This window comes from Parasteatoda tepidariorum, chromosome 1 (assembly GCF_982258835.1).
Source record: "Parasteatoda tepidariorum strain Cologne lab strain chromosome 1, Ptep-v5.0, whole genome shotgun sequence".
Taxonomy (NCBI): domain Eukaryota; kingdom Metazoa; phylum Arthropoda; class Arachnida; order Araneae; family Theridiidae; genus Parasteatoda; species Parasteatoda tepidariorum.
The window spans coordinates 102023466-102167644 of NC_141755.1; the positions used below are offsets into that span (position 1 = coordinate 102023466).

At 31.2% G+C, this 144179-nt stretch overlaps 1 protein-coding gene across 1 annotated transcript; it reads right to left on the reverse strand.

Annotated features, from left to right (window-relative positions):
• Positions 1-49859: 49859 nt before the first annotated feature.
• On the reverse strand, positions 49860-113358 carry LOC107451809 (sonic hedgehog protein-like). Its single transcript, NM_001323827.1, is given in 4 exon segments — positions 49860-51146; positions 53424-53558; positions 53650-53776; positions 112974-113358. Coding segments are annotated over 4 exon segments (1215 nt in total). The 5' UTR covers positions 113268-113358; the 3' UTR covers positions 49860-50487.
• Between the last annotated feature and the right edge of the window lie 30821 nt (positions 113359-144179).

Below are 144179 nucleotides of genomic sequence, written 5' to 3' on the forward strand. Positions count from 1 at the left end.
AGGGTCCTGCATGTAGGAAATAATTTTTTTAGTTGGAAAAATGGGAAAAAACTGGAAAAATCCAGGAAAATCAGCTTGTTTGTTCTTTTTCGACTTCTTTGGCAACATTTCGGATATTCTAGCACGCATAGGGTGTTTTCCGTGTGTGAAATCCTGCAAAGAAAGCGTAATGAAATAATAAAAAAAAAGAATCAAAAAATAAAATGGCTCGAAAAAGGTTCAAATTTCAAGACCTCCTAGCTCCCTTTAATATCAAGGTATAATTTTCAAACTCGGACCCTAAGTAGGGATCTATGGTCCAAACAAGGCTGCCGAAGAGATTTTTTATAGGCAAATTAAGGGGGTCACAATTGGCCCTTAAAGGTGTATTGCGAAGATGAGAGGAGAGAGCTTTTGAAACGAAACTGTGGTAGGCTTCACGTATCACCGAGGACAGGAAGGAAGGCCACCAGACAAGCAAGTTCACAGCTGGAGGGAGGAGTACTGTGTTCGAATCCCAGGGACGGACAAAATTTCAAAATTTTTTTATTTTTTATTTTTTATTTTAAATTATATTACTTTTTTTGATGTGTTTTTCAATATTCTGGAGGGTCCTGCATGTAGGAAATAATTTTTTTAGTTGGAAAAATGGGAAAAAACTGGAAAAATCCAGGAAAATCAGCTTGTTTGTTCTTTTTCGACTTCTTTGGCAACATTTCGGATATTCTAGCACGCATAGGGTGTTTTCCGTGTGTGAAATCCTGCAAAGAAAGCGTAATGAAATAATAAAAAAAAAGAATCAAAAAATAAAATGGCTCGAAAAAGGTTCAAATTTCAAGACCTCCTAGCTCCCTTTAATATCAAGGTATAATTTTCAAACTCGGACCCTAAGTAGGGATCTATGGTCCAAACAAGGCTGCCGAAGAGATTTTTTATAGGCAAATTAAGGGGGTCACAATTGGCCCTTAAAGGTGTATTGCGAAGATGAGAGGAGAGAGCTTTTGAAACGAAACTGTGGTAGGCTTCACGTATCACCGAGGACAGGAAGGAAGGCCACCAGACAAGCAAGTTCACAGCTGGAGGGAGGAGTACTGTGTTCGAATCCCAGGGACGGACAAAATTTCAAAATTTTTTTATTTTTTATTTTTTATTTTAAATTATATTACTTTTTTTGATGTGTTTTTCAATATTCTGGAGGGTCCTGCATGTAGGAAATAATTTTTTTAGTTGGAAAAATGGGAAAAAACTGGAAAAATCCAGGAAAATCAGCTTGTTTGTTCTTTTTCGACTTCTTTGGCAACATTTCGGATATTCTAGCACGCATAGGGTGTTTTCCGTGTGTGAAATCCTGCAAAGAAAGCGTAATGAAATAATAAAAAAAAAGAATCAAAAAATAAAATGGCTCGAAAAAGGTTCAAATTTCAAGACCTCCTAGCTCCCTTTAATATCAAGGTATAATTTTCAAACTCGGACCCTAAGTAGGGATCTATGGTCCAAACAAGGCTGCCGAAGAGATTTTTTATAGGCAAATTAAGGGGGTCACAATTGGCCCTTAAAGGTGTATTGCGAAGATGAGAGGAGAGAGCTTTTGAAACGAAACTGTGGTAGGCTTCACGTATCACCGAGGACAGGAAGGAAGGCCACCAGACAAGCAAGTTCACAGCTGGAGGGAGGAGTACTGTGTTCGAATCCCAGGGACGGACAAAATTTCAAAATTTTTTTATTTTTTATTTTTTATTTTAAATTATATTACTTTTTTTGATGTGTTTTTCAATATTCTGGAGGGTCCTGCATGTAGGAAATAATTTTTTTAGTTGGAAAAATGGGAAAAAACTGGAAAAATCCAGGAAAATCAGCTTGTTTGTTCTTTTTCGACTTCTTTGGCAACATTTCGGATATTCTAGCACGCATAGGGTGTTTTCCGTGTGTGAAATCCTGCAAAGAAAGCGTAATGAAATAATAAAAAAAAAGAATCAAAAAATAAAATGGCTCGAAAAAGGTTCAAATTTCAAGACCTCCTAGCTCCCTTTAATATCAAGGTATAATTTTCAAACTCGGACCCTAAGTAGGGATCTATGGTCCAAACAAGGCTGCCGAAGAGATTTTTTATAGGCAAATTAAGGGGGTCACAATTGGCCCTTAAAGGTGTATTGCGAAGATGAGAGGAGAGAGCTTTTGAAACGAAACTGTGGTAGGCTTCACGTATCACCGAGGACAGGAAGGAAGGCCACCAGACAAGCAAGTTCACAGCTGGAGGGAGGAGTACTGTGTTCGAATCCCAGGGACGGACAAAATTTCAAAATTTTTTTATTTTTTATTTTTTATTTTAAATTATATTACTTTTTTTGATGTGTTTTTCAATATTCTGGAGGGTCCTGCATGTAGGAAATAATTTTTTTAGTTGGAAAAATGGGAAAAAACTGGAAAAATCCAGGAAAATCAGCTTGTTTGTTCTTTTTCGACTTCTTTGGCAACATTTCGGATATTCTAGCACGCATAGGGTGTTTTCCGTGTGTGAAATCCTGCAAAGAAAGCGTAATGAAATAATAAAAAAAAAGAATCAAAAAATAAAATGGCTCGAAAAAGGTTCAAATTTCAAGACCTCCTAGCTCCCTTTAATATCAAGGTATAATTTTCAAACTCGGACCCTAAGTAGGGATCTATGGTCCAAACAAGGCTGCCGAAGAGATTTTTTATAGGCAAATTAAGGGGGTCACAATTGGCCCTTAAAGGTGTATTGCGAAGATGAGAGGAGAGAGCTTTTGAAACGAAACTGTGGTAGGCTTCACGTATCACCGAGGACAGGAAGGAAGGCCACCAGACAAGCAAGTTCACAGCTGGAGGGAGGAGTACTGTGTTCGAATCCCAGGGACGGACAAAATTTCAAAATTTTTTTATTTTTTATTTTTTATTTTAAATTATATTACTTTTTTTGATGTGTTTTTCAATATTCTGGAGGGTCCTGCATGTAGGAAATAATTTTTTTAGTTGGAAAAATGGGAAAAAACTGGAAAAATCCAGGAAAATCAGCTTGTTTGTTCTTTTTCGACTTCTTTGGCAACATTTCGGATATTCTAGCACGCATAGGGTGTTTTCCGTGTGTGAAATCCTGCAAAGAAAGCGTAATGAAATAATAAAAAAAAAGAATCAAAAAATAAAATGGCTCGAAAAAGGTTCAAATTTCAAGACCTCCTAGCTCCCTTTAATATCAAGGTATAATTTTCAAACTCGGACCCTAAGTAGGGATCTATGGTCCAAACAAGGCTGCCGAAGAGATTTTTTATAGGCAAATTAAGGGGGTCACAATTGGCCCTTAAAGGTGTATTGCGAAGATGAGAGGAGAGAGCTTTTGAAACGAAACTGTGGTAGGCTTCACGTATCACCGAGGACAGGAAGGAAGGCCACCAGACAAGCAAGTTCACAGCTGGAGGGAGGAGTACTGTGTTCGAATCCCAGGGACGGACAAAATTTCAAAATTTTTTTATTTTTTATTTTTTATTTTAAATTATATTACTTTTTTTGATGTGTTTTTCAATATTCTGGAGGGTCCTGCATGTAGGAAATAATTTTTTTAGTTGGAAAAATGGGAAAAAACTGGAAAAATCCAGGAAAATCAGCTTGTTTGTTCTTTTTCGACTTCTTTGGCAACATTTCGGATATTCTAGCACGCATGGGGTGTTTTCCGTGTGTGAAATCCTGCAAAGAAAGCGTAATGAAATAATAAAAAAAAAGAATCAAAAAATAAAATGGCTCGAAAAAGGTTCAAATTTCAAGACCTCCTAGCTCCCTTTAATATCAAGGTATAATTTTCAAACTCGGACCCTAAGTAGGGATCTATGGTCCAAACAAGGCTGCCGAAGAGATTTTTTATAGGCAAATTAAGGGGGTCACAATTGGCCCTTAAAGGTGTATTGCGAAGATGAGAGGAGAGAGCTTTTGAAACGAAACTGTGGTAGGCTTCACGTATCACCGAGGACAGGAAGGAAGGCCACCAGACAAGCAAGTTCACAGCTGGAGGGAGGAGTACTGTGTTCGAATCCCAGGGACGGACAAAATTTCAAAATTTTTTTATTTTTTATTTTTTATTTTAAATTATATTACTTTTTTTGATGTGTTTTTCAATATTCTGGAGGGTCCTGCATGTAGGAAATAATTTTTTTAGTTGGAAAAATGGGAAAAAACTGGAAAAATCCAGGAAAATCAGCTTGTTTGTTCTTTTTCGACTTCTTTGGCAACATTTCGGATATTCTAGCACGCATAGGGTGTTTTCCGTGTGTGAAATCCTGCAAAGAAAGCGTAATGAAATAATAAAAAAAAAGAATCAAAAAATAAAATGGCTCGAAAAAGGTTCAAATTTCAAGACCTCCTAGCTCCCTTTAATATCAAGGTATAATTTTCAAACTCGGACCCTAAGTAGGGATCTATGGTCCAAACAAGGCTGCCGAAGAGATTTTTTATAGGCAAATTAAGGGGGTCACAATTGGCCCTTAAAGGTGTATTGCGAAGATGAGAGGAGAGAGCTTTTGAAACGAAACTGTGGTAGGCTTCACGTATCACCGAGGACAGGAAGGAAGGCCACCAGACAAGCAAGTTCACAGCTGGAGGGAGGAGTACTGTGTTCGAATCCCAGGGACGGACAAAATTTCAAAATTTTTTTATTTTTTATTTTTTATTTTAAATTATATTACTTTTTTTGATGTGTTTTTCAATATTCTGGAGGGTCCTGCATGTAGGAAATAATTTTTTTAGTTGGAAAAATGGGAAAAAACTGGAAAAATCCAGGAAAATCAGCTTGTTTGTTCTTTTTCGACTTCTTTGGCAACATTTCGGATATTCTAGCACGCATGGGGTGTTTTCCGTGTGTGAAATCCTGCAAAGAAAGCGTAATGAAATAATAAAAAAAAAGAATCAAAAAATAAAATGGCTCGAAAAAGGTTCAAATTTCAAGACCTCCTAGCTCCCTTTAATATCAAGGTATAATTTTCAAACTCGGACCCTAAGTAGGGATCTATGGTCCAAACAAGGCTGCCGAAGAGATTTTTTATAGGCAAATTAAGGGGGTCACAATTGGCCCTTAAAGGTGTATTGCGAAGATGAGAGGAGAGAGCTTTTGAAACGAAACTGTGGTAGGCTTCACGTATCACCGAGGACAGGAAGGAAGGCCACCAGACAAGCAAGTTCACAGCTGGAGGGAGGAGTACTGTGTTCGAATCCCAGGGACGGACAAAATTTCAAAATTTTTTTATTTTTTATTTTTTATTTTAAATTATATTACTTTTTTTGATGTGTTTTTCAATATTCTGGAGGGTCCTGCATGTAGGAAATAATTTTTTTAGTTGGAAAAATGGGAAAAAACTGGAAAAATCCAGGAAAATCAGCTTGTTTGTTCTTTTTCGACTTCTTTGGCAACATTTCGGATATTCTAGCACGCATAGGGTGTTTTCCGTGTGTGAAATCCTGCAAAGAAAGCGTAATGAAATAATAAAAAAAAAGAATCAAAAAATAAAATGGCTCGAAAAAGGTTCAAATTTCAAGACCTCCTAGCTCCCTTTAATATCAAGGTATAATTTTCAAACTCGGACCCTAAGTAGGGATCTATGGTCCAAACAAGGCTGCCGAAGAGATTTTTTATAGGCAAATTAAGGGGGTCACAATTGGCCCTTAAAGGTGTATTGCGAAGATGAGAGGAGAGAGCTTTTGAAACGAAACTGTGGTAGGCTTCACGTATCACCGAGGACAGGAAGGAAGGCCACCAGACAAGCAAGTTCACAGCTGGAGGGAGGAGTACTGTGTTCGAATCCCAGGGACGGACAAAATTTCAAAATTTTTTTATTTTTTATTTTTTATTTTAAATTATATTACTTTTTTTGATGTGTTTTTCAATATTCTGGAGGGTCCTGCATGTAGGAAATAATTTTTTTAGTTGGAAAAATGGGAAAAAACTGGAAAAATCCAGGAAAATCAGCTTGTTTGTTCTTTTTCGACTTCTTTGGCAACATTTCGGATATTCTAGCACGCATGGGGTGTTTTCCGTGTGTGAAATCCTGCAAAGAAAGCGTAATGAAATAATAAAAAAAAAGAATCAAAAAATAAAATGGCTCGAAAAAGGTTCAAATTTCAAGACCTCCTAGCTCCCTTTAATATCAAGGTATAATTTTCAAACTCGGACCCTAAGTAGGGATCTATGGTCCAAACAAGGCTGCCGAAGAGATTTTTTATAGGCAAATTAAGGGGGTCACAATTGGCCCTTAAAGGTGTATTGCGAAGATGAGAGGAGAGAGCTTTTGAAACGAAACTGTGGTAGGCTTCACGTATCACCGAGGACAGGAAGGAAGGCCACCAGACAAGCAAGTTCACAGCTGGAGGGAGGAGTACTGTGTTCGAATCCCAGGGACGGACAAAATTTCAAAATTTTTTTATTTTTTATTTTTTATTTTAAATTATATTACTTTTTTTGATGTGTTTTTCAATATTCTGGAGGGTCCTGCATGTAGGAAATAATTTTTTTAGTTGGAAAAATGGGAAAAAACTGGAAAAATCCAGGAAAATCAGCTTGTTTGTTCTTTTTCGACTTCTTTGGCAACATTTCGGATATTCTAGCACGCATGGGGTGTTTTCCGTGTGTGAAATCCTGCAAAGAAAGCGTAATGAAATAATAAAAAAAAAGAATCAAAAAATAAAATGGCTCGAAAAAGGTTCAAATTTCAAGACCTCCTAGCTCCCTTTAATATCAAGGTATAATTTTCAAACTCGGACCCTAAGTAGGGATCTATGGTCCAAACAAGGCTGCCGAAGAGATTTTTTATAGGCAAATTAAGGGGGTCACAATTGGCCCTTAAAGGTGTATTGCGAAGATGAGAGGAGAGAGCTTTTGAAACGAAACTGTGGTAGGCTTCACGTATCACCGAGGACAGGAAGGAAGGCCACCAGACAAGCAAGTTCACAGCTGGAGGGAGGAGTACTGTGTTCGAATCCCAGGGACGGACAAAATTTCAAAATTTTTTTATTTTTTATTTTTTATTTTAAATTATATTACTTTTTTTGATGTGTTTTTCAATATTCTGGAGGGTCCTGCATGTAGGAAATAATTTTTTTAGTTGGAAAAATGGGAAAAAACTGGAAAAATCCAGGAAAATCAGCTTGTTTGTTCTTTTTCGACTTCTTTGGCAACATTTCGGATATTCTAGCACGCATGGGGTGTTTTCCGTGTGTGAAATCCTGCAAAGAAAGCGTAATGAAATAATAAAAAAAAAGAATCAAAAAATAAAATGGCTCGAAAAAGGTTCAAATTTCAAGACCTCCTAGCTCCCTTTAATATCAAGGTATAATTTTCAAACTCGGACCCTAAGTAGGGATCTATGGTCCAAACAAGGCTGCCGAAGAGATTTTTTATAGGCAAATTAAGGGGGTCACAATTGGCCCTTAAAGGTGTATTGCGAAGATGAGAGGAGAGAGCTTTTGAAACGAAACTGTGGTAGGCTTCACGTATCACCGAGGACAGGAAGGAAGGCCACCAGACAAGCAAGTTCACAGCTGGAGGGAGGAGTACTGTGTTCGAATCCCAGGGACGGACAAAATTTCAAAATTTTTTTATTTTTTATTTTTTATTTTAAATTATATTACTTTTTTTGATGTGTTTTTCAATATTCTGGAGGGTCCTGCATGTAGGAAATAATTTTTTTAGTTGGAAAAATGGGAAAAAACTGGAAAAATCCAGGAAAATCAGCTTGTTTGTTCTTTTTCGACTTCTTTGGCAACATTTCGGATATTCTAGCACGCATAGGGTGTTTTCCGTGTGTGAAATCCTGCAAAGAAAGCGTAATGAAATAATAAAAAAAAAGAATCAAAAAATAAAATGGCTCGAAAAAGGTTCAAATTTCAAGACCTCCTAGCTCCCTTTAATATCAAGGTATAATTTTCAAACTCGGACCCTAAGTAGGGATCTATGGTCCAAACAAGGCTGCCGAAGAGATTTTTTATAGGGATATTAAGGGGGTCACAATTGGCCCTTAAAGGTGTATTGCGAAGATGAGAGGAGAGAGCTTTTGAAACGAAACTGTGGTAGGCTTCACGTATCACCGAGGACAGGAAGGAAGGCCACCAGACAAGCAAGTTCACAGCTGGAGGGAGGAGTACTGTGTTCGAATCCCAGGGACGGACAAAATTTCAAAATTTTTTTATTTTTTATTTTTTATTTTAAATTATATTACTTTTTTTGATGTGTTTTTCAATATTCTGGAGGGTCCTGCATGTAGGAAATAATTTTTTTAGTTGGAAAAATGGGAAAAAACTGGAAAAATCCAGGAAAATCAGCTTGTTTGTTCTTTTTCGACTTCTTTGGCAACATTTCGGATATTCTAGCACGCATGGGGTGTTTTCCGTGTGTGAAATCCTGCAAAGAAAGCGTAATGAAATAATAAAAAAAAAGAATCAAAAAATAAAATGGCTCGAAAAAGGTTCAAATTTCAAGACCTCCTAGCTCCCTTTAATATCAAGGTATAATTTTCAAACTCGGACCCTAAGTAGGGATCTATGGTCCAAACAAGGCTGCCGAAGAGATTTTTTATAGGCAAATTAAGGGGGTCACAATTGGCCCTTAAAGGTGTATTGCGAAGATGAGAGGAGAGAGCTTTTGAAACGAAACTGTGGTAGGCTTCACGTATCACCGAGGACAGGAAGGAAGGCCACCAGACAAGCAAGTTCACAGCTGGAGGGAGGAGTACTGTGTTCGAATCCCAGGGACGGACAAAATTTCAAAATTTTTTTATTTTTTATTTTTTATTTTAAATTATATTACTTTTTTTGATGTGTTTTTCAATATTCTGGAGGGTCCTGCATGTAGGAAATAATTTTTTTAGTTGGAAAAATGGGAAAAAACTGGAAAAATCCAGGAAAATCAGCTTGTTTGTTCTTTTTCGACTTCTTTGGCAACATTTCGGATATTCTAGCACGCATAGGGTGTTTTCCGTGTGTGAAATCCTGCAAAGAAAGCGTAATGAAATAATAAAAAAAAAGAATCAAAAAATAAAATGGCTCGAAAAAGGTTCAAATTTCAAGACCTCCTAGCTCCCTTTAATATCAAGGTATAATTTTCAAACTCGGACCCTAAGTAGGGATCTATGGTCCAAACAAGGCTGCCGAAGAGATTTTTTATAGGCAAATTAAGGGGGTCACAATTGGCCCTTAAAGGTGTATTGCGAAGATGAGAGGAGAGAGCTTTTGAAACGAAACTGTGGTAGGCTTCACGTATCACCGAGGACAGGAAGGAAGGCCACCAGACAAGCAAGTTCACAGCTGGAGGGAGGAGTACTGTGTTCGAATCCCAGGGACGGACAAAATTTCAAAATTTTTTTATTTTTTATTTTTTATTTTAAATTATATTACTTTTTTTGATGTGTTTTTCAATATTCTGGAGGGTCCTGCATGTAGGAAATAATTTTTTTAGTTGGAAAAATGGGAAAAAACTGGAAAAATCCAGGAAAATCAGCTTGTTTGTTCTTTTTCGACTTCTTTGGCAACATTTCGGATATTCTAGCATGCATGGGGTGTTTTCCGTGTGTGAAATCCTGCAAAGAAAGCGTAATGAAATAATAAAAAAAAAGAATCAAAAAATAAAATGGCTCGAAAAAGGTTCAAATTTCAAGACCTCCTAGCTCCCTTTAATATCAAGGTATAATTTTCAAACTCGGACCCTAAGTAGGGATCTATGGTCCAAACAAGGCTGCCGAAGAGATTTTTTATAGGCAAATTAAGGGGGTCACAATTGGCCCTTAAAGGTGTATTGCGAAGATGAGAGGAGAGAGCTTTTGAAACGAAACTGTGGTAGGCTTCACGTATCACCGAGGACAGGAAGGAAGGCCACCAGACAAGCAAGTTCACAGCTGGAGGGAGGAGTACTGTGTTCGAATCCCAGGGACGGACAAAATTTCAAAATTTTTTTATTTTTTATTTTTTATTTTAAATTATATTACTTTTTTTGATGTGTTTTTCAATATTCTGGAGGGTCCTGCATGTAGGAAATAATTTTTTTAGTTGGAAAAATGGGAAAAAACTGGAAAAATCCAGGAAAATCAGCTTGTTTGTTCTTTTTCGACTTCTTTGGCAACATTTCGGATATTCTAGCACGCATAGGGTGTTTTCCGTGTGTGAAATCCTGCAAAGAAAGCGTAATGGGATAATAAAAAAGAAAGAATAAAAAAATAAAATGGCTCGAAAAAGGTTCAAATTTCAAGACCTCCTAGCTCCCTTTAATATCAAGGTATAATTTTCAAACTTGGACCCTAAGTAGGGATCTATGGTCCAAACAAGGCTGCCGAAGAGATTTTTTATAGGCAAATTAAGGGGGTCACAATTGGCCCTTAAAGGTGTATTGCGAAGATGAGAGGAGAGAGCTTTTGAAACGAAACTGTGGTAGGCTTCACGTATCACCGAGGACAGGAAGGTAGGTCACCAGACAAGCAAGTTCACAGTTGGAGGGAGGAGTTCTGGGTTCGAATCCCAGGGACGGACAAAATTTCAAAATTTTTTTATTTTTTATTTTAAATTATATTACTTTTTTTGATGTGTTTTTCAATATTCTGGAGGGTCCTGCATGTAGGAAATAATTTTTTTAGTTGGAAAAATGGGAAAAAACTGGAAAAATCCAAGAAAATCAGCTTGTTTGTTCTTTTTCGACTTCTTTGGCAACATTTCGGATATTCTAGCACGCATAGGGTGTTTTCCGTGTGTGAAATCCTGCAAAGAAAGCGTAATGAAATAATAAAAAAAAAGAATCAAAAAATAAAATGGCTCGAAAAAGGTTCAAATTTCAAGACCTCCTAGCTCCCTTTAATATCAAGGTATAATTTTCAAACTCGGACCCTAAGTAGGGGTCTATAGTCCATACAAGGCTGCCGAAGAGAATTTTTACAGGCCAATTAGGGGGTCACATCGGGCCCCTAAAGGTATATTGCGAAGATGAGAGGAAAGAGCTTTTAAAGCGAAACTGTGGTAGGCTTTACGTATCACCGTGGAGTGGAAGGTAGGCCACCCGAAAAACAAGTTCGCTGCTGGAGGGAGGGATCCTGGGTTCGAATCCCAGGGTCGGGCAAATTTTAAAATAAAAGATTATTTTTTTTGCTTATTTTAAATTATATTATTTTTTTATGTTTTTTTCGATATTCTGGAGGGTCCTGCTTGGAGGAAATAATTTTTTTTTCATTGGGAAAAAGTGAAAAAACTGGAAAAATCCAGGAAAATCAGTTTATTTGCTATTTTTCGACTTCTTTTGTAACATTTAGGATATTCTAGCATGCATGGGGTGTTTTCCGTGCGTGAAATCCTGCAAAGAAAGCGTAATGGGATAATAAAAAAAAAAGAATAAAAAAATAAAATGGCTCGAAAAAGGTTCAAATTTCAAGACCTCCTAGCTCCCTTTAATATCAAGGTATAATTTTCAAACTTGGACCCTAAGTAGGGATCTATGGTCCAAACAAGGCTGCCGAAGAGATTTTTTATAGGCAAATTAAGGGGGTCACAATTGGCCCTTAAAGGTGTATTGCGAAGATGAGAGGAGAGAGCTTTTGAAACGAAACTGTGGTAGGCTTCACGTATCACCGAGGACAGGAAGGTAGGCCACCAGACAAGCAAGTTCACAGCTGGAGGGAGGAGTACTGGGTTCGAATCCCAGGGACGGACAAAATTTCAAAATTTTTTTATTTTTTATTTTTTATTTTAAATTATATTACTTTTTTTGATGTGTTTTTCAATATTCTGGAGGGTCCTGCATGTAGGAAATAATTTTTTTAGTTGGAAAAATGGGAAAAAACTGGAAAAATCCAGGAAAATCAGCTTGTTTGTTCTTTTTCGACTTCTTTGGCAACATTTCGGATATTCTAGCACGCATAGGGTGTTTTCCGTGTGTGAAATCCTGCAAAGAAAGCGTAATGAAATAATAAAAAAAAAGAATCAAAAAATAAAATGGCTCGAAAAAGGTTCAAATTTCAAGACCTCCTAGCTCCCTTTAATATCAAGGTATAATTTTCAAACTCGGACCCTAAGTAGGGGTCTATAGTCCATACAAGGCTGCCGAAGAGAATTTTTACAGGCCAATTAGGGGGTCACATCGGGCCCCTAAAGGTATATTGCGAAGATGAGAGGAAAGAGCTTTTAAAGCGAAACTGTGGTAGGCTTTACGTATCACCGTGGAGTGGAAGGTAGGCCACCCGACAAACAAGTTCGCTGCTGGAGGGAGGGATCCTGGGTTCGAATCCCAGGGTCGGGCAAATTTTAAAATAAAAGATTATTTTTTTTGCTTATTTTAAATTATATTATTTTTTTATGTTTTTTTCGATATTCTGGAGGGTCCTGCTTGGAGGAAATAATTTTTTTTTCATTGGGAAAAAGTGAAAAAACTGGAAAAATCCAGGAAAATCAGTTTATTTGCTATTTTTCGACTTCTTTTGTAACATTTAGGATATTCTAGCATGCATGGGGTGTTTTCCGTGTGTGAAATCCTGCAAAGAAAGCGTAATGGGATAATAAAAAAAAAAGAATAAAAAAATAAAATGGCTCGAGAAAGGTTCAAATTTCAAGACCTCCTAGCTCCCTTTAATATCAAGGTATAATTTTCAAACTTGGACCCTAAGTAGGGATCTATGGTCCAAACAAGGCTGCCGAAGAGATTTTTTATAGGCAAATTAAGGGGGTCACAATTGGCCCTTAAAGGTGTATTGCGAAGATGAGAGGAGAGAGCTTTTGAAACGAAACTGTGGTAGGCTTCACGTATCACCGAGGACAGGAAGGTAGGCCACCAGACAAGCAAGTTCACAGCTGGAGGGAGGAGTACTGGGTTCGAATCCCAGGGACGGACAAAATTTCAAAATTTTTTTATTTTTTATTTTTTATTTTAAATTATATTACTTTTTTTTATGTGTTTTTCAATATTCTGGAGGGTCCTGCATGTAGGAAATAATTTTTTTAGTTGGAAAAATGGGAAAAAACTGGAAAAATCCAGGAAAATCAGCTTGTTTGTTCTTTTTCGACTTCTTTGGCAACATTTCAGATATTCTAGCACGCATAGGGTGTTTTCCTTGTGTGAAATCCTGCAAAGAAAGCGTAATGAAAAAATAAAAAAAAAGAATCAAAAAATAAAATGGCTCGAAAAAGGTTCAAATTTCAAGACCTCCTAGCTCCCTTTAATATCAAGGTATAATTTTCAAACTCGGACCCTAAGTAGGGGTCTATAGTCCATACAAGGCTGCCGAAGAGAATTTTTATAGGCCAATTAGGGGGTCACATCGGGCCCCTAAAGGTATATTGCGAAGATGAGAGGAAAGAGCTTTTAAAGCGAAACTGTGGTAGGCTTTACGTATCACCGTGGAGTGGAAGGTAGGCCACCCGACAAACAAGTTCGCTGCTGGAGGGAGGGATCCTGGGTTCGAATCCCAGGGTCGGGCAAATTTTAAAATAAAAGATTATTTTTTTTGCTTATTTTAAATTATATTATTTTTTTATGTTTTTTTCGATATTCTGGAGGGTCCTGCTTGGAGGAAATAATTTTTTTTTCATTGGGAAAAAGTGAAAAAACTGGAAAAATCCAGGAAAATCAGTTTATTTGCTATTTTTCGACTTCTTTTGTAACATTTAAGATATTCTAGCATGTATGGGGTGTTTTCCGTGTGTGAAATCCTGCAAAGAAAGCGTAATGGGATAATAAAAAAGAAAGAATAAAAAAATAAAATGGCTCGAAAAAGGTTCAAATTTCAAGACCTCCTAGCTCCCTTTAATATCAAGGTATAATTTTCAAACTTGGACCCTAAGTAGGGATCTATGGTCCAAACAAGGCTGCCGAAGAGATTTTTTATAGGCAAATTAAGGGGGTCACAATTGGCCCTTAAAGGTGTATTGCGAAGATGAGAGGAGAGAGCTTTTGAAACGAAACTGTGGTAGGCTTCACGTATCACCGAGGACAGGAAGGTAGGCCACCAGACAAGCAAGTTCACAGCTGGAGGGAGGAGTACTGGGTTCGAATCCCAGGGACGGACAAAATTTCAAAATTTTTTTATTTTTTATTTTTTATTTTAAATTATATTACTTTTTTTGATGTGTTTTTCAATATTCTGGAGGGTCCTGCATGTAGGAAATAATTTTTTTAGTTGGAAAAATGGGAAAAAACTGGAAAAATCCAAGAAAATCAGCTTGTTTGTTCTTTTTCGACTTCTTTGGCAACATTTCGGATATTCTAGCACGCATAGGGTGTTTTCCGTGTGTGAAATCCTGCAAAGAAAGCGTAATGAAATAATAAAAAAAAAAGAATCAAAAAATAAAATGGCTCGAAAAAGGTTCAAATTTCAAGACCTCCTAGCTCCCTTTAATATCAAGGTATAATTTTCAAACTCGGACCCTAAGTAGGGGTCTACGGTCCACTCAAGGCTGCCGAAGAGAATTTTTACAGGCCAATTAGGGGGTCACATCGGGCCCCTAAAGGTATATTGCGAAGATGAGAGGAAAGAGCTTTTAAAGCGAAACTGTGGTAGGCTTTACGTATCACCGTGGAGTGGAAGGTAGGCCACCCGACAAACAAGTTCGCTGCTGGAGGGAGGGATCCTGGGTTCGAATCCCAGGGTCGGGCAAATTTTAAAATAAAAGATTATTTTTTTTGCTTATTTTAAATTATATTATTTTTTTATGTTTTTTTCGATATTCTGGAGGGTCCTGCTTGGAGGAAATAATTTTTTTTTCATTGGGAAAAAGTGAAAAAACTGGAAAAATCCAGGAAAATCAGTTTATTTGCTATTTTTCGACTTTTTTTGTAACATTTAGGATATTCTAGCATGCATGGGGTGTTTTCCGTGTGTGAAATCCTGCAAAGAAAGCGTAATGGGATAATAAAAAAAAAAGAATAAAAAAATAAAATGGCTCGAAAAAGGTTCAAATTTCAAGACCTCCTAGCTCCCTTTAATATCAAGGTATAATTTTCAAACTTGGACCCTAAGTAGGGATCTATGGTCCAAACAAGGCTGCCGAAGAGATTTTATAGGCAAATTAAGGGGGTCACAATTGGCCCTTAAAGGTGTATTGCGAAGATGAGAGGAGAGAGCTTTTGAAACGAAACTGTGGTAGGCTTCACGTATCACCGAGGACAGGAAGGTAGGCCACCAGACAAGCAAGTTCACAGCTGGAGGGAGGAGTACTGGGTTCGAATCCCAGGGACGGACAAAATTTCAAAATTTTTTTATTTTTTATTTTTTATTTTAAATTATATTACTTTTTTTGATGTGTTTTTCAATATTCTGGAGGGTCCTGCATGTAGGAAATAATTTTTTTAGTTGGAAAAATGGGAAAAAACTGGAAAAATCCAGGAAAATCAGCTTGTTTGTTCTTTTTCGACTTCTTTGGCAACATTTCGGATATTCTAGCACGCATAGGGTGTTTTCCGTGTGTGAAATCCTGCAAAGAAAGCGTAATGAAATAATAAAAAAAAAGAATCAAAAAATAAAATGGCTCGAAAAAGGTTCAAATTTCAAGACCTCCTAGCTCCCTTTAATATCAAGGTATAATTTTCAAACTCGGACCCTAAGTAGGGGTCTATAGTCCATACAAGGCTGCCGAAGAGAATTTTTACAGGCCAATTAGGGGGTCACATCGGGCCCCTAAAGGTATATTGCGAAGATGAGAGGAAAGAGCTTTTAAAGCGAAACTGTGGTAGGCTTTACGTATCACCGTGGAGTGGAAGGTAGGCCACCCGACAAACAAGTTCGCTACTGGAGGGAGGGATCCTGGGTTCGAATCCCAGGGTCGGGCAAATTTTAAAATAAAAGATTATTTTTTTTGCTTATTTTAAATTATATTATTTTTTTATGTTTTTTTCGATATTCTGGAGGGTCCTGCTTGGAGGAAATAATTTTTTTTTCATTGGGAAAAAGTGAAAAAACTGGAAAAATCCAGGAAAATCAGTTTATTTGCTATTTTTCGACTTCTTTTGTAACATTTAGGATATTCTAGCATGCATGGGGTGTTTTCCGTGTGTGAAATCCTGCAAAGAAAGCGTAATGGGATAATAAAAAAAAAAGAATAAAAAAATAAAATGGCTCGAAAAAGGTTCAAATTTCAAGACCTCCTAGCTCCCTTTAATATCAAGGTATAATTTTCAAACTTGGACCCTAAGTAGGGATCTATGGTCCAAACAAGGCTGCCGAAGAGATTTTTTATAGGCAAATTAAGGGGGTCACAATTGGCCCTTAAAGGTGTATTGCGAAGATGAGAGGAGAGAGCTTTTAAAACGAAACTGTGGTAGGCTTCACGTATCACCGAGGACAGGAAGGTAGGCCACCAGACAAGCAAGTTCACAGCTGGAGGGAGGAGTACTGGGTTCGAATCCCAGGGACGGACAAAATTTCAAAATTTTTTATTTTTTATTTTTTATTTTAAATTATATTACTTTTTTTGATGTGTTTTTCAATATTCTGGAGGGTCCTGCATGTAGGAAATAATTTTTTTAGTTGGAAAAATGGGAAAAAACTGGAAAAATCCAAGAAAATCAGCTTGTTTGTTCTTTTTCGACTTCTTTGGCAACATTTCGGATATTCTAGCACGCATAGGGTGTTTTCCGTGTGTGAAATCCTGCAAAGAAAGCGTAATGAAATAATAAAAAAAAAGAATCAAAAAATAAAATGGCTCGAAAAAGGTTCAAATTTCAAGACCTCCTAGCTCCCTTTAATATCAAGGTATAATTTTCAAACTCGGACCCTAAGTAGGGGTCTATAGTCCATACAAGGCTGCCGAAGAGAATTTTTACAGGCCAATTAGGGGGTCACATCGGGCCCCTAAAGGTATATTGCGAAGATGAGAGGAAAGAGCTTTTAAAGCGAAACTGTGGTAGGCTTTACGTATCACCGTGGAGTGGAAGGTAGGCCACCCGACAAACAAGTTCGCTGCTGGAGGGAGGGATCCTGGGTTCGAATCCCAGGGTCGGGCAAATTTTAAAATAAAAGATTATTTTTTTTGCTTATTTTAAATTATATTATTTTTTTATGTTTTTTTCGATATTCTGGAGGGTCCTGCTTGGAGGAAATAATTTTTTTTTCATTGGGAAAAAGTGAAAAAACTGGAAAAATCCAGGAAAATCAGTTTATTTGCTATTTTTCGACTTCTTTTGTAACATTTAGGATATTCTAGCATGCATGGGGTGTTTTCCGTGTGTGAAATCCTGCAAAGAAAGCGTAATGGGATAATAAAAAAAAAAGAATAAAAAAATAAAATGGCTCGAGAAAGGTTCAAATTTCAAGACCTCCTAGCTCCCTTTAATATCAAGGTATAATTTTCAAACTTGGACCCTAAGTAGGGATCTATGGTCCAAACAAGGCTGCCGAAGAGATTTTTTATAGGCAAATTAAGGGGGTCACAATTGGCCCTTAAAGGTGTATTGCGAAGATGAGAGGAGAGAGCTTTTGAAACGAAACTGTGGTAGGCTTCACGTATCACCGAGGACAGGAAGGTAGGCCACCAGACAAGCAAGTTCACAGCTGGAGGGAGGAGTACTGGGTTCGAATCCCAGGGACGGACAAAATTTCAAAATTTTTTTATTTTTTATTTTTTATTTTAAATTATATTACTTTTTTTTATGTGTTTTTCAATATTCTGGAGGGTCCTGCATGTAGGAAATAATTTTTTTAGTTGGAAAAATGGGAAAAAACTGAAAAAATCCAGGAAAATCAGCTTGTTTGTTCTTTTTCAACTTCTTTGGCAACATTTCGGATATTCTAGCACGCATAGGGTGTTTTCCGTGTGTGAAATCCTGCAAAGAAAGCGTAATGAAATAATAAAAAAAAAGAATCAAAAAATAAAATGGCTCGAAAAAGGTTCAAATTTCAAGACCTCCTAGCTCCCTTTAATATCAAGGTATAATTTTCAAACTCGGACCCTAAGTAGGGGTCTATAGTCCATACAAGGCTGCCGAAGAGAATTTTTACAGGCCAATTAGGGGGTCACATCGGGCCCCTAAAGGTATATTGCGAAGATGAGAGGAAAGAGCTTTTAAAGCGAAACTGTGGTAGGCTTTACGTATCACCGTGGAGTGGAAGGTAGGCCACCCGACAAACAAGTTCGCTGCTGGAGGGAGGGATCCTGGGTTCGAATCCCAGGGTCGGGCAAATTTTAAAATAAAAGATTATTTTTTTTGCTTATTTTAAATTATATTAATTTTTTATGTTTTTTTCGATATTCTGGAGGGTCCTGCTTGGAGGAAATAATTTTTTTTTCATTGGGAAAAAGTGAAAAAACTGGAAAAATCCAGGAAAATCAGTTTATTTGCTATTATTCGACATCTTTTGTAACATTTAGGATATTCTAGCATGCATGGGGTGTTTTCCGTGTGTGAAATCCTGCAAAGAAAGCGTAATGGGATAATAAAAAAAAAAGAATAAAAAAATAAAATGGCTCGAAAAAGTTTCAAATTTCAAGACCTCCTAGCTCCCTTTAATATCAAGGTATAATTTTCAAACTCGGACCCTAAGTAGGGGTCTACGGTCCACTCAAGGCTGCCGAAGAGAATTTTTACAGGCCAATTAGGGGGTCACATCGGGCCCCTAAAGGTATATTGCGAAGATGAGAGGAAAGAGCTTTTAAAGCGAAAGTGTGGTAGGCTTTACGTATCACCGTGGAGTGGAAGGTAGGCCACCCGACAAACAAGTTCGCTGCTGGAGGGAGGGATCCTGGGTTCGAATCCCAGGGTCGGGCAAATTTTAAAATAAAAGATTATTTTTTTTGCTTATTTTAAATTATATTATTTTTTTATGTTTTTTTCGATATTCTGGAGGGTCCTGCTTGGAGGAAATAATTTTTTTTTCATTGGGAAAAAGTGAAAAAACTGGAAAAATCCAGGAAAATCAGTTTATTTGCTATTTTTCGACTTCTTTTGTAACATTTAGGATATTCTAGCATGCATGGGGTGTTTTCCGTGTGTGAAATCCTGCAAAGAAAGCGTAATGGGATAATAAAAAAAAAAGAATAAAAAAATAAAATGGCTCGAAAAAGGTTCAAATTTCAAGACCTCCTAGCTCCCTTTAATATCAAGGTATAATTTTCAAACTTGGACCCTAAGTAGGGATCTATGGTCCAAACAAGGCTGCCGAAGAGATTTTATAGGCAAATTAAGGGGGTCACAATTGGCCCTTAAAGGTGTATTGCGAAGATGAGAGGAGAGAGCTTTTGAAACGAAACTGTGGTAGGCTTCACGTATCACCGAGGACAGGAAGGTAGGCCACCAGACAAGCAAGTTCACAGCTGGAGGGAGGAGTACTGGGTTCGAATCCCAGGGACGGACAAAATTTCAAAATTTATTTATTTTTTATTTTTTATTTTAAATTATATTACTTTTTTTGATGTGTTTTTCAATATTCTGGAGGGTCCTGCATGTAGGAAATAATTTTTTTAGTTGGAAAAATGGGAAAAAACTGGAAAAATCCAGGAAAATCAGCTTGTTTGTTCTTTTTCGACTTCTTTGGCAACATTTCGGATATTCTAGCACGCATAGGGTGTTTTCCGTGTGTGAAATCCTGCAAAGAAAGCGTAATGAAATAATAAAAAAAAAGAATCAAAAAATAAAATGGCTCGAAAAAGGTTCAAATTTCAAGACCTCCTAGCTCCCTTTAATATCAAGGTATAATTTTCAAACTCGGACCCTAAGTAGGGGTCTATAGTCCATACAAGGCTGCCGAAGAGAATTTTTACAGGCCATTTAGGGGGTCACATCGGGCCCCTAAAGGTATATTGCGAAGATGAGAGGAAAGAGCTTTTAAAGCGAAACTGTGGTAGGCTTTACGTATCACCGTGGAGTGGAAGGTAGGCCACCCGACAAACAAGTTCGCTGCTGGAGGGAGGGATCCTGGGTTCGAATCCCAGGGTTCGGCAAATTTTAAAATAAAAGATTATTTTTTTTGCTTATTTTAAATTATATTATTTTTTTATGTTTTTTTCGATATTCTGGAGGGTCCTGCTTGGAGGAAATAATTTTTTTTTCATTGGGAAAAAGTGAAAAAACTGGAAAAATCCAGGAAAATCAGTTTATTTGCTATTTTTCGACTTCTTTTGTAACATTTAGGATATTCTAGCATGCATGGGGTGTTTTCCGTGTGTGAAATCCTGCAAAGAAAGCGTAATGGGATAATAAAAAAAAAAGAATAAAAAAATAAAATGGCTCGAAAAAGGTTCAAATTTCAAGACCTCCTAGCTCCCTTTAATATCAAGGTATAATTTTCAAACTTGGACCCTAAGTAGGGATCTATGGTCCAAACAAGGCTGCCGAAGAGATTTTTTATAGGCAAATTAAGGGGGTCACAATTGGCCCTTAAAGGTGTATTGCGAAGATGAGAGGAGAGAGCTTTTGAAACGAAACTGTGGTAGGCTTCACGTATCACCGAGGACAGGAAGGTAGGCCACCAGACAAGCAAGTTCACAGCTGGAGGGAGGAGTACTGGGTTCGAATCCCAGGGACGGACAAAATTTCAAAATTTTTTATTTTTTATTTTTTATTTTAAATTATATTACTTTTTTTGATGTGTTTTTCAATATTCTGGAGGGTCCTGCATGTAGGAAATAATTTTTTTAGTTGGAAAAATGGGAAAAAACTGGAAAAATCCAAGAAAATCAGCTTGTTTGTTCTTTTTCGACTTCTTTGGCAACATTTCGGATATTCTAGCACGCATAGGGTGTTTTCCGTGTGTGAAATCCTGCAAAGAAAGCGTAATGAAATAATAAAAAAAAAAGAATCAAAAAATAAAATGGCTCGAAAAAGGTTCAAATTTCAAGACCTCCTAGCTCCCTTTAATATCAAGGTATAATTTTCAAACTCGGACCCTAAGTAGGGGTCTATAGTCCATACAAGGCTGCCGAAGAGAATTTTTACAGGCCAATTAGGGGGTCACATCGGGCCCCTAAAGGTATATTGCGAAGATGAGAGGAAAGAGCTTTTAAAGCGAAACTGTGGTAGGTTTTACGTATCACCGTGGAGTGGAAGGTAGGCCACCCGACAAACAAGTTCGCTGCTGGAGGGAGGGATCCTGGGTTCGAATCCCAGGGTCGGGCAAATTTTAAAATAAAAGATTATTTTTTTTGCTTATTTTAAATTATATTATTTTTTTATGTTTTTTTCGATATTCTGGAGGGTCCTGCTTGGAGGAAATAATTTTTTTTTCATTGGGAAAAAGTGAAAAAACTGGAAAAATCCAGGAAAATCAGTTTATTTGCTATTTTTCGACTTCTTTTGTAACATTTAGGATATTCTAGCATGCATGGGGTGTTTTCCGTGTGTGAAATCCTGCAAAGAAAGCGTAATGGGATAATAAAAAAAAAAGAATAAAAAAATAAAATGGCTCGAGAAAGGTTCAAATTTCAAGACCTCCTAGCTCCCTTTAATATCAAGGTATAATTTTCAAAGTTGGACCCTAAGTAGGGATCTATGGTCCAAACAAGGCTGCCGAAGAGATTTTTTATAGGCAAATTAAGGGGGTCACAATTGGCCCTTAAAGGTGTATTGTGAAGATGAGAGGAGAGAGCTTTTGAAACGAAACTGTGGTAGGCTTCACGTATCACCGAGGACAGGAAGGTAGGCCACCAGACAAGCAAGTTCACAGCTGGAGGGAGGAGTACTGGGTTCGAATCCCAGGGACGGACAAAATTTCAAAATTTTTTTATTTTTTATTTTTTATTTTAAATTATATTACTTTTTTTTTGTTTTTCAATATTCTGGAGGGTCCTGCATGTAGGAAATAATTTTTTTAGTTGGAAAAATGGGAAAAAACTGGAAAAATCCAGGAAAATCAGCTTGTTTGTTCTTTTTCAACTTCTTTGGCAACATTTCGGATATTCTAGCACGCATAGGGTGTTTTCCGTGTGTGAAATCCTGCAAAGAAAGTGTAATGAAATAATAAAAAAAAAGAATCAAAAAATAAAATGGCTCGAAAAAGGTTCAAATTTCAAGACCTCCTAGCTCCCTTTAATATCAAGGTATAATTTTCAAACTCGGACCCTAAGTAGGGGTCTATAGTCCATACAAGGCTGCCGAAGAGAATTTTTACAGGCCAATTAGGGGGTCACATCGGGCCCCTAAAGGTATATTGCGAAGATGAGAGGAAAGAGCTTTTAAAGCGAAACTGTGGTAGGCTTTACGTATCACCGTGGAGTGGAAGGTAGGCCACCCGACAAACAAGTTCGCTGCTGGAGGGAGGGATCCTGGGTTCGAATCCCAGGGTCGGGCAAATTTTAAAATAAAAGATTATTTTTTTTGCTTATTTTAAATTATATTAATTTTTTATGTTTTTTTCGATATTCTGGAGGGTCCTGCTTGGAGGAAATAATTTTTTTTTCATTGGGAAAAAGTGAAAAAACTGGAAAAATCCAGGAAAATCAGTTTATTTGCTATTTTTCGACATCTTTTGTAACATTTAGGATATTCTAGCATGCATGGGGTGTTTTCCGTGTGTGAAATCCTGCAAAGAAAGCGTAATGGGATAATAAAAAAAAAAGAATAAAAAAATAAAATGGCTCGAAAAAGGTTCAAATTTCAAGACCTCTTAGTTCTCTTTAATTTCAAGGCATAATTTTCAAACTCGGACCCTAAGTAGGGGTCTATTATCCAAACAAGGCTGCCGAAGAGAATTTTTATAGGCCAATTAGGGGGGTCACAGTGGGCCCCTAAAGGTATATTGCGAAGATGAGATAAGAGAGCATTTGGAGCGAAACTGTGGTAGGCTTCCCGCATCAACGTGGACTGGAAGGTAGGACACCAGACAAGCAAGTTCACTGCTTGAGGGAGGGGTCTTGGGTTCGAATCCCAGGGACGGACAAATTTTCCTAAAATTTTCAATTTTTTTTTCTTGTTTATTTTAAATTATATTACTTTTTTATGTGTTTTTCAACATTCTGGAGGATCCTGTATGTAGGAAATAATTTTTTTTATTGGGAAAATGGGAAAATACTGGAAAATCCAGGAAAATCAGTTTATTTGCTTTTTTTTCGACTTCTTTTGTATTATTTTGGATATTCTAGCATGTATGTGGTGCTTTCTGTGTGTGAAATCCAGCAAAGAAAGCGTATTGGAATAATAAAAAAAAAGAATAAAGAAATAAAATGGCTCGAGAAAGGTTCAAATTTCAAGACCCTCTAGCTCCCTTTAATATCAAGGTATAATTTTCAAACTCGGACCCTAAGTAGAAGTCTATGGCCCAAACAAGGCTGCCGAAGAGAATTTACATAGGCCATTTAGGTGGGTCACAGTGGGCCCCAAAAGGTATATTGTGGTGATGAGAGGAGAGAGCTTTTGAAGCGAAACTGTGGTAGGCTTCACGTATCACCGTGGACTGGAAGGTAGGCCACCAGACAAGCAAGTGCACTGCTGGAGGGAGGAGTACTGGGTTCGAATCCCAGGGACGGACAAAATTTCAAAAAAATTTTTTTTTTATTTTTTATTTTAAATTATATTATTTTTTTATGTGTTTTTCAATATTCTGGAGGGTCCTGCATGTAGAAAATAATTTTTTTAATTGGGAAAATAGGAAAAAACTAGAAAAATCCAGGAAAATCAACTTGTTTGTTCTTTTTCGACTTCTTTTGCAACATTTTGGATATTCTAGCATGCTTGGGGTGTTTTCTGTGTGTGAAATTCAGCAAAGAAAGCGTAATGGAATAATAAAAAAATAAATTGGCTCGAAAAAGGTTCAAATTTCAAGACCTCCTAGCTCCCTTTAATATCAAGGTATAATTTTCAAACTTGGACCCTAAGTAGGGATCTATGGTCCAAACAAGGCTGCCGAAGAGATTTTTTATAGGCAAATTAAGGGGGTCACAATTGGCCCTTAAAGGTGTATTGCGAAGATGAGAGGAGAGAGCTTTTGAAACGAAACTGTGGTAGGCTTCACGTATCTCCGTGGAGTGGAAGGTAGGCCACCCGACAAACAAGTTCGCTGCTGGAGGGAGGGATCCTGGGTTCGAATCCCAGGGTCGGGCAAATTTTAAAATAAAAGATTATTTTTTTTTGCTTATTTTAAATTATATTATTTTTTTATGTTTTTTTCGATATTCTGGAGGGTCCTGCTTGGAGGAAATAAATTTTTTTTCATTGGGAAAAAGTGAGAAAACTGGAAAAATCCAGGAAAATCAGTTTATTTGCTATTTTTCGACTTCTTTTGTAACATTTCGGATATTCTAGCATGCATGGGGTGTTTTCCGTGTGTGAAATCCTGCAAAGAAAGCGTAATGGGATAATAAAAAAAAAAGAATAAAAAAATAAAATGGCTCGAAAAAGGTTCAAATTTCAAGACCTCTTAGCTCCCTTTAATTTCAAGGCATAATTTTCAAATTCGGACCCTAAGTAGGGGTCTATTATCCAAACAAGGCTGCCGCAGAGAATTTTTATAGGCTAATTAGGGGGGTCACATTGGGCCCCTAAATGTATATTGCGAAGATGAGATAAGAGAGCATTTGGAGCGAAACTGTGGTAGGCTTCGCGCATCAACGTGGACTGGAAGGTAGGACACCAGACAAGCAAGTTCACTGCTGGAGGGAGGGGTCCTGGGTTCGAATCCCAGGGACAGACAAATTTTCAAAAAATGTTCTTTTTTTTTGCTTTGTTTATTTTAAATTATATTATTTTTTTCATGTGTTTTTCGATATTCTGGAGGGTCCTGCATGTAAGAAAAAAATATTTTTTCTTGGGAAAATAGGAAAAATCTGGAAAAATGCAGGAAAATCAGTTTATTTGCTCTTTTTCGACTTCCTTTGTAACATTTCAGATATTCTAGCTTGCGTGGGTGTGTGAAATCCAGCAAAGAAAGCGTAATGGAATAATAAAAAAAGGAATAAAAAAATAATATGGCTCGAGTAAGGTCCAAATTTCGAGATCCACTAACTCCCTTTGATATCAAGGTATCATTTTCCAACTCAGACCCTAAGTGGACCAAACTGTGACCCAAACATACCTGCTGGAGGCAATTTTTGTACACCAATTAGGGGGCTCAGTGGGACCCTAAAGGTCTATTGCGAAGCTGATGGGGAGAGGGCTTTTGAAGCGAAATAGTAGCAGGCTGGGTTCGAATTCCAGGGACGAACACTTTTTCAAAAAATATCCTTTTTTTCTTCTTTTGTGTATTTTACATTTCATTATTTTTTTAATGTGTGTTTCGATATTCTGGAGGGTGTAGGAAAAAAATTTTTTCTGGAAAAATGGGAAAAAACTGGAAAATCCTGGAAAATAAGTTTATTTGCTCTTTCTCGACTCCTTTTGCAACATTTTGGATATTCGACGTGCGTTGGGTGTTCTGCGTTATTCTAACATTAGTGGGGTGCTCTGTTTTTAAAATATAGCAAAGAAAGCGTAATGGAATAATAAAAAAAAAAATAATAAATTAATAGTAATGTTCAAATTTCGAGACCCCTAGCTCCCTTTAATGTTGCAAAAGAGCAAATAAACTAATTTTCCTGGATTTTTTCTGTTTTTTCCCTTTTTCCCAATAAAAAAAATTATTTCCTACATGCAGGATCCTCCAGAATATCGAAAAGCATATTAAAAAAATAATAAAATGTAAAATAAACAAAAGAAAAAAAAAGAAAATTTTTTGAAAAAGTGTTTGCCCTTTGGATTCGAGCCCTGGATCCCTCCCACCAGCAGCAATCCTGCTTGTCCGGTGCCCTACTACCCAGTCCACGTTGATACGTGAAGCCTGCCACAGTTTCACTTCAAAAGCCCTCTCCACCTCTGCTTCACATTAGACATTTAGGGGGCCACTGAGCCCCCCCCCCTAATTGGCTTATAAAAATTTCCTCCGGCAGGCATGTTTGGACCATAGACCCCTTCTTAGGGTCCGAGTATAAAATTATACCTTGATATTAAAGGGAGCTAGGGGGTCTTGAAATTTGAACCTTACTCGGGCCATTTTATTTTTTTACTCTTTTTTTAAAATTTTCCAATACGCTTTCCTTGCTGGATTTCACACACAGAAAACACCCCATGCATGCTAGAATATCCAAAATGTTGCAAACGGAGTCTGAAAAGAGCATATAAACTGATTTTCCTGGATTTTTCCAATTTTTCCCATTTTTCAAAAAAAATAAATAAATTATTTCTATTAATTATATACTGGGATTCGAAACCAGGGCACCTCCTCCCAGCAACAAACTTGCTTGTCCGGTGTCCTACCACCCAGTCCACGGTGATACGTGAAGGCTGCCACAGCTTCGCTTCAAAAACCTATTGGACCAGGTATTATATTACCTTGTATTAAAGGGCCCTACCAGCGAAAATAATTATGGGTTTATTAAGGGTCCTGGAATGTATATACTATATGCAAGATTGTGATAAATAGCGTTAAAATGAGGAAATTCGAAGTCAATATTCTTTATCACAACATGTCCCAATATATTCCCTTATTTTTGACAGATAATGTATTCATATTGAACGAGGCATTATATTCCTGGGTATTCGGGTATTCTAAACGAGGAAATAGTTACAGGTTTATTAAGGGGCCTAGAATGTGGTTCTATAAGTTACTATGTATGCATATATATAAGAGTGTGTTAAATACCGTTAAAAGGAGGAAATTCGTTGTCAATATACTTTGTCACAACATGTCCCAATATCTCCCCTTAATATTGACCCATAATATTCGTATTGGATCAGGTCTTATATTAGCGGGTATTAGTGTATCCTATATGAAGAAATAATTTCAGGTTTATTAAGGGGCCTAGAATGTGGTCCTATAAGTTACTATGTATGCATATATATAAGAGTGTGTTAAATAGCGTTAAAATGAGGAAATTCATTGTTAATATACTTTGTCCCAACATGTCCCAATATCTCCCCTTAATATTGACCCATAATATTCGTATTGGATCAGGTCTTATATTAGCGGGTATTAGTGTATCCTATATGAAGAAATAATTTCAGGTTTATTAAGGGGCCTAGAATGTGGTCCTATAAGTTACTATGTATGCATATATATAAGAGTGTGTTAAATAGCGTTAAAATGAGGAAATTCATTGTTAATATACTTTGTCCCAACATGTCCCAATATCTCCCCTTAATATTGACCCATAATATTCGTATTGGATCAGGTCTTATATTAGCGGGTATTAGTGTATCCTATATGAAGAAATAATTTCAGGTTTGTTAAGGGGCCTAGAATGTGGACCTATAAGTTACTATGTATGCATATATATAAGAGTGTGCTAAATAGCGATAAAAGGAGGAAATTCGAAGTTAATATTCTTTATCACAACATGTCCCAATATCTCTACAATAGCAGGTTCAAGCTCCGTTTATATGCTCATGTAAGGATAGTGGGTTCAAGTTTTAAACAATAGAGAGTTGATTATAAAAATTGCTCTAATAACAGTGGTTTCAAGCTCCGATTAAAAAGAGTGTTTTTGCTTATTGTTGTAAAGACAGTGGGTTCATGTTTTTAACAAAATAAAGTGGATTATAAAAATTGATCAATTGATAGTGGTGTTAAGTTCCGATTAAAAGACAGTGAGTTCGAGTACCGACGTGAAGATAGTGGCTTCAAGTTTTAAACAAAAGAGAGAGAATTATAAATATTGATCTAATGATAGCACCGATTAAAGGAGAGTGGGTTCGAGTACCGACGTGAAGATAGTGGCTTCAAGTTTTAAACAAAAGAGAGAGAATTGTAGCGTATCTACCACTACAAAATTACAACTACAATTCACTAGTATGTAAGACATGTTAACTCGACTCTATGTCGGGGTACCTTTTCATAGATGACGGTTGACATGGTCTGTAACTACTCTCCCCACATTGGTGACCTTCGGACGTGATGTGAACACGCCTACCTTGGCAAAAACGCCCACTTTGATCTGGATACGCCTACATCGGCAGTAACGCCTACTTCGTTGGATGGTCCACATTGAACAGTTGACTTGCTACTTGTGACTGCATCATTATCCACCTCCTCACGCAGTTGCTACTCAGTCTCATCTCGATTACACACAACGTTGGCTTGCATACACTCGACTGCTAACGGCAACACAGGAGCGACTACAACCGTGAAGTTAATACACCTCTCACATTCAACACTCAAAAAAAAATACGGTGATCTTAATACAGCTCTCCCGGCTTCGCACAAAAACAGCAATGAATCAACCAGTGGCATTCATTCATCGAATTCTATCATAGCTATAATTCTGGTGGGGGAGTACTGTAGCGTATCTACCACTACAAAATTACAACTACAATTCACTAGTATGTAAGACATGTTAACTCGACTCTATGTCGGGGTACCTTTTCATAGATGACGGTTGACATGGTCTATAACTACTCTCCCCACAGAATTATAAATATTGATCTAATGATAGCACCGATTAAAGGAGAGTGGGTTCGAGTACCGATGTAAAGATAGCGGTTTTAAGTTCCTCAATAAAGGAGGGTGGATTATAAAAATTGATCAAATGACAGTGGTTTCAAGCACCGATTAAGGGATAGTGAATTTGAGTACCAGTGTAAAGATAGTGTGTTCAAGTTTTAAGCAAATGCGAATAGATTATAAATATTTATCAAGTGTCAGTGGTTTCAAGCACCGATTAAAAAGAGTGGGTTCGATTACCGTTGTAAAGATAGTGGAATCGAGTTTTAAACAAAAGAAAGTGGATTATATAAATTGATCAAATGATAGTTATGATCAAGTTTTAAACAAAAGATTGCGGATCATAAAAATTAATTAAATGATAGTGCGTTCAAGTTCCGATTAAATGAGAGTGGGCTCGAGTACCAATGTAAAGATAGCGGTTTTAAGTTCCTTAATAAAGGAGAGTGGATTATGAAAATTGATTAAATGTTAGTGCTTTCAAGCACTGATTAAAAGACAGTGGGTTCAATTTTTAAACAAAGGAGGGTGGATTATACAAATTGATCAAATGACAGTGGTTTTAAGCACCGATTAAAGGATAGTGAATTTGAGTACCAGTGTAAAGATAGTGTGTTCAAGTTTTAAGCAAATGCGAATAGATTATAAATATTTATCAAGTGTCAGTGGTTTCAAGCACCGATTAAAAAGAGTGGGTTAGATTACCGTTGTAAAGATAGTGGAATCGAGTTTTAAACAAAAGAAAGTGGATTATATAAATTGATCAAATGATAGTTATGATCAAGTTTTAAACAAAAGATTGCGGATCATAAAAATTGATTAAATGATAGTGGGTTCAAGTTCCGATTAAATGAGAGTGGGCTCGAGTACCAATGTAAAGATAGCGGTTTTAAGTTCCTTAATAAAGGAGAGTGGATTATGAAAATTGATTAAATGTTAGTGGTTTCAAGCACTGATTAAAAGACAGTGGGTTCAATTTTTAAACAAAGGAGGGTGGATTATGTAAATTGATCAAATGACAGTGGTTTCAAGCACCGATTAAGGGATAGTGAATTTGAGTACCAGTGTAAAGATAGTGTGTTCAAGTTTTAAGCAAATGCGAATAGATTATAAATATTTATCAAGTGTCAGTGGTTTCAAGCACCGATTAAAAAGAGTGGGTTAGATTACCGTTGTAAAGATAGTGGAATCGAGTTTTAAACAAAAGAAAGTGGATTATATAAATTGATCAAATGATAGTTATGATCAAGTTTTAAACAAAAGATTGCGGATCATAAAAATTGATTAAATGATAGTGGGTTCAAGTTCCGATTAAATGAGAGTGGGCTCGAGTACCAATGTAAAGATAGCGGTTTTAAGTTCCTTAATAAAGGAGAGTGGATTATGAAAATTGATTAAATGTTAGTGGTTTCAAGCACTGATTAAAAGACAGTGGGTTCAATTTTTAAACAAAGGAGGGTGGATTATAAAAATTGATCAAATGACAGTGGTTTCAAGCACCGATTAAGGGATAGTGAATTTGAGTACCAGTATAAAGATAGTGTGTTCAAGTTTTAAGCAAATGCGAATAGATTATAAATATTTATCAAGTGTCAGTGGTTTCAAGCACCGATTAAAAAGAGTGGGTTCGATTACCGTTGTAAAGGTAGTGGAATCGAGTTTTAAACAAAAGAAAGTGGATTATATAAATTGATCAAATGATAGTTATGATCAAGTTTTAAACAAAAGATTGCGGATCATAAAAATTGATTAAATGATAGTGCGTTCAAGTTCCGATTAAATGAGAGTGGGCTCGAGTACCAATGTAAAGATAGCGGTTTTAAGTTCCTTAATAAAGGAGAGTGGATTATGAAAATTGATTAAATGTTAGTGGTTTCAAGCACTGATTAAAAGACAGTGGGTTCAATTTTTAAAGAAAGGAGGGTGGATTATAAAAATTGATCAAATGACAGTGGTTTTAAGCACCGATTAAAGGATAGTGAATTTGAGTACCAGTGTAAAGATAGTGTGTTCAAGTTTTAAGCAAATGCGAATAGATTATAAATATTTATCAAGTGTCAGTGGTTTCAAGCGCCGATTAAAAAGAGTGGGTTCGATTACCGTTGTAAAGATAGTGGAATCGAGTTTTAAACAAAAGAAAGTGGATTATATAAATTGATCAAATGATAGTTATGATCAAGTTTTAAACAAAAGATTGCGGATCATAAAAATTGATTAAATGATAGTGGGTTCAAGTTCCGATTAAATGAGAGTGGGCTCGAGTACCAATGTAAAGATAGCGGTTTTAAGTTCCTTAATAAAGGAGAGTGGATTATGAAAATTGATTAAATGTTAGTGGTTTCAAGCACTGATTAAAAGACAGTGGGTTCAATTTTTAAACAAAGGAGGGTGGATTATAAAAATTGATCAAATGACAGTGGTTTCAAGCACCGATTAAGGGATAGTGAATTTGAGTACCAGTGTAAAGATAGTGTGTTCAAGTTTTAAGCAAATGCGAATAGATTATAAATATTTATCAAGTGTCAGTGGTTTCAAGCACCGATTAAAAAGAGTGGGTTCGATTACCGCTGTAAAGATAGTGGAATCGAGTTTTAAACAAAAGAAAGTGGATTATATAAATTGATCAAATGATAGTTATGATCAAGTTTTAAACAAAAGAAAGTGGATTATATAAATTGATCAAATGATAGTTATGATCAAGTTTTAAACAAAAGATTGCGGATCATAAAAATTGATTAAATGATAGTGGGTTCAAGCACCGATTAAATGAGAGTGGGCTCGAGTACCAATGTAAAGATAGCGGTTTTAAGTTCCTTAATAAAGGAGAGTGGATTATGAAAATTTATTAAATGTTAGTGGTTTCAAGCACTGATTAAAAGACAGTGGGTTCAATTTTTAAACAAAGGAGGGTGGATTACAAAAATTGATCAAATGACAGTGGTTTCAAGCACCGATTAAGGGATAGTGAATTTGAGTACCAGTGTAAAGATAGTGTGTTCAAGTTTTAAGCAAATGCGAATAGATTATAAATATTTATCAAGTGTCAGTGGTTTCAAGCACCGATTAAAAAGAGTGGGTTCGATTACCGCTGTAAAGATAGTGGAATCGAGTTTTAAACAAAAGAAAGTGGATTATATAAATTGATCAAATGATAGTTATGATCAAGTTTTAAACAAAAGATTGCGGATCATAAAAATTGATTAAATGATAGTGGGTTCAAGCACCGATTAAATGAGAGTGGGCTCGAGTACCAATGTAAAGATAGCGGTTTTAAGTTCCTTAATAAAGGAGAGTGGATTATGAAAATTGATTAAATGTTAGTGGTTTCAAGCACTGATTAAAAGACAGTGGGTTCAATTTTTAAACAAAGGAGGGTGGATTATTAAAATTGATCAAATGACAGTGGTTTCAAGCACCGATTAAGGGATAGTGAATTTGAGTACCAGTGTAAAGATAGTGTGTTCAAGTTTTAAGCAAATGCGAATAGATTATAAATATTTATCAAGTGTCAGTGGTTTCAAGCACCGATTAAAAAGAGTGGGTTCGATTACCGTTGTAAAGATAGTGGAATCGAGTTTTAAACAAAAGAAAGTGGATTATATAAATTGATCAAATGATAGTTATGATCAAGTTTTAAACAAAAGATTGCGGATCATAAAAATTGATTAAATGATAGTGGGTTCAAGTTCCGATTAAATGAGAGTGGGCTCGAGTACCAATGTAAAGATAGCGGTTTTAAGTTCCTTAATAAAGGAGAGTGGATTATGAAAATTGATTAAATGTTAGTGGTTTCAAGCACTGATTAAAAGACAGTGGGTTCAATTTTTAAACAAAGGAGGGTGGATTATAAAAATTGATCAAATGACAGTGGTTTCAAGCACCGATTAAGGGATAGTGAATTTGAGTACCAGTGTAAAGATAGTGTGTTCAAGTTTTAAGCAAATGCGAATAGATTATAAATATTTATCAAGTGTCAGTGGTTTCAAGCACCGATTAAAAAGAGTGGGTTCGATTACCGTTGTAAAGATAGTGGAATCGAGTTTTAAACAAAAGAAAGTGGATTATATAAATTGATCAAATGATAGTTATGATCAAGTTTTAAACAAAAGATTGCGGATCATAAGAATTGATTAAATGATAGTGGGTTCAAGTTCCGATTAAATGAGAGTGGGCTCGAGTACCAATGTAAAGATAGCGGTTTTAAGTTCCTTAGTAAAGGAGAGTGGATTATGAAAATTGATTAAATGCTAGTGGTTTCAAGCTCTGATTAAAAGACAGTGGGTTCAATTTTTAAACAAAGGAGGGTGGATTATAAAAATTGATCAAATGACAGTGGTTTCAAGCACCGATTAAGGGATAGTGAATTTGAGTACCAGTGTAAAGATAGTGTGTTCAAGTTTTAAGCAAATGCGAATAGATTATAAATATTTATCAAGTGTCAGTGGTTTCAAGCACCGATTAAAAAGAGTGGGTTCGATTACCGTTGGAAAGATAGTGGAATCGAGTTTTAAACAAAAGAAAGTGGATTATATAAATTGATCAAATGATAGTTATGATCAAGTTTCAACAAAAGATTGCGGATCATAAAAATTTATTAAATGATAGTGGGTTTAAGTTCCGATTAAATGAGAGTGGGCTCGAGTACCAATGTAAAGATGGTGGGTTCAAGTTTTAAACAAAAGAGGGTGGATTATAAAAATTGATGAAATGACAGTGGCTTTACGCACCGATTAAAGCAGAGTGGGTTCAAGGATCCATTTAAAGGACCAATTGATCTTACAATAGTGGTAGGGAAGTATGGAAATTCTAAATTAAATGAACATTAAAACATTGAGTGCAAAAAATTTTCAATTCCCTTAAAAGTTCACTGGAAAGTTCCAGAGATATGGTGAAATGCGCAAAAAGTAAAGTTAACACTAAGAGTCCTAACATTGCATCGCTTTCCTGACCAAACTATTGGGACAATATTTCCAGATTGCGGCAACCCCTATATACTGAGGATCAAAAATCGGAATATGCAGGAAAAAAAGTTTCTCAATGTAAGTGCGTTTTAGTGTCTGATTTCCCACCTTAAAATATATTGTCTGCTATAATTAAGTGGCTTATTTGAAATCACCCTCTCCACTCATTAAGATTGAGTCCTAGAACGTAAACATCTGATCAATAGATCAAAAGTTAGTTGCAGATTTTTTGTTTATTGCTCACTGTTGTTGTTGTTATTGTTGTTGTTAATTTGCGTCGCACTTTCGGCGACGGTCTGGGAAACATCCCGGAGGATGATCCGAAGACATGCCATCACAATTTTGAACCTCTGCGGAGGGGATGGCACCCCCGCTTCGGTAGCCCGACGACCTGCGCGTGAAGTCGAGCACTTTACGGTAGCACAGTTTAACGAGGACCAATACCGCACACCCTCGGTCCCTACGCAGACTGATCCAAGTGGTCACCCACCCGCACACTGACCGTAGCCAGTGATGCTTGACTTCGGTGATCTGATGGGAACCGCGTCTAAACGAGCAGTCCACTGCGGGACTATTGCTCACTGTACACTAAAACGTGATTTTTTTTTCTTTTGAAATTTCGATTTTAATGCCATTACTTCAACCTCCTTCGGGTTGTGCTTACTTTATAAATTTAGTCTCAACTTTATTTTTCTCTTCTCTCTTAAACTGTGAAAGACTTTTTTTTTCATTTGTAAATTATGAAAAAAATTATTAATCTGATCGCGTAAACAGTTAATTGATTAAAATTGAACATTCTCAATTAATTCCTTTTAATAGTCATTTATATTATTAATAATAATTATTTACGCGAAATCGTAATAAAAGAAAGTTTGATTAAAAATGTAAAAGTTTTTGCTGCAATAATATAAACAATTTGTCCGACCCAATTTTGGGTACAATTAAGAAATTGTACAGTCCCAGGTTATATTAATAGACACACTATAATATTCTATGTAAAATTTTAATTATCAGGTGATCCACTATACAGCTGTATTGTTTTTACTCTCATGCATTTGTCTGAGCTCTTGTATCAATGGATTATCATTGCAATGCAATATGTCAAAAATAAATACAAAGTCTCTTAAATAAAAACCCATTACACGTATATTTAAATATTAAAGTATTGCATATAAACTCGTGCAAATCATCTATACATAATAATAAAAGCGGCTGTGTGTGTGTGTGTGTGTGTGTCTGTAATCACAATATATCGCCCCAGAAGCCTCGCCCAGGCACGAAACTCGGCACATAATTGTGTTTTGACATAATGAAGAAGTATTTTTTTTCTTTTTCAAAAATTTGGATTAGTTATTTAGTTATCAGTCATTTTGTAAGTCTATGCTTTTCGTCTTCAAAGAGCCATATTCAAAAAACTATTAAAAAATGCATATACTTTTCCCCACTCTTATAAATGTATGCTAATGCGAACCTTACAATTGAAATATTAATTTTCGACAACTTAAACCAATAATATACGAAGGAATTAATAATTTAATTGTAAAGTTCGCATCAGTTTACATTTATTAAAGTGGAGAAAAGTTTAACTTTTGTATTAAAAATGTGGCAACATATTCGATACGTAAATAGAACGCTTCGCTTTGATATATTTGTCGCTATTCATAATTGTTATAATAAGTTTTTCTTCTTCTTTCCACGCTCTATTTTTTTTCTTAAGCGAAGACGATAATTTTTGTAGCGATATTGTAGTACTTTGTACAACTAAAAATTCTTTTCACAACACTTTAAAAATATTTACTTTATTTTCTTTATATATACAGAGAACAGCCGGCAAAGAATTCGATTAGGTTGAAAAACATTTCGCTGAAAAGGAACGAATTCCAAAAGAAAAAATAAACAACTTAAAGAATAAAAATGCTGATGCCAGCCAATTTTTTGAAAGTTAACTTAGAAATAACAAACCAAACGATGTTAAATAACAAACCAAACGATGTTAACAAAATGACGTAGAAAGCGCAACTAGATCAAAATTATACAAGCACAACTAGATCAAATTATAATACCTGAGTGCTTGATGTAACAGATATAGAAATAGAATTTGATACCATAAAAAATTATATAGAAATAAAAATTGATACCATAAAAAATTTATTCGTTTTCGTGTTCTTTTCATGTATTTGGCATTTTAGTTTGTTTTTTTTCTTAAGCGTTGTAGCTATATAATTTCAAACATCCTCAAGAGCTATAACACATCTGCAGCAGAACTGGATATGAAGACAAAATTGCAGGAAAGGAACACTTTAATTGTCCACTAATCTTCAGATTTCCTGCTATGTTTTAAAAAACTTTATTTGTGAAAACCTTCAGCGTGGCGGACAGCTGGCCGCCTTAGGCGGCTAGTGTAATTAATAAAGTAAAAAACTACAGTGCTTCTAATAGTTTGGTCTAATTATTACACTATACTAATATAATGCTTGATATAATAAATATTCTATATTTATATAATATATCGTCCAATTTATCCAATGGTCAAATTTATATCATATATCGTCTAATTTAACCTGTTGAAACTGGAACGTAAACAAGTGCAAATCTGTTTAAGCAGAGTAAAAACAATAATGCTGTATAGTAATCACCTGATAATTAAAATTTTACATAAAATCTTATAGTGCGTCTAATAATTTGGCCAGGGACTGTAGCTCATATACTTTATATGTAAATGGCACCATATCTCCCCTTAATATTAACCTACAATTTCCAAACTCGGTCAGTTTTATATATTATAATATAGCATATTACCATACCCAGGGAAATGATTATGACCAATTAGAGAGCCCACAATGTGGCCCAATAACATTGATAAACCGCAGAAATTACTTGAAAAACTTGTTATCAGCCAATTGGGTATACTATAGCCTACGTCACAGATCGTGTTATTCTTACTAAATTTAACTAGTAAACAGCATTTTCTGCGAACCTGATTTCTAACAACAAGTAAAAGCATCAAACGAAGCGTCTTGTTTATAAGTCGCTACTCGCCAGGTTGGAATTGTATTAGTCTAGTTCCTTTGGAAATAATTTATATTGTTGTTTTACCGAAGTTTATGAATTTAGTAAGCATATTTAAAACTCAGTTTATTAATTAAACTAAAAGGCAAATGTTATTCCTAGTAAGTGGAAGTAGCTGTGCTTTTTTCATATTATACCCAATTATCAGCCAGATGGACCGGATATGTATATTAGCATGGAGCAAAAAATTGCTAGTCCTAGAGGACTCTAGTTCGAAACTCGGTGGCGGCTAATTTTTAAACATTATATTTAGGAATAATACTTTTTTAATTTATTTTACAATATAGTAACATAAATAAAAAAGTCATTTATTTAATAATAACATTCTTTTCTAAATGCGTGCTTACTGCAGTAAGAACGCGCTATAAAATAAAATACCTTTATGACGCTTTTACCTCAATTTGCACTTCTGTTTTCATACTTTGTAATCTGGCAGTCTTATTACGAAAATATTTTAAATCATTCTTGAAACTTTTTCCGTTCATGTAAGTTCATTTGAATCCGTTACTCGCTTTATAGTTTTATGTTTTCTTCTGTTTTTTCCTTACATTTTATTTTCTGTTTGTACGTGATATTTATTGCTTAATGTGTTCTTTTCGATTTTGTTTCAAAAAGTTTTTTAAGTACTATTGTATTGAAATATTTTGCTTTGGCTATATTGATACAATATTAGAAAGCACTTTTTTTGCGGATATATTCGTGTGAGCTGATGAAGAGACCATATCTTTTTCCCCCGGATTTTTATTAAATTTCTTTTTTAAATAATTTTCTTCTCTTTTTTCATTATTCTGTTATTTTTCCCCGTTTTCTCTACGTTGTGAACTTATTTTATGAGCTCTATATACTTGCAGCTTATGCGCAGTAAAAAAAACTTATTGGTTTTCTTAATTTTCTTCGTTTTTCTTTTTGTCTTTTTTTCATTTATTTTGCTATATATATATATATGTATACATTAGAACATTCTAGAATTTCATTTATATGATAAATAAAACAATTGTAATTCCAGAAAGGGATGAATTAGCTTACCAATGAATCGCATAAAGTCCTTTAAAAAATGCTTCTCTGGAAGCAATTGCGGAGCAATAAATCAATATATATTAAACGATTATCAGCTTTACAATTTCAGCAATGGCTCAGCCAGGTTTTCATGGTTTCTCGCCCAGGAACAATGTTTTCATGGGGCACATTAGGACCCATAATCATCATAGAACAATCCCTGACGTCTGTAAGCTGCTTGAACATAGTTGCAGACCAGGTTCACCCATTCATGGCAACAGTTCTTACTGCGGTGTTTACCAACAGGATAATGCACCATGTCATAAGGGTCGAATCGTCGAGGAACATTCCAGTGACTTTCAAGTCATGTCTTGGCCCCCAAATTCACCTGACCTTAATCCAATAGAGCATTTGTGGTCCTACTTGGAAAACCAAATTCGTGCTGCCACGCTACCCCCTCGCAATGTGAGGGAATTTGCAGGACCAGTTGGTGAGCGCCTGGGACCAGATACCTCAGTCTACTTATCAGCACCTTGTGGAATCAATGTCACGGCGGGTGCTAGCAGTTTTGAGGGCTAAAGGTGGTCCTACATGTTATTAGCAGGGTGGTCATAATGTAGGGGCTCTTCGGTGTGTGTATATATATATATATATATATATATATATATATATATATATATATATATATATATATATATATATATATATATATATATATATATATATATATATATATATATATATATATATATATATATATATATATATATATATCAATATTCAATCTTTCTGCGAAAACATTTTTAAATCATTCTTGAAAAATATTCGTCCATGTAAGTTGAACTGATTTTGCTGCTCGCTTTATAGTCTCCCCTTTTTAATGTTTTTTCTTTTTATTTTATTTTATTATCTGTTTTTTCATGTTATTTTCACTTTTTTGTACTTTTTGTGATCTATTTCATTTGTTGTTATTTTTTAAAAAAATTTTTTGAGTGCTCCTCACACTATTGTATTAATTTATTTAGCTTTGGCTTTATTGATACAATATCAGAAAGCACTCTGTTTTGCGGATATAATCGTGTGGGCTGAAGAAAAGATTATATCCTTTTTTTCCGGTTTTTTAATTAACATTTCATGATTTTTTTTTTTTTTTTTTTTTTTTTAATTTTTTTATTTATTATTATTTTTAATAAACTGTTGTTTGTTATTTTTTACTTATTATTTCCCCCCCTTTTTCATATGTCTTTTATTTTTCTTTGTTTTATTCTTCGTTGAACTTATATATATATATATATATATATATATATATATAATGATGATTGGAGTTTAAATAGAAGGCTCACAGCGAAAGCGCACAAGACGATAATTTTTGTCCTCCCAATGAAACCACGTGACTCAGTTTCTACCTTGTTATTTCAATGGACGAAATTCCAGGTTGAAATTATAAAGTTGATAATCGCTGAATATATATTGAGTTATTGCTCCGCAATTGCTTCCAGAGAAATATTTTTTAAAGGTACCTTATGCAATTCATTGGTAAATTAGTTCATCACATTTTGGAATTACAATTGTTTTATTTATCATATAAATGAAATTTTAGAATGTTCTTCTTTTCATGAAAACATCATATTTATCCGGATTATTCTAAATCCATATTTATGGTTTTAAGTCTATCTCACAGGTAAATATAAACGAATAAGAACGGAACTTCACCATAAAGTAATGTTATAAAGAATTTTTCATTATTAGTACATAATTATTTAATTTTACAGATAAAATGTATAAGGCGAGAGTTTTGGCGACATTGTTTCTTTCGTTCTTTATTAACTTACGTTATATATTTTTACTCCCACTAATATTTTCAAAGCCCTAAAAAACTCTTCTACATATTTTAATAATTTCAGTAGCTTGTGTTGGACTAATTTTGTTTATGACATACATTTTCTCACAGGGAAGTGTGGTTATAAAGGATCAATTAAAAACGATTCAATAAATAGAGCAAAGATTTTCAAAATTTTTATTAGTTCTTTAATTGGGTATAATATAAAAAAAACACAACTACTTCCACTTAGTAGGAATAACACTTACCATGACGCAATGCTAAATTCTATGCCACTATCCACATAAATGCCACTATCCACATAAATCAATTATTAATCAAAAATCGAATATCAATTACTTTTCTTTATAATGCAATAAAATCTGGCGAGTAGCTATTTAAACGATCAAACACTTCGTTTGTTTATTTGTGGCTTGAAGTTAGGCTCGCAGAAAATGCCGTTCATGGGTTAAATTTAGTAGGAATAACACAGCCTGTGACGTAGGCTATAGTATACCCAATTGAGTATTTGCATTGCGAGAAGACCTTCCTTTATCCACATGTGACCTATGACGTCAGCGCCAGCTAATCCTTATCAGCAAAATGGCGTATTAAATTTGAGCTAAGTTTCTCTACATAAGTGAGAATGCTAATTAACGAAAGTTAATTGAATAGAGAGCCGTATCGCACATCGAATTAGTTGAAATATAATTCTTTCTCGTCTCTTTCCTTTACTTAACTTCGAGTTATTAGTTGGTTATGTATTTTGTTGTAACCGTGATATATTTTTGTTTTGTTTACCCGGCAACTTAGATGTTTAATTAATTTGTTTATGTTTTACATGACTTCATGTCCGTCTGTGCGCTAAGAATCTGTGTAAATATATAGTGAAAGAATTGAATTCTTTGAGAAAGAATCTTTGTGACAGAATTGAGAATATGTCACTCAAGAGGATTAATACTTGACGGGATAGGCTTTCTCGAAATAGAATAAAAAGAACAGTTGCTAACGTAATCAAATGCTACCGTTTCAACAACCAATCACGATCGAGATATCCACTCTACGTCTCTCGCAGGTATCCCAGTCTTTAAAATCATTTAGTAATGTTCAATTGAAATGCAATTATAAGAGAATAAAAAATCGAAAATACTCTCAGAAATATTAAAGTTATTTAACTTTATCATGACAGGAGTAAAGTTCACATAAAATTGGAAAGTTGAAAATACGAAAGCATTTATTGTTATTATTATTATTGTGTGATACAGTATATTTTTGTTCAATTTTAATTCTATTTTTCGACTCCTTTAAAATTTCCTAAATCTTTACTTGCAAATTCTTTGAAATATTCTTAATACCTGGAAGTAATTCCCAATACCAGAAATATTAAAGTTATTTAACTTTATCATGACAGGAGTAAAGTTCACATAAAATTGGAAAGTTGAAAATACGAAAGCATTTATTGTTATTATTATTATTGTGTGATACAGTATATTTTTGTTCAATTTTAATTCTATTTTTCGACTCCTTTAAAATTTCCTAAATCTTTACTTGCAAATTCTTTGAAATATTCTTAATACCTGGAAGTAATTCCCAATACCAGAAATATTAAAGTTATTTAACTTTATCATGACAGGAGTAAAGTTCACATAAAATTGGAAAGTTGAAAATACGAAAGCATTTATTGTTATTATTATTATTGTGTGATACAGTATATTTTTGTTCAATTTTAATTCTATTTTTCGACTCCTTTAAAATTTCCTAAATCTTTACTTGCAAATTCTTTGAAATATTCTTAATACCTGGAAGTAATTCCCAATACCAGAAATATTAAAGTTATTTAACTTTATCATGACAGGAGTAAAGTTCACATAAAATTGGAAAGTTGAAAATACGAAAGCATTTACTGTTATTATTATTATTGTGTGATACAGCATATTTTTGTTCAATTTTAATTCTATTTTTCGACTCCTTTAAAATTTCCTAAATCTTTACTTACAAATTCTTTGAAATATTCCCAATACCTGGAAAAATATTCATGATTTTCCAAGGTGTTATAATTGTGTTTGTTATGCTGGATTAAAATTCAAACGGGCTTTTTTTTTCCACTAAAAATTTCTCTAAAATAAATTCTAAAATATGATGCATACTTTATAATTATGTTCCACAAGGGTAATTAACAAATAGTAAGTAACATTAAAGAAAAAGAAACAAAATCTAAATTAGTTTCTTTTTTAAAATATCTAAAACATGCGTCGATGGAATTATTATTAAAATATGTCTTAACAGAAGCAACGTAGTTTATTGGGAAGTAGTTTTTTTTGACAATTTTTGTAGTTTCATCGGGATAAAACTACAATAATAAAAACGGACATTGGTTTTGACGTGAAACATTTTAATATTTCAAACCATTTTTGAATTACCAGTAGATGGTTATCACAAGATGCGTTTTCGAAACCATTCAAAAATTAAAATTTTCTTCTCATTTTTGTAAAAATGTGATGAATTTTGTACAGTTTATACACATTCAACCAATAGAATTCTAAGATAATTTTTAATCCAGCTAAGACATGTCGAAAAATAATAAATTATTTGACGTTTCGGCTAATTTTAACTTTTCTCCTTTACCAGTACATAAAACACGAATCTTGTTTCTCTTGTTGTTGTCGTCGTAGGCTATTAAGGCAAGGGTTGCGATTCTTCTTTGCGTTCCGGTGGCGCCATCTGTGGATCAGAATTCAACTTATGAAGCACCCATACGTTACACCCGTTCATAGGGTGGACCCATTCATATCCATTTGTTCATTCACAAATCGAAATTTTGACCTGAACCAGAGAACGATCCATCTTCAATACAGTACTCCCAGAGGTATAATTTGTTATGGGAAAATGGAGGACTTTGTGACCAGACAAATTTGACGTGCGCCAATCATCATTTACCACACGGGGAGCTGGACTCGAACTTCCCTTTTAACGAACACTAGTCCAGTGCCCTGCCAACCAGGCTATTTCAGACCCACTCGAATCTTGTTTAAGTGTAAAACACAGTCGTAATGGCTCACGGGATAGAGCGTTCGCCTTCCAATGAGGAGGACTTGGTTTCGAATCCTAGACATGGCTGATCGACACAAATTCCGCATCCGGCTTGCTCCGACCACAGTGCTGACGTAAAATATCCTCAGTGGTAGTGGTAGAGTCCCTTTGCCGTCAGGCTAACCGTGGAAGGTTTTCGAGGTTTTCCTCCCCGTGTAACACAAATGCGGGTTAGTCCCATCAAAAAAGTCCTCAACGAAAGCAAGTTTCTCGCAAACCTGATCCAGGAGTTCCCTTGTCTTCCGGGTTGGGTTCAAAATGACACGGCTGCGGAATTGAACATTAATAGTCGTAAACTCAAAGAATTGTGTCGGCTGTTCAACGACGGTTATAAAATAAAAAATGGAAAGTATAAAACACAGCGAAAACAGTCTTGCTATATTGTGTTTCAGCTCTATGGTTGCAATACGTTAGCAATAATATTATTATATTTAAAGATCCTATAAAAATCTGTGTTCTTCGTTTTTGTAATCGTTAGAAGTGAAACGTGTAACTTTTGTTATTTTACGTGTTTATATTTTTGCAGTCATATGTTTATTTTCATGTTCGCTTTTCATCGTTCTATTATTTGTAAGTATATTTTAATTTTAAAAAAAATGTAATGTCTTTAATATCTCTTGTTCTTTTACATCAAAATTTGAATTGATTCTGATTCTATTAAAAAAAAATCAGTAACGATTCATCAAAATTGAGTCTTGAAAATATCTTGATCAAAATTGAGAATATCTTGAGGTACCTTCTGATAGATGAAAGTTGACATACAGTCCACGGTCATGTTATCAGACGCACTATAAGATTCTATGTAAAATTATAATTATCAAATGACACTATACAGCTGTATTGTTTTTACTCCGATGAAACCGGTTTGCATTTGTTTACGCTCTTGTATATATTGGTTAACATTGTACGTTAAAAATAAATACAAACAGGAAGTATATAAAAAAATCTCCTGAATACAAACCCCTTACAAGTGTGTTTAAGTATAAAAGTATTGCCTATAAACGCGTGCCAATCACGTAATTATTAAAAAACTACAGTGGATCTAATAATTTGCTAATATAATACTTCATATAATAAATAGTCTATATTTATGTAATATATCGTCTAATTTATCCTATCGTCAAATTTATATTATACATCGTCTAATTTGATCAATTTGTACACGAACGTAAACAAGTACAAACCGGTTTCAGTCGCATAAAAACAATAAAGCTGTGCAGTATCACCAGATAATTGAGATTTTATATACAGTCAACCCCGCTTAAAGGAATACCATCGGTTCCAGCCAAATCTATGCTATTAAGCGGGTTATTCGATTAAAAAGGGAGTGCTATATTCAATCTTTAATTCTGAATTTTTGCCAAATTTCATTTTTTAATTGTATTTGATTAAATAAACTCAGTTTTGTGATCAATAAATAATTATAATAAAAACTTTCTGCCTTAGTATCATTATAAAATGTCATTTAAAGTTACAAAAAAATAAATCAATGTTAGCAAAAAGCATCATGTAGGAACGAAAATATTATTTTATCCCATCCGAAAAATTCCATAATTGAAGACTGTTTTTTATATCCGTTTAATTCGTTAATTTATCAAAATTAGATATTCCCTTTTAGTTTCTACAAAAATTTTCATGACTTGTACGTATTCCTTTCAAACACATTCAGATTTTTTTTTTTTTATCGTTGAAACTTGAGAAATTCCTAATTAATGCGCTATTTTAGTTGGGGATTTTTTTGAAATTTATTGTTTCTAAGATTCATTATTTTTTTCCGATTAATTTAAAGAATTTTTTTTTTGCGCTCAACTTGCAACAAACTCAAAATTATTCACTGGATTAAGCAATTATTCTACTTAAGAGAAAGACATGCTTTACACTAGTGTATTAGGTTTTTAAAACTTTTTCTTATCAACGCTAATAGTGCATCAAGAGGGGGCCACAAGTCTTGACCTAAAAACTAATCACTCTATCCCTTTTTTACATACTAAATGATGTGTGAGTGAAGTAAGTCAAAGAGGGGTAAAACCCCCTTCGTTTACTTCAATGTATAACTGGCAGCAAGATTTGATTAATTTTTCAACTTCATCCCAAACACCTACTATAATGAATAAGAAGTTCCTATTGAAATGACCACCTACTGTATCCTTATCTTAAGTGAAAAAGGGAAATTCCATTTCAGCCGGTGAAATATTTCTCTATAATTAACAATTTTTTTTTCATTTTAGTACCACTTCTTTATGCAATTAAGCGGGGGCAAACAACAACAGATAACCGTTTAAACGGGGAAGTTTAACATTAGTTAAATATAAAATGATTTGGTTCCATTAAATTTTATTCCTATAAGCGGGTTATTCGATTATCCGAGGGGCGAATAAGTGGGGACGACTAATAATTTGGCCAGAGACTGCAGTCGATAATTATATCCCCATGTTGTTGACCTCCGAACGTAAAATGAACTCACACAACATCGATGGATGGTTCACATTGAATACCTCTTAAATTAGAACCGGTGAAATAAATACAATTCTCCCGGCCAATAAACAAAAAGAAAAAAAAAGAAAAAAATTAACAAACAGCATTAATTTAAGGGACATGTTGCTTTCGACCCTGTCAGCCAACAAACGGTTCCTCAAGATTGAATCAAGTTAACGAGCTTTATATACTAGGCAATCGGTATTTAATTAATCGTAATGGTAGTTACGTCACATGATTCCAGAATTTTATATGTGATAGAATTCGTTGAACAAAATGCCTCTAGTTGACTGATGTTGTCAATTTAACATTTATTTATTATCTATTTATTACTCATTTATATTTTATTTCGCTCATTATTTTTTTTAATTATTTATTTATTGGCAGGGAAAATTTTATTTATTTCACCGCATTTTTGAGAGCTATTTTGTGATCAAATCCACTGTTCAATGTGGACCATCCATCGATGTTAGAGAGTTCATATCACGTCCGGGTCACCAATATGGGGAGGTTATTATTGACCATTTTTAATCTCCAACTATCAAAAAGGTACCTCAAGATGAAATCAAGTTGACATGTGTTTTATACTAGTGAATTGGTATTTAATATTTGCAGTGATAGTTAAGCCTCAAATCAACTAGTGGTACTCGTTCATCGAATTCCATCCCAGATAAGAATTCTAAAAAGGGGAGTCATGTGGCGTAACTACCAGTATAAATATTAAAAACCAATTCACTAGTATATAAAGCTTGATTCCCCCTTGAGGTACCTTTTGATAGATGAAGATGGTCGTAAGCTCATAACATTAATGTAAATAATGCTGAAATATGATATTTTTATGTGTACTGAGAATCGACGGGGAACTTATTTTTTAGACGCAGTACTTAAATAACAGTAATATATTAAAAACTTATTTGCATGCTAAAGTAATAAATAAGAATATTTAAAATCTTTAGATCTACTTTTTTTTTAATCATATTCGTATCTCTTTATGTAACAAAAGTTAATATTTTTGAACTCTTCATTCAAAATATTAATCAATAATTAAAAAATATGTCTGGGAAATGTTTTTTAATGTTTAAGCTACCTTTAATTTTGGGCTTAAAATAAAAATTTTTTTTTGTCTTTTGTTTTAAATAAACCAAAGAAAACCTCGTCTAAAAAAAACTGGTTTTGGTGGGGGTTTTTTTAACAAAGAAACTAATTTTATTTAATAGATTTGGTTTTTTGAAAGCATATACTGTTGCATCTGTGGTGTTTGTTACGGGATGCACCTAGTAGTTCTTATCTGCGAGTGCGATTGTCACCACATGAAGATTAGCTGACCAAAAAGCTGACAGGAAATAAAAATGTGCGCTATTGATCGATCATGGCCATACTTCGCATCAATCGTAAAGTATAGCACTTAACAACGATTCAGATGCTTTTAGTATCTGTGTCCAGAATTGATTTTATGCCAAGGATCTTTGCTAACATAACTTATTTCAGGTAAGTGAAACCTACTAAAAATTGCCAGAAAAATGGAGTTAATAAGTACATTTAATTATTTAGTTTTCTTCTTGAAAATCGAGTGAATGGTTATCTATGTTACCGTGAAGGACCGAGAATGTCGACTTTCACCGGCGAATGTCAGCAATCATATCGTCGCTTTGGTGAATGTTCGAAATATATCTAATTTGAAATTTATTTATTCACTATTTTAATATCTGCTGAGTATAGATTAGGAAGTACCGGGAAAATGTATACCGGACAATGGCATTGAGCCTCAAAAATACATCAGTGTAGGGTATACCAGGCAAATATGTGCCGGGCGCACTCACGGAAATGCTCACGGTTTCGGCACCGCTTGGCGCGGTCGAGCTCTCTGAAAACAGCAAAATTGAGAATATGGTAACCCAACCCGATCTATGCGTCAAATCTTGCTACAACGTGCAACCCTATTACGTTGATTGAGTAGGAAAATGATGGTTCTATTCTAGTTAAAAATTTCTTTCTTATTCACTTCTATCCTCACACCGCTCTTGCATTCTTTATAAGCGGTTTTCGTTTTGAATGAAAAATTCATACTTAATGTTTATGTTTCAGAATTTTATTTAAAAATAGATTCTTGTAAATATTTTACTTTTCAACTTCTTTTTTTTTTATTATTATTGTTCTTGAAAGTGTAAAATCTATTGTTTTTTTTTGTTTTTTTTTTTTTTTTTAATTTACTTGCTAAGACAATTTACCATTCCTTACTATGCTATATATATAAAGGCTTGTGTGCTCACTATATACTAAGGAATATTGCATTCAGTTTCCAATTCAAATGTAAGAAAATTTTATATAAGGTATTTTTATTGCAGTACATTGCAAAAATTACCTTTATCGCTAAACTCAGCATTTCAGATGCGTAATTAGGAAAAAAATTAATTCTTTTATTCCAAATGCATAATAAAAATTCTTCACAATGAAATACATAGTGTTACGCTAATAATGAACTATAATAGATTTGAGAAATGAGTTAAGAAAGAACTTTATACAGTTAAAAAAATTGCCTCACTTGTTTGCTTTATCAGATGGAGGTGATTTTATTAGATCGTTTTTCCTCAAATAAAACATTTAATCAGAAAAAGGTGATAATTTTCAATTGGAAATATATATAAGAAATTTTTCACAAAGGAATCGATACTTTTACGCAAATAATAAATTAAGATAGATCTGAAAAAATAGACCTGAGAAAGCAATTAATAAATTTAAAGTGCTTTTATTTAACCTTATCATTTTAGTCATTTGTTTGCGGTTTCAAAAGTAATAAAAATTTTTAAAAAAATGTTTATTTCATTATCATACGCAGCACTTTACTTTAACCTTATTATTTTATTCATTTTCAATAAGATGAAGATTTTAATGACACTACTTCAATATTTTGAAAGTTTCAAAAATTATAAAAATTCAGAAAAAAAAGTTTTATTTAATTTTAATCCGATCAAATTTACTTTAACATTATTTTATTCAAATGCAATTTCAAAAGTGATGAAGTACAAGAACCAAGTTTTATTTTATAATTATGCGACTAAAAATTTTGCCATTTCTTATACCATTACTAGTGCCATTTCTTATAACATTACTAAATAAAATATTATATAATAGTATAAGAAAAAAAAATGAATGGTAGATTCAAAATAAATAATAAGAAATACTTCACAGAAAAATCGATATTTTTACACAATTTATAATTAATTGGGGAATATTTTAGGAAATGGATCTACAAAAGCAAATTATACAATTAAAATAATTTATCCTTAGAATGCAACAGTGAACTATTTTGTTAATATGAAATATATTTCGGATGTTTTTGTATATAGTTTTAAAAATAAACATATATAATAAAATTAGTTACAGTTCCTTGACATAAGAGTTTCTCTGATTCTTCAGTTTGATTAGACCAATCTGAACTTAAGTATATATAAAAGTAATATATAATTTATATTTTAGGGCTCTAAGAGAACTTTTGCTTTTATTTGTTCTTTAGCATTTATGCTATTTTTAACCTAATTGATTTGTTTTATGTACCGTGATTGCTTGCATCTTAAAAAATATCTATAGTTGATTTATAGAGAAAATTACATTGTAAACTTTCATCATAATTAACAACACTTAAACTCGAAAAAAAAGTTGTTCGCAAGTATAACACTAGTTTCCATTGCACGCATTTCAATTATAAACTTGGAGTTTAATTTTAAAAAAAGAACTATAACTTTAAACGCGATAAAATGATTTTATTAGAATTTAAATCAAATCAGTAAAAATAATATTTCATTTATCTATTTAATTATTTTTTTTTTAACTAAGAAATTGAAAATAAAAAACACTTCTGAGAAAACTCCAAACAAGTCAATACAATCAATGTATCAGAATACGTCATCAGGTCAATGCCCTTCACAGTCATAAAATTTTAAAATTAAATTCCAGCTTAGAAGTTCAGATTAAAACTAAATTTGAAAGATTTAATTAAAATTATTACTAAACATTGCAAGGAGAATTTTGTGTTTTAATATTTGAGTTACATGATCTTATGAAAACACTAAAACAATGAAAAAAATTGTAATAAAATAGTGAAAACAATTCTATTCCTTGTTTATAAGCGCTACGCAAAAGCAATTTGGCGACAGAGCAGGTTTGACTTAAAAGTTTCCGCCAAGAATGCCAAGCGGTGCCGAAACCGTGAGCATTTCCGTGAGTGCATACCGCACAGGGGCACTTAACTAGAGCTAGTATAGATTTCAGACATTTAGAAAAGCGACTATGTGATTGTCAACATTCACCGGTGGAAGTCAACAACCGCCTATTTCTGTCACCCACAGTAACCTATATATTGTCGCCTATCACCTGACGTGCTTGTTAAAACGTTATTTAAAATATGTCGTTTGAATGCCTGCCTCGCAAATCAACAAACAAAATAAATTCATTTTCTATCAAGCAAATAATAGAAAAAAGTTCAAAATTGGCATAAGCATGTAATGACGAACATTTCCATGTAAGTTTTGTGAATGTGCATCACAATTGTTTTATTCATTCGTATTTGCCTTTGGGAATAAAAAAAAATGAAAACTATTTTAATAATGAATTTACGTTCAATTTTCTAAAAGTGTCCAGGTATGAGATAAAAGTTCGAAATATCTTTTAAAATGCTCAATTGGGTATAATATAAAAAAAACACAACTACTTCCACTTAGTAGGAATAACATTTACCATGACGCAATGCTAAATTCTATGCCACTATCCACATAAATGCCACTATCCACATAAATCAATTATTAATCAAAAATCGAATATCAATTACTTTTCTTTATAATGCAATAAAATCTGGCGAGCAGCTATTTAAACGATCAAACACTTCGTTTGTTTATTTGTGGCTTGAAGTTAGGCTCGCAGAAAATGCCGTTCATGGGTTAAATTTAGTAGGAATAACACAACCTGTGACGTAGGCTATAGTATACCCAATTGGAAGCAGTATATACTGCAGTATTGCTAACAGTATAGTGTTACTTATCCATGCAGTTTTCATTCTAATTTTTTTTTTGGATCCTTCCTAAATGGCAGTGAGGTGATAAGAAAAATAAGTTCAATTATGGCTGACAAAGATAAAAAGTTTTTATTATTTTTTTCTTACAAATACAGATAGTTAACTTAGTTATGTGCATTTCAACATGAAAATAGATATTTGATATATTCAAACATATATTACAGTAATCACATAATTACGCAAAAGATTTCTTCTGCTTCTCCATGACTTCGAGGGAAAAGTTCTTTTTTTTTCTTCATCATATATCTTTTTCTTATAAAATAAATAAGCTTTTCGCTAAGCTCGCGCTGTATACATAATAAATAATCTTTACAAAAAAAGAATTTTCGAAGTATATTCATGACAAGCGCCAGATCACACCAAATAAAGTTCTGACTACGCTATGTGAGACGAATTTGTGGACAAAATTACCGGGTTGGCTATCAGTCAAAAAAACGCAGTTGCAATCACTACAAATATCGTGTGCCCATCCATATTTTTGGCAACAATGATCTAAAACAATTAACATTGGTCTCCATGCATTACAATTGGAAATGAGGATTCTATATCCGTTGCAAATGACAATTGTAAAAAAAATACATAAATCCAGGCGTTCGGCGTTGTAATTGCACAAATTCTGACTGACTTTTTTTTCTTTCTTTTGCTGGTCTCTTACGAAGTGCGATCGTCTTTGGAAGTTCAATCTTCTGGTATAAGCTTGTGTGCTATAGAATAGAGAAAGTTTGCGTACCAATGTATGCCATTGTGTGGTGGTATCGTTCTGCTCTCCCTGTACCTGAGGATGTGCATAGTCCGTAGCAAATGCAACGTCGCCTCCCAGACGTTGTCAATGAGTCTGACCGGTGCGAAAGCAAAGTGTGCCAACGCTTGGTCTTCTATGGTGGCATAGCAGGAAGCTACTACACCATCCACCACTAGGTTTCCTTCTCTTGTCAAGGGAGCAAACACTCCCTTTTTGGCGGAACTAGTAACGCTGATCACTTTTTCTAAAGTCACTTTGTGATCTGATGCGACGTATATGTAATCACCAATTTCCACATGTTTGGCAAAGGTCGCTTGCGGCGTCGTTTGATGCGGTGAAGCGGTGAATATGAGATGCGTGGGAGTGAGAGTGATGCTCCTCCCATTCTCTGTCTCTAGGGTGTTGTACAGTCTTTGCTGTGTTTCGTTTCTGTCCAAAAACAGAATCACTTCACTATAGTCTGTTTGGCCGTCTGTTCGGGCGACCTGAACTCTCTCGCCCACCTGCAAGTCTGACATTTTCTTTGGCCCAGCTTCTGTCCGAACTGTTGAGTCACCATCGAAACATCCTCCAGATCTTCCGGCATCAGCAGATTCTGGAAAAGAAACAAGAAAAATAAGTCAATGAATGTACTCGACCTGCTTTAAGCTAACCCTAACTTTAATTTTGAGATTTCGATTATAAGAACATCTTAAGTGATACTTTATTGACACTAAAAAAATCAATTTCGGATGTTGAAAAACACCACAGAGCTGCTTATAACAAATGAAAATCACCTCATGCCGGAATAAATTAATATTTGCTGGGTATACTCTACAATATACTGACTATATATTGCTACAATATACTGCTAGGTATACTGACTACAATTTAAAAGGAAAAAACTCTTTCCAATGCTCAAAAACATAAATCTTTAATGTATAATTATTATATTTTAATACGCAGTTTAGTTTTAGTTTTGCAATGTTGGCTAATGCTGATATATATATATATATATATATATATATATATATATATATATATATATATATATATATATATATATATATATATATATATATATATATATATATATATATATATATATATATATATATATATATATATATATGTATATATATATATGTATATATATATATGTATATATATATATGTATATATATATATATATATATATATATATATATATATATATATATATATATATATATATATATATATATATATATATATATATATATATATATATATATATATATATATATGTATGTGTGTGTGTGTAAATTTTTAAGATAATTTTTTACTAAAGTGCTTTTTTCATAGATGGCAGCACTGAAATATAATTTGCTGCATATTTTTTCTACCAAATATATCTTTTGAAATAGATATCTTATACGACTTAAGCTATAAGCACTGTTTTATGTTTTTTTCTTTTCTTTTTTTTTCTTTTCATCTAAGTGAATTCTTGTAAGCTGTTAGATTAGTATATCTATTTTTAAGGCATTTTTACTTTTACTCCACATCGGTAAGTTTATTTTCTGCTTTTTTTATTTTTTTTATCTCCAACTCATTTTCAATCGTATTTTTATTTTTTAGCGATATAGACGCATTACAAAGTATAACTTTTATCAGAGACTTAGTATAATTATTCCAAGTATATTCTTAGTATAATTAAGAGTATTTATTAAGAGTATTGTAAAGTATTAAGTATAATTATTCTTAAATTTAAAATATCGCATTTACCATAGTAAATGAATGCGTTCTAAAGAGAACCTTTACGTTTTCCCATTGAAGAATTTCCTATTTTATTTTATTTTATGATTCTTCTTTGTATTATTTGCATACATACATAAATCACTGAAATTATAATATTTTCTCAGACTGCACGGTTTTTAAGCTACCACTTTAAATTTAAAAAAAGTATAGAACTTTTCTTGGAGTGCGCTTACTGTGGCAACATTGCTTATGCTTTTCTGTTTATCAAAGGGATTAATTCTGAAGTTTTTCTTTAGTATACAGGTAGATAGATTCTATAGATAGATGCCATTACTCAGAACTTGCAAAGAAATGACGTTTACAAAGAATATGGATCTTAAATTATTTCTATCTGACCTATCATTACTGAAAAAAAAAAAAAAAAAAAAAAAAAAAAAAGACTCATTGGGCCAGTTCCCCCGACACGGAGCTTGCTCTAAATTCCACCAACTTTTGAAAAGAATCATTTGACGGTTGACTTTTCGAGCGATCTAGTTCACAATTTTCCCTTGAAGTTATTAATATTCTCTGTTTAATCATTCTTGTTTCGGTATTTTAAATAATTCTATCAGAAAAACAAACTACTTTAGCTGGAGTTAAAATCTTAAAGAATAATAAAATAGAATTCATAATGTTTAGAAACTTAGAAAACATTCTTGCTGAATCAAGTTTGATCGTTCTGCACCATTATAAATACACCAATTAAATTCTTAATTTTTAAATTGACATTTCATGTGATTTTTTAATTTGAGGATAAAGTAACAACAAAAAATACTGTTCGTTCAGCGTTGAAAAATATTTTATATCGAAATTAAAAGTTCGTTTTCAAAACATTTTAATTCAACACAAAATCGTGTGCTTTATAACAAAGTAGAGAAGAATGGAATATCTTCATTTTTCTCTTAAAATAAAAACCGATTAAGTTTTTTGTCGGTTATCAACGGTCAGTATCGTCAGTGCATCTTGGAGAAAGCCTCAAAAACTCCAATGATCCAATAAAAATCAGTATATTTGGAAACTCATTCTAAAAATATCGTTAGCACCATGGTTTACTTATCGATACGACAATAAAGTGAATGGACTGTCATGAACAGTGTTAACTGTCATGGACACTTACCAGATTTAACTGAGCAGTGTATGTGCGAACGAGATTCATAATAAACGAAGTCAAAACCAGCCTCTACGGCCAGCCTGGCCAGCATTCCGTACTTGCTTCTGTCTCTGTCACTGGTGGTCACATCGACTGCTCTGCCTGTTGTAAAAGAGAAGAAAAATGACATCAATGAAATGATACCAAAAATAAATGGAGACATCACAATACATTCGAAAATGAATAATCGTACCTTCATAGTGTAAGCTTTGAGTCGAGTGGTAGCTCTCTTCGTCAAATCCTTCGGTGACGCGAAGTTTCACTCCTGGATACTGATTCATCACTAAAATAGCCAGTGTGTTCAATTTCTCTTTGCACCTCTGAAAACACAAAAGAGAAGAGATTACTCATCGAGACATTATTTCATAACAAGATAGTTTTTTTTTTATTTTGGACTCAAGCTAAAAGACTTGTGATGCCTGAAAAATCACCACTCTTCGAAAATAATTTTAACATTAAACATACCTTAACCGTTCAAATGGCCGTTAAAAAACTTTCGCATCTAAAATGCGCTCGTCATCTTATCGTTTTTACACATTTAACTTCATGACTTTTTCTAACAATTATGTACAGTTAATATTCTATTACTATTATTTTTTTTAATATTTTGTTTGTTTCGAATAATACTTGTCGTTTACCTATTTCTACCGCAACCGGTCTTAACCGGGAGAACAATTTATTACTTTATAAGGTGATCAGATCAGAAATGACGATGTAATGCGTGTTCAACGTATTGCATTCAATGAGTTCCACATTTCTTCAAAGACTGCTGCGTAGTGAGTTCAATCAGAATAACTGTGAATTCAAATTTGAAGAAAGTACTTAAAATTTTAGATAGGCATTTTTCTCTCAGAAAAAGTGACAAAAACTAAATGTTTTGGTAAGTAGCTTACATTTTATTTTGATAGCTTTACTTCATTTCTAAATAACTGTTTTTATCCACAAAAATGTCGAAACAATCGAGACAGCACAAGTTCTTAGAGGAAATAATATTAATTATAAGAATTATATTTCTTATATATTCTTATAATTATAAGAATTATAGAAATAATAATAATCAGAGGAAATATATTTGCGGAAAATGCGCAATGTACTGTATATGGAAAAAATACGTTGAGCAATGAAATAAAATTTCTCATTCTTTGTGTTTGGAATACATAAGGTAATAGAAATAGTTATAGATTTATGTTGGTACATAGAAATAGGTATAGATTTATGTTGGTGTGTTTAGTGTTAACATTCTTGGCCAAAAATAAAATCCAAAAACCCTGCGACGTAACAAATGTGGAGCGCCATAGATAACAGAAGGACGGACATGCGTTTGGGCGAATAGACGTGCATCCGTTGAGCAACTATCCGCCTAAATGAACCAATGACAGTGTCTCCTCAGCGACGGTTGAGCGAATAATGCTGCGCGTGGGCTTCTACCCTGCCGTGCAATTGAAAAAAAAAAAAAAATAACGTAAGTGTTAGTATATATATATATATATATATATATATATATATATATATATATATATATATATATATATATATATATATATATATATATATATATATATATATATATATATATATACAGGGTGGTCCCGAATTCATGGTTCAAACTTCAATGGTAGGTACAGGATATTGTAACAATGATTTATTGTATAGGAATGTATAGTCGCAAGTGACGTGGTGAGGCGTAAACTGGAGAAATAACGGCCGAAAGGAAAAACAAAGATTTTATTGAAAGCGTTGTTGACAAGTGTCATGTTTACAGTAAGTGTTCAAAATTGCGTCCACCAGAATCGATACATGCTTGACAACGTCGGTGGAGCCATTGGCGTACACGTTCAAAGATGCCTGGTATTTCACGCACACCTGCAGCAGCTACAGATATGCGAGCGACGAGATCCTCATCTGAGTCAACTGGAGTCTCATAAACAAGATGCTTTAGATGTCCCCATAAAAAGTAATCGAGGCTCGATAAATCGGGAGATCGGGGTGGCCAAGGGATTGGTTCACCACGTCCAATCCATCGAGCACCAAACTGCACACTACTGCCCTCTACTGGCAATGATACCAACCGATCATTCCATTTCTCTTTCCTTTTTTTTCCCCTGTTTACGCCTCACCGCGTCACTTGCGACTATACATTCCTATACAATAAATCATTGTTACAATGTCCTGTACCTACCATTAAAGTTTGTACCATGAATTCGGGACCACCCTGTATATATATATATATATATATATATATATATATATATATATATATATATATATATATATATATATATATATATATATATATATATATATATATATATATATATATATATATATATATATATATATATATATATATATATATATATATATATATATATATATATATATATATATGTATATATATATATATATATATATATATATATATATATATATATATATATATATATATATATATATATATATATATATTTATTTTTTTTGTTGTAGTTTTTCAAAATTTTGAAAAGATTGCCTTCAACTTGTATTTTTATTACTGTAAAATGTGTATTGAATTTGCAGAAATAAAACCTGAAAAGTTTTCTAATTTATACTTTAAAAAAGTGAAAAAAAAGAAGAAAAAAAAACGAAAAATCAAAGACAAGTATCCTGCAGACGCATCAAATTGTTATGTTGTTTGTGATAAACCTCGCTTCGGTTCTGGAAATTCGCTGTGAGATCTTTTTGATACGATTATTCATTACGATTTATTCTTAATGATGAGGGAAAAACAGCCGCACTGAGAATAAAAAAAAAAAAAAAAAAAAACATTAAAAATTAAATTTCAAAACTAGGGTTGAATTGTATTTGTTTAGATCTTTTGAAATGCATGATGCATCATTATTAACTTGATTAGGTAAAATAAATAAATAAATAACTATGTTTAACAGCCGGTGTTTTAAAATTATCATGAATGACATAAATAATCATGCTTCACTAACAGTAATACTTACTAATGTAACAACTTTAAATAGTTGTTTACAGGAAATATTGATTTAGATTCATCTGAATGGATTAAGGCCTAATACTTTTAAACTCTGCACCCAGGACAAATCATTTAAAGAGAAAAAAAAAAGAGTTTTTTTACCCCGTTTATACTATGTCCACTTTTATTTTTGTTACTGTTTTTTTTTTTTTTTTTTCCTTCTTTATAGGACGGTCTTTACCAATGATTATCCCTTTTTTTATAAGACTCCTTTTAAATGAATTATACCAAACCACAGAAACAGAAAATTTAAATAAACTTTCGTAGGGCATCTATAAATTGCTTTTTTCCCCCCTTCAGATTTTTATAAATGATTTTTTTTTTCGAAAGAGAGGGGAAGGGGGAAAGGTAATTAGAAGACCTTTTATGCGCCCCTGACACAGGCAGCAGTCGATTCGACGAAAAGGATTTGCGCTCAGGTGGTCCTCTTGGAGTGTTTGTTTAAGTGAAAAAGAGGGGAATTATCACTCCCAGTTATTACTCTCACAAAAAAATAAAAAGAGGCCTACTTAGAGCGAGGGATCATCAACAAATTGCAATATGTAACGAAGCTTCTGTGTGGTTCGAAACGACATTTGCATGAAAACATGCTTTGGTGCAAGCGATTAAATATTTTTAGCATTACTTATGAACTCAATTTTTTTCTTCTTTTTACTATGCTGGTTCAGTTGTTTGAATCAAATAGAAAAAAAAGGATCTTAATAAGTAATAAATGTGGGCCGTTAAACCCTAATTTAATGTAATTAAATAATTATTTATCATAATTCGATAATTTTTTTTTTTTTTGAAAAGAATATAATCAACACACTAAGTTTAATTTTGAAGTTGACAAAACGGAACTTTTAATATTTCGAGTATTTTTAAGTGTAATTACAACTATATAATGTATGATACTTTTGCTATGATAAATTGCCGTTTAAATATTTTTATCATTACTTATTAACTCAATTTTTTTCTTATTTTCACTATGCTGGTTGAGTTGTTTGAATCAAATAGAAAAAAAAAAAGGAAGATCTTAATAAGTAATAAATGTGGGCCGTTAAACCCTAATTTAATGTAACTAAATATTTATTTATCATAATTCGATACTTTTTTTTCTTGAAAAAAAAAATAATCAAGACATTAAGTTTAATTTTGAAGTTGACTAAACGGAACTTTTTATATTTCCCGTATTTTTAAGTGTAATTACAACTATGTAATGTGTGATACTTTTGCTATAAATGAATTATTAATTAACAGTAGACTTTGGTGAGTTAAACTTTTGATCATTTTAAAAACTTAACAAGAATGATACAGTATTTCAATTTGATACATTGAAATAAAATGATAACTAGTTGAAAAAAGTTTTATTTGAATATTATTATATCACAAGACTATCTGTATCATCAATGAAAGTTAGAACAATTTTTGAATTGCTCAAAGCGAATTGTTAATTAGAACGAAACGGGGAAGGTTCTTTACCGTGAACTTTAAATAAATTCTTATATGTTGATTAATTTTTTTTATTAAATATCTAACTGCATTCAAATAATTATTTATTGAATATAGTTAGATATTTACCCGAAAGTTACATGAAAATTGAATGCAATAGCCTGAATCGAATCGAATCGTTGCATTGATACCATATTATTAAGGTGATTTTTTCACCCGGGATCCATTTTCCAGGCTATTTCCTTCGCTGCTCTTCATCCCACCTACCGAATATAAAAATAATTAATAAAGTTGCGTTGAAGTTTTTTTTTTTTTTTTTTTTAATTTTTAAATTAAGGTGAATGTAACTGCAGTCAATAGTGAACACGATTTATAGTGAACTCCCGGATATAGTGAACGAAATGTTCGCTGCCGTGCCTTGCTATACACGTATAATGTTATTTTTTGTGGATATAGTGAACCAAAAAATGATAGGAAGTTGTATATCATGAACTTTTTTCTGTCTTCGGCTGATTTATTTTCGTCATTCTTTATGTAATAATTTTGAAACGTCTACTTCAAAATAAATACATATACAGATTTTTAAAACCATCTATAGCAGTGTTTCCCAACGTGGGGCCCACACCCCACCGGGGGGCAATTTGATTGTGAAGGGGGGCAAATCAAAAATGGACTCGGCATGAGTTTAAACCCTTTTTGCTCTGGGCCATTTAAATGCAATGCGAAATTTCGGTGAGGAAATCGAAAGAAGAAAGCAAATTCTTAAATTATTGCGATCAATAAATATTATGTGACTTAAGAATATTTTAAGCGACAAACCTGAAATGAAGTATCTGTTTACAGTCGATGGTAAAGCATTTGTGAGTTATTTAGCCAATATCTTTGAAAAACAGAATATATTAAATAAGAAACTTCAAGGAACAAATAAAACTCTTGTTGATGTAAAAGCGAAGATATTTGGCTTCATTGCCCTCATTGAGTTATGTCAGAAACAACAAAAAATATATTAACAAATATATTAACAACAAAAACTTTGAACAGTTTCATTGGCTCCAAAAATGATACCGCTTTACTTGTTATTGTCTATCATCTGAAAATTCTATCGGCTGATTTAAAAGAAAGATATTCTGATTTAAAACAAATTTATTTTCCAACATGGATGTTGCAGTCCATGTTAGTGGATTCGTCTGATATATCAAATATATCAAGAAGAACTTGCAGAAATTCAAAATGATGAGTCAGTTAAAACTTTATTTAATATGAAAGGAGTGATTTATTGGTAAAAAAAAAAGAAATCGTCTGGATATAACACAACGGGGAGACTTGAGACTGAAGCTAACCAAATTGGAACCTAAGATAAAATCTACGTGCAGCAAGCATCAAGGGCAAGAATCTCACTATATTAAAATATTAATTATAGAAAAATCTTTATTAAAATTATTTCGAATTTAAATTTTAGTTTCTCATTATATGTTCTGAAAATTTACTTACTTTGTTTCGCTAAAAATTTCCTAAGTTTCTTAAGTGAACAATTCGATTTTTTAATATTAAAAATTATGTATATGTTACATAGGGGGGCATAAGAATTTTAGAACGGCTTAGGTGGGGCATGGTACAAAAAATGTTGGGTACAAAAACATATCTTCCAGTGTCTGGACAAATGCTTCAAGTCAAAGCTGATGAATTTGCTGAGAAATTTGATGAGACTACTTTTATGAGCTGGAATGCCTGCGTAGACGGGTTTAAAAAGCGGAATAATATAATTATCGGAGAGTCTGGAAATGTTTCCATGTCTGATGTGGAAGATTGCTCATCAGCTAATGATGATTATTATTATTATTATTATTATTTTGTAAGCAAGACGAAGAGCATTAAAAGATAAAAGTTAACATATTTTTGTTGGTACGTATTATCTTTCAGTCATTTTTGTATTTCATTTTATGGGTCATTTATTTAAATAATAAGTAATGAAAAGGGGGAATTTAAAACTATTAGTTAAAATTGCTTGCGGAACGGATATAGTGAACCGAAATTGCAGTCCCTTGAAGGTTCTATAGCGGGGTTTGACTGTATTATAATTTAAATTTAATGCTAATAAATTCTTCTTCATCAGTTTATACAGGGTTGTAAAATAATACGTAATCTGTTCCAAAGGAAGGAAATACTCTTCCTTTCATGCACAGACTCTCCACATTCTAACATATCCCATTTAAAGAGTGGTGAAAAGTCATTCACTTGATTGTGAAAAAGAAACCTAGTTATTATTGTCGATCGACACCTTGAGAAACGGATGGTTTCTTAGAAAACAGGTGCAAAACATTACTCTGATCCTCCAATTCAAATCGCAATTTTATTAAATTTCAATGAATCCTCCTGGTTCCGACGGTGTGCGTGAGTATGATAACCGAAGTAATGTTACCGTAGTATGTATGTATACACATGAGTCCGTTCTTGGAATTTTGATGACTTAATAAGCGAGGGATTTCACAAATCTGTGTTCTTTTCTTATAATTGTTATGTTGTTGCAGTTATTTATGACTGTTAGGTTAAGTCCATGCCTCTATATGAAGTAAAATCTATCTATATGAAGATAAGCCAGAATTTTGAGATTCAATATTTGAAAACATAAAACAATGAAAAAATTGATTGGCGATTTTTTTTAAAAGCTAAAATCTTCCTTGTGTTTAAACATACCATTGAATAAACGAAGAAAATAGATTTGCTTCGTAGCTGTGACATATATATAACTGTGATATATATATATATATATATATATATATATATATATATATATATATATATATATATATATATATATATATATATATATATATATATATATATATATACACTCTTTCAATCTAATCGTCATAAAGAGTAGTTTTTAAGAAATGCCTATTAATCGTAGTCTGAAAGACCTTGCAAACTGTTCGTGTTCTCATTCTTGAAATTCCCACGACACGCTTTGACCTCACTCTGACTGTCTATAGTCGTTATCTGGAGAAAGAGATTACGCGGGATTCCTCTATTGATCCCTTCTTTCCTGCATTGTTTTCATCTCTCAGGAAGTAAAAATGATAATTCTTCAATCACCTCATATTATTTTATGCATTGATTAATTCATTTATTGATTAACTCATTTATTGATTAAATATTTTTTTTCATTTTTCAAATCTGGCAAACAGTAGGAAGCTTCCACTTTTTTGTAATAACCTAATTTAAAATTCTTGAATGTCAGTGAAGTATTTTGCTTGCGATTCACCCATTATTTTTATGGCTTGAAAAAAAAATAACTCAAATTCAAATACTTTTTGGAAATTTAATTTCTTTTTAATGAATTTCACCTTTCAAAAAAGTGTATAAAATTAGTCTTCCACCATACAATGATGTAATTTTTTTTTTGCTCCTTATAAAAATGCTTATTTAAACTAAAGTTATAATTTGCTATTTCTTTTGTGCTGAAAATAATTTTTACAGCTTAAAATTCAATAAAAATTATGCATTTTTGATTTAATCAGAAGCGTAATGATATACTATTTTGAATACTGTTCAATAATTCCTTTCGATTTTAAAGAAAGCTTCACACAATGCATCTGTTATTGTCTTACTTTTTTATTTTTGTTATTATTAATTTTACCTTTTGCACTACCTCCAAAAAGTTTCATTATTATTGTTTCGATAGAGGAACAAATATTGAAAGTGGGAAATCGGGGGGGGGGGCAGGCATACAAAAATACGATGTAATTTGAGAAAACTATGAGAGCAAAATTTTTAACATGTTCGTATTTAAAATGTTTATGCATTCGTGTTAATTTTAATAAATTATTTAATAATTATAATTGGTCATGGTTCGGGAAATAGACAATTAAATTTTTTTTAATATATTATTTCTAAATAATTTATCTTTGCTGTCAGATTTTTATCGTTGTGTTCCATGATTTAAGCTCAAAATTTAAATCTTTGATTAATTAATAAAAGCTGTTCAAGCTCATTGAATGGAGACATAGTATAGATCTAAATTAATTTCGTTCGAGACGCTTGATAAATGGGACAATCAATGAATCGTTTTGGAGAAATAAAATTCTTTAGTTTTTAAAGCATTGATCTGAACTAACTTTAATTGACTAACCTATAACGTTGCCTAATCGTAGCTTAGAACATTCCATACGTTCTTGGAGAATTTTATGAAACAGCTACCATAACATCCTGCTAACAGATTTATCGTCAGGCAAAAAGAAAGACATTCTTTGTGAATCCACAGCATGGAATCCCCTTAATGAGGTATCCACAATACTGTCCTCTGTATTCCTTTCCAGCCAATTAGCCTTCATTTTTTTCCCTTCTTTGAATTCAAATGAATCGATAGCTTCATAATATAAGTGAATGCATTCGAATTTTAAATACTCTGCAATGCATAATATCTTAAGGACATTTGTCCATGTTTAAATGGTCTGATAGCATTATCAGCTTTAAAAAAAATATTTTTCTATAATGTTTAGACAATATATGTTCACATTTTTCTTAAGTATGAAAAATAAAATGATGTTAACATTTTTCATGTGCTAATGTTAAAAGAGTTTTTAAAACTTTTTTTCGATAATATCGAATGATTATTTAAATATATTTTCTATGATATTAAAATAATTTTTTTAAAAAAATCTTATTCTTTATGAAACGATGTGATTACATTTTCTCTACTTCTAATGTTTATCTTCTCCAATTAATGAATGTATTCCATTATGACATCATCCGAAGACGCAAAATAAGAAATGTTAGTGATAAAATAATTTATTTCCGCGAAGATTACTTCCGAAAATAAGTATCAAACTTTTTACTTTATAACCGTCGCTGAGCAGTCGATCCCATTTTTGTGTTTACGACAACTAATGCTCAATTCCGATGTCTTGCAATTTTGAACCCAATCCAGAAGATAAGGAAACTCTTGAATCAAGTATTAAAAGAAATTTGCCTTCGTGAAGACTTCTTGGGGTAAATAACCCGCATTTGCGTTGCATGGCGAGGAAAAACACGAGAACTATCCATTGTTAGCCCGACGGCAAGGGAACTTTCACCCATGATCCGTCTACCACTGAGGATATTCTACGTCAGAACTGTAATTGTAAAGCTGGATGCAGAATTCGTATCGACCACTGAGTTTCGAACCCGGTTCAACTCATTGGAAGGCGAACGCTCTATCCCCTGAACCCTCACGGATTGCTTGCTGAGCTTCTTGTAAAAATGACAATTTGATTTAGCAAAAGTTCTTTTGACTCCTTGTTGGTATTCGAGTCTATAGTTACAAGTAGTAAACGTCCACGCGTTATGATAACTATTTTATTTTCATTCTAACGAGGATTGGTTGATAACATGTTAGTGCTTTTCAAGTCATTGTTTACATTGACTCATTCCGTATTCTTTTTATTCCAAATAAGTTGCTGTATTGATTAAATTTTTTAACATACATTTTAGATGAAAGATTTACTTTATTATTTAAATGAATACTATAATGCCATTAATATTTATCTATCGGAAAATATAAATCGCATTTATGCGACTGTGGTAAAGTTGTATTGATTAAAACTGTCTTCAGAAATTATTTCAACACATTAAATGACGCATTTCCAAAAATCGATTTTTATTTTTAATGCTTAAAAAATTAGAAACATTTTGTTAAACTTCTGTTAAACTACAAAATGGAGTGGATTATAAGTACATTGTGGCATATTCAATGAACACTATATTTTCTGTATCTATAGTCTATGTTAGGATAAATACTTATAATAGCTTATTATCCCTAAAAAAAATCACTTTTCGTTGATGTAAATGATAACGCAATCTCTCTATTTCTTTTTTTTTTCTAAGAAAAACAACTCGTTTGATGGTTGAAAATATTGGTTGAGATTTATGTTGCTATTACTATGATTTCCCATAAGTTACGTTTACATAGCTGTTATCCTTGCTCATCATAATCTTTCATGCTTAATATATATATATATATATATATATATATATATATATATATATATATATATATATATATATATATATATATATATATATATATATATATATATATATATATATATATATATATATATATATATATATATATATATTGGGTAAAGTAGAATATTCACCTTTTGCTTAACAAAGAAAACAATTTAATTATATTTTGCTCCTATAGCATAGCAATTAAATCTACTCCATAAACAATGAGTTAAAATAGGTTCTTTTTTTTCGTAGCAACTTAAAGCAAAACATTGCTGGCATTAAACGTGAAAGCATTGTGAAAATTTCTCTCTGCAACATTATTATGAAACATGTGCGTAGATACTTTTTTTATACTTTATATAAATATATACTACTTATATACTTTTTCATGCATATATGTACACAACAGAATGACACTGCGTTGATCTACCTCTCGAATTAAAAGTCGACAAAAGGACTGTCAACGATGCGAATGATTTTGCGATGCACGATAAAATGTCGCTTAAAAATCTATAGTTTACAATGCATTCATCGATTTATAAAAATGTATTGGGGTACTCTATATATGGCTAGCACAATGCCTTTTTGTGAAGAGCGCAAATGTGTTTTGGCATGTTTATACAAACAATATTACTTTCTTTTGAGTCTCGTTTCCGCTGAACAAAAATTAATCTTGTGGCAGCAGGGAATGTGCGGTGGGTGGTGCCCCCATTCATCGAGGTGGAAGAAGAAAACATTCTCACAAAAGAAACTATTTTAGAATCCAATAAAAGATCTCTCCCCCTGTCTGAAGGCAAGCTAATCGTTTTCAGCTCTGTTGAAAGGGGATACAAATCACAACCTGTGTGGGGTTGTAGTGAAACGCGAAATTTGGCCATCTCCCGCCAAACAACCCGCTGAGTATCCATCTTCTGAGTGCCATTGTATGGATACCATAAAACAGCCTTTTTGACTACTGTGACGATTGCTTTTATTGGGCGGGCATTACTCTTCTTCTTCTTCTTTTGCGAATTCTAATTTAGATTGCTTTTAGTGACATGCCGGCGGTGATTCAAGTGGTTGTATCACGCAATCTTTAAATTTGAATATTGTAGTTTTTACGCTTTATTCTTCTTTTGCCAACGTAACTATTTCTAATTTAGATTGCTTTTAGTGACATGCCGGCGGTGATTCAAATGGGTGTATCACGCAATCTTTAAATTTGAATATTGTAGTTCTACGCTTTATTCTTCTTTTGCCAACGTAACTATTTCTAATTTAGATTGCTTTTAGTGACATGCCGGCGGTGATTCAAGTGGTTGTATCACGCAATCTTTAAATTTGAATATTGAAGTTTTTATGTTTTACTCTTCTGCGAATGTAACTATTTCTAATCTAGATTGCGTTTGGTGACATGCCGGTGGTGATTCAAGTTGTTGTATCATGCAATCTTGCCATCTTCCACTCCTCTTGCTGTCAGGCTAACAGTGGGACGTTTTCGTGGTTTTCCTCTCCATGTAAAGCAAATTCAGATTGGTCCCATCAAAATAGTTCTCCCCGAAGGCTAATTTCTCACAATACTTGATCCAGGAGTTCCCTTGTCTAGTCGTAAACTCAAAAATTAGGTCGGATGTGCGCTTATAAAATAAAATAAAAATGTACATTAATTAAGAATCTTAAAATACTATAAAGATATTTCGTATTCCAATTAATAAAGGCATATAAAGAGTACACATATCGTGTATGCGTATGAAGGAAATAATGGTGCGCTTGCAAATATTTAAGAAATAAAATTTCGTCTTTTGGCTTGCTTAAATACATTTAAAAGTATTGTTGTAATTTTAAAAGTATTGGTTGAGTCAGATGATGAACACACAATTGTTATGTGTCCCATTAGGGGGCAATAGGATGTTTGAAAAATTAAGCCTAAGTTACACATGCGTGAAAACAAGTCAACAAATCGATCCACTGAAAACAAAAACTCCATCCGTTTTATTAAATTCTAATGATGACATTAGATAAGGTTTCGTATATAACGCGTGTATCAAAATCTAATATGACACGCAATCAAATCTACGTAAGTATGGAATGGGCAGATGAACAGTCTCAACCAAGGACTTTCTATATATGAACAGTGACATACGCTGCCGTGTCCTATAAACGTGGTTTTGTACCAACAACACTCATAAGTGATTTTGAATGGAAGATTTGGGAAAACAAACTCTTTATTGATAAGAACGAAAAACATGGATCCGTCAAAATCAGTTTTCATTTTTACCAAAGTCAATAGTATCATCTATCCGGTTCTCGAATATGAAATAATGCCTGGCGTGACAGCCTGATTTTGGATGAATTTAGCTGGTATAAGAGTATTGTGGATATGGATGCAGTGGGGTCGGTACGTCATTCCCGCACTTTTCAGTGATGCGGAATGTGGTTCCGGAACCTTAATGAACTACTAATTTTCGGTTTATAATCTTAATTTTTTTAGTTAAGATAATTGGCTGGACAAACATTTATAGAACGACACTTTCCTTAAGATTATATATAATTCTTAATTTTTGGCACTAGTATTCTAAATTTTTTTGGCACTAGAATTCTTAATTTTTGGCACTAGTATTCTAATTTTTTTGGCACTAGAATTCTCACTTTTTGGCACTAGTATTCTAAATTTTTTGGCACTAATATTCTGAATTTTTTTGGCACTAGAATTCTCAATTTTTGGCACTAGTATTCTAAATTTTTTGTCACTAGAATTCTTAATTTTTGGCACTTAATTAACCCAAACAATGCAACGGAGTATAGTAACCTTCCTAATTGAAAAAGAAATGGATCGCTTTGACCTATGTTGTGCCATTTAAAGGTCGGACAAACATGCTTCCTCCCTGCCTCAATTAGGCCGTTATTAGTTAAAATTTATAGCAACAAATGGGTTGTGGTTTTACATGGCGGACGCTACAGGATATGGGTTTTAGATGGTAGTAAGACATCCCATAGGGTCAATGGTGAGAGATTGATAGATTTATGAAAAACTAGAATGCTATATCTTTCAATGTGTTTATATGGTGACCTAGAATTTCATTGCCTAAAAAGTAGACCGGAAAATGTTATTGCGCGCAACATAGGCTGCGAGTTGGCAACTTTTACATAGTGGTCGCTACGAGATAGAGGTCCGGCCAGTGTGAAGACCGTAGAAGGTCAGCGGAATGGGTGATAAGAATTCATAAATTTACGAAGAATTAGAATGCTTTCAATTTGTTTTCGTGGTGATGTTAAATTCCATAACACCAGTTTATAGAAGCAGCGAGCCTCAAAATTGTAAAGATCGAAAGAGTGGTGAAGCAGTTATACACGTTATTCGCTAAAAAGCTTTCATCATAACCTTCGCTTTGTGTTGACAGAAAACGAAAACCACATGAAATGTTCTGTGGAGAAGGGATGAGAGGGGAGGGTGAGTTTCAGAAGCAAAATGTTCGGACAGCTGCCATTGAAAGTCTATTCAAGAAGATCATGTATAACAACAAAGTGGCACCGACCAAAGTCACTCTGGGGATGATATCTCAGGACCTCCCGTACACATACTGGGAGGGGAGGGGGGAGAGAGGGATTCTTGAAGAGAAAGAACATTCCTGACTCACACAATGAAAACAAATTTCACTACCATTCTCGCTTTCCAACGAGTGTCCATTCATAGTTACGGAGAATCCTAAATAATAGTTTTTTTAAAAATTAGTTTATATTTTATTAATGAACAACGATGTAAGTAATGTATAAATGTTATGAATATTTTTTATTTTATTTGGTGAAGTAGCAAATCTTTTTTTTTTTAAAAAAAGAAAAAAGAATTCCATTGCTATCGAAAGCGAATACACTCTTGGTATCACGGAGGAAAATACACTAAAAAAATCAATTCGGAAAAAAAAAAAGACATTGTCCTGAAAAAAAAAAAAAAAAACTGAGACGAGGATGCCAATGCTTGTTCCATACCATCCAACTATAGCCGAATCCTGCTTTGAGTTAAAAATTTCGTTTTGAGGTATTGTACCTAACATATTACCCTGAATTAAATAAAACTAATTCCAAGAGAACTCACCATTTATAAGCAATTAATGTTTTTTTTCTCTTCGAAAAAAAGTGCAGTTCTGCTTTTATTTGAATTTTTTTTCCTTCCTACTTTAGACCTATTAGCGCGCCTCTTAAACAAGTGAAGCATTGTGCCTTATGCTCTTCTTGTAAAATCCAATAAAAATGAAATTAAGTCGATAAAACTTTAAAGTTGAAAATTGGTCTAATAACTTCTGTCCTATCAACTTGATCCATTGAATCGAGTTTAAAAATATACCTTATACCCTGCGCTCTATTTCATCGATTAACAAGTAGCAAATTGTTAGTTTTTCAAATAAAAAACAATTGGTAATTACAGAAAAACGCAGTAACAAAAATTGTTAACTTCTGATGATCTAGATTTTCTACAGTTTTACCATCTTTTCACGTGATTTTTCAAATTCTAATATAATACGACCAGCGAATTTCAAATTCCATCGCAAATCCTTATCATTTTTCGATATTTATTTTTCTTTTCGGCGATTTCACATGATTTTTAAAACTTTGGAATTTTTAATAAGACTGCACCCGAAGTTCTAATTTGAGTAATCGCTGTTTAATGCGCATAATTCATTAATATTCCGTCATTAATCGTCAATTTTTCAATCGTTTTCACGGCAGTTGTTACAATTGTCTTACTTCCGGCCCAGAGATTTCCACATCGTTTTTAAAATCTCTTAATTTTAAATAAGATGCCATTAACAGCGACGTATTCAGAATCGCGTATTTTATTTAAACATTCACAGAAGTATAAATATTTAATAATTACCATTCAGAGATCGTTTTATTGCAATATGTCACACAGCAATGACTATGTTAAATTCCCTGCATCACATAAGGTATTGCTGAACCACTTTATAAAAATGATTACATGACTCTTGATTTTTTAGTTGTATTTCTTAGCTCTTATCTGTAGCAAAGTTTGCTACAGATTTTTAAGAAAGAAACCACTTAATTTCTCTCGCACCCCATAATATGTACAATCAAAAATAAACAGCTCAACAAACAATGTAATAATTATTGTCAACTATTTTTCACTACTTCGCAAGTTTTGTTGCTTATGCGCACTTGACAAACAGAAGCATTAAATCAAGTCCATGAACTCATCCAAAAAGCTCCCAAAGCCTATTGCAGCAGGGTTGGAGACCGGGTGGCTCTTCCGCCAGCCAATACACTATTCGCAAGTTTTAATGGTACATTATAATTGTACCTCCAAAATTATCAAAACTCTATTTGTAGCTTAAAATATTTAAGTACCTGGAAAATATTTTTATATCTATCTAATTGCATTCAAATGTTTTTTGCATTAAATTTTTCACTTTCTTTTTTGCGTCTTTTACATATCTTATAAAAATTTTAAGCCTTAAAAAATCGTAAGGAATTAAAAATACTTATCAACTATATAGGCAAATAATTTCACAAACAGAAATTAAATAGCATTAATTAAATAAATATTTAATTTCGTTTTTAGTATTAATCGGAGTAATTATATATATATATATATATATATATATATATATATATATATATATATATATATATATATATATATATATATATATATATATATATATATATATATATATATATATGTATGTATGTATATATATATATTTGCCCAGTTGTCAAATTCTTACCGTTTTAACAACTGGAATCTAAAAAATACTTTTTCTTTCGGAGCTATTTTTTTCCTTTCTTTTTTTTGGTTACCATATTCCAAATTATTCCTTTTTGTTAATATATATGCAACGAAGAACCTTTACATTATGACCACCCTCCATGTATAACAATGGGCTCTCCCAGGCTTTCATGGTTTCTCACCCAGGAACAATGTTTTCATGGGGCACATTAGGACCCATAATCCTCATAGAACAATCCCTGACGTCTCTGAGCTACTTGAACATAGTTACAGACCAGGTTCCACCATTCATGGCAACAGTTTTTCCTGCGAAGGATGGTGTTTACCAACAGGATAATGCACCATGTCATAAGGGGTCGAATCGTCGAGGAACATTCCAGTGACTTTCAAGTCATGTCTTAGCCCCCAAATTCACCTGACCTTAATCCAATAGAGCATTTGTGGTCCTACTTGGAAAACCGAATTGGTGCGGCCACGCTACCCCCTCGCAATATGAAGGAATTGCATACCAGTTGGTAAGCGCTTGGTACCAGATACCTCAGACTACCTATCAGCACCTTGTGGAATCAATGCCACGGCGGGTGCTAACAGTTTTGAGGGCTAAAGTTGGTCCTACATGTTACTAGCAGGGTGGTCATAATGTAATGGCTCTTCGGTGTATATATATGATGATAGCAAGAATATGAGAAAACTTATTTGAAGACTATTAATTGGCTGACTTATTTTTAGGGAGAAATCTTTGTTCGAACTCTACAATGAGTAAAATGAAACAAATTCTTCTTATTTACTTCATATTTAGCTGTAGACATAAAATGTGTAAAATATAAATTTAATTTACTTCCACAAATAGCTCAGTAATTCGTATACTAAGAAAGAAATTGTTAACCTAACTTTTAACTCTTTCTTTTAACTTGTTTTTTTTCCTTTTATGCATTTTCCTCTCACAAAATTACTCACAAATCGTTAACAAATGGAAATAAACACTTTTCAGAATCTGACAAAAAAAGCAAAATGCTCTATAAATTTATTAGATTTCCATTTCTCTCACTTTAAATTACTCAGAATAAATCTATTTGGCGACGATTTTCAGTAGGTAAGAAGTCAATGATTTGAGAAAAGATGATTTAATGCGTTTCACTGTCTATTGATGGGACCACATTCAATAAAGAATCTTCACTTTCTTCTAAAGCTTTCTATTGCAATCCTTTACTAAGAGAATTCACCGAGAATTTAGTAAATACTTTAATTTTTGAAAAAATCCATTTTGTCTCCAGTAGGAAAATTCTCCGAGAATTTTAAGAAAAATGTAATTTTTGGAAATTCGCCCTGTAAGGGAAAATCAAAAATTTATGAGATTTCACCACTCTAAACATAGTTATAGTTGAAGTTAATAACAATAAGAGAAGTTGATAATAATATTTTTTATCCTATTATTAATTCATAAGCTTAAAATCAGTAGGTCACCTCAATCACATATGATTCCGATCGAATGAGAGTCATTAAAGATGTTGTGGGCAAATGAGGGGCATTAAAAATATTTTATCAGTGAAGAATGAACAGGAATGGAACAGGTTGCACCATTTATTAAATGATGCAAAAGCAAGAGAAAAAAAAAAAGAATTTTATTGGCGTGGGAGAGTGCCCGGAGGGGTTGGGACTCTCTGTCGTAACTTGTCGGCCAGGGGGAGGTCATAGAGCGGGGTCAGAAGTGGGACAGGTAACCCGCTTAGAGATAGATGGGAGTGTGGGAAACCTTATGGGTGCTCCAGGAGATGCGGGGGGTGGAGCAAAGTTCTCATTCAGCACTCTATCGACTCATTTCTTCCAACTCTCTTTGAATATATGTGTATATATATATATATATATATATATATATATATATATATATATATATATATATATATATATATATATATATATATATATATATATATATATATATATATATATATATATATATATATATATATATATATATATATGTATACAGTAGAGTCCCGATTATCCGAACCCCGGTTATCCGAGTTTCCGCTTTAACCGAGCTATCAAATATTTCAAGGATATTTTTTTGTTCTAGTTTATTTTTAAAAAAACCGCTGGAAAAAAAAATCTGAATTTTATTTTCCAAACACTCAGAAAAACAAAATCCAACAACTTGGTCTGATGAAATTATCGTTAATATCATCAATAATGATGATGAATCTAGCGAAGATGATGAAGACAGTGATTATTCAAATCAACATATAAAAATCTCTCATACAGATGGACTAAAAGCTATCGAATGTACTATTGAATATATAGAACAACAAAAAGAGGCGACACCAGCCTTCCTGTAATCCCTAAAAAAGACGAAACATTACTACAGAAAAGCGCCAAAGTTACGTAGAACGAAAAACGATTAAGGACTTTTTTTAAGTAAAAACTATTTAATTCTCGTAAAGTATGCTTTTTAAATGTTTTTAAGCAAGCTTTTTAATTATAATATGAATTGTATGTGGTATACTCGTATACTTTTTGTATTTCTTAAATATATTACATTTATACCTTCTCTTTTTCTTTCCGATTTTATACTCTTCGCTTTAACCGAGTTTTTTTCGGTTATCCGAGTTTGTTGCGGTCCCCATTAACTCGGATAATCGGGACTCTACTGTATATATATATATATATATATATATATATATATATATATATATATATATATATATATATATATATATATATATATATATATATATATATATATATATATATATATATATATATATATATATATATATATTGTGCATATTAATTTCGTTAAAATATCGAAACAAAAAATCTTTTTTAGGAATATTTGCTATTTTATCAGTCATCTCTTTTATTGTTTTAGAAACGTTTTTCAGCAGAAATTTTTAAGGAAGTCACAATTTTCTTTGCATGATAAATAATTTAAATATATTGTGACATATTATATTCCAATACGTTTTCAAAAAGAGTAAGTCGAAATAATATCTTGAACTCACACTTTTAAAAGTCTATTCAAGAATTGTGATACAATTTGTTTAATTAAACATTACTGGATACTTCTTTCATTGACAGATACGTAATATTACGCGCGACAGATATGATAACAACTGCGATTAAAAAATATCTAGATATATCACTGTTACTTGAATATCAGTTACCTGAAATAAACTTTAATTTGTTTTAAATGAAAGACAAAAAGCGCATAATTTTAAATCAAGCAAGTCATTAAAAACTGAATATTTAATTATTTAAATTCTTATTTAATTTTTAATTTTAAGCAATGGTTAATTTTAGATTTTTAAAAAAAAAATAAATTGAGAAGAAAAGCACTATTAAGATTATGAGTTGAAGTGAGAATTATTTCCACATATTTCTTATGTAGATAAATGCATATTATGGGTTAAATTGGGCATTATGAAATACATTGATCATTAGTGTTAAACTCTCATTTCTCGGATATTTTTCAGGGGGATGGATTTTGAATATTGGTCGCTACCGGGTTTTAAGGGTTGGATTTATGAAAAAAACTAAATACTAAGAGAAAACATCGGAAATAGAAATTTTTTTTTTATCAGTTGAATAGTTGCGTTTTCTCCATTAAAAAAAAATTCTTTTTCTTCATTAAGTATATAAATTATTGATTTATATCGATATTCGAATATCTTATTCGGGTATGATTCATTAAGTTTATCGAATATCTGCTCTTCATTATTAAAGGAAATTTTTCATCACTTAATGAAGCACTTCTTCCACTTTGAAATATTTCATTCTTAAAAAATGTCGACCTTCCATTTAAACCAAAATCTAAAAAAAAGTGATGAAATTCCTCTAAGAAGTAAAATTCAAAAGAGAGCAACAAAAAAAAAGAAAGAAAAGAAAACCCACCCAAGGGTTGTTAAAGCTATAACTAATGCCTTGTAAACAAATTATAAAACCGCGTAAATAACCAGGTGGAGCAGTTAAAGGTCAGATATCATATCTTGAAAGATTCTAACTTGTGCCGCACAGATAATGCACCCTGCCGAGGCGTGATAATATGTGGAATGTTCGAATCCTTCTCATTATTTGCCGAAACATCCCAAAAGGGTGCCATAAATCTAGGGAGCGCCCCTTTTCACTGCATTCCTCCTCTTCTCATCCATGGGATTAAGCCCTTCCTACACTGTTAGAATTTTATTCTAAAATTACGGTAAAATAACCGGCAGTAGTCTGTCCATCCGATTAACCGTAAAGTTTACGGTAAAGAACCTTTTTCATCTTTACAATTTTGAAACCACTTGCAACTAGTATGGTTATAAGACCATAAATACAAAACTACATGTGTTTTTTTTTAAACCATTTACAGCTACTATGACTCAACACCGTAAAAAAAGAAATTTAACTGGACATAGGACAGAGACTTCTCGTTAAGCAATGGGCATTGGAGAGTGCAGGACATTGGAAACTCTTCATGTGTTAAAGGGAATGGAGGTGTCAAAGCTGGGATTTGAACCCATGCTCTGTGGTCGTGAGATTTTACAAATTAGTCCTCTCGGCTATAATATGTACGCTGTTAAAAGGAGTTAAATTGCTTCAATAATTGGGCTTAGTTGGTGCCATAAAATTCTGGTTATCTAACCGTTTTAGGTGAAAATAGTTAATAAACGATTTTTCTCACTGTTAACAGTTTGATTACCATCTTATTTATAGTTATTTCACTGCTTTTTTTTTTCAAAATATGGTAAAATAACAATTAAATAGATTGTTATGTAGTCATTTCGTTTCGAGAAATTTCTGACAGTGCATTCAAAAATGCTGGAACTTGCGTCCCAATATTATTGAAATAATAACAATTTATTTTTAAAACGACACGAGGTATAAATTACGCTATTAATCGAAACAAAAGCATAAAAGAATTAAAACATTTGCTATCTTAGAAATTTTGTTGCACTCTAACTACGGTGCCGATTTGATCTGTGTAAATTGAACCGTACTACTTGAATGGACTATTTAAAGCTATATTGACTAAATTTTAAGGTTCGATGTTAAATTTATTTTTCTTGGAATAATCCTAAATTACATTGAAAAGAGGCATAAAAACATGCTTTCGACTTGATATCACTGTTCTCAATAATTATAACTGCAAAACGTAGTGTACTTTATTTACGTTGCGCATTGGGATGATCTGGGTAACATTCCCGAGAATGATCCGACATCCCAATTTTGATCCTCTGCAGTACGGAGAGAGCGTTAGGTAGCAGAGGAACGCGCATCTCTTCACAGGTTGATCAAAGTGATAAAACCGTTCATTCACAGCCAGTGTTGCTTGTAAACAACTTGAAAAAAAAGATTTAACAATGCGTACAGCAAACTCACAGCCATACATTGTCAGTCTAAGCCTAAAACCATAAAGATTAGAAATTGGAAGGGAGTTTCCATGGATAGGAGGTGCTGGCATTTGCCAGTCTTTGAGACAGCCAAGGCCTGCAAGGGGCTGTTGCGCTGATAAAGAAGAAGAAACGATCAAAGTGATAAACCGTCCGTTTACTGACAGTGATGCTTGGCAGCAATTTGAAAAAAAAAGATTAAACAATTCGTACAGCAAACTCACAGTCACACAATGCTACTCTACAAATTTTCTGGTCACAGCGTTCCTTCTACAGCAGTTTTCAAACAACATGAATTTTTATGATAACTAGTTAGAGTATTTTGTGTGCTACTCTTTTTTTTTTTAGCTCCGTTGTTTGATTTATGGGTGAACATTTCGAAAATTGTGATTTTTATTCATAGAAAGGTTTCGAAACTTCTGAATGAGTAATTTTCAAGTATATATTATTTAATAAGACTTGAACTAATTGCTGTTAAAAAATAAGAAAAAGTTTGCGTGTTCTATGACTTTACAGTGAGAATGTGTATTTGAATCGTTTTCATGACATACATGTTTGAAAACTCGTCAGTCTTGTCAACAGTTATTCTTATCAACAAATGTGCCAATAATTAACAGGCGTACAAAAGAATATGGATCAAGAGAGGCTGATTCCAGGGACTTTTATTCTGATGGGGAAGCTCTCTTGGAATGTGGGCGTAGAACAATTTTCATCTCACTTCACTACCATGATATTTTTTTTTTTTTTTTTTGAAAAATATCAGCCCCGTGGGTGTGTACTCTGATTTTGTCTACACCGACTGCAAACGATTCTCTTACACATTATTTATTTATGTTTTACTTCTTCTTATTCTTTATAATTTCTTTTTAAAAATGCCACATCCTGTATCACTGCCTCTCTGTTGATGTTTTTTTTCTTCTCTTTTCTATTAATAAATTTACAAGCCATGGTCTTTACTATTGTTAAATTTAAATCAAACGCATAGTTTCTTCTATTCGTAAAGGGGGGAAATAAATAAATAACATTAACTATTATAAAACAAATATAATTTAAAGCTATTTTTTTTTATAATGATGCAATGAAAAACTTCGTTTACCGTAAAAGATTAGTGTACAGTAAGCATGTCGTTAAAATTGTAGCAGATTAATTCTATGGTAACATGAGTGGAACACGAATAAGTCATCAAAATGATTGCAATCGATTCGCTTATAGTTAACATTTCATTGAAAATGAAAGCGAACAAATCGATTCGTAAAATTAATTCATAGCTATCGATTCTTTACAATGAAAGTGATGAATAAATCATTTAGTGAAATAGATTTGTAGCTAATGTATTATTGTATTGATAGTAAGCAAATCAGTTAACAAAATTCATTTTATGGAAATGATAGTGAGAAAAAAAGGGTAGTTAATGTGGATTAGTCTGCTGCTCTTTTTATCCGAACAATTTACAAGAGATCATCATGAAAAGTAACTTTTATCACTTAGGAGATGGTCCCTCATAATCGTTGTCAGTAAGATTACGTCTCCCGATTTTTCTTTTTTGGAGGGGAGTGGGGGTATGAAATAAAGAAAAAACAACAACAATGGATAGAGAGACAGGTAAGTATTGTTAAGAGCCGTGACAGAGCAGGTGCCGAATGGCATGCTGGGACTGAAGGTAATAGGAACAAATTATGGATCTCTTACCCCCCCTCCCTCCCAGGTTCTAAACAACCAGCGGCAAACGAATTGGGCATAAACAAATGGTTTCTAAATGTCCTATTATGCGGGGACCACCGCGATGAAACTGAACTGGTGGTCTATTGCTATCCTAGCAATAACATGGGTCAGTAGATCGCCTTTTTTTGAATACATTCCCGGAATTCTACGCATCATTTCAATTAAGTTATGGTGATAATTGTGTTGGGACAACGTCTCTCATTATTGTTATGGGTGGTGTGAATTTTGCTATTTGTAGTATTCGGGTGACGAGCAGTGGTACTTTAAAAGTGTTACATGGAATCTTTAGGGTTATGTGTTAAAGTTACGGGAGCTCCAATTTATTTTTAATTGTTTTAAATTTTTTTAAATTTTTTATTTATTGTTTTTTTAACCAGTACAAATTACATTTATATCCAATCAACAATTAGTAATTTAATAATTATTTCGGTTGTCATTATGAAATTATTTACGTAATATACCAATAGGCAGCGGTACTTGAAAAGTGTTATATGGAATCCTAGGGTTCTGTGTATAAATTACAGGAGCTCCGAATATTTTTAATTTATTTTTATTTTTTATTTATTGTTTTTTTCACCAGTACAAATTATATTTATATCCAATCAACAATTAGTAATTTAATAATTATTTCGGTTGTCATTATGAAATTATTTACGTAATATACCAATAGGCAGCGGTACTTGAAAAGTGTTATATGGAATCCTAGGGTTCTGTGTATAAGTTACAGGAGCTCCGAATATTTTTAATTTATTTTTATTTTTTATTTATTGTTTTTTTCACCAGTACAAATTATATTTATATCCAATCAACAATCCGTAGTTTAATAATTATTTCGGTTGCATTTATGAAATTATTTATGTATAATAATCATAGGCAGTGGTACTTTAAAAGTGTTACATGGAATCTTAGGGTGCAGTGTAAAAATTACAAATTTTCTGATTTTTTTTAACCAGTACAAATTACATCCAATCAACAATTCGCAATTTAATAATTTAATACGGTTGCCTACATGAAATTATTTTTGTAAAATACGAATAAGCAGCGGTAATTTAAATATGTTGCATGGAATCCTAGGGTTCCATGTAAAAATAACAAAAGTTCAATTTTTTTTTATTTTTTAACTAGTACAAATTACATTTAAATCAAAATATAAATCCGTAATTTAATAATTATTTCTGAAGCTTATATGAAATTATGTAATTTTTATGTAAAATACCAAAAAAAAATTTTGCAACACTTAAAATAAGAATAATTTTTGTCTCAGTAACAATATATTGAAACAAGGATAGACATCTCTAAAAAAAATCCAATATTATATTTCTCATCGAAGTCTTCAATTCAAAATTAAATAACTAAATTCAAGATAAAAGAATCACTTCTACTTTCTTATGTTTTTCGGTTAAGTATTTTCAATGTTAGTAACAGTTCTTATTTGAAAACCTTGATTCAGCTTACTTTAATTCCCAACATTAAACATTTTATGTACAAAATAATTAGTACCTACCCTTTTTTTTATTCACATCTGTCTGTTTTCTTTTCTAATCTTTTCCCCTCTTTAATGCCGGGCTTCTGCCAAAAGAAGTTCATTCAGGGCTGAATAATTTTCATAGCCCGAATTAAAAAAGTAAATAAATAAATAAAAGGTAAAAATTGAGAAACGCTAAATTATAGGATCGATACAAAATGTCTTACGAGCGTTTTTTGATAAATATCGCTCTTGGAAAAAATCGATTAAACGTTGAATTCAAGTATCGGCACGTTGAAAATAAAATGATGTAGATACTTTAATGTTAACACTTAAATCCTTTGGGATAAATATTATTTAACAAAATTACATAATTCTGAAAATTAAAATAATTAAATCATCAATAAATCTAAAAACAAATTTTATATTTAGTGTATAGTTTTTTTTTCTTCTCTTTTTTTTCACGGTAGTGTAAAAATAAGTTAGCCAGAAGTGACGATATCTAAATTATATCCATTTGAATTTTAAATTTTCTTTTTCCTTTATAAAGGTAATTATTAAAAAAGAGATATCTTAATTTGAATTTCCCAGTCATCAAAATCGCAATTTAGGATATTTTTTATATTCCTAGTAATAACTCAAAAGAAAATCTTTTAGTTTAGAGAGTAAAATTCTAAAGAGAGATCCAGGAAATCAAAGGTCACAACAGACCTAATTCTGTTCTGTTTAATAAAATCTAATGTAAGGTATTAGTGGTGATAATCCGGGAAAGACCTTACTGCAATTCCTACTATCTTGTTCAAATTTTCAACTGTTAACAAAATACTTTTTATTCTTCCACTTAAATACAAGTAATTAATTTTTCAATTCCTACAATTAGTTCACACTCATTATAATTTGTATTTTATTTGTATTATAACAAATTAAATTAAAAGTTTCTTTGTTGACCTATGCAAGAATTGACTTTAATTTTTATTTTATTTTTATATTGCTTGTTTTTAATAAACTTTCTTCTCTTAATAATTATATTTAAGTAGCAAGAGAAAATAGTGTCATATTAATTTAAGTAAGTGTTATACCCACAAGTGATTGTTTTAAATTTAATAAGTATTTTGCGAAGTTTTATACAGAATATGAAATATGGAAATTATTTATTCTTAATTTTAAATTTCGACCTCTTATGCTAAGCTAAAAATTTTTTAAGGGCAATATTATTATACAACTTGCTAAGCTTGAAATTTTTATTATTTTTGATCAAAAGTTGAACATATTTTTTTTATACAGAAGATAGCATAATTGTTGTTAGCTTAAGAGAAATCAGTTGAATTGTTACAGTTGTTAATAATTTTCTTATTATTAAGATTGAAGTTTTTAAAGCAATTGCCCATTTCCATGCTTTAAGCAGATCGAAAGGTACAGAGAATCAATTGGAAAAGTTTTTAACAAACACTATGGAAATAAGTTTTTTAGAACTAAATGGTAGGGTTAAAATTTTGTGCAGTTTAACAATAAATTTCTTAGGTAATATTTAAAACACCATCATATGTTTATGTCAACAAATTCAAAATATTTCTCCTCATCACAGTGACATTCATAATCGGATATTTTTATTTGATTTATAATTTAAAATAGCTCCACCCCCAGTATTACTTCAAACTATATTAGTGGAAGCTACTTTTTTGTTTTGCTTTGTATAATATGAAATTTAATCTTATCAAAAATTGTCTCCTGAAAGCCAATAACAAAGTATAAGTTATTTGAATTTTTCATTTTATAGGTAAAAGTTTATTCATTTTTGCTCTTAAAAGATCAAAAGAGAGTATTTTAAAGTGTAAATTAGAAAGGTTGTTAATAAGATCTTGAAACAAAATCTATCATTGATTCAATGTATCTAAAAATCTTTTTTCTTATTCGGAATAAAATTTACACTTAAATTGTCGCTTTTAAGAGAGTTTTACTGAACCTCGTTTACCTCTATTTGCACGCTTACATTTAATATGAATGGTTTAAATTAATTGTTGGAAAGCTTCATTTATCAAACATGGCAAAATTTGCTTTAAATCATGTGATAGTTTTCTTTTTGTTGTCTTAAAATAATATCATCGACAATGTCTAAAATATTAACATTAGGGTGTATACACTAAAGAATACATATTTAAAAACCGATGAAAACTCTTTTTTCGCGTTGGCAACAAAGAACTGAAATATCAGGTATGTGAGCAATTATATGCCTGAACACTTTTCTACGTCAGCTGAAAATTCTTGAATAAAAATTCTTTTCTCGCGTGAGAAACGAAAAGCTGACGCCATAACTTTGAAGAAGAAAAAATTAACCACCGAATAAATCCATATCTTTGTTTTAATTGAACTTATCAAAGAATAACGTAGGTTCACTGCGATTTATCATGGAAATTCGGCCTTTTACCTTTCATTTCTTTATATCTTTTATTCATTTTACGAGTTCATGTTATTGTTGTGCATCAAATCATTGAAACTTTTAATTTTGTATTCTAATCGTAATGTACATAAATTGAATTTCAGGTTCTTTACTTTATTTTATAACTGTCATGGAGCACCCCATCCAATTTTTTTGGATTTGCGACTACTTATGTTCAACTGAGTATCTTTTGTCATTTTGAACCCAATCCAGAAAACAAGAGAATTTTTGGATCAAGTACTGGAAGAAATTTATCTCCGTGGAGGACGTTTTAATGGAGCTAAACCAGATTTGCTTAACACGGAGAGGAAAATTATAAAAACCTCCCACGGTTAGCCTGACGGAACTCTAACTCATGATCCGTCTACCACTGGGGATATTTTTCGTCAGCACTGTGGTCGGTGCGAGCAGGGTAAGGAATTCGTATCAATCAGTCATCGCTGAGATTCGAACCAGGTTCATTGGAAGACGAACGCTCTAGCCACCAGCGCTATGACTTAAAGGTTTGAAAGGATGCAGAACTTCTCTTTAGTAGAACTTCCTCTTTAAATAAATCAGCATACTTACAAGTATTTTTTTAATACATAAATGTCTAATGAAAGTAGCTCGAAATGCCAAGCAATCGGCAATAAACTTCACAAGCTGTTGGAATGGTAGGGATGACCCAAAAGGTCATGTAAAATATGGATAAATGAATAATTAAAATAGAAAAAAAGTTTCGAGAAGGAATATAAGAAAAGTTTTTTTTTTTTCTTCTTTACATACATATACAAAATGAGAAATGGCAACACAAGACTACACATTTATAAAGTGAGAAATGGCAACAATGTAACCCCTCGGATATGCGTGTTATTAGGTAGTTATGGTAATGAAAGATGTGATAACAGTTTTTCTCCCCCAACCCCCTTTCAACAATTACACGCCCTTGGAAAAGAACGACCGTGTATTTGGCAGTCATTACGATCTGTGTAAACAGAGGGGATAAATCAGTCTTGCTTTCCAATAATAACAGAATCATTCGAGAGACATTTTTTGGTTCTACTTCGGTGTTGTTAAAAAATAAATTCTTTTTTCTTTCTGTTGAATAATATACTGTCTCCAAGAAAACTACCTACTATAGGGAGGGAGCGTTCTTATATTGCAAATTCATTCTGGTACAATCAAACAGGTGCTTGAAAGATTCGTTGTTAAAGTAACTAACTACATCAAAATAATAGTTGTATCTAAGTAAACTATGTAATAAATAACAGGAAGCAAATATTTAATATTATTTTTTATACATATTTATCTCTCTCTCTTATATATATATATATATATATATATATATATATATATATATATATATATATATATATAGTTTGTATAGATTGTATTGTACAATATACTGTATACAACTATCTAATCATACAGAAAAGATTAGTCTATTTAATAAATGCCGAGAAATTAATTAATTAAATTTAATTATACAAATCGTTCAAAGTATATTATTAGTTTAGCAATTCATTCTTCTCTGAGTTCAAAACTAAAATCCGCATCAGTGGAATATCGATATTTTTCTTAAAATATATCTTTCCTCTTCGCGAAAGAAACTGTTATTATTATAATTTTTTTTTTTTCTTTCTGAAAGTTGTTGACGCTTTTCATCCGTGAAATAGGATAGCATCATCTCCAATTATGGCCGGCAAATGGGAACAATTTGTTGGCGATGGGGTGGGGTGGGGGGGGGGGAAGAGATACCAACGCATGTTTATAAGTCATTCTAAACTATGTGTGGAAAGTTGTGAGGCCTGCGTGAAAGAGAGGCGGAGGAGGCGGGCCGGGCTTCGCAATCTTGTCACAAGCTTGTTCACCGCAAGCAACCAGTAACAAGGTTGCCCCGAAGGCATTCGCTTATGACTGGTCACGAGGTCCGGGATGCCATGGCCAATCGGGGTAACCGTCAAATGCCCCGCCCACTTTGCCTCGTCTGGGAATCAAAAGTGAAGGGATCACTAACTAAATGCAGAGAAATCTTTTCAGGTAGAATCAGGGAAGGTTTTTTTTTTACTTCCTAGAATGCCATTTTCAGTAATTACTATTCTTATGAATAGTACAAAATATTACGATTATCTTACATTAATTATCCAACATTGTTATCATTTGGTTTCAGAGAAATTAAGTCGATGTCTATAATCTTTAATTATGATGAAGCCTTCGGCTTTAATCGTTTTTTAATGAACGTAAATTTTAAATGGAGAAGGTTCGAATTCTATTTCTCCTCGGCATTTCTTTAATTTAAATAATAAATGGAGATTTTCTGATCTAGATTTTATATTTTCGATCTGAACATTAAAGATTCGACGTGGTTCATGGATCCCAACTAATGTAATTTCGAACGTCAATAATTTATGTATTCGTTCAGTTATCAGGATTTAATAATCAATCAACAGAACATTTTTTCAAAAAATCAAATTTGTCTGCGACTTCATAGCAGTTGGGTTCTTTCTGCAAAAATAAGCTTATTCTGACATATGAGTAAGAAAATTAATTTGCTGATAATATCTACTTATAATAAAGTTACACAAAAAAAAACTTCATTATTTAATTTAATTTTATTCAACCATACTTTAATTTTACCCTTAAGGAGGAATACTATGCTTATACTAAGTCCAATAAAGATATCAGGAAAAGAAGTACCATCAGGAGATAATATTAAAATAAAATTTAAAGGAGGAAATCCTCTGAATTGTACAGTGTTCCTATTTATTTTAATTTTCTGACTTAACGCTGTTCTGATTTATTCTGAATCTATTTTAATTTTCTATATTTACTGTGTTCTGATTTATTCTGAATCTATTTTAATTTTCTATATTTACGGTGTTCTGATTTATTCTGAATCTATTTTAATTTTCTATATTTACGGTGTTCTGACTTATTCTGAATCTATTTTAATTTTCTATATTTATGGTGTTCTGATTTATTCTGAATCTATTTTAATTTTCTATATTTACGGTGTTCTGATTTATTCTGAATCTATTTTAATTTTCTATATTTACGGTGTTCTGATTTATTCTGAATCTATTTTAATTTTCTATATTTACGGTGCTCTGATTTATTCTGAATCTATTTTAATTTTCTATATTTACGGTGTTCTGATTTATTCTGAATCTATTTTAATTTTCTATATTTACGGTGTTCTGATTTATTCTGAATCTATTTTAATTTTCTATATTTACGGTGTTCTGATTTATTCTGAATCTATTTTAATTTTCTATATTTACGGTGTTCTGACTTGTTCTGAATCTATTTTAATTTTCTATATTTACGGTGTTCTGACTTGTTCTGAATCTATTTTAATTTTCTATATTTACGGTGTTCTGACTTGTTCTGAATCTATTTTAATTTTCTATATTTACGGTGCTCTGATTTATTCTGAATCTATTTTAATTTTCTATATTTACGGTGTTCTGATTTATTCTGAATCTATTTTAATTTTCTATATTTACGGTGTTCTGATTTATTCTGAATCTATTTTAATTTTCTATATTTACGGTGTTCTGATTTATTCTGAATCTATTTTAATTTTCTATATTTACGGTGTTCTGATTTATTCTGAATCTATTTTAATTTTCTATATTTACGGTGCTCTGATTTATTCTGAATCTATTTTAATTTTCTATATTTACGGTGTTCTGATTTATTCTGAATCTATTTTAATTTTCTATATTTACGGTGTTCTGATTTATTCTGAATCTATTTTAATTTTCTATATTTACGGTGTTCTGATTTATTCTGAATCTATTTTAATTTTCTATATTTACGGTGTTCTGACTTGTTCTGAATCTATTTTAATTTTCTATATTTAAGGTGCTCTGATTTATTCTGAATCTATTTTAATTTTCTGAATTTACTGTGTTCTGATTTATTCTAAATCTATTTCAATTTTCTGACTTCACGATGTTCTGATATATTGTGAATTTATTTGAATTTTTTATATTTACGGTGTTCAGATTTGCGCATTCCTTGCGTAAAATTTAGTTCCATAACGTCACAGGTATTTTGACAACGAATGAAACGATGACCGGATAAACGAACATTAAAGTTCTTTTTTCGGTGACAAATAAAAAAAAGTAAAAATATTTCTTATTTCTCATAAATAAAAATAGAAAAATCGTTTCTTTTTCAGTTTGTCTCTAATTTTTGTTTGATAACGGTTTTTTCTGCTAAGAATTTTTTCTCTCTAATTGATATGATCGTATTTGTTTAGTTTTAATTTTTTTTAAAAGGAAAAGAAAGAAAAATAGGAGGGGGGGGTGAAATAAACTGCTGCAGCCGCTGATAAACGGACGTACAATATTGCATTGAACATATGCACTGATTTTCAATTTTTAAACAATCTTTTCTTTTTTTAAAAGAACTGCTTTTGCTTAGTTATATTGGAAAAGAGGCGAACATCAAAAAGTAAGCATTCGAAAATTTACATTATAAATATAGTTTGACTAGTTTTCAATGATGTGATTTGATCAAACCCAAGTTTTTGGAATTTTTTCATTTTCATATATTTATTTATTTTTATTTATTTAAGTTTTTTTAGCATACCGAAACATAACGCTCGACGTGTGAAATCTTCGAGAATATTAAGATTCTAAAAATATGCAATCTTCAAAAAGAGTTAAGAAGGTTACCTAAATCGTACCACTTTTCGCATTTTAATTTTTATCAACCACAAATCACTGATAATCACACATTAACTATTTTCATAACAAAATGCAGTTATTCAGCTTCTTATTTATTTCTGATAATAATATTTGTGCAGTAAGTACTGAAAATCAAGTGATTTCCGAAGTTCTGCAAACGGTATGATTTAGAAAATCAGTTGCTTAAATCGTCGAAAAATTTACGTCGGGTAAATTACATCTTTAGATAGAACCTAGACACCAATATAAAGTGTAAAGTGGGTTAATACCGAGTAGAGACCCTAGATCTAAGCTTTTTAATATCAAGTAGCTAAGATTCGATGGCCTGTTGCACTGTAAAAAAAATTAAAAAGAAAAATTGGAAAAAAATTGATTCTGAATATATGGGGCACCTACGGTGCATGTAGTTTTCAAAAACGATTCTGAATATTTCGGATATCTTTTTCTGTAATATTCAAAAATATTTCGCAGTACTTCAGAAATGTTTTTATTTATTTTAAATATAATGCGTTTTTATTATTTCGAAAACCTCTTGTGGGGCTTGGCTACCAACAATGTCAATCGTAATCTATCAAAAGGTACCTCAAGATATATAAAATTGAACTGAACTGAAGTGTTTGAAATATTTGAGCACTGAGGCCGCTTGCGGCCCTTTTCCCATTCATCTTTAACTTGAACTTTGTGGTGTTTCGATGAGGTGGTGGAATGCAAATGAAGTAAAGGTGTATTCGCTTGGATCATTGAGTTCTGACTGCGCAGATGCAGTAGGGTGGTATATATATATATATATATATATATATATATATATATATATATATATATATATATATATATATATATATATATATATATATATATATATATATATATATATATATATATATATATATATATATATATATATATATATATATATATATATATATATATATATATACACATATATATATGAGCCGCTCAGAAGCCAATGCGGTTAAGTCCAAAACACAAACATTGAGAAAATTAATGTTTTTTGATAAATTAGTTTTTAAAATTCTTGGTTTAATAATTTAATTAGAAAAGTGTATAAAGTCTCCTTTCGAGGTGTAAACTCTGCAAAAAAACAAGATATGTACAGGATGTCTTAATAAAAACGTAAGTATTTATTGAAATAATGACAGCATCTTAAAAATTTTAGGACTTATACCTTTTGGCATCTGAAAAAGATAAGAAATTTATGTAAAAAAATATTGATAAAAAGTGGACTTATTCACAATGGCTTCTGAAATTATTATACAATATATTCAGAAGCTATTAAAAAAATGGCTGTCTAACCTAGAAAAAAGTAACCAACGAGTAAATCCTTTAATAACTAAGAAGATTATTATTTATTTCATCAAAACTTCCAAAAATCAGAGAATATCAAAAAATGGACTTAACCGCATTGGCTTCTGAGCGGCTCATATATATATATAATATATATATATATATATATATATATATATATATATATATATATATATATATATATATATATATATATATATATATATATATATATATATATATATATATATAAATGCTTAAATTACAAAAAATGAATAATGAAAACGTTGTTATGTCTACATACTACTACATACCACCGTACAAGAGTTCATTAATCAAGTAATATATAATATCGGAGGGGGTTTCGTCCCTCAGATCCTCCTCAAAACTATGCCACTGGGTGGTAAGACCATAATGTAAAAATATGAGGCATAACTTGAGCTAGGCTGGTATGGTGAAAATGAGGTTATGTATATGCTATTGATGTCGGGAATATCATCGCTGCAATAGCATGCTGCTATTGGTCTGATGTGCTTGTATTCATTTAAATTTTCAAAAAAGAATATTTCATTGAAATTTGCTGCTGAGCTAGAGTTGGCTTTTTCATAGAATTTGATGTTTAATTTAACTATATGTTTGTCTATGACGCATCTATCGTGGCGTAATGGGTCATTTTTTATGAACCATATGGCTTTTGCTATTCTTCTCAGTATTTTATTCTGGCTTACTATTCATTTGCTTAGCTGAGTTTGTGTTCAAGATAAAATTCGAGTTATTCGAGTTTGTGTTCAAGATAAAGTCTTATATGCTAGTGAATTGAAATTTAATAGTTGTAGTGATAGCTACGGTTGATTCTGAAACTGAACCGGCTCCAATGCGTTTCCTACTTCTGAAAATAAATGTTTCTCATTTGATCGAAAACATGATGTTAAATGAAGTTCTCTGAGATTTTCGGAAGCATTTTTGCCGAGTCGAAATTAGTTTCTGGAATTGTTCACAGTGTGGTGCTAAAATTTTCGATCTAGAAACTGTCTGAATTAACGAAGGTATTCATTGTTTGGTGGTATATAAAAAAAATCTTTCTCGAAAAGTCATAGATGAACTGCTTTTCATTATTTATGGTATTTTTCTAGAAAAAGTCAAACCACCCGGATTAACCTCCCTAACGGTGTAAAAACCGAGTACATACGTCAATTCTGTGGAAAATTTAAAAATACTTGAATTTCAGTGAAAAAAGTAGCAGACAATTCTATTTTATATGACAATTAAGGAAAATTATGTTTATAATTTACATGTGATGTAGTCAAGGCCGAACTCCTTAGGCGCAGCATAGACACACATCAAGAGGGCGGGGGCATCAGCATGGGTAGTGTTCAATGGTCTTACCCCCGAGCAAATGTTATCAAAACGAAACAAGATCTATCTATCTATCCATCCATATATATATATATATATATATATATATATATATATATATAGTACGACAGCCAATGTTCAACTTCATAGCCTTGTAATTTTGAACCCAATTCAGAAGACAGGAGAACTCCTGGATCAAGTATTGAGACACATTTGATGGAATTAACCAGCATTTGCGTTGCACGGAGAAAAAAATATGAAAACCTGGCGGCAAGAGGACTCTAATCTGTCAACTACTGAGGATATTTTACATCAGTACTGTGATCGGTGCCAGCCGCATGTAGAATACGTATCAAGCAGCCATCGCTTGGATTCGAACCCGGGTCACTTCATTGGGAGGTGAGCCCTCAATTCATTTTTCTACCACGGCTCGTGTCAGTATGGTAGTAGTAGTTTGGAATCTTTTTATTGGATATTATTCAATTTTGAAGCAATCGGTGGTGTGAGTTAGAGAGCGAGGTTAACAGTGGTTACCCTAATTGAGCAAATTTCTTAAATATGCTTTATTTTTCATGATCCAGGATTTCTTAAACACGATCTGAGCTCATCCTCATTAAAATATAATAATAAAAATTGATCACCAATAAAGCAATTCCCAATAATAATAATAGTTATTAAAAAAAACGGATTTAACAAAAAGCCCAGCAGCAGACTGTATAAGAAGAATGTTATAAAAGTGCAATTTATTTGAAAACAACTTGTCTCATTGTTGAATAAATAGTAAGGTGTTTATTTTCTTAGATAAAGTTGTTATACCTATACTTGAAAGCTGTCTTGTTCCTTTTAAGGTGATAAGCGAGTTGCAGATAAAAATTATCAGCTTACATATATAGTGGGGAGGGAGGGGGGGAAAGTCTTCTGAATGTTCTAAATTCAAAATTTATTAAATGTTCCTATGCTACAATTTAGAACACAGGGATTTCTTAGATACTTATTTTATTACTGTAAAAAATTTTCATGTATCTTAAAACCAAAAATGGTGACCAACAAAAAATGGCAAAAAATAAAAATTATACTTGAAAGCTGGATTTGGTTTTTAATCTGAACGAAAATGTTTCGTCACCAATTTTATTGAGTTGTTTTAACATGTATACAAAATTAAAAGATTCAAAAATTCAGTAAATCGAATTCACTAAATTCTTCCCTTTAAAAAAAAAAAAAAATTCTATCCTATCCTCACATTAAAATGTTATTTCTAGAGTATGGCATTCTAAGCTCTCCAACCCTAATTACTCCATCGCGGTCAATTTTATTTCTTACTTCCAAATGAAAAGTAATTTAATTAATAGATCCCGAAGTTTCATTTCTCACAAATTTGTATCAGTTTACCGGTTCCATTGATGGAATTAAAATTTAATCAATTTGTTTGGTTACCATTCCAACTTTTTCATAAATTTGTGTTTTAAATTTTTATTTAACTTTTGATTACTATAAAATAAAACAGAGGTTTTTTATTAAATAAAAAATTATTTATCGAAACCTAATCTTAGTATTATTCTAAATTTTTAAGCAGCTGTTTTGAATCCTTTCATTATTAATTATCATTAATTCTAATTAATTATTAATAACTATTAGTATTAATTATAATTAATAATAATTATTAATAATAACTATTTTTATTTATTATTATTAATTATTATTATTAATAATAATTATTAATTATAATAATTATTATTAATAATTATTATTATTAATAATTATTATTATTAATAATTATTATTATTAATAATTATTATTATTAATAATTATTATTACATGCGCTGCTGAGCACAGTTTCACTTATTCTAAAATAAATTACCAATAAGTAATCCTAACTTACTTACAGTTTAGTAATTATAAAGCTATCTTTGCTATAAAATGTTGCGCAATAAGAGAATATTGTGCGATTACTTTATGACGTTATAGAGGAACAATCTTAATGTGAAGTCTTTAGGGTAGATAAATAATTTTAAAACATGTATAAATTAAAGAGAGTGGTCATTAGACGAAATGATAAGTAAATATTATTAGTAAATACCGCTAATAATTTTAATTAATTTTATGATGATGATAAGATGCATAATTTGTTTATTAAAGATGTCTCTGAAGTGGGAATGCAGCGTGACAGATGAATATTTCTGTCGATTTACCACTTTTTTTTATTATTATTGATGATTCATGTTTTTGATGCCCTGTCTGAGTTTAACGTTTTATTACCGTTGTTGAACAGCCGACCCAATTTTGAGTTTACGACTACTAATGTTCAACACCGTAGCCTTGTAATTTTGAACCCAATCCAGAAGACACGGGAATTTCTGAATCAGTACCCCCAGAGGTATTGATTTGTAATTGTAACTTGGAGAACTTTGTGACTCCGACAGATTTAACGTGCATTTAATGCAGGTGATTCTTCGGCTGACTGGATTTGAACTCCCATTCTCCCAAACACGAGTCCGACGCCCTACCAACCTGAGTTTAACGTTGAACAACAGCGTAATACTAAGTGGAAGCACATTCATGTTAATAACGAAAACTTCCGCCTTGATTAGATTTCTTTTAAACTAAATTTTATATTCAATTTATTTTATTTTGCAGTAATGGAATGTCGGTGGAAATAGTTTTCAAAGGAATCGGTTTTTAGCGGAACATATTTCGCTATTTACAATTTGTCGGCTAATTTAATTTCTTTTGAACTAACAATGATATAGAATCCAGGTCTGCGGTCAAAATTCTTGAAAGTATAACTTTCATGCCTGGCATTAATTGGAAAAGTAAAATTGCTGAGCCTTTAAATAGCGTCGAAAGAAGAGAAAAATAAATAACGCACCTAGAATGTTTGAAATTTATTCTAAAGGGGGGAAAAAAGCAAGGTATTCGATTAAAAATATGAGATATTTCTTTCTTTGCGTAATCAGAGTTCTTGTTGATTCAGCATCGTAGGAGCGTTTTTTTATTTTATTTTAATACTAGTTTTGTAGAACTATTAGCAGTTTTTATCCAACAAAATTTAACCTTGTCGTAATAAAAAGAAAATTCGTTTTACCATTTCCATAAATGCTATTTAATATTGTGTCGTGTTCAGTATAATGTGTTATTTAGTACTTAATCACACATATATTTTTTTCAGATTGGCTGATAAAACAATAGAAGAACAACATTTCGCGATATTACACTTCAAAATGTTTAATTTACAAATTTTGCTACATTAGTAATTTGAAGATTTATAAAATGCACGGCATCGCCAAAAAATGAATACACTATCTTATAAAATTGAATTTGAAATAACGTCTAATTTAAAGTGAGGAATTAACATATAAATTATCATTAGCATTACTTATGAGATATAGGTACAGTGACAGGAAGAAAAAAAAAGGGTTCTTAAATCATGGTTCTGTTCTGAAAATAAAAAATGGATGAAAAATATAAGACGATTCATTGAGAAACTGGATTTCACCACCTTATCTTAAATTTTTCATGGCCAGCTTACTAATTGTGCATTTTCTTTTTTTTTTAATCTTTCTTATGGTAATCTCACAAAATTGCGTTGAAACTACGGATTGTTTTTTTAACATTGTTGCAAGGATAGCCTCATTTAGGTTTCAAAAAAATATTTATGTGTTACAAGAATGTTACTGTTTTTTAATTTCTTGATGAACAGTTGCTGGGCTGAATACGTCATACGGACATGAGTTTTACGTTTCTCATAGGTAGGGACATATCATAGGCTTAAAACGTTTCGATATATGGTATATATGGACACACATCATAGTATGTATATTCAATGTAAGCAGTAAAAAATTATTTTGAGATTTTAAAGTTAATGAAGATCTATCATTTATTCGTGTTGTGGGGAAGTTCTATTTTAAGAAAACCTTCTCCTCAACCATCTTGAATTTTCCGTTAAATTTTTGTTCAGGTTAGCTTGTTTTTATGTGTCATGAAACAACTGCTATTTTGTTTCATCATAAAGTTATTATCAAACCGAAATAAAAATAGTGAAAGAATAACCGGCAGTAGTCTGTCCATCCGATTAACCGTAAAGTTTACCGTAAAGAATATTTTTCATCTTTACAATTTTGAAACCACTTACAACTAGTATGGTTATAAGACCATAAATACAAAACTACATGTTTTTTTTAAACCATTTGCAGCTACTATGACTCAACACCGTAAAAAAAGAAATTTAATTGGACATAGAAGAGGTTTCTCGTTAAGCAATGGGCATTGGAGAGTGCAGGACATTGGAAACTCTTCCTGTGCTAAAGGGAATGGAGGTGTCAAAGCTCGGATTTGAACCCCTGCTCTGTGGTCGTGAGATTTTACAAATTAGTCCTCTCGGCTATAACATGTACGCTGTTAAAAGGAGTTAAATTGCTTCAATAGTTGGGCTTAGTGGGTGCCATAGAATTCCGGTTATGTAACCGTTTTAGGTAAAAAATAGCTAATAAACGATTTTTCTCACTGTTAATAGTTTGATTACCATCTTATTTATGGTTATTTGACAGTTTTGTTTAAATAGGGTAAAATAACAATTAAGTAGATTGTTATGTAGCCATAATTTTCCGAGAAAATTTCTGACAGTGTAGTGCGCTTGATTTCAAACTTTTCAAAATTTACTTTTGCTTCAATTGACCCACGAGGATAGGGATGAAAATTTTTTTGTATATAAAAACTAATGTAGAAACAAATGAACTCGGCAAAAACTTCTGAAAAAAGACTAAAGTGCGAAAGGTAAATTACTTTTCAGAAGATGTTACTCAAGGAATTGTTTTGATACAGTTTTGTTTGCCATTGAGAACAACAACCGGCAATGTATCCTCTATGTTTTTGAAAGCAATCATTATTTGTTTAAAAAAAAAAAAAAAAAGTAGACGAAAGTGAATCTCGACCCAATTCATTTTATTCGCTTGTACCTATTATTTGGCTCAGACTACTGCTATTGAAGCATTCCATTTTAACATAATAAACCGGTTGCCTTTTTCGACAACAAAGAAGTTTTTTGTTCTCCATGGAATTCGGAAAATGAATTCCTTGTCTTGAACTGAAATGTTTAAGATGACAACATGCTGAAAGGTGGCCACCATACTCGCCCCCCTTCTAAAATATTCTTTGGATTTAATTGTGTTTGGCATTATGACCTCTGCTTTCAGTCAATGGAAAAAATAAATAAATAGATATAAGAAGTTCTTTTTTTTCTTCAGAATCTAACATCTTTACGCGAATAATTTTACTGCCTAAGGTGGCAGAGTTCAATAGTAATTAATATCTCTTAAAAAGTTTGTCAAGAATAAGCGAGCTTTTAACACTAAACATATCATAACTGGACAAATGACCGTTTAGGAACTTTTGCATCGAAAATGCGCTTATCATCTTATCGTTTTTGCACATTTTACTTCATGACTTTTTCTAACAGTTACAGTTAATATTCTATTATTATTATTTTTTTTGCATTTTTTGTCTTTTTGTTTTGAGTAACACTTGTCGTATACCTATATCTACCACAACCGGTCATTTGACAGGGAGAACACTTTATTGCTTTATAAAACTATCGGATCAGAAATAACGATGTAATGCTTATTCAACGTATTGCATTCGATGAGTAGCACATTTTTGCATAGACTGTTGTATAGTTAGTTCAATTAGAATAACTGTTAAATTCGAATTTCAAGAAAGTACCTAAAATTTTAGATTGGCATTTTCGTGTCAGAAAGAGCGACAAAAACGAAATGTTTTTACAAGTAGCTTATATTTTATTTTGATAGTTTTACTTCATTTCTAACTAACTGTTAGTTTTTACCCAGAAAAATGTCGAAACAATCGAGGCGGCACAAGTTCTTAGAAGAAATAATATTAATTATAAAAATAATTACAAAAATTATAATTCTTGTATATTCTTACAATTATAAGAATAGTTATAAGAATTATAGAAATAATAAGTAGAAGTACGTTTGCGGAAAATCTACAATGGAAACATCCTGTATGCGTAAAAAATGCAATGAATTAAAAATTCTTATTCTTTGTGTTTGTAATACATAAAAATGGGCAATATACAATTTTGCTTAATTATAATAAAGTTTTTACAGTTTATTTCCATCCATATTTCATACATTCAATCAAGAAACATAAAGTCCTGTTATTTGACCGACTATGGTAGAAATAAGTATATATTAAGTGTTGGTATGTTTAGTATATTAATATCTCTTAAAAAGTTTGTCGGGAATAAACGAGCTTTTAATCATCACTATTGGGTTTTCACAAATAAAATTACGGTGGATCTACTCTTGCGTAAAATGCAAGGTCGAACAGAATGGTTATTTATTCATAGAACGTTTTTTTTTTTTCCTGATAAAACCATACCAATTCTACAATCAGCATTTTTAGAAAGGGAGTTTTAGAATTTCGCAGATCTTGATTTTAGGTTGTCGAAAAATATATCTTTGTGTTTGCTTAAGAATTTTGAGGTTCCATAGAACTCAGTTCTTGTCAAATAAAAGCAAAATCTGAAAACATAATATATCGTATTAAAAAATCCATTCAAAATGATCTGAAGGTTATCAGGCGATATTTCTCTTAATCCATCAAAAATCTTTATTTTTTGAAAAGTATTTAGAATTAAAGAAAAAAATTCATTATTTATTTATTTAGAGTAAAAAAATTATCTCCAAGTCCAAAATCGCGATTATTAAAGGATCTCTATTAACTAATCGATCTAAAAAGGCATTTCTCAGATTCTAATTTAATTAAAAGGAACAAAAAAAAAGAGCAATTTTTTATGCATTCTACACTGTTAGAAATTTTTCGGACAAAATAGTTAAATAACAATTTATTGAATGGTTACTTTACCATATTTAATCAAAACAGTCAAATAACCGTAAAGAAAATGGTAATCTAACTGTTAAGTTTGAGAAAAACTGTTCATTAACTGCTTTCGGCTAATACGATTAAACAACCAGAATTTTATCGCACCAACTAGAACCACCTAATGAAACTACTACTTAATTCTTCGTAACTGCGTACATATCATAGCCGAGCGGGCTTATCTGTCAATCTCATGACCCGCAGAACTGGAGTTGTGTTATCACCACAATATTTTCTCCATTTCCGTGAAGAATTTCCAATGTCCAGCACTCTCCAATGCCCATTACCTTTCGAAACGCTGGGCTCCCGTGTCTAGTTAAAAAATTTTTTTTTCGTTTTTGAAAAATTCTAGCTGTAAATGGTTAAAAATACCGTACAGATTTGTATTCTTGGTTTTATAACCATACTCTTTGTAAGTGGTTTCAAAACCATAAAGTAAAAAATGTTCTTTACCGTAAACTTTACGGTTAATCGGACGGACAGACAGCTGCCAGTTATTTCACCATAATTTCAGAATAGAAATTTTAACAGTGTAGAGCACTTCCATAAATTTTTGAATTTCATGCATTCTAGAATAATTTATTCAATTTTAAAAATCTTACAATTTCAATTGGTTATTAAATTAATTACTTTAAGAACAATTATTTTTCTTACAGTAATTATATTTCAATGATTGATTTTAAACTCGAATAAAAAACAGATGGTTGAAGGGGGGGGGAAATACCGTTATACTATAAAAAGGGAAACAAAGCAAAATTTGTCGCGAGACACTATTTAACGTTCATAAAAAATTTGAATAGTTTTTAAAATGATAACAGATTTAGTAAGAAACATAAATAAAAAAATTTAGAAACTTAAAAATTGAAATATCTTCATTGTAATCATAATATTATTAAATCAAAATAAGGTTGTCTTACAGTTTTAACAAGCAATGGTTTCGCAGGTGGATGATACAGCACTTGTTATATATATATTACCTTGTGCACATCCATTTCGGGCCCATCCTTGGTAACTAACAAATCAAAACTCAGAATAACAAATCACTTCAGCAGTGCAGTAAGAACGACACTTTAGAACCCTTTTGTTACACTCAATTTGCGCTTTTGTTTTCATCTTTTGTTTTCATATTTTGTAATCTGGCAATCTTTCTGCGAAAGCATTTTTAAATCATTCTTGAAAAATAACTGTCCAAGTAAGTTGTTATGATTTTGCTACTCGCTTTATAGTCCCCCCTTTTTAATGTTTTTTATTTTTTCTTTTTATTTTATTTTATTATCTGTTTTTACATGTTATATTTACTTTTTATGATCCATTTTTACGTAGTTATTTTATAAAAAAAAATTTTTTTTGAGTGCTCCTCACACTATTGTATTAATATATTTTGCTTTGGCTTTATTGATACAATATCAGAAAGCACTCTGTTTTGCGGATATAATCGTGTGGGCTGAAGAAAAGATTATATCTTTTTTTTCCGGCTTTTTAATTAACATTTCACTTTTTTTTTTTTTTTTTTTAAATAAAATATTGTTTGTTGTCTTTTTTTTTTTTTTTACTTATTATTTCCCACCCCCTTTTTTTCATATGTCTATAATTTTTCTTTGTTTTATTCTTCATTTTGAACTTATATATATATATATATATATATATATATATATATATATATATATATATATATATATATATATATATATATATATATATATATATATATATATATATATATATATATATATATATATATATATATATATATATATATATATATATATATATATATATATATATATATATATATATATATATATATATATAATAATGATCCCGTGGGAATTTGTGGTACCGCCAAAAAGATGACGTAGCCTATATTTTTTCTAAAATGCATAAGTGATTGAGGAGTCACAGCTCAAAATCTCTCAGTGTCAAATCTTGACGACTCCCTTATTATTGGACGATCCATTGAGATATCACGTGGTTTAAAGAGATCCCGAATCTTCGGGGGAATAAGTTTCTTTGATCACTCTCTCTTAAAAAGAATTTTGAAGTATTGGAGGGGGAAAAAAATGTTTGAAAAAGGATGCTCAGAACATTATGACGAAATGTCATAACATTTTGACACCAAGAGCCCCCATCCGCCCTTTTTTCCTTTTTTTTTTTGCTTGTTTGTTTTTATTGCACTAAACACTCAAACTGTATTTTTTTTTTTTTTTTTTTTTTTTTATTTTTTTTTTTTTTTGAACGTGGGAAATTTTTCGGATAGTGGAACTGTCAGTGCATTGTAAAAATAGGGTGTAATACCTCTCCGAATTCGATGTTGAACAACCCAAACAAATGCACGGAGGATCATTTTTTTTTAAGCAACTCCGAAAAACCAAATAGATTTAAGACGGAATCATCACGAATTGAGTACGTTTAAAAATTATTACTCTAATTCAAAGTTCACCTGTCATAATAGCATCGCATTAAAGATGTAAGAGTTTTTGTTTTATTTTATAACCGTCGTTGAACACTCGAACCAATTTTTTGAGTTTACAACTACTACTGCTCAACTCCGTAGCCCTGTAATTTTGAACCCTATCCAGTAAATAGTGGAACACCTGGATCAAGTACAACTAGAAATTTGCCTTCGTGGAGACTTTTTGATGGAATTAACCCACATTTGCGTTACATAGAGCGGGAAAAACGTAAACCTCCCTTGGTATGCGTTACGGCAAAGGGACTCTAACCCATGATCTAACACTGAGGATATTTTATGTCAGCACTGTGGTCGGTGCGAGGTGGGGGAGGGGGATTCGAATCAATCAGTTATCACTGGGATTCGAACCAGGTTCACCTCCATAGAATGCGACGCTCTATCTCCTGAGCCACCAAGGCTTGCACTCTGGATATTGTCTGTAAATGATTACTTGTTGTAAGTTACATTACCGTGGACATTATACCAAAGCAGAAAAAATGTCACAAGTCATATTGTTTGTGTAAAATAGCCCTAAGTCTTACCTCTTCTGAACTCGCTTTACCTATCCTCTAAATTTAGAAAGAAACATTGAATGGTGCATCGTAACTGATAAATAAGAAAGTGGATATTTATGTATGTATTTATTTATCAAGCAGTCTTGTGCATGCGTTTAAATATAATTGAAGTAGATCAGCTGTGCAAGTTTTCAATGCAATTTTTTTTTTAACATTCTGTTGTTGTCATCGGCAATTAAGGCAAGGGGTGCGATTGTTCTTGTTTTCCAGTGGCTTCACCTATGGCCAAGAATTCGACTTTTGCCACACCCGTTTATGGGACGTACCCATTCATACATCCATTCATTCATCAACAGATCGTAATTTTGACCTGAAACAGAGAACGATCCATCTCCAATTCAGTACATAAGGTAATTCAGTACTCCAGAGGCATAATTGTTATGGGAGCATGGAGGACTTTGTGACCTGACAGATTTAACGTGCACCAGTCACCCTTTAGTGTACGGGGAATCTTCAGCCTTTTGGATTCAGAGCTAAAGTTAATTGCAGGTTATTAAATTCGTTAATCAATTTATTGCACTGTGTTGTACATGTATATATTTTTTTTTGCTAGATAAATATTGATTGAAAGCACCTTATCTACGAAGTTGCGTAGATTGTTGGACACTATATCGCACTTATATGATTTAAGGAGTGACTACTGTCAGCAAGTCGTTTCGAAATTGTACTTCTCCCGAACTGTTGATCTATCACCAAGTCTCTAATTTAATTAGCTTCCAATTCTCTAATTTCCTTAGCATTTTATCATCGCAGAAAGATCCAAATCTTATTATATAACTTTTATAAAATCACAGCCGGAATTAGCGGTTTAACTTAATTCGCACGAGAGAAATAGTTGCAGTTGAAAACTGAAATTAGAGAAATTAGGTTATCCACAATTAAATCCACAATTTTCGTTCAAAAGGTAAGAAAACTAAATTCAATGAAATATGTTATTATATTTATTTATTTACCGCAAAGCAAGTTGAGTTTATATTAAGTCAATAAAAACATCTACTTCGGCAGAATGGAGGTCGAAACTGTATTAAGCAATTCAATTAAAAACATAGCGAAGAAAACAATTTAGTATATGTCGCAAGATACTATTTATCATTTATGCGTTTATAATACATACAAGAAAAAAGAAAGAAAAATTGAAAAATAAATTATAGTACTAATAGCAGTTAAAATAATGCATTTATTTATTTATTAATTTTTCTTTCAACATTCGTTTTCGCTTCCTTTATAATTACTTAATATTTTTCAGATTAGAATGGTTTAAAGTGGATATGAATTTAGCAATCCGTTTCCTAAATGACACCACCAGGGTCCGGGGACCCCCCCCCCCCCACCTTGCTTCCCTACTTCAGTAATAAATGTATTTAATACGGAGGAATTTAAAGATATTTAAATTCTTTACCTCATTATAGATAAGTAAAAATACAGGCTTTTGATTGGCCAAATTTGTTCATCGTAATTGCGAAAATTTAGCTGAATTCCGCCTTAAAAATCTGACGGATTTTACATTTTACTGATATTTCGTTTAATAAAAAGTTCATTAAAGAATGCAACGAAAAAAAAACTTTCTATTCGATTTGGGGGGGCTGGGGCCCCTGCCTTAGTCAGGCTCTGGACGCCACTTGCAGACTATAAATGAAATTATCAATGACTTGCTACATACACATTATTCTAAAAATAATAACAATTTAGGTAGCTATTTAACTTTATTTCACCATTAAAATGAAATGATTTGTGACAAAAACATTTTTCGAATGCAGCGTTCAACCGGAGGGGGAAATCACATGAGCCATTTGTACATAAAAACTAATAATAGTTCTAAAAAGTTAGTCTAATTGAAAGGACCTTTTCACGCCTCCTAATTATTTAAATGGCGACTCTTAAAATCCCCAATTTCATGGTGAGTGACAGGTAATGCTGGAGGTGTTTATTTAAAGTCACAAAACAGGTGTGAGGGGGACGATAAATGTCTGAGGGTCATTTTGTTCCTATTGTGATTTACCTGTTGACGGCGTCGATATCCCCCTCCTCAATAATTACCGTCTTCTTCACTCAAACGTTAGCGCCACAAAAGAACCATCTCCCTCCACCCTATTTGCCATTTTGTCATTTTCATGCTTTAGAGAGAAAGAATAGATTTCAAGCAAAAGCTCCTTATAGAAGAGAATAAAAGCTGATCTTATACATTTACTGCTCTTTGAAGGAGATGAATAGAAAAATACTTCAATACAGAAAGGCATATACAAACACAATTAATATAACTGAAGTAATTGTGAATGTTTCTTTATCATATATGCACATATATATTCGATTGTTTCAAACATATTACTAGCTAAATACCTGTTCTTTGCACGGGGTTGAACAAAAAGTAAATAATCAATAAATCGATATCGATCATCACTACGAGATCATGCACGAAACTTCCGCATCCGGCTTCCTCGGTGGTAGACGGATCAAGGGTTAGAGTCGCCTTGCAGTCAGACTAACCGTGGGAGGTTCTCGTGGTCTTCCTCTCCATGTAACGCAAATGCTGGTTAGTTCCATCAAAAAGTCCTCCACGAATGCAAATTACGTCCAATACTTGATCCAGAAGTTCCCTTGTCTTCTGGATTGGGTTCAAAATGACAGGCGGTACGGAGTTGAACATTAGTAGTCGTAAACCCAAAAATTGGGTTGGCTGTTCAACGACGGTTATAAAATAAAATAAAATCAGTATCCATTCAATGGGGAAACACTAACTATACAGAATCGTTTTTTCTCCAAACAAATATCAGTTTATGAGAAATTAAGAGAGGTAGGAGAGCGGTATTAAATGGAATAAACTGGGTCATTCAGAACGGCTGATAATTTGTTTTTTGGCATTGATGACCATACTTTCAAGAGGAAAAAAAATACTTTAATTCCCTGGTCTTGAGCAATTTGTAGGGAATGAATCATTTCCTGATCATAATGAATAGTTTTGTTCTTTTCACGCATACATGAAAGTGGTCACTTTCAATATAAATGTAATATTTACAATATTACAAACATCGAGTTTTCCATCGCTTAGGATATCCATATAGATAACACACAAATCGAAAAAGACATAGTTTTATCACGATTACATATTTTGAACGAAAGTAATTATCCATAGTAGTTTTGTCAAAAGAAAAAAAATGCGTGAAATATATAATTATAACAATCAATAAAAAACATCTAACGACACGTGAGCAATTCTATATATTTTCTTCTACATGGAACTACTCAATTTAGTATTTTGTATTGCGTGCAAGCTACACAACAAACTACATTTTAAAGATTTTCAATAAGCGTTCAACTTTATTATATATATATATATATATATATATATATATATATATATATATATATATATATATATATATATATATATATATATATATATATATATATAAATGAGAGAGAGAGAGAGAAAGAGAGGGAGATAATTGTATTTAAAAGATAAAAATACCGTTCTTCTTACTCTTCGCTTAAAATAACTAAGGAAAGTACTTATAATTCGAGAAATTAATAATAATCTTCAAAAGTTAGTCTATCGAATAATAATTAATGATTTACTTATAAACAGGAGCTAATAAAAACGTGTTTTCAGCCATGAAAATCTATAAAAAAAGGTTAAAACATCAGCAAATGTTATAAACAACATTTATTGCTATTTCCCAGGACAGTCAAAATCCAATTAAATTAAAATTGTTCAAAATATAATCGTTTAACGAAAGAAAAAAAAATTATTAAATCTGCTAATTTCAACAAAATATTATTATAACACTTTCCTTGTTTCTTTAAGGATGATGTTTATTTATTTAACGCTTATTTTATTGCTTTGTCGTCGATTTTCATATAACGTTGAAAGAACAAATTCATTTTTGTTTTCATTCAGTCTCGGATTTCTTTAAGGTAATGGATGTTTTTGATTTATTTCATTGATTCATTATATTAAAAAATATTGGGTTTAATGGTACAAATGGAGTCTCTCTCTCGATATATATATATATATATATATATATATATATATATATATATATATATATATATATATATATATATATATATATATATATATATATATATATATATATATATATAGAGAGAGAGAGAGAGAGAGAGTGAGATCTTTTTTGTAAGACACTCCTAAACTGACACAAATTTAAAGAACACATTGAAATTGTAGGAATTTTTTTCTATTTTTTTTTCTTTTTGATGGAGTATCCATACATTGCTCTTATGTTTCTTATCTGGATCAAATTAGATCCATGAATTTGCATAGCACGCAGCACGAAGTTGGGTTTGTTAAACAGATCGTTTATCCTCTAATTTGATCTAACCATAGATACTGATTGATTGAAGAATAATATTGCAGTAACTTGATCTAAGCATAGATACTGATTGATTGAAAAATAATAATGCTATAACGTGATCTAAACATAGATACTGATGGATTGAAAAATAATAATACAGTAACTTGATCTAACCATGGACACTGATTGATTAAAAAATAATAATGCAGTAACCTGATCTAACCATGGATACTGATTGATTAAAAAATAAAAATGCAGTCACTTGATTTAAATTTTTTTAGCTTCTATCACTTATAAAAATATTAATTACTTTGTTTTCGCGAAAAGAAAGAGTGAGGGATTCCTTAGTACCCAACACCTTAAAAAGTTTTGAAATATAATACAAAAATCTTATTGAGGAAGGAAAAAAAAAGCACCCTTCAATGTTACTTAGTGTATATATATTTTTTTAATTTTCAAATGTTTATAAGTTATGGCAATTACTTTCTTTTAAATCAATTTCTTTAAGTGTTTTCAGGCGTAAAAAATATTAATCTAAAAATAAAAATTCTACACTGAATTGTAGAACGACTAATATATGATCCGAGGTCATAAAATATCTGGTCTAAATGTGACCTTTAAATATTAAAAATTCATACAAGCATTTTAACACTGACGCATACTTACGTGAAATGCAGAATAAAACAAAAAATATGTTAACTTTAACATTTTCTCTAGATTTTCTAGGCTAATAATCAAAGAAAGATTTCTTTTTAACATTTCGTAAGATATTTAAACAATTCGTATGTAAAATGTTAAGACATCAAGAAACAGTCAACAAAATATTAAAAAACAAATTTGAACTCACCCTTAAATAAATATTTTTTTTTGAATAGACAACTTTGTGATTTTCTTTTAACGAAATTTTTTGTCAAACGATCGCCAAATTTATGTTCCAATAGCCACAGTTATTATTGATGGAATATTTAGAAAGAATGCTTTAAAGGCTTATAATAATTTGTTCAGTTTAAAATAATTGCACGCCTTAGAAATTTGTTTTAAGAGTAAATTTACAGGAAAATTGCAGAAATTTATTAGAATTCGAAACTGCAATCTAAATAACATTTCCCTTTTCATTGAATCCGTATACAACAGGATGAATTTCGATAAAAAAATAAATAATAATACCATTTTAACTGAAATCGATCTCATTTTCAATAATATCCATTTTATTAAAATAAATAGTGATTTCATCTAGCCCAGCTCTCAAGCCCATATTATAATTTTAATATCTTTTAAAGAAAATACCAGCATTTGATAAAGAATATGTGATTGTTAAGTAATTGAAAGTGTTTTCTAATTAGATGGAGGGGAAAAATGAAAGGAAATACATATCTCAGCTGAAAACCAAAATGATAGAAACAGATAGAAATATGTATCTAATAGAAAAAAAAGAATAAAAAAGAATGTGCAAAAGAAAAGTATTTTGTTTCACTTGATTGATTAACTGATGTTCTTCTCCCCAATGTGAGCTTTTCTTTTCCTTTCTTTTTTTTCTCCAGACATCAGTTGTTTGATATTGTATCAAATGTTTTTCTTTTCGAAAGGTATTTTCTTTTTTCTCCCCTTCATATTTATTTACATTGAGTGTATGTAATATGCTCAACAGAATTGAAACCAAATTTTGTTTTCAATAATTAATATTGTTTCACTATTTAATGAATGTTATACACCACTTTGAAAATAATATGAACCAAAATTGTAAATTAGATAGTATAAAGTTAAAAAAATATATATATATATACTCGATTGAACAATTCTTCGAAAATAACACGAACCTTAGCTCAAAATAAATTATAAAACTTTTATCAAAGACTCTTTCTTTTATATCCCCCCCCTCTAAATTTAATTTTTTTAACAAAAAAAATCTACTCTTGAATGCCAGGAAAATGACATATTACCTTAGAAGTTTAAAAAACAGTCACTTTAAGTTAATAGTAAGTAACTCAACTTAAGCCTTCATGTTAGATGGACCATAAATTGCTTAAATTAATTTTCTTTTTATCCACTGTAGAAAGAAACAAAAAAAAATTTGTTGCTGATATGTACAGAATAAAATTGTGTATAATAATCAATCATTAAATAAATAAATAACTTTAATTACATTCAAGCATATTACAATCATGCATAAACTTGGTATTAGGTTAATATTTGCTTTCCCACTTTACCGTATTAGCAATTAAAAAGAATTTCTGGTAACACTTCACTGTCCTGGCATTCATAAGCCAGAAAAATGACAGCCAGGATAATGACAAATTCGTCATTTTATGGCATATAACTTTACTTTAATTTAATATTTTGGCCGAAGACGTTTATATTCTGCAGAAAACAACAGTATTTCTTAAAATAACTCAGATAAATCTATGTAGTTTTTGTTATCAATGATTTCAAGAAGCCAGGAAAATGACAGCATAAAAACCTACTCACCTTGAAAAATTTCTTGAAATAGATTTTGAGCCAGAAAATTGGTTCGTTATTCATGCAACAAGACATGTTCAGATTGGAGGGTATCTAATCAATCTATTATCATAAGATATTGATTCCTGGCGCTATCTACTTTGGTTATAAATCACTAAATAAAAGTAGCCAGGAAAATGACAGATTTTCATGGGACAAACAAATTATTGACAGAAAAAATTATTTTAAACGAAATTTTAGTAAACAATATCCTCTTCGTATATTCTAGAAAAGCTTACATAGGATAAGATAAAAAAAAATAGATTTTGAAAAATGTGTGGGAAGTTTTGAAGCTAGTTATTGTTGGAAATATTGTTTGGGACATGCCAGGAAAATGACATTTTGATATTCAATTAAATTTTTTAAGTATACAAAACAGTCAATGCTAGTGCAAAGTCATTTTAAAATGCTAACAGCAATGCTATTTGTTAACTTTTTTTAAAAAAAAAGTTCTTCTAGTATTAGATCTTGAAGCAAGGGACAGTGCATTGTCATGCTTCGTGAGAATCACCCATATAACAATAAGAATATGAAAATAATATGTACTATAAGGTAGCATAGTGTTCAAAAAAGTTACAGTAATGAACATTTCTTCGAATGCACCTTAGTTCAAAATAAATTATAAAACTTTTGTCAAAGACTATTTATTTTATATATTTTTTTCCATCTAGATTTTATTTTAAAATTTACTTAAATTCCATTAACTTATGATACTGTATATAACAAGTGCTTTAAGTAATTATTGCTTGAAAAATAGGTTTAGATGATATTTATAGTTTTAACTTTCTAATATCCGCAATTAATCATAAGAAAAGACCGCAAAATTCCTCTGTTGACAACATTCATTGCTTGTTCACCTTATCTTTCATTTGAGGATCATAAAAATCTCATAAATTTCTTTTCATCACTTATCTTCTTTGTTGCGAGGAGGAAACGTTTTTTTATTTATTCTTTTACAATTTTGATTCGTATGATATATAAATATGAATCATACACACAATGAGAATAAAATGTACGCTCAAAACTACCAGAATATGGTAAAATGTGCCGTGTTTCCGGCTATTATATGAACATTAATAAGCAATTAACGAAGCGCTTTGGTAATGGTTTTGGTAAAATTAACAATAAAATAGGGTCTTAATACATAAAATAAAATTTGCTAATGTGGTAAAATTTCGTCACTTCACTATGGTTCATTTGAGCCTGGCATAGAAACGAAATATTCAATTGAATATAATTTTCCAGTTTTTTATTTTTTTACTAGATAGATAGTCATGAGAATTGTAATTTTGAAAATCAAAGTTTACGGAAAACCGCTACCATATGAGCGGAAAAATTATCAAATAAATAGCTTAAATACAGTATATTTTAGTTTTATTAACCAAAATTATAAACAGTACGGTAATTTTGCAAGCTTTTTCTCTAGGAAGTAAATTTCTTATTTTGATTTTTACTTGCATAGTCAAAATAGTCTAAAACTGAAAAAATAAAGAAAAAAAAAACGTTTAAGAAATTTGTTACTTTAGATAAAATTAAGAGATTGTAAAAAATTATGGTGAAATGCACTAGCCCTCTGTATGTAGCATCCTTAAAACCTATTTTACTATAAAATCCATTTTTGCGGTACAATTTTATACCATAATTTTTATAGTATTATTTATTTAAATATAGTGATTTATCAGTAAATATTAGCACAGAAATTACAGTTTATCAGATTTTTGTTCTATTCAAAAATTATTGTGAAATGTACTGGCACCGTGAGAGTTGATACTTTTTACCAAAATTTGGTATGAAGTTTTTTACAGTGTATTTTAAAGAATAGAAGGCCAAAATATAAAAATATAAAGTTTCCTTGGAATCATATCAGGACTTTTTTTTTTTTTTTTAAAGTTGGAGAAGTTTTTCTCTAAAAAGTTATTTAATTGTTAATTATAATTGGTAATCCAATTAAAACATATTAAAATTGGTTATGGAGATTGGTAATGGTATTAAAGTATAGTGTTTACAAAATTACAATGATGCTGAAAATAAAAAAAATAGTGTAAAGTTAAATAAAGTTTTACAATTTAATACCTCAAAATCAATCCAATAAGATACTTCCTTCCAGAATCAATTTTTTTTAAAGTCATTTCATGCATTTTTAGTTAAACATTCGAATTCATTAGAATACTTTAGATTTTAGTTCATCAGATATATATATATATATATATATATATATATATATATATATACACATTACCTCGGAACTCTAGAAAATTCTAATCGAACAATTGAAGTATACCCTAAATGCAGGAAACCTTTTGTTTTGGAATTTTCAGGTACTCGACAACAATCAAGATAAAAAGGTCAGCTTCCGGTTCATAGAAATCGAACAGTATTATCGGTTAAGACTACAAAAAACCCCTTCCAAAATATTTACACAAGTGTGATAGCTGATGTTGCTTTTCTTAACGTAATTATTCCAATTTTACCCAAAATGAAAAACTGATTACGTACTTAATTAACTACAAATATAAAAATTTCTCTTCTAAAAAATTACTCAGCTTTGAATTGAGTAAATTTTGTATATAATGTAATGTAAATTTCATATTTATAACTTTTTCATACCTTCAGAGTTTATTAAAATAATTTATCTATCCATATATATATATATATATATATATATATATATATATATATATATATATATATATATATATATATATATATATATATATATATATATATATATATATATATATATATATATATATATATATATATATATATATATATATATATATATATGGATAGCTCTATTTAAATGAAAATATAATTAGCTATGTATTGAATGGCAAGATTAACGGGAAGATGATACCAATTCGTTAAAAGAAACGTAAGAAATCCTTAATTAATTTAGTTAATAAATGCATATTGAAATTAAAGAAATAAACTTCGTACTAAAAACAAAATTATTGGAATAAAAGTACTTATTCGTTTTGGAGTAACTGTAAAAAAATGCTATGCTATTATTGACCCTAACGATGCTTAATTAATGATGGTAACATATATTAATTGAAATTTAAGAAATAAGCTATGAATTAAAAACCAAAAAGTGATTAGAGAAAAGGTAATTACTTGTTTGGGGGAACCGCAGAAAATAGCCTGACACAGATGACGCTTGAAGGGAATTCTGCTAATATGCACTACCGATATTATGGTGCAGATTTAATAAGAATTTCCGTATCTTCAAAAAATACCTTTTCCAGTGGGAGCAAAGTACTATTATTTTCATGATTTAGAATTAGAAGAAATTTTTCAATATAATTATTTATAAACATTTTAAATGTTAAAGTTCAGATAGAGAAATCTCATGCCCTCGAGTACTTAAAAGAATTTTATCTGTTTTTTAATATTTCGTTTCTACCACTGATAAATATATTTAGCACAAAACTAAAATGCCGAAGGGTTATGTAATAGGCCCCAAACATACTAATGTATGTAAAAACTAGTAAATAGATAAATTTGGCAATATTAAAATTTCACAAATACTGATTTGCTTTAATACCGATAATTTGGAAATAAGCGTTCCCTCAAATATGTACCGGATAAAATTATTCAGTAGTGGTAAATTTTGACTATCATGAGTTGGCGGCGAGCACTGGCTGATGCTGAATGCAGTTATGAGATGAACTTCAAAAAACGTGTTTTGCTTAATTTAATAAAGTAAATGCACCGGGAAGGGCAACAAACAATAATAAATGATGATGTAAGTTTAGTTTTAATAATTATGTCGGTGTATGCCTTTTAGTTTCGTGCAATATTTCATCGTGTTGTTCAGTATTTATTTATTGGTTATTACTATTATTTTTTTATTCACCTCGTATGATGAATGGGTATTCTGTTTGTACATTACAAATACTTCTTTGAAGGAAATATTTTAGTCCCTGTTCCCTAGGATGATTCTCTTCCTTTATTTATTTATGTTATAAATCTTTTAAAATTATCAATAAAGCCTAGCTACTATATTTATCTATTTCAAAAATACTTATCATTCTTTCACTCGTGCTTAAAATAAAGAAATGAATTTAAAGCTTAAACTTTTAAAGAATGAGTCAATAGTGCTTAAAATATAATAAAAATTCTGTTTTCATGAATTTAACTTAAAATGTAAAGTATTGCCACGAAAATAACATTTATGTCTTCCTGTGTACTGGGTATTTCGTAACGACCGCACTTAATATGTACTTTTTCATCCTAACCAAATTCAGAACAAAAATACACATTTCGGGGGGGGGGGCAAAATTTATATTTATCATCGAGAAAAAAAAACGGTATCAGAATATGACTAATCACATATAACAAACATTGAAACAGGTTTAATTGGAGGTGTTTTCAATAATCGCCTCATATCTCTTATAAAGAATTTTATTTTACAAGTATAATTTATTTTTCAAAATAAGTCTTGAAAAATTATTTAAAAAAAAAAAAATTAGTTAAAATCGTATTAATTGTTTAAGTATAGGCAACCAGTATCAAAAGTTATATAAAGAGTTTTTTCTGATTTTAAAATGAATTTTTAATTCAAGTTACGTTAGATCAAAGCAGAACAACATATATACTATCAGAATACAGCATTTGAATATCAAAATGCTGCTAGAATAAAGAATAACAGTAATTACGACAGTTTGAATATTGTTTATATGTTGTATAATAATAAACTATGCATTGAATATAATAAACAATCTTTCTTATTATATTCTGACTTTTTGTTAGCATTATTCAAATTAAATTGGTGGGATTCGACTCTTTTCTATCTACCTTGAAACTTAAAATTTGTTTTAAAATCATATTATACCCCCCTCCCCATAAAACCTATTAAAAAAATTCGCATTCAAAATATTTGTGTAATAAATACTTAAAGTTTTAGTGGTTTTATATGTTGGTTGCCAACTTCTCTCTGCACACCCATCTTTGGTTTACATTCATAAAATTAAAGTTGGGTTGTTTTAACTTAACATTCAAAATTAACATTTAACAAAAAAAAAAGACTTCATTAATTTAAATAAAAAATATTTGTGATGTACAATCAAGCGACTGATATAGAATATTAACTTTAAAAAAAAATAAAGTTCAGTTTTTTTTTTTTAAGACGATTGCATTGATAAAACTGTATTAACTACAATTTCAGGTATGATGATTACTACAATTTCAGGTAATGATTTTTAAGTTAAATAAAATGCTAGACCACACTAAATGAGTAAGTTACTAACGAGTGTTTGGTATACGAATATATATATTATAAAGAAATTCTCTAAATTAAATAAATAGAAGTTTTCATTTGGAGGGATATATATATATATATATATATGGTATACATAGGTTACAATTTTCCTACCAATATTTTTTTTTAATTTTCCTTTTCATCTTAAAAAATATACTTCTTTTAATCTAAATTAAATAAAGCGCGCGAAAGCAACCAATCAATCAATTTTTTTTGTATTTAACTTTAAACACAAACAATAAAAAAATTTCCTCAAAGCATTCTCATGAAAGAAAGGATGTGAATAAACCCCTATTAAGTTAGAAATAGTATAGAGAAAACATGGATAAATATTTTTAACGAGAAGAAGACAAATTATTAATAAATAAAATCATTTTTAAAAAGTATTTAAAAATTTTTAGAAAATAAGTAAAAACCGGGAAAATAAAGTAAAATTAAGAAAAAGATATAATCTCTTTAATTTAATATTTCCATGCTTTCTTTCCATATTTGTCCATGTTAAACGCTAAACTTATTTTATGTGTGCCATGTATCTACCGCTTACACGCAGTAAATGAAACTTATTATTATTTTTCTTAATTTTCTTCGTTAATCTCTCTTTCTTTTTTGTCTCTTTATTGTGATATATATATATATATATATATATATATATATATATATATATATATATATATATATATATATATATTATAAAATTAGACGCTAATTGAAAAGTTTTAAAATGTAATTTGTCATTTAGCTTACACGCAAAATGTTAAATTGAGTAGTTTCATGAAGAAGAAAAAACGCATTAAAACAATTTCTATCTCTTTCTAAATATATATTTATGTAAATAAAAAAAAATTAAAATTGCACTTAAAAATAAGTCATGAACAAAAAATCTTATTAGCACTCTAAAATAATTGATAAAAAAAATCATAATCTTGTGATCAAAGCAAATATTTTCTATTAGATGCTCTCTAGAGAACCTTTATTTAATTCCTGAAATTTATTCAATTACTTTATTTTATTTAAAATAAAATATTTTTTTAAATTATTCTTTTCAGTTGAAATAATTATTGATACAATAATTTTTTTAATATAAAATACAGCCATTTGTGATCGCATTTCGTTTGCAGTTTGGACGATTGAGTACTGTCATATGACCGACCCAGGGTTTAAAGAAATGTCTCATTTTAACTTCTCAATTATTTTTTATTTTAACTAAATTAAAAATAGATTTTATTTACAAAGAATGTATCGAAGAGTCTATTGGAATAAATTGTAAATGTATGAGCAATTCAGCAAAAAAAGCAATTTTTTAAAAGCGAATCAATTCTAACATTGCTTGAGTGAATCCCATGTATTTTATCTATTGATACATACATCTATATTATTCATTGAAAATAAAGAAATTTGCAGTTTTCAAATTTATTTTGTGGCTTATGTATAATATAAATTTACCATATTTTTAAATGACTGAATTTTACCCAACATCATTTAAATGAAACATATTCTTAAATAACAAAAAATAATCAATAAGTATAGAGCTTCAGAGAATAACTTCAGGTTTACGAATAATAAGACTAAGAAAATGATTAACACTTTTGCAATGTTAAAAGTTCGAGAAATTAAAATTAATTCAAAATTTGCTAAATTATGGTTTAAGTCTATAAGTTAATAATTTAATAGTCCGTTATGAACCAAGTAAAATTAAATATTGTTGCGATAAATATTGAAATCATTTTTCTGCTCTTTTTCTTAACTCATCTTCTAGTGTCCAAATTGTATAGAGAAAAAGATGCGTGTGCCTCATGGATAGTAATTAAATTATTATAAGCACTAGAATGCTATGATTAAAAAGAAACATCCTGTATATGATTAGGAAAGAAGAAAAGAACAGTTCTTTAGCTCTGCCAGATAAATTTTGAAAAAAATATGGACATATTCTATAAGTGAATGAGAAAAATAGTTACAGAATACTAAATTGAATTTAAATAAAGGATTTTAAAAAAGAATTTTAAAATAACGCAGAGCATAACCAACAAGAAAAGAAAAAAATCTTATTTTCATTCCCCCTACCCCGTTATTTAAATTATAAAAAAAATGTAAATAATGAAGAATTATTTTAGTACAATACCAATAGCAAAATAAAACTTTAATCTGAAAACAGAATTTTTTTTTTCGCTGAAGACTAACTTAGAAAAATATACCTACACCTAACTCATGCCTAGCGAAGTAACATAGCAGTGATAAATTCAATTTAATATGCAGTTCACTTCAATATATAATTGCATAAAATTAGATCAGTTAAGGGAAAGTTTATCCTCTCAAAATAAAGTACACATTGAAAATTTATTCACAGAGAAACAATTAAAATCTCTTCATATTGAAATGTATCAAACCATTAAATCAGTGAAGTATAGCAGACACTAAAATTCCTTTTACAAACAACAAACAATTTAAAATTTCTTCTGAGTGAGTAAAATGTAGCAAAAAATTTCTATTCACAAAGAAAAAATAATTTTAAATGTCTTCTGAGTGAGTAAAATGTAGTAAAAAAATTTTCGCAAAGAAAAAATAATTTAAAATCTCTTCTGAGTGAGTAAAATGTAGCAAAAAATTTCTATTCGCAAAGAAGAACAAATAATTTAAAATCTCTTCTGAGTGAGTAAAATGTAGCAAAAAATTTCTATTCGCAAAGAACAAACAATTTAAAATCTCTTCTGAGTGAGTAAAATGTAGCAAAAAATTTCTATTCACAAAGAAAAAATAATTTTAAATGTCTTCTGAGTGATTAAAATGTAGCAAAAAATTTCTATTCGCAAAGAAGCACAAATAATTTAAAATCTCTTCTGAGTGAGTAAAATGTAGCAAAAAATTTCTATTCATAAACAATTTAAAACCTCCTCTGAGTGAGTAAAATGTAGCAAGCAATTAAACTCTAATAAAACTGCGTTCAGGCAATTAAATTTTACGCTAATAGGGGAAGTCTTATATTCTCAGTGAATAGGTAAGAAACGAACAATTAAAGAAAGACACCTACCTGTGTCATAAGTCTATCGGCTCCAGTTCCCTCTTCGTCTCGAAATATAATATCCGAATTGTAATTTGGAACAAGCACGCTTTTAAATTTTGGATGGTCTCTGGTCAATTTTCCTTCAGACTGACCACTTGCACCTAACGTAAATTCGTTCACGTTTGGAACATGCTGTTTAAAGACCAAAGGTGTTAATTTTCGCGGTGGCCTACGTCGTCCGCCGCCCCTCAACGGCCCACAACTGCTGGCCGAATTCACTAATGCGGCCAGGCACAGTACGGCTGCCAGAGTATGGAACATCGATCCTTGGAATCTGTGGTTCTACCCGTCTATGGCATCCATTTCGATTCTGAACTGACGGCATTTATGGGTGTACCGATCTCTCTCAAACAGCCTATTGGTTCTGTTGACACGACTCTCTTTTCTTTTGCGACTATCCCAGGCACACAGACACCCCCTGATAAGGACCTCCCCCCCTCCCTCTCTCCTCATCTCTCAAAAGGAAAAAGAGTTTTTATATGATTTGTTCCTAGGAATGTCGATTACTTTATTTTTGGCAGGTGACGTTAACTCGCTTTTCTTCTTTTTTTTATTTTTCTCTTCCTAATTGCAGTTTTTTTCTTCTTTTTATCACATTTGTTTTTCTTATTTTTTTGATTTTTAAGTTTAGTTACATATATAGTGAGAATAAAAAATTTTTAAAAAAAGTTTTTTTTTTTTTCTGTCACAACGGTGGAGAAATCGGAAATTTTTTTTTTTTTTTTTTTTTTTGAAAATGAATTTCTTACAGTATAGTAAAAACAATTGATGAAAGTTTGGTAGATAGAAAATCATTTTCCAGATTGTCGATCGGTGTTTTTTTTTTTTTTTTTTTTTTATCTACAACTTTTATTGTTCAAACTAGTCATTAAAAAATTAATTAGTCCCATTGTTGATAATTATTGAGTTCATGAATATTATAATGAAGTAAATTAATTTCTTCAAATATATATATATAACACAATAGAAAGAAGAAAAAAAAAGAAAAAATTAGAAAGATTGACGAAGAAAAATAAAAAAAATAATATTTTGTTATATTTTCTGCGCATAAGCTGCAAGTACATAGAACCCATGAAATAAGTTTAAAATACAAAGAAAACATGTAAAAAATATATATTAAATAGAAGAAAATTAATATATTTTCTTTATTTTTATTTCATTTTTCGGCTTTTTAATTTCTTTTTTTAATTTTTAAATACTTTTTAGAAAACATTTTATTTATTAATAATTTTTCTTCTTCTCTTTAAACGATTTTTCTTCCATGTTGTATTTTTAACTTATTCACAAAATTTAAATAAATTTCTTTTATCGAAATTTTTGAAGAATTTTTTTTTTATTGTTTATGCTTAAAATTAACTACAGAAACTTGATTGATTGGTTGCTTTCGTTCGCTTTATTTAATTTTGTTTAAGTAGGTAGTTACTTAATTTAAGAGAAGCATATTTCAGAAGGAAAAAGAAAAAAACATTGGTGCAGAAATTGTAACCTATGATATACCGTTAAATTGTCAACTTAATCAGGATAAAGTTATAGTTAAACTATACTAAACTTGCTTCACTAGAAATTTCTCTCTTCCTTCTTCAATAATATCACATAAATTAAAATATTTATAAACAATAAAAAGTTCGTCATGGATTTTTTTAACTGAATATAAGGCTTTTTCTAAAAGCATTTTTGTTCCATGTCGGCAATACGATGGTTCTGCACTGTTACTTAAAGGAAATTACAGAAATGTGAAATATACCTATCGAGAAACAATACTAAAAAACTGTTTAATGAAGAAAATGTATCACTCTTTCAACTTCAACTTTTTCACTTACTTAACCGCCACGAAAAAATTTTCTGAAGAATACTTTGTGGGAATCCCATTTTCTATAAATTTTGTTTATAAAATGAATTTAAATTTTAAAATGAATTATTGATTTTTTATAGCACGCACAATCAAGCATTGCCAAGCATGCATCCATGTGTGATTTTGGATGGCAATATCACATAATTGTTCCGTAGCTCAGTTGAAACTTCAGCTTTTTTTTTTTTTGTTTAAATCTGTAAGCTCTTTTATAGTTTAAAACTATCTATTTTATTATTTATTCATTCTTGACGTTATTCTTTTTGGAAAATTTGTCTTTGAAAAGTATGTTTGTTTACATATTAGTCACGTTGTTTGTAGCTTATTGACTGACAGTTGACATTAATTTTATACTCTACTTTAGAATCACATATATGATAAAAATTTTATATTTAAATATCACCTTCTAATAAATGATAAATTAATTACTACAAAACTATGTATGTTTATGAGTATAGTAAAGTGCGGCGTGCTCTCTGCTTTCGCTTATAGTACTGCGTTTTAATAGGTAAGGCTTAATTTAGCCTAACAGGATTTATTTGAGCTCTGAGGCTCTTCATCAAATTTGACATGCTACCACGAAGTCCAAGATTTCGATCGCAAATGTTTATGTTTATTATGTAATATTAAAAAAAAATTCATTCATAAGCGCACCACCTATTGCGAATCTTAATATACATAAAAATCTAACGAGGGTGTCACAGTTTGCATTTTTATTGGCAGGAAAAATCACGTGGTAGGATCCAGTTTTCCCAGATTAATTTCCATATTAGTTTGGTTGTCATCAGCATAAAATTGATATAAATCATAAAGTTATTCGCGATCGCAACGAACTATAGGGGGCGTTGTTGTATGAGACGCTTACCTGCGATTTCCATATGAACCGTCATTCAGTTACTCTGGAGACGTCGATAATGTAGCGTGTAGCATTGCAACGTTCCTTCTTTAATGTGGCTAATTAAATTTAAAAAAGAAAAATGCTTGATCTTCTTTCTTGTACAACCGAAAACAAAATGGTATCTCTTTTTATTAGAGAAGGAATATCCAAAACACATCGGAAAAATATTTGTACATTAACAGAAAAAAATATGTATATTCTTATAAGAGTTAAAACCTAATGCCCGAGAAATAGTATTACTAAATTTAATGATATAACATGAAAGGCCCATTTAAACTTTACATTCTATAGTTTTAAGAATCATATTAGTTCAAAAATTAAAATGAACAAAAAGTATACATAAGCCTCATAATTTTATGAAATTTAATTTTGTAAACAACGTTTTTTGACAACAATTTTTATCAAAAAATTTCAAGTTTCAATAAAAATCATTATTTAGAAACTAAGAAACGTAAAATAAAGAATGCTGACGAAAAAAAAACAAAAAAAAAAAAAAAAAAAAAAAAAACAATTCTTTTTTGTCGCCATTTTTAGTGCTACGAATATTCGTCTTTGGGATTTGCCAAAAACAAAACAAGATGCAATTTTATTTTTTCAGGAGGGAAATATTTTACCGAAAAAACGAAAATGTACCAATTCCCACAACATAAAACTTTATCTTGGCAAACATACGTTTTGGAAATGTTATTTCATTTGGAATCTTATTCATCAGAGTTCATATGGCGATATGATTGTTTTGAATCTATGCTAAACTCTATATCGGCTCATTTTCCACCGAAATCCAATTAACTATTTTGATTTTAAATAAAGTGTTTTATTTTATGAACTGTCGCAAAAATTTTAAGTGTAGATTGGCGGCACTTAAAAACCGCCAAATCTGTAGCGGCGGTGGCGTTAACACGTCGTAAGTACCGAATTTTTATTCCATACTTTTCTGAATCATATTATTTCAAACATTGGAATATACAAGAAGTATACATAAACACATAATGTTATACCATTTAATTTTTCAAAAGTATTTTGAGAACAATTTTTATCAAAAAATTATAAACTAAAAAAAGGAAAATAAAGAATTCTTAGGATAAAAAAAACGATTTTAAGAATTATTAACATTGAAATAAAAACTTTCATATTGTTTCTTTTTTTATTATTCTTATAGTTCTTAATCAGACGTAAAAAACCATTCTGTAGAGAACCATCATCAAATGAAAAAAAAAAATATTTACTAGCAAATTTTTTATTGTAAAAATCATTGCACTTACCTGATTTATGATTCCCGGAGAATTCCAAAATGATAAGTTCCTTGTTTGAAAACTTTATTCTCAAATAATAGATACATAGTTTATACCTTCATTACTTTTAGATAACATACTACACAGCAAAATTTTATAATTGATATGAATTTGAATATGTAGCTAAAAACAGAATAGCTGAATTCTAGTTGAACTTATTCTTTCAAAACTAAAAAATACTTACCAAGAAAACGATTTAAATTAATTAAGAATCAGCACAAGTGGCACTATTTCAAGTAACTTGGATAATTTTTTATTGTTGTTTTCCGAATTATATGGATACAGAAATATATACTATTCTATAACGAAGAAGAATATGCTATAACTATTACAATTCTGTATGTTCTGAATTCATATTTATTCACTGGAATGACGAAAGCAATGTTGACTTCACTTTAATTCGTAATGAATTGAAGACAGAAGAAATGCATTTTACCTTAATACACACATCTGTAACAGTATCCGAAATCGGAAGTCATCAGTTGCAAGTTTGTTGATAATAGAAATTAAAAATTATTGAGGAATTTTTCTTCAAATGTTTGGCGTGTTCTGTTCCTGAAAGATTTACTAATATTCTGGAGATTTTTTTCAAGTTCTTCGGCCTTTTCCTTAGGGAAATTTTGTTTCTTATTTGCTGCTAAAAAATGGCGTCTGATTCAGTCAATGACTTTGATGGAACTAAATGAAAACGTGATAAATTAATGTCCGATATTTACAGGCTCCCGCTAGACGGCGTACTCGAGCGTTGCGATCGCGAATTGTTTTCCTATAAATATTTTTGTTTTCCTAATTTAAAGGTTAAAATTACAGTTATTATTTCGTTTTTGATTTTGTTTGATTTCTACATTAACTGTTTAAGAGGATTGTTCTAATTCTTCTTATTATTATTATCAGAATAATGTAATTTTACGTTACATTTTAAGATAAAGTTATTTAAATCAGTGTCTTATCTTACTAACCGTTTTACAATAATTATTTTTTGGTGCAAATTTCACTAATATACTATTATGAATTACGGTTAAATAATTTAGAGCTTAACTTCTTGCTACACGAGCGAAATAATAAATGTATTTAAATTACAGCCAACCATTTGGCAAGCAAGAAATATTGAAAGACAATTGTGAACTCACCAAATTTGTTATAACAATATATACTTTTAATTTTAAATCTTATTTCAAGAAATGATTACTTAGAAAAATAATTTATGTTCACTTATATATCTTAATAGTATCATAAGGGAAATATTTAGACATGGGAAGTGGAGGCACAAATGTTCTTTTTAGTACGTAATATTTTTAGTTGAATAACTTCAACCGTCTTTTGCCAAGAAACAGCAATTATTGAGAGGCAATAATCAGGGTTGGTGATTGTAGCACCCTATTACAGTTAATTTTTCTTTCAATTTTAATGTGCCGAAAGGGCATTTTTATTACCAAATTATAAAATAATGTGTAGCAACTTTTGGTAAATTTTGCGTTCTTGCAAAAAGCGAGTTTCTTTTCTTTTTGTCATTAATAGATGGAAAAAAACTTAGTTCCAAAAGTTGATAAACGGACTTTTCCCAGTAAAGGAAGGTCCCTGCCTCTGTATGTGGTCGGGAGAAATTTATTGAGCCACAATAGATAAAACATTAGTAATACGGGAAAAATGCCACACAAGAAAATATGAATTCGAGACTTCATTCTACTTTTAAACATCAATCTTTTTAGTGTTATCAGGGCGGAAACTACGTCATGGGGGACATTTTTTCTAATTCCGATAAATGTAGCCAACAGAGTCGTTGCTTCACCCACTTTTTCTCGATAATGATAATTACAAGGGATTAAAAATAAATGAATTTTGTAAAATTCTTTTTACCATGTTTCTTAAGATACATTTTTTTATTATTATTTAATGTCATTAAAAAAACATACAAAGCAAAGATATATTTTCTTTGTCATTAAAAAAGTTATTTTTAACTGTGTTTATGGAAAAATGACTAGAAATCTTTAATAAAAATAAATAACTTTTATCGCAATTTTGAAAGTGATCGGAAACTTTAAGAGATTATTCAAAGATAAAAAAATAAGAAAATATTCAAAGTTCAACTTATAATGAGAAAGACAATTCTGTAAGAAATATTTATAAAAACAGCTGAAAAAGTAATATAACGCTTAAATTACGTTAGATTTTGCGTTGAAATTTTACAAACTGTAATGGATATATTAATAATTCAAAATATAGGTTTCGTAATATTTAGCAACTATGACTTTTAAAACCACGATGATCGGGAGAAGTAGATACTGAAAAACAATTAACTCATTTCTTAGTTTAACACAGATAATGACCTAAAAATGTGCCTCCTTATAAAAAAGTATAGAATTAACAGTTTTGGAGCAAGTGTGGGGTAACTAAGACTATTACAAATGCAATGATTTATTTATTTATTTTGTTCGAAATGAAGGGCCTGAATAATCGTTTAATTAAAATTGTTTAAGTGCAAAAGTATCTTTTCTTTTCATTCAGTAAGATTAACAAAATTTTTGTGGGGATAAGTATTTTAAAATTCAAAAATTTGTTGCAAACTCTGAAATTGAGACCCCTTCTGTTGTTATCGTGATTCAACTGATTATTACTGAACAGTACTTCGCCAACAACGCAATTGTAAATAATGAGGCAAATAAAAAATATAGTAAAAATAAAAAATTAAAAAAAACTGTGACTATTGATTACGGCAACAGAAGTTAGAGCTAATGTCTTTTTTATCCTTGAGGTTTTTTTCTTTCTTTTTTTTCTAATATATTAACAAACTTATATTTTTTATTCGCTTTTTTTTCCTTACTTTTTCACTCATTTACTTACCATACCAAGAATAATTTTTAAAGCGATTAGTCCATATAGTAACAGTTGCAAGAGCAATGCGCTATACATTTTTGAAAAATATTTTATTTCATTTTATATTCATCGTTGAACAGCCGACCCAATTTTTGGGTTTGCGACTACTAATGTTCAACTCCGTAGCCTTGTAATTTTGAACCAATCCAGAAGACAAGGAAACTCCTGGATCAATACCCCCAGAGGTACGATTTGTTATGTGAACATGGAGGACTTTGTGACTCGTCAGACTTTACGTGCATCAGTCACCATTTACTACACGAGGAGTCTTTGGGCGAATGGGATCGAACCCATGATCTCTTGTACATGGGCCAAGTGCCCTACCAACCAGGCTCTCAAGGCCATCTTGATGAATATTAAATGAGTCTCGATAAAAATATAATCCTTTCTTCTGAGACTAATGTACGCTTAAATTTTTTTTGCATTTTTTTTTTACTTCTTTCGCACAATATTTGTTAATTTGTGATTACAAGATTTTTGTTCTTCGTCTTAGAATCAAACTTCTTAAAAAAAAATTAAAAACTTGTGATAATCGATTCGAACTTAACAAATAGTATTTTTTTAAAATTCATTTTACAAATTATATGTTATATAAAATTATATAAAATTATATAAAATTATAAAATTATATAATTATATAAAATTTTACAGAATATATCAGAAATTTATTTATATATATTGAAGTAAACAGTCCCAAGAGCGTGATTACGTTTACTGTTTTCAGAAAATACTTTTTTTTAAGCTTTAAAGCATAAAATTAATAAACAAAATAATTTTTTTCTTTTAATATTTTTTATTTTGTGATTGGTGATTACTGTTTTGCTGTTAATTGTAGGTCAACTAATAGCAAAATGTATATTTTGAATGCTTAATGTGTTAAATACATTGCAATTTACGCCTACTAAATGTCTAGCTAGTTTTCTAGACTTTTTTGCTAAATTTTCCATTTCATTCAGATTGTTTTAGTTATTCATTTTTATTTATTAATTTATTTTATGATACAAGCGAAATCATGTTTTATCACGCTAATCCGATGAACTAATACAATTCCCACGGGAACTCGTATTCCATATCTCTAACTACAGTAGTCAGAAAAGTGATCGATTTGGAGCTAATTTCAACAACGAAAAGAAAAAAAGAAGGACCACACAATCTGAAAAGAGTGTATAAAAACACTTGTATACTTGTATACACAAAGAAACCAATCTGTCAGTGGTCACAAAGAGATATAAGCTCGATCCCCCGTTGTTGGCGATAATCTTGCATCTAATTGGCAGCCTTTTCTCAACTCTTCTCTACCAGTTTCTCTTTTGTCAAGAAGCATTCCAAGCATAGTTCCGTAGTGAGCTCAAGAAGTACGAAATCGTCGATTTCTCTTCTTTTTATTTTCTTTTCTTTTTACTATTTCAATCAATCAACGTACATTAGAGATTCGGTTTTTATCATTTCCTCCATCTTATAATTTTTTTTTTTTTTTTTTTTCGTTGATTGGGACACAAATAAGAAATTAATGTTACACAAATAATCTGAATAACGGAAAACTCGTTTTATGTGTTAAAACACGAACTAGAATTGATTAAAAACACAACTGAAATAGTAAAGCATGAACTAGAACATAATTAAAACACAAATCTGCTTGAAAAACTACCAATACTAACATTAAAAACTTAACAACTTTTTAATAATCTTAAACATAACAGTTTTACCAAATAATGAACATCATACTCAAGAACAAATCAAAACTGAAAAACATCGTTGGCGTAACTGATCACTTAAAAATTAGAACAATTAAGAAGGCGCAACTAGATCACCCATCGTTTTGTAATTTATTGTTCTCAAATTACAGAAAAATAAATGATCTAGTTCATCGCTTTTAACATTATGGACATATTAGTTTCATGCTGTTTATTAAGTAATTATGGAGTTTTAAGTTGTAATAGGGAGTTAAAAATATAGAGAAAGAAATATGGAAATTTAAGAATATAGAGAAAACTTGGAAAAAAATTAAAATTAATGAAAAAAGAAATTATTGAAATGAAATATTTTTAAAAATATATTTAAACCTTTTAAACCAATATGAAAATGCTTTTCTTTAAATAAATTTTTTTTTAAGTGTTCTTAAAATTTTTTACTTTAATAACTTTTTTTCTTCTCTTTTCATTAATCTATATTATTTTCCATACGTTCTCTTTTTTTTAAAACTTATTTCATGAGTTTTATATACTTGCAGCTTATGCGCAAACTTATAAAGTTTTTGCAAAAATTCACAATTTTTTTTTGTAGAAACTTTTTTCTTCTTCGTAAATTTTCTTCGTTTTTATAGATAGATAGACAGCTGAACAATAATGGAAAGGACACTTTCAGTTTTTAAATTTTTTTTTTTAAATTTCTTAAAAAATACTCAGAAAACTATTTTGTAATTTTGGTTGCGTTTAGTTCATCGATTTTGCATAGTTTACTATAAAGTTTAAAGCTTTCAGAGGCTTGAGGGGAAATTACGAAATTATTAAAGTGAGGGACAATTATGAAAGAAAACAAGTTTTCTTGAACACCCTACGCCAGAAAATCAGGCAATAAGTTTATAACTTGTATCAATTACTTTGGTTATTAATGCAATAACTGCATAAAATTTCGTAAATCTAGTTTAAATATTTATGGAATCAAGAACATTTTTATGAAAAAAAATTAGTTTTTTTGTCTTATGTTTTTTTGCTATAACTTAAGAAATATTCAGTAAAATGAAACAAAATTTTTGGAGCAACCTTAAAATTAATTGCAAAATTATTGATTTTAAAAACATTTGTTAAAAATTGTCCTTTTATACTGCGCATGCGGAAAAAAAAATTATTTCTCCTAATTTTCTAGTGAATTGTATAAGGAAACTGCTGATGGAAAAAAAATCGATTTAAATATAAAAAAGTAAAAAGTTTCTCGCAATTTTATAAGAAGTTTTTGTATTTTTAAAAGAAAGCTGAAAACGATAGAGGGTATACCGCATATTTAATTTTGGTCTTGATACCTGATGATTATAAGATAGTGTAATTTGCAATAATGCATAATTAAATTTGTGGAAAACCCACAGTTCTTTCTTGAAGTCAATTCTACAAAAGACATCCTAAGTACAGAACTTAAACTATGCATAACAGTGGTGCATTCAGTTATGAAGAAAATAAGTAAATTTGTATAATAGGGAAATTCTTGGGAAAATGATTATTTTGCCATAAAAATCCGGTGCTTAAAGGGCTGTTTCTTCACAACATCATGATAATTCAATTGCTAGTTATTTTTTAATTTTTGTTCATAATTTGTATTAATCTAAAATTGGGAGAAGAGGCTACAACTAAAGTCAATGCCTTTTTTTTTCTTAAACTGTCGTTTTTCGCCTTATAAGATACTGGAAGTGTTGTTCATTTATTGTTACCCAGTGTTCACCTGTGAATCAAAGTCAGGGAGGCCAGCAACATTACCTATGTCACAATGCCACAAATACCTGTGCATAGGGTGGGCCACATTCACACAGCACACACAACAGATGAGAACACACTGGGAAACATCCATGCACTGAGTGGTTCATTGTATGTCTCCCCAAAACTTCAGTTGTCAAGATAAGGGTAATTGTTTTCAGGTGCATAAATGGGTATCCCATTGTCCCATAGAATGAGCTTCACTTAATATTCTCTTGGTATAATATTGCTATTTTCTCTTGGCGCTTACCTGATAAAGAGGTTGCTATATAGCCTGCTATGAAGAAAGATTTTTCCCTTCAGCAAGAGGTAGATCGAAGTCTTAGCTATCAGAAGGAAAATTTTCTAAAAATGAAAGAAGCGAAAGGTCTTTACCTTGACTAACCATCATTTCATGAATAGCTTAGCTTGTCTAGCGATTTGAGAAGGATTTATGTAGTGTTTCTGCAATTTTAAATAAACTGTAGAATTAAATGAAATGTCAATTATCAGAACATTTTTCTATACATTGGAAATATTTTGACCTAAGTCGTTATTAACAATCACATTAAAGAAATATTTGATATCTTTAAGATTTTTCTCATTATTTTATGTAGCTCAACTCTAAGTTTTCATTGAGTAGGGGAGAGTGGGGTCAATTGTAAAATTTTTTACTTAACTATTTTTAACTAACAAAAAATCCAATATATTATTAGTATTAATTGACAGACGAGTAAAGTAGACTATCCTCTACTAGAAAAAAAAATAAATACCTAATTTTAAATGTTATTATATTAGTTATTAACAATTTTTGACAGTCGAGCACTTGTTACAATTGTCTCCACTTACGGGGTCAATTGTAACAGTTCATAAATTCAACTAAAACATAGTTAATTATACATATTATCATAGTTGTGATATATTTCTTTATTGATCAAAATAGTAGTGATATTTTAGGAGTAAAAATAATAATGAGCAGAGACCTAAAGGGTTAAGCTTTTAACTTTAAGGGGTTAAAAATTTTAATTTATGCTGTGAAAGGTGACAAATAAAATAATGCACATGCAACATAATATAAATGATATAGGAAACTATTGGTGGTTCTTAAAGACTTAAGTAATGGTTTGCAAACATAAGATTATTTATTTTCAGCTGTTACAATCGTCCCTTTACTTATTGTTACAATTGTCCCCAAGACGCCATTTCAGCTTCATTTGTTAAAAACAATGCTAGTTAATTAACAAAACTAATCTTTTTTTTTATTGAAATGTTAATTAAGGTGTCCAATTACATATTCGGTTACTAATTTTTTTTTGCTTAAACAAAATTACTTTGTTACAATATAATATTCTAATACCAAAAAAAGTACTTGCGTGGCGTGAAAATATCTTTTGTGATCTAACTCTTTCAAAAGTACATAAAAATGATTGCCATCAGGGGTGTACATGAAGATTTATTAAATACACCTTGTGCGCCACCTAGGAGCCAAATCTAGAACCCGACACTCGAAATTTTTGCTCTGTTGCAATGGTACCCTGTTACAATTGACCCCACTCTCCCCTACAATTATTACATCAATTAAATTTTACGAAATCGATCAAAATGTTATTATTATTATTATGATTAATAATTTTAAACTATATAATTTATCATCTGTTTCAATGAGGTTTGTTATTTCTGTCCTGAGATTTTTGTCCTATGCTTCATTTTCATGCTGAATGAAAATTCGTTAAATAAAATTAATTTCCCACTCCGAATTGAATCGATATACTCAAATTGTGCCATTTTGTTTGCATGTAAATCTTCCAGACAACCTTAAAAAATGATAAAGATAGTTGTGTTATCTCTCCCCTCTTTCACAAATAAAACTGGAAAAACTCCTTATCAACCCATACCCAATTTACAGGTGCTTATAAAAGAACAATTTTTTGTTTCGTTAATTTTTAATACTTTTTATTCATGTACTGATTCACTTTTACTCTTTCACTTATTTTACTTTATACTATTTTAAATCGTTAACCTTTTGATCCAGAATTTTCATTAAATGTAATTTTTACATTTTTTCTCATTATTTAATATTAATTTAAGACAAAATAAGTGAAAATATTATATTTAGCATTTTAATAATTTATGGTTACGAAATACAATATGAAAACCCGTTGTCTTTCCTGCGTTAAAAGTAAAATTTTCCAAACAAGACACTTCAAAACAATCTTCAAATGTGCACTTATTTTCAGTTATTTAGATTTAAATTAAGAGAAACAATTATTCATAATTGAAATTACAAAATCAATTATTGATATATTTAATGAATAAGAATTATTGATACATTTTTATTAAAAAAATTCTTTCGAATAACACTTAAAAAAAAAAAGAAAAATTTCACAAATTATTTCCTGATAATCTAAACAAATTTTTAGTAACTATTCGTGTGTTTCTTATAGTTTGGAAATACCTAAATATATTTTTGTTTATAATTAGATGGTCATAAAAAGAAGAAAAAAAATTCATAAACGGGACACCAGTCTCCAATCTGCGCCCCAAGATTATTAATATTCCACCTTACTAATTTTTCGCCTACACTTTACGACATCGGTAAATGGACCAAGAGCAACACAATTATTTCAATGTTCCAAAAAAAAAAAAAAAAAAAAAAAACCCGCACACGCGTCTTCTGGGTGACGGCTGTGTGGTTTCAGTGTTCGGGGGTCTGGGTGCTTTGGATCTCCGGAATGATGGTGATTTTACGCAGTGGCCATGAAAAGCCATAAACCCTCTTCGCGGGTCGATTGGCCACCTGCGGTGACCAAGCATCTAGTCTCGGCGTTGTGGGGGTCCCTTTGGGTTTAGAAATGAATTGTTAGTTCTAATTTTTTTTTCTTCTTCAATAAATGACTTATTTGTGAAAGGGCCAATCTATTTCTGTTGTTTATAATGTCAAATTTTATAAAATAGCACAAGAATTACACAATTCCTAAAAGCAGAGAAGTAAAGCAAATGAGACATTTTGCGACTCGACTATTTGGTCTCATTAAAATATCATTTTATTTTTCAATTTCTTTCATAAGGCTTACATACTTTTGAAAATTTGAAAGTGCTAACATAAATTGATTTAGAAAAGAGCAGCATAAAAAATTCACACTACAGATTGAATTGTGAATCTAGAATATTAATTAAATAAAATGAAGTACTCAAATCAAAATCTAAATCCAATCTTTTTCTAAATGGAAATGAGCACCATTAACCGCTTTAATATGTTGTGATTTCTTTTTCTTTTCCCTTTAAAGTTGTCTCCATTGAAGTTTATTTCAGAAATTATATGTATGACAGCACAAGATTTTTTTTTTTTAAATTTAATTATTGCATTGGGGTACAACACGTGAAAACAATGTTCCATGAACAGATCTGTCTTAACGTTCTTACCAAGTTTTGTATGATTAGTTTATAGAGTGCATAGTAGTCTCTGTAAAAAAAGAAATATATTTATATTTTGACTAAATTACCACATAATATTATTTTAATTTGCAGATGTTTTATTAGGCAATGTTTAAAAATTTTAATTTTGTGAATCGTACGCATATGTATGAACACAGGAGCAGCTGCCCGTCTTCCAAAAGCAATACAAACATGCTCGATAGAATTCAAGTCCGGTGTTCAAGTTGGCCACTCCACGTGGGGAATTGTTGGTTGATGAAAATAATCATAAGCGATGCCAGCTAGTTTAGTTATCTCCTTTTATAACCCAAAAATTTACTGAAAAGAACACAGGTTACTTGCACTAGGCAATGAAATTTGAAGAAGAAAAAAAAAAAGAAAAAAAAACTCGTTGAAATGCTGGGAGAGAAAAATTTTCAACATTTTGTATTAAAGTTATAGTCCTTTGAATGAAAAATGTTAATATTACACATTAAAAACATCTGTTTTATTTGCTTTTACTTTATTATTTATTCCGCGTCTTTTTCAGTACACGTTTTTTTCCAAGAAGTTTTTAAAATTTCAAGCGACAAATTTGCAACAAATCCCAAAGAAACTAAATATGCCATCAAATATTTCCTAAAAGAAATTTAAATAAATACATGTAAAATTTTTTTTTCACTTTTGATCACATAGATCAGGGTTTTCCAACTTACATGAGGCCGGGGGCCGCAATTAAAAACACCAGTCAAATGGTGGGCCACAACTTTATCAAAATTTTATATAGGACTCTTTTATGTTTGAAGGAACATTAAATATTGCTGTCAGATTTTTATAAAAGTTTTTTTAATATTAAAAAAAGAGACAATATAACAAGCATTACAAATAATGCTTGTTACGTATCATTTTGAAACTTCTCTTAATCTGAAACTTAGTGACAAGATTTTTTTTACTTTCAAATTTAATTCTGTGATAAATTAACATAGCAACAACAAAAAAATTCTTGAGCATCTGAAATTAATTTTTTTTTTCCTTTTCCGCTCATGCGATATTCAATTCAAGGAATTTAGATAAAACATGATATTCATTCCCTCTTTTATGCACTTTAAAATTTACAAATGTAAATAATTTCGTCCAAAATGAGTGGTTTCAAAAAGCTAAATTGGAGAATCTCTGATACGCACATGCTAAATTATATTCACAAAATAAAAAGAAATTAAAAAAATGAAAATAAAAACAGAGAGCAACATACAAGATTATTTTTGTATTTGATTAAATATTTTCTTGGATGTAAAACCTGAGAAATAATTTTTCTTTGCACCGTTGGTATGTTAAATTTCACAGATGACAAATTTTTTTTTTTTTTTTTTTTTTTTTTAAACGAAAAAAGTATTTTAAGCCCTTATAGATTTTTTACGAAAATTGTCCGCTATGAAAACTAATATATTTTAGTTCGCGGGCCACAAAAAAAGGCTTCAAGGGCCGGATGCCGGTTGGAAACCCCTGATATAGACAGTGGCGTACGCAGAATTTTTTCAAGGGGGGTGTTCATAATTTTCTGAAACTACTAAAAGAAATTCGAGTCTGCAATAAAGCACTATCATTTCCCTAATTTAGACAGCTAGACAATTTTGACTTTTTATTTAAACAACATTGTTTAGTTGAATTTTGATTTGATTTTTTAAGTTTAAGAACATAATGTAATATCTTCTGAAAAAAGTCCAATGTCATATGGGTGGGAAGTAACACTTTGAGGGCCACTTTCACATTCATCAGATTTTGTTATGCTCGAAACGTTTTCTTCAACGGAAGTATCACATTTCTGTACAACAGAAAAACTTACATTGGTACTAGCTGCTGTCACCTCACTAATTTCAGGTCGTGATTTTTTCTCAAAGTAATTAAAAATTGTTAAATTCTTGCCTTTTGACATCCTAAAGATCCAAGAACAGCGTGATTTTGGTTTCAAAAGTACAACCCTATTATAGTAAATATTTTTTCTGTATTCTGAGAAATACCATGAGAAAAAAAAGTAGGCATAAGGCACATAAAAATATATAGTCTTAAAAAATAATAGCTCGCATAATTTCTACTAAAATTTTTATTTTTGCCATTTTGTCTGAGCTCAAGGGGGATGTTTAAACCCCTAAACCCCTCCCTTGCGTACGCCACTGGATATAGATAAAAGATTCAGTTTAGATTTAAAAAAGGAGATTTAATAAATGAGGGGGAAAATAAAATTCTAATATTTAGCATCAATAAAAATACAATAAATTAGTAAAATTTCACCCCTACATACATGGAACAAACTTATAAGAATAAGTATGAATAAAAAAATATTCATAACAGTTTTCCTTTCTCCTTTTCCCCCTTTAATTTATATTGTGAGGCGGGGGCAGGGGCTTAAAATGGTGAGCTTGGGTAATAAGAAATTTTAAAACACCGGGCTTCTCCTCCTCTTATTTAACTTATTTTGAAGAAAAAATCAAAATATAGAGATGAATGTGAATAAAAAAAAAAAAAATCTTGACAGCTTTCCCCTCTCCCCCTATAAGACCGTTATTTCATCGACCAGCAACTAGCAAGTAGCAGAAAACCAAGTGTAACGGCGAAAAAAGCAGTAGCAAAATTTGCTAGAAGCTTCTGATGGTCTGAATTTTTTATCATTTTCCGTCTTTTTTTTTTTTTTTTTTCCCCTGACGTAAGATATCCTCAGTGGTAGGAAGATCATGGTAAGAGTCCCCTTACCGTCAGGTTAATCTTGGAAGGTTTTCGTGGTTTTTCCTTCCTGTTACTCAAATGCGGGTTAGTTCCATCAAAGGCAAATTTCACCCAATACTTGTTCCAGGAGTTGTCTACTGGATTGGGTTCAAAAGATACGGAGTTGAGCATTAGTAGTGGTAAACCCAAAAATTGGATCGACTGTTATAAAACAAAATAAAAACTCCGATATTTTTAATACGATGTTAAGACACATGAATTTCAAATTAGTCTATTCTAAATTAGTCTATTAGTATTCAGTACGTCAAAATATTATAATATTTTGACGTACTGAATACGTGATGGTTTTGATGTAAATCTACTACATAATTCGGTTGGTTTTTCAGAGATGTTAATCTAATTTTCGACCGTTTCTACATAGTTTTTTTTTTTAAATCATATTTTTTACTATGATAATTCAACACCCGAACTTCAAATTTAAGTAATCACTTTTTGACTTGCTTTATTCGCGACTATTTCACTTTTGTTTTATTCGCGATTATTTCTTCGTTAATTCACATCATCTTCCGACCATTTTCCTAGCAGTTATGTTTCGTTTTTAAGGTCTTTTTCACTTGGTTTTCCAAATAACAATATTTTTAATATCATGTTATTGCAACATGTGAATTGCAAATTTGACAAATCACTTTTTGACTCGCCCCATTCGCGATGATGCCGTCTTAAATCAACGTCCTTTACTAACCGTTTTCTGGGCAGTGGTAACAAGCCGGAAGTAAGACAATTGTCTTACTTGGCGATTTCCACGTCATTTTTAAAATCTCAATATTTAAAATACGATATTATTACTACCGACTTTTTCGGAATTGCGCGTTAGGGTACTTAAAAATTCATACGTGTATAAATACTTTATACTTACCATTCAGCGATCATTGTATAGCAATATGTCACATAGTAAAGATTATGTTAAATTCCTTGCATCATAATAATTTTTGCAATTCCGTTTCAATAACTTTGTGCATGAGAGCTGATTTTGCTAGATTTAATTTTTAGCTTTAAAAGTGATTTGAAACGCATGGTTCCAAACACTGATATTTCTCCTAATCTATCTCTAGCAGATATTAAAATATCGAATAAATATAATATCGACGAATAAATTTATATCAAATCGGTTCTTCCGGGAAAAAAGGAAAAAAATTAATAAAAACCCCTAAAAATTATTTTAATATTTTTATTATTATTATTTTTCTTTTTCCCTATTGCTTTTCTTAACTTTTTGTCCTTTTTGTATTTGTCTATTATGCTATATATATATATATATATATATATATATATATATATATATATATATATATATATATATATATATATATATATATATATATATATATATATATATATATATATATATATATATATATATATATATATATATATATATATATATATATTTCAAGTTATTCTAGTTTTTTAAGAAGAGGCCTTCTATGCGTGTATTATTTATGAAATATGAATGTAGAAGACTTTCCTACGTTTTAAACAATGAATGAAACTAGTTATAAATCCTAAAAAAAAAGAAGGAGTCAGAAAAAAGAAAGAAATAAAGCAAAAAACTTGAAGCACGGGCGGTGCATTAAATATTGGTAAAACCTCCCCACACAACACTAGAATTTAATTCCTCAGTTAATAAACGAAAAAGGAAGAAAATTAAAGTTAGCCTTTGAGCAGTCCACTCCTTTCCAACTCAAAAAGTTAAAAAAAAGAAGAAAAAAAAATTGAAATTCTGGTGCGGCGGTGTCTAGATTGAGGTGAGTTCGTAACACCCTGTGTGAGCGAAGGTCAGAAACAATGTTTCAGTTGAGGAGAGGGCGTTGCTTGAAACAAGGAGGGCCAATTTAATCACCGTTGATGTAAATGCGACTCCTTTCATTGTACTCGTCCACCCCTCGTAACTTCTAATGAATTTCATCCTTAGCTACTTTTTCTTCTTTTTAAAACCTTTTTTTAACATTATAGACATGCTTTTGCCAGAAGAGAGGGGGGCACTTTGAAATATTTATGCATTGCACAGTTAACAGTTCGTAAACGAAGCAGATTATTTTGTTTCTTTAAAAAGATTCGTGTGGTATGTTTCGCCCAACTGTCAGGTCGGACAATTGTCCAAAAAAAAAGAAGAGTGTACCCTTTTTCATCTTTATTGCGATTTATGATTGGTATAAATTTTCGTAATTAAATATGACTTAACAAAGTGTTCAGGCCTTTCTTAGAGTACTGATAATAGAATATATAATGAGGCGTGACTCATCCCCTGATCTCAGCCCCATCGAGAATTTGACGGGAATAATGAAAAAATAAACTGGAAAAGAGACGGAAAGAATAAAGTTAAAGAATGGAAGAAAGATAATAATAAAAAAAGTAAGGGACGAAACAATCTGATGAAACAACTGATTTATCTGCAAAATGGTTAGTATAAGGTTACAAATAAATCATTTACTTTTTATTTTTATTTACTTGAATAAAGCACTTTTTTCCCCATACATCAGTGATAAATAATACGAATTACGTAATGTACAGCCCCTGACCATATTATTAGACGGACTATAATATCTATATATATATTTCTCTTACACGGCGACAAAAAAAAGAATCATTACAACTCCCCGAATGGCAACGCTAGAAAATCGACCCATGATTGCCGCTGAAAATGTCACATGCCAAATCTAGCTGAGGTGGCTCACCCTATAGCGCTTTTAAAAACGGAAACTGAAATAACCTTAAGCTAGGCAGGAGTGAGTAGTCTTTGTCGATAAATCTCTATTTTAGTACTTTTTCGAAAGCGCTTTTTTTCACGAATTTATATATTACGAATTTATTTGACGATTTTTGATTTATACCACGAATTTATTTGTTTTTATTATTGTTATTAGTTATTCATTGAAAAATGAGTCTCAGTCGTGCTGTTACGCTTTTGAAGTACAATCAAAAGTAGCGTGCTCGAAGATTGGAAGAGAGCATTGATGACAGCTATGAAAGACGTAGTGGTGAAAGAATACGTGGACGACGTGCTGTCATTTTAATAGACTTAATTATAGCCAAAATTTTAACCTTTTTTAAAGAGATATCAGTTTTAGAAATTTTATCTTAAGATTTTATACTATAGCACATTTCTAATAGGTTTGACGAATTACATGTCATTTATTTGAATTCAAATTTATTTTAATGACGTAGTATTTACTAAAAAGATGTATTTTCTTTTTTTAAAAAAAAGTTGTTATATGGATTTGAATGATTGTTTTGAATTCCTGGAATTTTGTGCATTTGTAATGTACCTAAGTCAGTAGAGAGGAATTAATTGAAAAAAAAAATGAATCTTATAATCAATAAATCCCCAACTAAAATAGCACATTAATTAGGAATTTCTCAAGTTTTGAAGATTTAAAAAAAAAAAATTCTGAATGTGTTTGAAAGGAATATGCACAAGTCATGAAAATTTTAGTAGAAACTAAAAGGGAAAATCTAATTTTGATAAATTGACGAATTAAACGGGTACAAAAAACAGTCTACAATTATAAAATTTTTCGGATGGGATCAAATAATATTTTAGTTCCAACATGATTCACTAACATTGATTTATTTTTATGTAACTTTAAATGATATTTTTTCATGATACAAAGCAGAAAATTTTAATTATAATTACTTATTGATCATAAAACTGAGTTTATTTAATCAAAACGCTACACTACGCATTAAATACCATTAAAAAGTAACATTTCACAAAAATTCAGAATTTGAGATTGAATATAGCACTCTCCTTTTAATCGAATAACCCGCTTAATAGCATAGATTTGGCTGGAACCGATGGTATTCCTTTAAGCGGGGTTGACTGTATATAAAAACCCATTACATGATTATTAAGAAACTACAGTGGGTTAATGTAATTTGATCTAACTATTATAATATAGTAATATAATGTTTGATATAATAAATATTCTATATTTATTTAATACATAATTTAACTTATTCTATCGTCCAATTTATATTATCTATTTTCCAATTCAACCAATTGATACACTAACGTAAACTAGTGGAAACCGGTTTCAGTCGCATAAAAACAATACAGCGGTATAGTATTATTTGATAATTAAGATTTTACATAGAATCTTATATTGCGTCTAATAATTTGTCCAGGGATTGTACATCAGTAATATATAAATACGTAGTATGTGATGTATAAACATAATTTTTTAACCGGAAAAAAAAAATTCTTAGTTGCGCTTAGACAATCTGATGAAGCAATAATGCGAATCCTTAATTTCAGATTTTCACTGTGCCCAGTCACACACTTTCTCTTCTTTTATTTGTCTCACATAGTATAAAGGTGCAATGGCCGATAGTCGGGCGCCATTTGGACAAATAAACGGTTTCTTTCGTGTTGTCACACTCTTTCTCTCTCTAGAAGAGGCATATTTATCGAAAAAGGGTGTTTTGAAGCAAGTGTATCTTGAACTCTAGACACTATATCAGACTACGTTTTTCGGAAAGTGTGAAATTATTTGAATATTTTTATAACTATTCGAATGACACATTTTAAAACACGTTCGAAACAGTTTTATCAAATCACCTATTAACAGAGGGGAAAAATTACAAAAAAAAAATAAATGTAAATACCTTAAATAAGGTTGAAAAAAATGAATTATAGACATTTACAAAGAAATGCGTTTTTCATTAAATCAAAGAGAATATTAGTTAAAATGAGGGTTTTAAAACAGTGTTGTAATATCTCTTTGAATTTGGTGTTCAACAACTCAAAAAAGTGTGTAAATGAGTACTCAAATTAACGCCAAATCGATACTTTATATACAATTTAAAGAATGTAGTAAATTGCACCAAACTCAAGCGCATTCACACAGTAAAAGAATTATTTTCGCTCCTGAAACCGGAACCGAGAGTGTCGGTCCCCTTTAAACTGTTCTATCGTTAAGTGCTCGACTTCACGTTCAGGTCGTAGGGCTACCAAAGCAGGAGAGTCATCCCCTCTGCAGAATATCAAAATTGCGGTGGCGTGTCTTCGGATCATCCTCAGGGATGTTTCCCAGACCGTCGCCAATAGCCCATTGTGCAGTTCTAGTGTGCTGTTAATAAAATACCTACCTACTCTAACGTAAAAAAAAAAAAATAATAATAATAATAATTAAATATAACATATTTTTCAATTAAATACTGAAATTCAAAAACTGCTATGATTTCATTTAGTTTCATTTTATTAAATTTTGTGTTTTTGATAATTCGAGTTTTCTGAGGTTCAAGGTAGGCTCTGTTCCCGTCCATCTTGAATTATGTCGAATCTACTGTATCGAGCCACATTTGTTTAAAAACTCAACATAGAGTTTCTTTTTAAAAAAAATTTCATTTTGTTAATTTTTTAAATGTTTTTCTTGCAAATTTTTTTACATTTTTTGTTGCTGTTTTGTTTGATATTCAAATTCTATAAGATTTATGAACTTGAAATTACGACGATAGATAGGAAAAAAGTATAGTCAGTGAGCAGTAAAAAATGTCAGATTCGACAATTAGTTTGATTGAATTTCTAGTAATAAAAAAAAATCATGTTGGTCAATCTACTGTCCACTGAAATGCAATTACTAAGTTGAAATTTTACGTGCTTGTTGTACCATTTTGTACTATAATTTTAACGAAATGCTGAAAAAAATGAAGTGCTTTTTCTTTCTTTTTTTAAAAAATTTCCTTTGTCTTAATGACTTTCATCTATTTGATTTTTATCCATTAAAAAATTCCTTTTTTCCTGACGAGATCTTTGTTTTCTTTATTTTGTAAATCGATGTCATTCAAAAGTAGCAAGATATTGCATGTGGCTAGGTATAAATTTTAGTATTCGTAGTGTAATCTTAAAAATAAAGAATTAAAAAAAACAACTTAAAAACAGTTCCGTATTTGAATTATTACGACGGTAGATAAGTTGCTAGTTTTTTTTTTTTTTTCCTAAATAAAAATATTTGAGGATAACATTTTGAACAATTGAGATTTACACTTATTGCTCAAAAAATCAAATGAGAGTTATCTGTGTGATATATTTGTTTTCACTGTGCACCACATTTAGTGCGAATAAGTTCAAAATGTGGATTATACTAATATTTTTGAGCCGTGATGGCTCAAGGAGTAGAGCATTCGTCTCCAAAGCGGTGAACCGGGACCGAATCCCAGCGATGGCTGATGGATACTAATTCCGCATCCGACTTACACCGACCACAGTGGTGATGTAAAATATCCTCAGTTGCAGACGGATCATGGGTTAGTGCTCCCTTGCCGTCACACTAATCGTGGAATTTTTTTAGTGGTTTTCCTAGCCATGTAACGCAAATGCGGGTTAGTTCCATCAATAAGTCCTCCGCGAAGGCAAAGTTCTGTCATTACTTGATCCGGGAGTTCCCTTGTCTTCTGGATTGGGTACAAAATTACAAGGCTACGGAGTTGAACATTAGTAGTCGTAAACCCAAAAACGGGATCGGCTGTTCAAAAACTGTAATAAAGTGTCTATGTTACTGTGGATGACAGAAATAAGTGGTTGTTGACTTCCACCGGTAAATGTTGACAATCACGTAGTCGCTTTGGTGAATGTCCGAAATATGTACTAGGTATAGTCAAGTGCCCCTGCCCGGTATATACATTTGCCTGGTATGCCCTATATCAATGAGTTTAAAAAGTTCAGTGCCACAGCCCGGTATTAATTTTCCCAGTATACCCACATCAATATATATATATATATATATATATATATATATATATATATATATATATATATATATATATATATATATATATATATATATATATATATATATATATATATATATATATATATATATATATATATATATATATATATATATATATATATATATATATATATATATATATATATATACAGTACACCTAGAAACTTATAAAAAAAAAGACAAAATTCAAAGTGTCATTATTTCTTTAAAAATGATCAAAAATGCTTCTGGTTTATCTCATTTGGAAGCTTAAAATCTCTACTTTTATGAACTCTAACTGTTTTTAATTAATATATTTTGCAACTATGTACAATTACACTCTAAACAATCATAGAAAATTGCATTAATTTTTTGTGAAGTTTGACGCGATGTACGTACGGGCACAAAGGGGTTAGATATTGTTAATTTTTATTATACCATTGAAAAATTTGGACTTTTAGCTTTCATTTAAAAAAAAAATTCCAAAAAAACATGTTTTTTGACGAAGTTATTGTCAAATAAAAAAAAAAGGTTTTTTTTTCAGAATTTAATGATTTTTCAGCAATTGTAATGAATTTTAGTGTAATTATAATATGATATGAATTTTTTTTAATTAAAATAAATTAAAATTTAATATTTCTCGATAATACTACTTCATAATTTATTATAACAATTTTAACTTTTTTTTTTGGAAAATATAATAATGAAAAATGAATCAACGTTTACAATTTAATATTTTGAAATTTATTTTTTCTGAGAAAAATGCGAAAAACAATAACAATATCTAACCCCTTTGTGCCCGTACATCGCGTCAAACTTCACAAAAAATTAATACAATTTTCTATGATTGTTTAGAATGTAATTGTGCATAGTTGCAAAATATATTAATTAAAAACAATTAGAGTACATAAAAGTAGTGATTTTAAGCTTCCAAATGAGCTAAAGCAGAAGCATTTTTGATCATTTTTAAAGAAGTTATGACACTTTGAATTTTGCCATTTTTTTATAAGTTTCCAGGTGTACTGATACTTTTGAGCGGTACTGTATATATATACATATATATATATATATATATATATATATATATATATATATATATATATATATATATATATATATATATATATATATATATATATATATATATATATATATATATATATATATATATATATATATATATATATATATATATATATTACAAGGAGCAAGGAGGTGACCAATACCCTCCTCCCCCGAACATACATTAAAATTACGTCACTGTACACATGTGCACTCATTCTATTTCTAAAGCACTACAATTTTTCGAGAAAGAAAAACCTGTAAGAGCGGCGGATATTGGCGAATGTCAATCTAAGGTAGCCAAATCGACGACCGAAATCTCCAATCCATCTTTATTTAAGACCAACCGCTGTCACTTTTCCCTGAAATCTATCAGAAATTTCTGTGTCTATCAAAAAAACGTTAAGAGGCTTTTCTTTGGCGGGGCTGATGAATGATCCTTCCTTACACAAATCAATGACTGGTGTTTTTTTTTCTCACCAATATCTGCTTAAAGTGATAAAATGCAATTGTGAAGAATTACACCGCAAATATGAACATAATCCCTTGGTTTCTAGGATTTTATTTTTGGTACTCATTGCAGTTATTAAGCATGATGTGTATCTAGCTTGAAATTAGTTTGTGAGGGTTTAATTCAAATGCGTTATAACAGTTAATGAGTTGATAAAATTACCCCTTTTACGAAGAATACGCAAAACCACGGGTGTAGGATAGTCAATCATTTTTTTTTACGGAACACCCATCTACCACTTTACAAAAACGCATTGTTTCAAATACATGAAATATCTACTAATTTTGAAAAATTTCCAGTCTGCTGTCTTTTAAAATAAAAGGGAGAAATGTCTTATAGCTGTCATTTTAAACTTACTTGATATGTTTGGTTATTTAAAATATTTAAAAATATTGTTGTATATATTTTTGTTTGAAAAAAAAAAGAAGAAATGAAAATAAATCTTTTTTTAATAAGATCGAACGTTATCGTTAAGTTTGGCGTAATTTACCTTGAGGAAAATCATTAAAATCGTTATTAATTTTTCAATAGTAATGATTATAAGATGTCTACCGATTCATGATTTTATACTCATTTTTCATTATGAGCCCCAACAATGCAGTGTTCGAGTTACTTTTCATAAATTAAAGGAAAAATTCATTACCTCTGGGGAAATCCTTCCACAAAAAGAGTCAAATTAAAATCTGGCTGTTACGTTATGTCTTTTTTTTCCTTTTTTTTTCCCAACAGATGGAGGTCTTTCTGCCCTGCAGCTGACGTGAACACCTCTCGTATCCTTTACTTGCATAACGATTTATTTAACACTAAGCATACCATAACGAGTCAAATGAACGTTTAAGAACTTTTCCATCGCTTATCATCTTGTCGTTTATGCACATTTGACTCCATGACTTTTTTCAACAATTATATACAGTTAATACTCGATTATTATTTGTATTTTGTTTGTTTCGAATAACACTTGTCGTATACCTATTTCTACCTCAACAGGTCATTTGACTGGGAGAACAATTTATTGCTTTATAAGGATCAGAAATGAAGATGTCATGCGTGTGCAACGTATTGCATTCGATGAGTTGCACCTTTCTGCATTGCGTAGTTTGTTCAATCAGAATAATTGTGAATTCAAATTTCAAGAAAGTGCCTAAAATTTCAGATTGGCATTTTTTGTATCAGAAAAAGTGACAAAAACTAAATGTTTTGGTAAGTAGCTTGCTTATATTTTATTTTGATAGCTTTATTTCATTTCTAACTACCTGTTAGTTTTTACCCAGAAAAATGCCGAAACAATCGAGACAGCTCAAATTCTTAGAAGAAAAAATATTAATTATAAGAATAATTATAAGTATTACAGAAATAATAATAATGAGAAGAAGTATGTTTGCGGAAAATGTACAATGGAAACCCCCTGCACATGTAAAAAATGCGTTGAGAAATGAATTAAAAATTCTTATTCTTTGGGATACATAAAAATTGGTTTCATTATTATGAATTTTTTAGTTTATTTCCTTCCTAAGATCCATATTTCATGCATTCAACCAAGAAGTATAAAGTTGACCGGTTATGTTAGAAATAGGTATATATTAAGTCTTGGTATGTTTAGTGTTTAAAAAATGTCCTTTTACTATTTTGCTTGAACCAGCTCTTCAAATATCTGCAGCTAAATATCCCCAAAACAAGCGGGTATTTGACATTCCCTTCAAAATCTGTCGGCAATGCCTTAAATCAAAAGAGGGGGGATAATATTATTATTAATGTCAGCGGCGGCAGCAGATCATAATTCAGAATGCAGCGTAATCTGCTGAGGCGATCTTCGAGAAGGACACCTCCAGGTCCGCTTAAAGACGATTATCGAGACAGGATTGCTGTTTGGACAATTTAACAATAAATTATGTTTCAAGTGTTCTTTGCATCGCAGGCACAAGGTTAAAGTGTAAATTCAAACGTCACAAAAGCTGACGTTAGCACTTCGTTTTGTCGCACCAAGCGAAATATGGCTACCGTAAATGGTTGGCTCAACGCATCGCCCATATTATCAAAATGGGTGATCTTCCCATGCGATCCGACGTCGGATCTGGATGAGAGGCGTTCATCATTTTAATCGCGCTATAACCAGTCTGCAAGATCTGCTGTTATAAATAACGAGTTTCATTAAATTAAAAAGTTGGGGAATAACCTCTTAAAGGCGTGGAGTTATAACACGAAGAGAAGCTTTCATTATAAACTACCTTTCATGATAAAAAAAATAATAATAAATAAAATAAAGAATAAAAACTGTTTGGATTTTAAAATAGACAAACAGATTGAATATTTAAAACAAATATTTTACATCAATTTTTTTTTTTTTTTTTTTTAGACAACTTTTAAAGATAGATTTTCTCACCTCTGGTTGAAAATCATTAAATTCAATGAATAATACATAATAAAACTAATGCTCATGCTTTATGCACTTAATTTTGTTTTTCTCTTTTTTATTCTTTTATTTTAGAGAAGAAGAAAAATTAAATTAAGTGAAAAATTTACTGGCATCGCTATTGCCCGAACAAAAGTCTAATCATAAACAAACTTATATTTCTCATTTACTGACCATGGTAACATTTTTCAATGTATTTAGAACTAAATAGCAGCGTCTATTTCTTGCTTTTCCAATTCTGAATTGCTCTTTTAATTAATTAATTAAATTTTTTTCCTCACGCTTTTAAGGGGACATGTAATATTGAAGCAGGTTAAAGTACAAGTTTGTCACTAAAATAATCAAAAGATTCAATTTGACCTGAAATCAGAATGATTAAACTGTAACACAACATGTAAAATAAAGTTGTCATAAATTATAATAATGTTCAATTATAGCAAATAATTCTGAAAAATATTTGCACATATTTGTAAAATTCGCTTAGCTAAAGATAATTCCATGCAAAAAATAAATTTTACTATTTATTATTTTATTAAATAAAAGTAAAAAAATGAATTGTAAGGTGTAAAGTTTCTTACATAATTTTAAAGTATTTAATTTTACATGGCGAAATACAAAATTTGAGGGGAATCAGCCGAATAGTTAATGAGAAATGAAATTTTAAAAATGCGACGTTTTGAAAATTTGTTTTCTCAGAAACTATTCGACCGATTTCGCTCAACTTTGGCATTTTTCGATGTAAGGTTATATTCCTCAAAAGGATGAAGAAAATTGTACACCTCACCATTTAAAATTTTTTCGAAAGTAATAAAAAAATTACAAATATTTACCAAAAGTTTTTTTTTTTTTTTTGCATAGAATTATCTTTGGATACGCGAATTTTATAATTATGTGCAAGAATTTTTCAATTCGTTTAAAAAGTTCTCGAGATATAGTGAAATTCGCAAAAAGTAAAATTAACATTAAGTCGTCAAAGCTTTGGAACGCTCTCCTGACCAAAAGATTGGAACCATATTTCCTAGATTGTGACTACTCCCTATATTTTGGGGGTCAGAAATTCGAATCTGTCGAAAAAGGGTATGTTTATCCAGAAAAAGAACGTTTTTGTGTCTGATTTCATAACTTACAATATCGTCTGCACTTGTTTATTCTATTTGAAGTTACCCCTTCGAACCATTAAGATTGAGTCTTAGAACGTGAAGATCCAATCATTCGATCAAAAGTTACTTAGGGTGGTCCGTTTTTTATTTTGCTTACTGTACAAACTACCTTGTCTTATTTAGGAGAGAGTTTACTCGTGCTCGGAGAATTATTCGAGAAGTTTTACAGGAATGACAACAATGCAGGCAATATAGAACAAAACCAACAAATGTTCTAACTCCTCCATTGCCACCTCATAGAGTGAATAAAGTTGCTGCTTTTAAGGTGTCTAGAATAGATTTAGCTGCACCATTACTTTTATAAGATAGGAGTAAAGTATGGATAGTACTTTTCATTAGTGGTGTGTACAGAACCGTGCATCTAGAACTATCGTTTGTCTAAAGTAAGAACTCCCCTAGCCATTCGTCTTGATCCGTGGCTATGGTAACGAGGTATAACTATTTCAAGTAGGGGTGTGGGGTCATTTTTGTTTAGGACATGTTTTTGCTAGGGTCGGTTAGAGAACGGGAATCTTTTTCTTCGGCCTACTGTGTTAGCCTTAGAGTGAAAAGGAGCTACCTTCCCCTGAAATGTGTTATTCTTGTTTCCAAAGCAGCAGATTGCCTCAGACTTTGCGGCGGGGTGAGTTCTTGCAATAGACGAACTATAGTTATGACCCTTTCTACTGAGATTTTAATTCAAGCTATACGATGATTTATTGTAAGAAAAGGGCGACCATTAGTGATACACATAGACAATGCTACAGATTTTTGTGGAACTTTAAGAGCTCTTAATAGCTTAAATTGAAAAGTTCTGCTCAAATCAATTGTTCTGCTTCTTCAAATTAGGATTGCATTTTAACCTTCTGCGTGGTGTGTGGTATGGTGGATGCTGAAAGCCTAGGGTGAAATTGGTTAAGGGTTTACTTCGGAATAACTTAGGATGAGCGGGCCACGAGCATGAAGAGTTGGTTACTTTTCCTTGCGGTGTCGAATCTAATGTAAACAGCTGTTCAGTGACGAATTTATCCGATGATCCAAATCAAACCAAGGTCGTTAACAGCAGTCCTGTTTATTTTATTATTTTATAACCGTCATTGAACAGCCGACCCAATTTAGCTTCCGTAGCCTTGTAATTTTGAACCCAAACCAGAAGACCATGGAACTCCTGGATCAAGTATTGCTGCTGAGTACTAATTGCTGATTTAGTACGCAGTTCCAAGTTACTGATCATTAGAAGAAAATTGAAATCAGGGGGTTTAGTTGTATCTAATAACTTTAAACGTATAAAATGGCGAATTGCCAGTATACTTGAGCTTTTTAGAGGTGAATAGAGTGAGTTGCAAAACTAAGGGTTAGGAATGGACACATCTCCACATCCGTCCAATCCTCTTGAAATATACTACGGTGAGCTAACACATCTTTAAGTTGAAGCTGGTTTTGATTCGATTTTTCCAACAAATATGACCCACAATCAATCAGTGAATCTACAATATGAGAATATCAAATAAAAAAGGAATCTGTGTAAGAAAGCTACAACTCAAAGATGGGTCGAACAATGAAAATGGCTGTCCGATTTAGCTGTGAATGTGGTTTTAAAGCGATGATAAGTTCCGTGTATATGACGGCAGTCATACACAAAAATCTGGAAGCATTTTAGAGCTGAAGTGAACTGATCCAGATCAGGCTTGACTCTTTTAAAGACCTTGTGAACTTCCTGGTTGCGCCAACCGCATTCACAAAATTGCATTCGCTACTATATCATGCCTCACCAAGGTTATCAGACAACAATGATGGTTATTTTTGTTATGTTGTATAAAAACATGAAAGAACATATATGTTCGCTTTACTCATTTTACCCATTTTTGTTAATTGTTTTGTCTTTCTTTATAGTTTTGAATTTTTTTTTCTTCTGAAGAGTAGGTACTGATTGTATATATATATCAGTGGAACCTGTAAAAGTGACCATCTGGGTAAAGTGAGTGGAGACCATTTTCTACCAGCTTTATTTTCCTCCTTAAGAAGTACATGTGTTTGTCTAAAATAAGAACTCCACCAGACATTCATCTGGACCTGTGGTGGTGACTATGGTAACGAGGTATGACTATTTCAATTAGGGGTGCGGGGTCACTGTTTTGGAGGGATTTCTGCTCGGGTCAGCGGGAGAAAGGGAATCTTTTTCTTCTGTCTATTGTGTTAGTACTAGAGTGAAACTACCCTCCCTAAAATGAGCCATTCTTGATTCCACAGCACCAGACGGCCTCAGAGTTTGTGGCGGGAGGAGTTCCTAGCTTAGGCAGACTATAGGAATTTATCTCCTATAGTGACCACCTGCTGAACGTGTAAAGTGACTAGTTCATCCTTCTTTTTAATGACATTTGCACCTGTCCAAGGTGACCTTCTCTTTCCTCTGCTCATCTAAGATGTGTAAGAAACTGGTTTTTGAAGATGGGGAGATGGGACTGCGTACCTCCCACCCTTTTTTAAAAAGGGTTCCTTTTATCATATGTTCTCAGAAATTCTAAGAGTAAACTTGCGCATTCACTGTGCTGCTTTTGACTGTGATATACCTACATGCGATACTTCCGTTGATCAAGATTCCGATATGTTTATAAATGAAAAACACGAAGAAGATTGTGTTAATGAAGAGGAAGTTCAAATGGAAGAAAATGATGAATTTTCCGAAGCAGAAATGTTAAAGATGTGCAAGAACATGAGAACGTATGTCCTAAAAAACTGTCCACAAATGCTAAATTTATTAAGGAATTTTAAAGGAATGATTGAAAAAAT